The sequence below is a fragment of the Triturus cristatus genome, chromosome 1_2, assembly GCF_964204655.1.
Source record: "Triturus cristatus chromosome 1_2, aTriCri1.1, whole genome shotgun sequence".
Classification (NCBI taxonomy): Eukaryota; Metazoa; Chordata; class Amphibia; order Caudata; family Salamandridae; genus Triturus; species Triturus cristatus.
Genome location: NC_140580.1, coordinates 217,691,846 through 217,836,024, shown reverse-complemented (window position 1 = coordinate 217,836,024; position 144,179 = coordinate 217,691,846). Strand labels below are relative to the sequence as shown.

At 44.8% G+C, this 144,179-nt stretch overlaps 1 protein-coding gene across 2 annotated transcripts; it reads left to right on the top strand.

Moving 5' to 3' along the window:
• The first annotated feature begins 33,830 nt into the window (after nucleotides 1–33,830).
• Nucleotides 33,831–123,249, top strand: FAM241B (family with sequence similarity 241 member B). Of its 2 annotated transcripts, XM_085603488.1 has the most exons (4): nucleotides 33,862–33,982; nucleotides 40,301–40,420; nucleotides 90,637–90,758; nucleotides 121,125–123,249. In XM_085603488.1, exons 3-4 carry the CDS (start codon nucleotides 90,666–90,668, stop codon nucleotides 121,386–121,388), a joined length of 357 nt encoding a protein of 118 aa, XP_085459614.1. In that variant the 5' UTR covers nucleotides 33,862–33,982; nucleotides 40,301–40,420; nucleotides 90,637–90,665; the 3' UTR covers nucleotides 121,389–123,249. The 2 variants fall into 2 exon arrangements, with proteins under 2 accessions (XP_085459613.1, XP_085459614.1); XM_085603487.1 differs by lacking the exon at nucleotides 40,301–40,420 and having other exon boundaries at nucleotides 33,831–33,982.
• The last annotated feature ends 20,930 nt before the right edge of the window (nucleotides 123,250–144,179 follow it).

Genomic DNA, 144,179 nt, shown 5'->3' with positions numbered 1-144,179 from the left:
GCCCTTTTTCAATTCCATCAGGTGGGTGGTGAGGAAGGCCGCCTTTTCTGAGGCCTGGAACTACACCATGCAACTGAGAAGGTGAAGGAAGGGCCGCTGTTGGCCTTTGCCTGTAAACCAAATTCCACCTGTATACCAAAAGCTTTTAGAGGGTAGGTAACCAGTGAGTAGTCCTATACTTTTGCTGTTTGTTTTCCATGTTAACATTGCCTTGTTTAAAAAACCTGCTTTGTAACCTGTTGTACTGGATGTCAATTCCTTGAAAAGAGGAGCCGGTGTTCCAGATTGTTTTTTGTGTCCGAGATTACCATGTACTGTGTTTGATGGACTGTTATGGTTTAACAGTCCACCTAATTTAACTGTAATATGTTCCTGGAAAAAACATACAAGTTTATTAAACTATAGTGGTGAACATAAAAAATCTATTATTGGTTATTAAGGTGCCTAACGTGTTTACATGGTGAGCCTTATGACAAATGGAAGCAAGTTACGGACCGTGTATAACCACGTCAGGAACATTGGGCAGTTTTGACAGTTTGTATACCACAATATGGACTAATTTGTGCAATGTAGCTCACTTCACGGGCTTAACTGTTCTCTATTCAATTATCTGTTCTCTATTTACTATCACTGTAAGTGTCACACATATCAAATTCAAATGTCACACATAACCAAACACACTATGCATATGTCACACTTGAGTAGTCTCAAAACTTAGTAGCTATGCATCTCACTGGCTCCCACTGCCTCCTGAGCTTTGTGCTCTGCCCTTCGTAACAGATGGCTCAGCAAGGCGGGGCAAATCAATACCTTGCAAGGCCATCATCGGTAGTGCTTTAGCTCTAACAATGATTGATGGCTGTTACGCTGGTGTTAGAGGTGGGCAGTGTGTAGCCTGCATGCACTTAAATGAACGACCTGGGCGGCGCCAAATTTAAATATTTTGCGCACACCATGCACATCATAGCCCAAATTTAGCCCATCCGCCTGGAGAGGTTTTTCCCTCACAAGAGTGAAAAACATCGCTCATTTGTGTGGTGATAGTGCGCTTTCAGCACTCTATAGTGTATGGGTGCACTATACTCATGGTTAATATGTCTTAACATATATTCCTATTATTTGCAATGTTTTATGACCATTATTATGTATTCAGTAGAACCATTGAAACATTCATTATAGTGAAATGTTATAGTATGATTATGTATTTTAGTGGGTGACAAAGTGTCAACGCTTCTGTTCGCTGATGCCACCTTGTTGGTGTCAAAGACTCCAGTTGGGCTTCAAAAATTGTTGTATAGATACCAATCTTTCTCTGATGCACGGGACTTAGCTATTAATACCACGAAGACAAAGCTTATGGCTTTTAACCCCCCCCAAATCTTTTAGGAACAACTTTACACTAAATGGTACCCTTCTGGAGAGGGTCGGGAACTTTGAATAACTTGGCACATGACTCTCGTATAAAATGCTCTGGAGGCCCCATATATCTAAAATGCTTTTGAACCATAAACCCGTGACAGGGGCACTAAGCAAAGAACATCGCTCCTCGTATAGTAGGCCAGTTGCCCCTGCGCTCGTAGTTGATGAAGCAAAGGCATTTAGCTCGGCTCTGTACGGATCCGAGCTATGGGGGTTTGAAAACATGAATGAAATAAGCAAGTCTGAGCACAAATTTCTGAGGGATTTGGTGATGCTTCCCGCAACACCCCATTAACACCTTTAATGTATGACATGGGTAGGCAACCATTTAGAGCAATTGCTAGGCTACGCCCATTGCTTTTTTGGGCTCGCCTGCGGAGTACTGAAGAGCTTACCAACTACGCCTCAGCTCAAACGGAGGTAATGAATCTGGATGTGAACCATAAGGTCAAGTGGCTATCATATGTGAAGAAAACTATGATTCAACTTGGCCTTAAAGAATCATGGGATACCCAGACTCCTCCTAGTAAAGTGGAACTCAAGCGCAATTATTGGGATTGGATTGACAGGCAAGAACTCTGTAAGCCAATGTTGGGTAGATTGACAGAGGAGTTATTTTTGTTTAAGCAAACTAGAAGCTTGGAGCCCTATCTAGACGTGATCCAGGTCCCACGAGATAGGACTCTGTATATTCAGTTTAGGTTCGGCACGCTTCTTGTTAACAACCGAATGGCAAAGTGGCATACAGCCGAGAACATGACAGAGAGTTGCCCGTGCTGTGGAGCCTCGGTGGAGTGTGTTGCTCATGCCCTGCTTATAATAAAGCTAGGAGCAAATGGCTAAAACCAATATGCAGTGATATGGGCACCCGCGATTACCAGTTTGCTCTGTGCATTTTAAAATCCGATCCCAGCGTTCTGTTCTCATGTGGAGTTGCCAAGTTTTTAGGCCAAGCGTGGTTAATTAGAATCAGAGCCCTACAAGGTGTGACCCCAATGTAGATGTTTACGACTCAATATTTGTGATTAGACCATAGATTATATTGGCCTGCTCTATAACTTCTGAACACTGCTTATGATGGAGAGAGCACTAGCACTTTATATATTGTTTACCGTGATGGATTATGCCCTTTTACCCCTTTTTTTGAAAAAACAATTTTTTTAATTTTGTATTTTTTTTATTGTATGCATTACTATTAAAATTATTGTGTACCTGGGGTGGAAGTGACCTGTAGATAGTGACATGTACATAGTGTCCTAGACTTAAGTCTTTTATGAAATTTGTTTTATGTTTTTATTCAAATATGCTGCTACTAATGTTACGCTAAGATACTTTTAAACGACCTTCTGTTTTGTAAGACCTTTTTTATCACTGAACAGATGCTATTTTATTGTATAGATGTCAAATAATGCTTTTATGATACATGTTGTCGAATAAAGCTATTTGAACTGAACTGAACTGAACTGATTATGTATGTATCGTAATGCCTGCATATATAAAGCGCAGGACAGTCTTATAGCCACGTAATGTAACTGTGTTTGGTTTAAGTTGCCCGAGTTCTCAGGCCCAAGACTGTAGTTGGTTTTGCACCTCCTTAGCTTCTCTAGAAATAAAAATGATTAAATGCATGTTTTTTTCGAGAAATAGCAATGTTCTCATCCTACTGCAGGTGTCGGAATGCCAACTCGTTATTTTCAGATTGGAAAAGATACAAGGGACACTTTGAAGAGGGTTGGAAGCAAGAAGGGAGGACGCCTTTCGTGTCTGGTTGGCCTGGGAGCCAAGGTCGACTCAGTGAACAAAGAAAATTAATTAAGAGATCATGAAGTCGCCACATAGAAAAAGTTGCAATGGAAAGTTTTACCAGGATGACTAAGTAACAATCAAATTCCACATTGTATGATGTGCAGGGACAGAGACCCCAGACTTCTGCTAGCTTTCGGAGAGAAAGGAGCATCTTAGAACTAGCTCCTAGCCATAAGCACTTCAACCCATTTGACGTGAGTACTTCTTCGGAAGTCAACGCGTGCTGACACCTTTGGGAATTGATGGAGGGGCAATAGATAGCATCTCCTTTTAGTACAGCATAGAAACAGATTTGGTTTATATTCAATGAAAAGAGATTTAGACTCTGTATCCACTTTAAATTGTATCCTGATTTGAAATTTACTATTATCGTCCTTTTATGCCTAATCACATGCTAATTTTGAGATGTGTATACATCTTATTATTCTTGGCTTTATAATAAATTGACAACCTCAGAGTCGGAGTCAGTGGTCCTTTCAGGTATGATATATTGATGTATTGTTATGAAGTGTTTCTTCCCCTCCATCACTTTTAGTAGGTAAATACTAGTAGACCATCTGCGCTAAATTCTAGGAAGAAGATAAGGGTGCAATTTAGCGTAATCAAATGGTAGCAGAGGATGGTTTACCCCTAAAAAGTGAGGGGAAAAGAAAAATAAGGTGTAGAGTAGGAAGAATTGAGGTTCGGATGCAGAGAACGGAACATCGGCGAAGAGTGGCAGAAACTGGTGGATGCTGACGGTGCGGCGGAAATAAGGGCGGCGTGAGTATGAAAGATTCTGTGTGGTGTGTTAGATTGTGGTGGGTTTTATTTGTGTGATGTTTTGCGGAGTTGGGACGCATGTCGAGTGATTGTGGTTATTAGTACTGGTCCGAACACATGCGGATCAGGTAATTTGGTGAACGGGCTCAAGAGAAGTCCAAGATCCTGGGATAGTGGTGTTTTGCAATTGTCTGAGTAAACTGTGGGAGTCGTGAAGCGCTATCGATTATTCACTTGTATCAGGGAACTTTGTGCGAGTGCGGCAATATCACATGTGAGAAACCCCAGGTATCGGGGATAGATCGCAGTGATTAAAGTGACCAACGCAGGTCGTGGGTCACAGCGGATGCGTGTTCTTGTGTGAGAGTTCTATTGATCTTTTAGCGGACAGGCAATTATTTCTTTTTGTAACTGTAAGTTATTGTGACTGTGGTAGGACCAGTTACTTGGTTAATAACTTTGGGTTATACAGTTACTTGTAGTGTGAATGAGTGAGCGAGTGTACGAGGTGAAATTGTAAAGGTGGGTGAGCTGCTGCAAGGAGTGAGCAGTGACGTCTGTGTGCGCCGTGCTGGGATTGGTCGGTTGGTGTAATGCCACACTGGTATTGGTTGCTCTGCGTCCGTAGTCGAATATTGAATTGTGGGTTGGAAATCGATCGATTTTCATGATGCGTTGTTTTTGGGTGTTGAGAGATTTGTGCAGAGGCGATAGAGTGTGGTGACTCGGGCTGGAGAGGAAGCTTATACGGCAACGAATGTGGGCTTGCATACGATTGTCTGGCTTCAGAATTGGCATAAAATTACAGAGAATGAAGGGGAATTGGCTTTCACTCCTTATGGGTCATTTCGTATGGAGGTCCTGTATCAGCTGAGGAGGGTGATGGCTTCCCTTAAACCTCCACTTCGACCCACACAATTTGAGGCATTAAACGCTTGGATGAGAGCCGCATTAGCGAAGAGAAGAGAGGTATCACAGGGATGAATGAGGAAAGCGATGAAGGCATATCAAGATGCCAGATGGGATGCACAGCTGAAACGATGGAGAGTAGACACCATAGAAGGAGAGCGATTGTACCCCTTTCGATTGTTAGCAGGCGAGTCAGAGGGAAAGAGTAAGACAGAGGATGACAGCGATACAGATGATAGTTTTCTTGACAGGCTTTTAGCAGAATGTCCTCCCCCTTGTGACTCTAAGTCAGAGGCAGAGTATATGGCAATGAATGTGGGCTTGCATACGATTGTCTGGCTTCAGAATTGGCATAAAATTATAGAGAATGAAGGGGAATTGGCTTTCCCTCGTTATGGGACATTTCGTGTGGAGGTCCTGTATCAGCTGAGGGGGTTGGTGGCTTCCCTTAAACCTCCACCTCGACCCACACAATTTGAGGCATTAGACGCTTGGATGAGAGCTGCATTAGCGAAGAGAAGAGAGGCTTCACAGGGACGAATGAGGAAAGCGATGAAGGCATATCAAGATGCCAGATGGGATGCACAGCTGAAACGATGGAGAGTAGACATCATAGAAGGAGAGCGATTGTACCCCTTTCAATTGTTAGCAGGCGAGTCAGAGGGAAAGAGTAAGACAGAGGATGACAGCGATACAGATGATAGTTTTCTTGGCAGGCTTTTAGCAGAATGTCCTCCACCTTGTGACTCTAAGTCAGAGGCAGAGAGGTCACACCCACCAGAGGAGACTAGGAACAGGACAGTTGGGATCAGAGGAACAGTCAACAGGAGTTAGGAAAAGATTGCAATGGTATGGATTCCAGGAGGGTCAGGGGGAATGAGATACCCCAATTATGAGTCAGCACATCCTACAGGGAACATGCAGTTACCAGATGCTCTGTCAGTGCCAGTCACGATTGGACCAGTGGTCCCCATATATACTCCTAGAGAGAGACAGAATGACAGTCAACAGTATACAGGTGAAAGGGAAGAGACAATGTCTGGAGGGAGTCTTACAACTACGGGAACAGGTCTAGGCAGATACCCGTGGCTTATAGTACTCCACTGCCTTCTACTGCAGATCCGTCGAGAATGGACAGTGGGTCTGAAAGAAGACCGACAGGAATCTTAGCGAATTCTAGGTCAGACCTCTGAATGTGGGTTCAAACAGTGAGAGAGACAATGCTGCCAAGAGAAGAAATGACGAGGGCAGAACCACCTAGGGTACTGTTCGAGCCACAGGTTGTGTGTGCAGGTAATCACTGGAGGATTAGGAGCTGGGATAGAGAAGATCGTTCAGCCTTGAGACGGGAAGAAGGGGCAATACCAAGGAGGACACAAAGTTGTGACAGAGAGGACTTAGAATGGAAAAGAAATCAGAAAGTGTTACAGGGGGCAATAAAAGCACCAATGTTAGATGTGGTTCGATTGAAAGTGGAATTAGATGAAGTGGTTGAAGGGAATCTGCCTTTGGATAGAATTAATTGAAACATATGATCCAAATGAACTGCTATTTGTAGCCAAAGACATTGCAAGAAAGGCAAAACAGGCGTACGATGCATTATGGCAGTTAGAACAAATGTACGAGGTTGATTTGACAAAGACCAAGATGAGGCAGGGTTCTTGCAGACTAAATTATACAGACAAGGAGTTGGAGGAAAAGCGAACCGTTGGGTTGAAAGCCCAGATTAGAGAACTGGTAATAGGGATGCGAGCTTGGAAAGAACTAGACAGATGGGAATAGAGATGAGCCAAAAAGAAATGTGCAAAGACCGGGGTAGGTACCGCTCCACCTCAGGTGGGAGGAACGGGAGCCGCAGGTAATCTTCCCTTGAAAGAAGTGCAGAATGGAGGGTACGTACATGTGCCATGGAGCAGGGGTAATTTGGCTGCTTTTCCAAATGATTTTCCTTGGCTGAGGGAGAAACCTGCTGAGTGGTACAAGCAAATAGACCGGTTTGTTAAGATCTCGAAGGTGTTGTGGATTGATTTAAATACTTTGTTTGATATAGTGGTCCCGGCAGATCTGTGGGCTGCATGCAAAATTGCCATTGACTGGCCAACTGCAGAGCCACCTAGAGATTCAGTTACCCATGGTCCTTCACCTGACGTGATGAGGAAATATGAGCAAGTGATTACCTGGTTGCAGTCTAAGGTAGCTCCAAAGATTGTTGATTGGCTTAAAATCGATCGAACGACTCAAGGAATCAGTGCATGATTATTACGAACGATTGTTATTAGCTTTTAAACAGCATAGTGGGTTGGAAACTATTGATCAAAAGGATATGAGACAGCTTGTCTCAAATATTGTGTTAGGCTTGAAATCTGAGATTAGTTTGATGATACAACACCACCTGATATGTTGGCAGAATAAGTCAATGGATGAAATATTGCGGTATGCCAAATATTGTAGCGATCAAGTGGAATCAGCACAAAAGAATTTGCAAGACAAGTTGATGTTGGCTCAGTTGAGGAATGCAGACCATATGCAGGGAATTGGAGGAGGTATGGGTCGAGGCAGAGGAAGTGGCAGAGGTATGGGTCAACAGATGGTAGCCTAACCAGGTTAGGGAAGAGGCAGAGGTATGGAGATGAGCACTAGTGAGTGGGTGGCACAACTAAAGAAGGTTACTGCCTGCCATTATTGTCACAAGATGGGGCATTGGAAGTGCGAGTGTCGATTGAATCCTGCTAATCAATTCCAACATGAGGGAGAGGGACACATGTTCGAGAGTATACAGACCGTAACTAGACCTAGGTCAATGTATGGAGGTTGCGAGCCGCAAGTACAGGTGTCACAGCCTCCCAGAATACCCATGCATAATCAGACATACCATCAAATGCCGTATTTTAAAATACAAGACCGAATCTATCAATCTCAGGGTCCTCGTGGGTGTCAGAGGGGGTGCAGGAAGAATGCCCTCTAGATGCAGTACTGGAGGTAGATCAGAGTGGACCATTTGTGGATGCAGATGTGAATAGATATCCTGTCACCTTTTTATTAGACACAGTAAGAACAGACGTGGTCCCCAACTTATCTCTTTCTGGACAATCGATTCAAGTAGTGGGAGTCAACAATCAGAAAATGATCAATCCATTAACAAATGAATTACTGGTTAGAATAGGGCCGTTCCAAGATAAACATCAGTTTGTGGTTAGCAATACAAGACCAGTCTGTCTTTTGGGCCGTGATCTTTTGTGCAAATTAAATTGTACCTTATCATGTACTCCGAGAGGTGTGAAGCTGCAGACCTATGATGAGGATGCCGATTTCAAAATGGCCAATATGAGCATGTGTGCAGAAATGTTTGTGGTTCTGACAATAGCAGAATTGCCACATAATTTGACAGACTCAGTTGATCCGAAGGTGTGGGATTTTACAGGTGAGGAGATAGGGTTAATCCGAGGGGTGGAACCTGTTAAGAGACAGGTGAGACCAAATGCTGAGTTTCCACGAACCCCACAATATAAACTGTCTTCAGAGAGTCTATGATTACACAAGGCATTCTAAAGGAGATACGAGGAAGTCCCTGCAATTCACCAATCATGGGACTGCAGAAGCCTAGTGGCAAGTATAGAATAGTACAAGACCTGCGCAGGATTAATGAAATCGTGATCCCTTGTTGTCCTGTGGTACCTAATCCGTCTGTTATTCTATTCCAAATACCATGTGAAGCAGAATGGTTTACCATCATAGATTTGTGTCAAGCATTTTTTTCCATACCTTTGCATGAAGAGAGCCAATATTTGTTTGCATTTCGGATGGGCGACCGTGTCTTAACATGGTGTAGAATCCCTCAGGGGTATACAGAAAGCCCCTCCATCTTTAGCCAGTGTCTGAAGAAAAATCTTGAAGGGCTGGTGATGCCTCAGAAATCTGTCCTGGTTCAGTATATTGATTACCTCTTGGTCGCTTCAGAAACTGAGGACGTGTGCAGAATAGACACAGTGGCTTTGTTGAACCATTTGGCAGAGAATGGACACAAAGTGTCCCCAAATAAATTGCAGTACTGTTTACCTGAAGTTCAGTATCTGGGACATCGGATTGAGAAAGGAAAACGAAGGGTGTCACCACATCGCATAGAGGCGATCTTGCAAATGGGAACTCCGAAAACACAGAAAGAATTCCGCATGTTTTTGGGCATGGTCGGCTATTGTCGACAGTGGATCCCAAATCTTTCTTTGCAAGCAAAGCCCCTGTTGAGACTTGCACGGAAAGATATCAGCGATCCGGTACCATTGGATGAAGAATGCTTGAGAGCCTTCCATGAGCTGCAAGAAAGCAAATGTCATGCCCCAGCTCTTGGAATGCCAGAATATAGGAAAGCTTTTTCGCTCTTCTGCTGTGAGAAGGAAGGGTGTGCGTTAGCAATCCTTGTACAGACACATGGGGGTGCCCGTAGACCAGCGGCTTACTTTTCAGCCACATTAGATCCAGTAGCTTCTGCTTTGCCCGGATGTCTAAAATCCATTGCTGCAACAGGTGTCAGCATTGAAAGATGTGAAAGCATAGTGATGGGTCATCCATTAATCGTATACGTGCCACATTCAGTAGAATTGTTGATGACAAAAACTAAGAAACTCAGTATCTCATGAACACCAGGTTGACCAGGTATGAGCAAATTATTCTAGCATCTGAAAATGTCACGTTGAAATGTTGTACCACTCTGAACCTCGCTACATTGTTACCTCTTCCCCAAGAGGATGGAGACGAAAATTGTGAAGAACATGACTGTCTAGATGTCACTGAACTATCTACCAAACCTAGACCTGACATTGTCGATGAACCTTTACCTGAATCTGATTTGATCCTTTTTGTTGATGAGTCATGTCTGAGAGACAATGAAGGGTACCTAAGAGCAGCATTTGCTGTATGCACCATTAGCGGAGTAGTAGAAGCTGCCTGTTTAAATAGAGTATTCTCTGCTCAGGTAGCAGAAATCATTGCATTGATACATGCCTGTACTATTTCAGGTGGAATCTGAGTGACGATCTATACGGACAGTCAATATGGGGTTAGTGTAGTCCATGATTTTGGTCAGTTGTGGTCTCAAAGGGGACTTTTAACATCCTCGGGGTCCCCAATTCGAAATGGTGAATATGTGCGCCAATTATTGGACGCTCTGCAAAAGCCCAAAGCCATAGCAGTTGTGAAATGAGCGGCCCACGGAAGGGGAGAGGACTTTGTCATAAAGGGCAACAATTATGCTGATGAAGTAGCTCATTTTTGTGCCAAACATGCATGTGTTTTTAATGGACAATATACAGAAGAAAGCACAGAAGAGACCGAGGTCAGCATGATGTGAGCTGTAGTTGATACATGGAATGAGGTGAAGCGGTTACAGGATGAGGTCTCAGAGGAAGAAGCTGCTTCATGGGTTAGAGCAGGCTGTGAAAAGAGAGATGATGGCATTTGGGTGTCAACAGATAACAGAGCAATACTCCCTAACTATATATTGAGCCCAATGGCAAGGCAGATTCATGGAGCAGTTCATCTGGGACGGGATGCCATGGTGCGAGTGTTCAGGCAGACGTGGTTTAATCCACGTTTTCGTGTGAATGCTGAAGAAGTATGTCACAGGTGTGTTACGTGTCAGCACATGAATGCTGGAAAGAGAACTGTGGTTACAATGAGTCACATCGGAAGGTCAGGAGGTCCTTTCAACAGGATACAATTGGATTTCATTGAGATGCCAAGATGCAATAGGCTGAGATATGTTTTGGTGGTGGTGTGTATCTTTTCACGTTGAGTTGAGGCATATCCAACTCAGCGATGTGATAGTCTCACTGTGGCAAAGTTTCTGTTGCGAGAACTGATAACGAGATATGGATTTCCGACCTTAGTGGAGACAGATAGAGGAACTCACTTCCATAGTGAACTCATGAAACTGATGTGTGCGGCTTTAAACATAGACCAGAGATTGCAATGCAGTTACAGGCCCGAAGCGTCTGGTCTGGTGGAACAGGTGAATGGCACAATCAAAATGAGAGTGGCTAAGGTTTGTTCATCGACTGTATTGAAATGGCCAGATGTGTTGCCTCTCGTTCTTATGAGCTTGTGTAGCACTCCTGATAGGAGAACAGGGCTTCCCCCCCACGAAATACTAACTGGGAGAGCTATGAGATTGCTTATGGTACCAGCCACAGCATTGATCAATATCACTGATGATATGGTGTTGGATTATGGTAGGGGTCTGGCTGATGTGGTTAATTCTGTGTCCCACCAGGTCGAGGCTGCGACTGCATCCACCTCGAGAGTACTGCTGCATGACCTAAACCCTGGCGACTGGGTGCTTGTTCGAAAGCATGTGCGGAAGAGCTGTCTTGATGATCGTTGGAGAGGACCATACCAAGTAATATTGGTCACGAGTACAGCTGTGAAGTGTAAAGGACTGAAAAATACAACAATGGGGGAGGGTCCAAGGAAGAAAAGTTTATAGACCTGCAAGATAGTAATACCCCAATCAAGTTTACTACAAAACACAAAGAACTATCTTGGGTCTAAGAGTGAACAATGATCACAAGTGACAGAGGTTAGTTACGGTAAACTCCCACTAGGAAAAATCCCTTTATAGGACTGGAACCCTCACTCACCCTAGGTGACATGCTTCATCATTGAGTTCTTTCTCCCGATGGAAAAACCTAGTTCCACCTAGGGCTACAACCCCCTCACTGTGAGGGAGGAGTCCAGGGATGTTATATGTAAAGATGAGGCTGTATACAAAGGAGAAAAAGTTGCAATGGAAAGTTTTACTAGGATGACTCAGTAACAATCAAATTCCATATTGTATGATGCGCAGGGACAGAGACCCCAGACTTCTGCTAGCTTTCGGAGAGAAAGGAGCATCTTAGAACTAGCTCCTAGCCTTAAGAACTTCAACCCATTTGACGTGAGTACTTCTTCGGAAGTCAACACGTGCTGACACCTTTGGGAATTGATGGAAGGGTAATAGACATTGGTCGAAGTGGGGGGGATCGGCAGGGCACGGCGTGCCCCTACTTTTTCAATTCCAGGAATTCCGTTCCCCTACTTTTTTATTTTGAAAATGCATCCCAGGACGCAAGAAATCACCATCGCCTATAAATAAAGCTCGGCGTTCCTGGCGTTCGAGCGGCAGAGAAGTAACAGGACTCTGTCTTTTCCTTCTTACCCGGAGAAGAAAAATACAGTGTCCACTTCTGCTCTGTTGCTTCAGTTGCCCCCCCCCTCGCTTTCCTTCTTCCCTCTCTTTCTGTCTAGCAGTTCTTCTCTTACAGAAAACCAAGATTTCAAGATGGAGTTTTCACACTCTTTCCTCTCCTTTCTTTTATTTGCTCCCCTGTGAAATAGATTAAAAAAAGAAAATAATTTTTGCTGGAAATGTCGTATTTTAATTCCAAAGTGCAGCATCTGGAATAAAAGGTTAAAAATAGGAAAAATAACTAAATAAAGTAAGACAGAGTGGTAGCAAACTGACCAGATTGATTTTATTCACACCCAAACACATTAGCGCCACTTTTACAGAGTTTGCCAGTGAAGCGCTATTTTTGTTTTCTTGTCTTTGTTTTCCCTGGACTTGGAACTAGTGCACCAATCCTGAAGGTACTGCAATGTGTGGATTGGAAAACAAAATGTGTACTGCGGCTCTGCGTCCAAGGTTGTGGTCTTTTTACCATACTGCTTCCGTTTTGTAAGGATGTAAGCAATGGACATTGAAATGGGTCCATTCAGGGCCCTGTAGTCATGTCCTTAACTTTTCAGACAAAAGCACTCACTGATTTCTGAATAGTGAGTGTATATGCGTTAAGGTAACCATGTTGTTCCTGCTTACATTTCACATGGTTTGCTAAATTTTGCATTCCCTATGAGTGTTTGCTTTTTCCAGGATGTTGTTACTTTTGGTTGTAGGCCGCATATTGCTCTTGTCTAGTGCGTCATTTAAATTGAGCCGCATCCAGGTGTTTATAGCCGGCAACAATTGGGTTGTAGTTGAAGGCAGTCTGAGTTTTTCTCAGTGGGGCAGTATGGTGTTCAGGGCAGGAGAGAATGTGGCACTATGGCCAGAGCTGTTGAATTTGAAACTGGGAAACCAGGCTCAGGCTTAATAACCAGTCTATCAGACCACTCTCCTGAGGGAGCACATTCCTATGCTAGAGCTTAGTAGGCTGCACAAGACCTTAGAAGCCCTGGTGTCGTAGCACCGGCACGTGAACCCTAGCATGACAAGTGTAGGTTAACCTTCAAGGTTTGTCCACCACAATCCATACTGAAGTTCACCTCTAGCCTTGTGGGCAGGCCTATGAAGCAGCACACCCTAGAGCGACAGTGACTCTGTCACTGAAGTCACAGGACACTTGAGAAGGGCCAGCTCTAGGGCAGTGCAACCGATGGGACCGCACCGGGTGCTGACTTTGGGTGGAGGCATTATGTTTGCAAGTATATTAAGGTTTTAAAAACGCTTGGTCCCTCCTTCCTGGCCTCCAGCAATTTTCGGCAACAATAAAAATGTCACGATGACTCTGGTGTTTAATGTTCTTCCTAGAGAGAGATCATTTTGTCTAGTGGAAGTTTTGATTCATGAAAAGGTAGCTCAGAGGGTTAATGTGCCTGCTGCAAAGAACAAGTACCATACAGATTGTGAGAAGTTGGCCTGGTATATGCTGTCCACTAGTTATAGTGGGCACCTTGTACCAGTCCAAACAACCCCTATTGATGATAGGTTTAAAGACAACCTTTATTGAAAGCTATCCTAATGGTAGCTATGGAGAGCAGCCTTCAGGCTAAGTCTTGAAGGAGTGTAAAGCAGCTTGGTTTACCAGATTATAACCTCTTGAATTACTAAATGAAAGAAGATCCACACAAGGTATATATAAAATATATGTATTTATTTCTAAACACTCACTACTAATCTCTTTATGAGATTAGAGTCCAAGATACACAATAATACAGTTCTAAAACGACAGTAAATAGCACAATATACAATGGGCCCTAGGGGCGGACCAAACCATGTATTAAGAAAGTGGTATAAGAACCACAACTTGACTAGACACAGTGCCTAAAGCATGTAGAATCGCTGGGACCCCAAGGAACCACCCAAGGTAGTGACACAGGAGACCCATGGGGGACGCGTGCAGTGTGAGAACACAGGCGCGAGCCCCGTACTATTTTATGGGAAAGTCGCGGTTGGAATTTTAGAAGTTAAAGACACTTAGAAGAGGACGTTGAGCAAACCCCTTTAGACTTAGGGGGTTCTAGGGCCTCCACCCACGGGAGCACCGGAGTACTCGAGTTACCTCACCCAGGGAAGCCAGGTGCATAGGTGTCAAATGGTGTCGGGGATCGTCGTTGATTTCAATGGCGATCTGCTGCAAAGTGCTGCTGCCGGGAAGGAGAAAAGTGTCCGGTGTGATCCAAGCCTGGATCGAAGATCAGAAGAACCTGAAAGCAGAGGGGACAGAGTCTGGGTCACTTGCCAGTGACCAGGGGCACGGTAGACGAAAGCCCACCGATGTTGGGTGATTCAGGTGCGAAGAGGCGAAGCTTGACTCTGCAGCCATGAGGACCAGAAGCTGGATTTGAGCTGTCCCACAAAGGATGTCGAGTGCTGCGGTGTCGGTGCTCGTATTGAACACAACTAGCCTTGGCAACAGCAACCCACGCAGGAAGAGAAAAGATGCTTCGGTGCTGACCAGCAAGGTCCTGGGGACTTCCCAAGCAATGGAGAGACAGGGCACGTCTGGAGCAATCAGGTAAGCCTAATTAGAGGTAAAGTTGCCTTCACAGTGACCCACCAGTCGACGGACAAGGGATCGCAAAGGGACCTCGAGAGGAAACACAAAGGGCCAGCTCACGGAACACTCGTGGAGTGTAGGCAGGCAATCTTCAGTGCAAATGCTACTTGGGGTCAGGGCTATAAGTAATCCAAAGCTCAGCTGCAGGAGTTGTTGGAAAGCTGATGCTTCTGCAAAGTGACGTGGTGTCCAGGGGTTTGGTTTGCACGGTCGCCATGAGGGATACGGGCCTCAGACTTGCTGTGGGCACTGATCGACCTCTAAGACCACGGAAAACCACCTCCTTTGTTGCAAAATTCTTCGGAGTCTGGCGGGAGCTTCGGAGCTGCAAACGGGTCAGATGTGTCTTAGGTGCCTGCCTTGCAGGGGAGTAACTCCTTTACTCCAAGGGAGATTCTTAACTCATCTAGTTCAGTGTAGATCATCATAGTTCCAGGATTCAGTATCAGAGTGTAATCTAAAGTCCTGTAGCCAGGGGTTCCTTTCTTATACCCACGGAAGTGGTTTGAGACTTACTCTGGGTCCCAACCTATGGGAGGGTCAGGAAAGAGGGGTGGCTACACCCATCTCCTTTGTCCAGTTTCATGCCAGAGCAGGGGCTGGTAGCCCCTGCAACCGGTTTGAGCTGGACTATGCACAGGGACACCAAATGTGCCCCCAGTGCTGAACTTCAAAGCACTCTTCGAGTGCACCCACCCAGCCCCAATACACTAAAGCATTTCTGGGAGGTGGTGACACCTCCCTGTGACAGGAAACCTATTGTCCAGGCCTCCCCTGCCGGAGTTTCGTCCAGCAGCAGAAGGGCAGACTCGTGTCTGTGGCTGGCAGCATCCATTTTGTGATGCCAGGGCTCTGTTAGCTGTCATGTCTCTCCCTCTAGAAGGGTGGGATCATACTCCCACACCAGTTACTGGTGTGGGGGTATGATTCCAAAGTGTTTGACACCAAATACAACATGTTTCCGTGCAGCCATCCCAAAGTTAGCATTTACCGTTTGGTTACAATGCACTTAAGAGTCTATGGTTTGGCTGCATCACAAACAACCCCAGAATAAAGGTTCCGAAGGCTGCAGAGGGGCTCTGCTCATGCATGGGCACCCTTTCACATAAAACCCAGCACCCTGCCTTCAGGATTGGTAAGACCTGCTGTGGTACTGTAAAATTCGGAACCACATTGGAGGCATGGCCCCACCATGCCTATTTTGGTGTCAACGAACCGCAAATGACAAAAGCGGTATGTACAAGTGTTTTCGTCATGTTTCACTGATGAATTCACTGTGTATACGATACTACATATTGTATCCGTGGGTTCCATTTTACAATAGTAGCCATTTTGTGGTTGCCCTCACATAGGCTGCGCTCTAAGGCCATGCCTAGGCCTAAAGGACACGTACACCTTCTGTGACTTCTCTGTGACCTGTGCAAACTGACTCCGCTGCCCGAGGTCAATCCTGTCCGGCCAGTTCCTATTACCCGCGGCCTAATGTGATTAGCATCAGGGCTCACACATCATAAAGTCGTTGTTCCCACACGATCTCTGACTAAGCTATTTCACACCTGACTCTGTTTCCTACTTTATGGCTTGTTTTACGAGCAGGAGGTGCCCGTGTTATTGGGGTCTGCTGATATCTGATGAGGGTTCTGAGCCTTGCTGGGTTAAATGATAGTGGGCTGAACGAGCTGAAATGTGGGATTGTCATCATAACTCTGTTCCTTCTTTGAAGCGAAAATATGTGAATGACCACTTGTAAAACAGGGGCGGTGTTGCCCAAAGCGTAATATTCTGTATAAAAGAGAAGACTGGTTTTTGTTCTGGAGACTGCCTCGTTCAGTTGCTAAGGCTTCTGTGTGACGTAGTCTCACTCAATTGAGTTTAATAAAGATGTCTTTTTCATATTTCAGCTTCTTTTGCCAAGTTCTTTGTTATATTACCATGAGAATGAAAATCAGCAGTACCTCAAAGGGCGGCCAACGTCGGGCTCATCAGCTAAGTGACTTTCTGCGGTGTGGAAGTGATCTTGTCAGGAGACTGAAATCTACTGAGGAGGGCAGAACAGGATTCTAGCAAGAAGGTACTCTGTGCGCAGGGATTCTGGAGATTCTTTGATTCTGCAGCCCAGTATATTTCTGATCTTCCTGATTTTGATCCTCCATTTGCTGTCACTCCTGACTGAGAACCCTTTTTGGCATGCGTATTATAAAAGACCGTTAGGTCATGTAGAACTTGACAGTTAGAATTTGGATTAGTAAAAGTAGGAGTTAAGTATAAGTGGGTCGCTCCCAGTCCTTTGCTTCTTTGGGTCTTTTATTTGGTTATCACAATTACCAAAGCCGAGGGGTTGGTTTCTTGGTTTTTGATTTGGTCATTGCAATTACCATAGCCAAGGGTCTCGTATATTTGCGAGTGTATTGGTAGAGATACCCCTTGAAGTTTGAAGCTAGATTAGTGAGCTATAAAATGCCTGATCTTAGCAAATTTGGAAATGTAGCTTTGGAACTTTGAAATTTGTGTTGGCCAACTTTTGGTTTGTATAGGTTTGGATATGCGAATTGCAATTTGTGTAGGCAGGTAATGAGGAGATATTTCTCCATTTGGTTTAGTTGAACGGTGCACGTACGAAAAATACCTTAAGCACCATTTTGATTATAATACTTGCGTTTTCCGCAGTATTTTTGGCATGTCTGTTTGTAAGATCACATGGTAAAATGTGTTGCTTTTTTGGAAGGTACCATAGTGTGGGAAATATCTAAATAGGTTAGATTTAAAAACATATTTCTTCCTTGGTGATTTTGTATCCCCAGGGAATTAAAATATGACATAATACAAAACAAGGATACTTTGTTCTGCGCAGTTTTATGAATAAAGATATGCAGAACGATTTTGTTTGGTGTTCTGCTAGGCAAAGCTAGTGAATTGAGCACATTCACTACTTCTTGGAGATACATCAGTCTGTTGGGCTGTTTATGCAGTCTTTTGGAACACTATTGAGAAGCGTTTCTTGTAAATATGACTTACAACTATTATTTGCAAATGGTTTGGTTCAAGTGTAGTCTGTGAGCTGTTCTTTATTTCTGTCCTGAGTATTGATTTGTAAATCAACTGTGTGTTTAAATGTCTATGTGGTTTTCCCATTAGTGCAACTTCTGTAAGTAAATTGCGACGGCGCTAAAGCGCGCTGTATTGTGTGTTTGACCCCTTTCTGTTTATGTCTGAAATGAGCTCAATATGTGTTTGTGGGTCTTTTGATGTTTTCAGTCTGTTAAGTAAAATGTTGGTTAATTAATATCAAGTAGAACCTTAGAAAAAAACTCCAGAAATGAACCGTGTGATGTGCTAAAATAGCTATATGTTGCTCTTTAATTTATAGAATGAGCAATTGTGCACATATACCAAACTGCCGTTAAATGCTTAAAGGATAAAATTAGAAAACACATTCAATAAATATAAATAAGGCTCTAAAAACGAAATTATCTATTTTTGCAAAAATAAATAAATTTACAGCGTTTTTCTTAGATGCATTGTATTAGATGTTCACAGGCAAACTTTTCAGCTGCAGTATATTTGATAGGAATGTTCATTCAGCCAGCACTTTCCCAGTTAAACACGGGTGGAATTTTGCATATAACCGTCCTTTTAAATGAAAGTGGCGCAAAAATGTGACGCGTTTCAAGTTGGGCTTATGCGCTTAGGCTTGTGAGTTAATGTGTCCAAAATGATAGGCAAGGGATGCAGCTTGCTTTTTATATGTGGAATTATCACAAAAACGAATAAGTGGTTGTGTTTTTTTTAAAGAAACATTTAACATGGAAAAATTATTTTTTTTAAAAATAAGTGCTTTTCAAAATCGTTTTTTAATATTTATAAAGCTTAATACTCATACTATGACCTCCTAGCATTAAAATTTGATTTGAGTTGTGATGCATCACTAAAATGACAAGCACTCGTGTGTACAATTTTCCTTTAGCGCAGGCGCAAACAAGCTCATTTTTATAAAGTATAAGTTCTTATTTCCAATGCCTGACTCATGGGTTATGTAATAGACATTCTGGTAATGCATATTATGCAAGAAAATTGTAGGATATTCGTTTTTTAATGCCTAAAATATCAAAGTCGAATTTGGGTAAAAGCACTGTTTAAACTGCATTTTCTTTCATTCAGAGTACTTTTTAAAGTGTCTCAGGCTTCAGTAAATGCATACAATTAGGTTTGATATATATTTACAGGTTGTGCCTTCTTATGATTCAATGAGTCAATGTGCCAGTACAACGGCTTGTTTTAATATCAGCGTTGAAGGTTCTAACTTCAGCTGGGCCTACTGAAAAGTTCATTAATTTAAGGTTGATGAAATGTGTACCATTGCATAAGATTGCAACGAGCATTTATTCTAAAAACTGGTATGTGTGTTATTAAGTTTTGTGAATTATTCACAGTAAATGTAGTTTAATAATCTGGGAATAGAGATAATTTTTTTAGCGCCTACAAAGGAGAAATTATTTTTCAAAATAGAGTAAATTATTGCAAGTTAGGAGGAATTAGAAAGGCCTTCTGGCTTTGACAAATTCAGAGTGGCAGAAGCTGGGGGCTAGGAGAGCTGCAGAGGCTGGCTCAAGTCACGCAGCTGGGATGTATGACGTTACAACGCACACTTTTACAACGCATGCACTTACAACGCATTTTTTACAACGCATAATCCATTACAACGCATGACATTACAACGCATGACACTACAACGCATTTTTAAAAAATACCTTTACAACGCATTTCCATTACAACGCATACTACCTTTACAACACATACCATTACAACGCATAATATTAAATTACATTTAAGGTAAGTATTAGATAGTATAGGGGTAAAAGTTACTTTTCTAACTCCAGGGGGTGCAACAGTAGGGTAAGTGTTGGATAGTATAGGGGTAAAAATTACTATTCTAACTCCAGGGGGTGCAACAGTGGGGTAAGTGTTGGATAGTATAGGGGTAAAAATTACTATTCTAACTCCAGGGGGTGCAACAGTAGGGTAAGTGTTGGATAGTATAGGGGTAAAAATTACTATTCTAACTCCAGGGGGTGCAACAGTAGGGTAAGTGTTGGATAGTATAGGGGTAAAAATTACTATTCTAACTCCAGGGGGTGCAACAGTAGGGTAAGTGTTGGATAGTATAGGGGTAAAAATTACTATTCTAACTCCAGGGGGTGCAACAGTAGGGTAAGTGTTGGATAGTATAGGGGTAAAAATTACTATTCTAACTCCAGGGGGTGCAACAGTAGGGTAAGTGTTGGATAGTATAGGGGTAAAAATTACTATTCTAACTCCAGGGGGTGCAACAGTAGGGTAAGTGTTGGATAGTATAGGGGTAAAAATTACTATTCTAACTCCAGGGGGTGCAACAGTAGGGTAAGTGTTGGATAGTATAGGGGTAAAAATTACTATTCTAACTCCAGGGGGTGCAACAGTAGGGTAAGTGTTGGATAGTATAGGGGTAAAAATTACTATTCTAACTCCAGGGGGTGCAACAGTAGGGTAAGTGTTGGATAGTATAGGGGTAAAAATTACTATTCTAACTCCAGGGGGTGCATCAGTAGGGTAAGTGTTGGATAGTATAGGGGTAAAAATTACTATTCTAACTCCAGGGGGTGCAACAGTAGGGTAAGTGTTGGATAGTGTAGTGTAATATTATGCGTTGTAATGGTATGCGTTGTAATGGTAGTATGCGTTGTAATGGAATGCGTTGTAAAGGTAGTTTTTAAAAATGCGTTGTAGTGTCATGCGTTGTAATGTCATGCGTTGTAATGGATTATGCGTTGTAAAAAATGCGTTGTAAAGGTAGTGCGTTGTAAAAGTTGCGTTGTAAAGGTTGTTCCCCCGCTGCTGAGATGCTATCTTTAGTTTTCCCATAAACAATGGAGTAGGCTGCCAGTTGACATTTATGACCTTTTAAATTAGGGCCTTGTCTCTGTGGAATGCAGAATGACCTTGCTACACGGGCCTCTAAAGGTGGGGTTTCTGGTTTCTCCATAAGAACATCAATACAACTAAAGAACTTAATTCCAAAGGGAAAATATAGAAAAAGGGTTTCTTTGAAAGTCCAAACATTATGTTAAATGCTTTGCAGAACTGATACATTTGTGTCTCGCTCTAAAAAAAATAGAATGATGCCTGCTAGTTGCTTTTATTTGACAGGAAACGAAGTGTTGCATTAAGTCTTAGACAGAAAATAAGATGCAGCCCTTTTCTGAAATTTGAGGCTACATGCCTAAGTGAGAACGAATTGCCAATTAAGACTTCTTTTTCACAGTGGAAATTGTAGGTGCCAAATTAATATGGAGTGTCAGTGTAACGATTTTTACTTTTAGAAAGGTAAAACTACGGTGGCTTGATGTTGCAAGGACTGACAAGAGGGTAACAGTTAAGTAATGGAAATTTATTTTTGTGTATTTGGTCCTATCATGAATTGTTCTTGCTGGTCCTGTATGTTAGAAGAGAGACAGTAAAGTTATATTTGACAGCAGATTTCCATTGCCTGGTGATCTGCTGTCAAAAGGAGGGTAAGGATTTTAAACCTGACAAATTAAACAGGCCCAAATATTGGGTTTTGGGCTGCAGGTTTACAGTGCATAAAAGTACATGACATGGTGTTGTGTGTCACCGCTTATTCACATATGCTATTGTTTTGTCTATGCCTTTTGTGCTTGATATACAGCAAGTATATCTGATGGCTTGACGTTTTGTGCGTTTTTTTTTTTTTTTAATTATTATGCATGTTTTTGTTCTTTTTGTTGCTGCTTTTGATACTATTACAAGGTTACCTGTGTTGTGAGGGGATGGTCATGACGATGCCCATCGCTACGCAACAGTTGGTTGAACTTGTTCTGGTTACTAAATTCCACAGCTAATGATATTTCATGCTGTGAACATGAGACACAACACTTCACCAGTGCATGTCTATTTGGCTATAATGGTATTGAAGGAAAATAAAAGAGATATACAGGATCAAAGTGTGTCACCTGTAGTTAGTCACGTTACTGCCCCTTCCCTTAAAGGAACAGGCAGCCTTACATTTATGTATCCTTGATTGGACCTAAGGATGGAATTATAGATCTGTGACTCAAGGTGGCCTAATTTCTATATTACATTAGTTAATGATGTTCTGTTTTCTAAGTAGCATATGGCTTTTGTTCCTTAAAAGAAAAACCAGGTTTTCGTTTTTCCCTGAAGAAGGAACTGGAATATTGCCTAGGAGTATCGTATATGGTGTAGTCGCCAGCGGTAGAGTTAACATTTGTGTAACTTTGGCCTTTTGTGTATCACCCGCACTCTTGGTGTTGTGTCACATGCCTGACTATCACCCAAGTAAATTCTTGTTCTTCCTATAGATTTTTTTTTTCCCTTTTGTTGCTTCTCCCCTGACCGATGTCGCATCATGCTTAGTTATTGGGGATTTTAGTTGTGTCCTAGTTCCAATTCCCTTTTCCGTATTCCTTTCACCAGTCAGCCCATTTATTATTGAAGGTGTATTGTTCAGGTACACACTTCCAGACTGCAGTGATGTACCAGGGACCCCCATGTTATGTATAATTCCCTTTTGTATGGCCAGACTGGTTTTCAAGAATTTTCCTTAGGCCTGCTTCAATGTTTTCCAGCCTGACTGTCAGGGTAGCGATAGACTGGTTAACTGACTCAATATTATAGTAAGACAAGTTTTCCATAACAATAGGAGATATCTTACGTTTACCTTTTTTGAACATGACGAATTTTCAATGTCTATTTTTAATGTGGTTTTTACCCTTTTGTTCCTGCTGCTTTAATTTTTGGTGGGATCAGATGTGTTCTAATCATGCAAATATCAGGACCCTCTAGTTCTTGTCTTTTGTTTGCATATTTGACTATTAGCCTGTGTATTGCATATTGCACCTGATGTGAAAGTTTTCTACATGCCCATGATAATCTGTACCATGTGATTTCTCTATTGAGATGTTCTAGATAAGGAATTTAGGAACACCTAGATGTAATCATTGAGAAAAAAATGTGTTTGCCCCATTAGACAATGCCACCATATGTGAAGACATCCATTTAGATAGAATTCTCGTGTAGTTATCTACCCTTAGATGATGGAGGCTCTCACACGGAAACCCAATTGAAAAGATTAGAGACACTGTTTTGCCTACTGCCTTTATATTTGTATTGCTTTTTGAGAATGACAGTATATTCTAGACCAAAATTGTCCCATGGCGTGTGGCCACTCCTTTGAAGATCACAGGCCACATGTTTGCAGTCCCCTTGTTATACAATGAACTGTTTAAAGCATCACACTTGCTTCATCAGAAGGCGTTCAACATCAGAAAAGAAGGAGGAGCTGGTTTTGCCACAGAACCAGAATTTCAGTGCAAAAGGGCGCCTGTCATGTGCTGGTAACCTCTGACAGTGTGCAGTCCCTTGAGCCCCTTGGCCTGAGTTTTTGGCCACACACCCCCTTTTTTCCTTTGCTCCAATGGAAGTGCAGTGCACCGGCGGATCCAAGATTGACAAAAGGCACTACATTCTGGTGCCCATGAAAGAGCAGCCTGAGCGTCCTCTGACACTGAATGATGAGTGTTGGAGCCTGAGAATGGTCCCGAGTCTGCATGAGATGACCTGTGCCCTTGATCAATGGAGAGCACACTACCTGTAGTGCCTGCCGCAAAGGAGAGATACTGGTGCACTGCCTTGAGACATTGAGACTTTCGAGTGAGCTGTGGGTGTTTGCCAGGAGGGCACTCCAACTAAATAGTACTTCTCTCATGAAAGGCTTGAATGAAGAGGCCCATGCGAAAGAAAACAACAAAAGAAGATTTGATGGACAATAGAAGCCTGCCAGAGAGGCTTTTTGAACGGACTCTGGGCATAGTTGGTTTCACAAGAGGTTTCCGTGTGATTGTATAGACTAGGTGTTAGGAGAGTGATTGTTTTGCTGACATTGTTTTAAAGTACTATTCTGTTTAGTAAAAGCAGAATAAAGTCCATTTTCTGTGGAAAGAGTACCCCCTTTTCACCTTAGAGTATTGATGAGGGTCACCACTGTTTCACCTGAACATACAAGAATTACTGAAATGCATAGGAGCCCTAAAAATGTTACTAGATAATTTTGGGATTTGCTTTTTGCTCAGGGTTGTGAAAAATTAGTATTTCATTTGTAATAGTGGTCACTACTTTCTCCCTTCTTAATAACGTGTTTTCTAGTGTCTTTTTAAACATGACGTTGTCATTTATGGGTGGGATTGTTTTTCTCTACTCAATTGACTTCTGCACCCGCTTCCCAACCTATGTCTTTTCCTACTACTGTTTCTTTGCACTCTTTTCACCCTTTTCCTGAACATGAGCAGGTTGAAAGATCAGAATTCGTAAGCAATTCTTTTGTACAGCTTCTGCATCAACACCAGTTAGTAGTGAAGATCACTAATTGTTGGGTTTGAGATCTTATGCCACCTACTACAGATAGAGGTATTCCTTATTTTGTCCTGCCATATGTGGCCTTTGTGCTTCTTCATGTTCAAGGAGACCTGTCCAGAGAGAGTTACCAAGTACTAGGATTTTGCTCCATCAGCAACCTCTTGATGATTTGATGAATGTAAACCTGGAATCAGATTAGTATGAGTATAGTTATTGCCTATATAAGGGCAAAAGGAGGGTCTGTGGTACTGTAAAATTTGGAACCACATTGGAGGCATGGCCCCACCATGCCTATTTTGGTGTCAACGAACCGCAAATGACAAAAGCGGTATGTACAAGTGTTTTCGTCATGTTTCACTGATGAATTCACCGTGTATACGATACTACATATTGTATCCGTGGGTTCCATTTTACAATAGTAGCCATTTTGTGGTTGCCCTCACATAGGCTGCGCTCTATGGCCATGCCTAGGCCTAAAGGACACGTACACCTTCTGTGACTTCTCTGTGACCTGTGCAAACTGACTCCGCTGCCCGAGGTCAATCCTGTCCGGCCAGTTCCTATTACCCGCGGCCTAATGTGATTAGCATCAGGGCTCACACATCATAAAGTCCTTGTTCCCACACGATCTCTGACTAAGCTATTTCACACCTGACTCTGTTTCCTACTTTATGGCTTGTTTTACGAGCAGGAGGTGCCCGTGTTATTGGGGTCTGCTGATATCTGATGAGGGTTCTGAGCCTTGCTGGGTTAAATGATAGTGGGCGAACGAGCTGAAATGTGGGATTGTCATCATAACTCTGTTCCTTCTTTGAAGCGAAAATATGTGAATGACCACCTGTAAAACAGGGGCGGTGTTGCCCAAAGCGTAATATTCTGTATAAAAGAGAAGACTGGTTTTTGTTCTGGAGACTGCCTCGTTCAGTTGCTAAGGCTTCTGTGTGACGTAGTCTCACTCAATTGAGTTTAATAAAGATGTCTTTTTCATATTTCAGCTTATTTTGCCAAGTTCTTTGTTATATTACCATGAGAATGAAAATCAGCAGTACCTCACTGCCAAAGGGGTGACTGATAGGTTTATATGTGCAGTGATATGGAGAGATATAGTGAACCTATATCTCAGTATGGGATGCATGCACCACCTTACCCAGGCTGCAGTAGCAGATCTGTGGTGTCATTTTAGAAGGCTTCCCAGGGGTGGCACAATACATGCTGAAGCCCCTGGTAGGCCTCTGGGGTACCTATGCCCTTGGTACATAGTATACCATATACTAGGGACTTTAGAAGGGTACCCCAGAATCCAATCTGGAGTGTACCTATAGTACTTGTGATCAATTTAAGGGAGAAAACAGATAGGCTGGGGTCCTGAATAGCAGGATCCCAGCCAGACTAAGTCGAAAACCAGCCAAACACCAGGAAAAAAGTGGGGGCAACCATGCAGTCAGATTCCACCTTCCTACACAGATCACAAAGTGCACATAATGTAAATAGGTCAGTGGGCTACAGCTTTTGTCAGAGAGATACTTGTGTTACTTGCAGTTTATAAGTTAAAATCCTAACATACAACAGTGAGCTATTAACTTTCATCTAAGAGCTGCATACAAACTGCAATGTATAAATTAGAGCGTTATGTTTCTCCCCGTCTTTGATTATCCTAATGTTGCAAAAAGTGTTCTTTTGGACAGAAATCAATTCTGATTATTAAAGAGAACCCCCAACCATGGTATTACGTTTTAAAATTCTGAGTTTATGTTTCTCCAGACCAATCACTATTAAACTATACGGCCTAGTAGTATGGTTGTCATGTGACTCCTACACCATGCAGTCCTTAGTCTTGTGTAACATTTTCTATACAGTGATTTACACACATATTGATAGTCTCTGAGTAATGTGTGTGATGTAAAGTGCTCTGACACCCTACACTGGTATGAGTGGCGCTGTAAATCAAATTAAATGCATCTGAGAGAGAGTGTGGTTATGGAGACTTGAGGGGCACTGTTAAAGGGTGGTAGTGAGGGAATCAATGGCAGAGGTGGCCATTAGGGGGTAATAACAAACATTAATGCACAGGGCACCACCAGTGCTAAGACCAGCCCTGCCCTTGAGGCCAGTCTGCCTCACCCATAGTTAGCTCCATTGGCCTTGTTTCAGAATTAGTAGCTACAACTCACCAGGGATTGGCAATGCAGAGTTTACACGCTCACCAAACTAAGTTCACAAACTTCACAGTCTCTCTGCTTCATTCACATTCATTCACAAGCACTTTTAACATGTGCTGCTTGCTGTGGGGCCACTGGAATTAAATATGCAGCAAAGGAGGACACAATTATGCCACAGTGTTGACTAAATGATGCATTTAAAAAAAAGGCTGCAGCGTAATGCAGTATATTTTCTGATATTTTATTATTTTGACATGTGTACACATGCTAACAGTCTTTGGAAAGATTTTGCCTTATTAGTACCAGTGTAACATACAAATGCAACAGTGAGAAAGGTGATCAGTCAAGCTTTGCAATAAGCCATCTAACCGCATCTTGAGGCCCTTGGATTGCCGTCAGGTTGTCCTTTTGTTCTTCTTTGTCGTCTTCCAGCCAGCAACTCGCCGGACCCGCTGCGCGGGTCCCGCAGCGCGCCAGACTATCGCGGGAGTTGCCAGAAGGGGCTGCCTGATACCTGGGGCGAGTGTATCCTGACCAGGGCTGCGAGCAGCGGGGACTCCATTGCCTAGGAGTCCCTGCGAGCCCAACCAGTCACACCTGGGCTGCTCTCCCTGACCGCCATGCCCCCCTGCCCACGGGAGTAAAAGCGGATTGTCAACCCTCCACCAGCGGGACACTAACCGCATCTTGAGGCCCTTGGATTGCCGTCGGGTTGTCCTTTTGTTCTTCTTTGTCGTCTTCCAGCCAGCAACTCGCCGGACCCGCTGCGCGGGTCCCGCAGCGCGCCAGACTATCGCGGGAGTTGCCAGAAGGGGCTGCCTGATACCTGGGGCGAGTGTATCCTGACCAGGGCTGCGAGCAGCGGGGACTCCATTGCCTAGGAGTCCCTGCGAGCCCAACCAGTCACACCTGGGCTGCTCTCCCTGACCGCCACGCCCCCACCGCTCATTATTTTCTCTACCTCAGGAGCGTAGTTCCCCGCTGCGCGGGAGCGCGCGGGAGCGCCCGGGGCTAAGCCCGGGCAAAGGGCGGGCCGTTTGAGGCCGTTCGAGGACGGGAGAGACCGGACCGGGCCATCTCTCTAACTTACATTCATCCGGAACTTACACTAAAATCGTACGTACTGTTACCTGACATTGCACCTGTGAGTTCCCAAAGATTCAGCTTTACTGACTATCTGTTTATATAAGACGTTAACTCCTTGTATTGGTCTAACAGGAACAATGGTCTTAACCAGAGGAAATAAAACCAAAGTATCGGGGGTGGGGGCAAGCTTTTAGGTCCCATAGACGACTTCATCACCAAGGCAAACTCATTCATAGACCAAAGTATTAGTCTGATGGAAGGTTGGGTGTCTTTGGATTTAGCTCTCGCTAAGAGATCCTCCATGGGCAACTTAGCGGATGCAAGAACCCCCGTAATAGACAACAACTCTGGGCGAAGGACGCTTTGTGAGGGTAGGCGTAGCCTACCAAACAATGTGGACCTGTCGGCCTCCCAGCTTTCCGATCTCCAGATAAGCTCAGACTTAGAAAAGACATCAGAGCTGTTACCCCAAATCACACCGGATGAAACAAGGCGAGCAAGAGGGAGGAGGGAGGGCGCTATAAGGAAAAGAAAGAATGATCTGAAAAATTCCATCCCCAATGAGATCAGTGATACGCCTAGTGGGAAAGAGAACGCACCCCCTAGAGCTGAACAGGTAGTAGATTCTGTGATCATAAATCAGTCCGCACATGATACTCCAGACCCCTTTAGCCTGGAATTCTCCACTCATTCACCCGGTAGGAAGGAAATAAGCGATAGCAATAACTCACAACTGCTAAATAATATTGCAGATCTATTGAAATCTTTCCTTGCACCAGTAGAAGCAAGATTATTACAGATAGAGAACCAGCTATCTAATTTTATAAACCTCACAAAGTCCAAGCAAGTGCCGGGGGCCCAAAAAATGGGGGGAAACAAACAGACTCTTCTCAAGTCCGCAGCCATACAAAAGAATGTACCTATACCTTTAAATGTAACATCTAAACCAACACCCCCTGTAACATTAAATATTAACAGAGTAGCGAAACCTTCCACTAATGCTACCATAACCTTACCCCAGGGTAATGCTCTGTCAGCAACAACACCGGCGCCTAAAACATCAGCACCCAAAAAATCGGCGCCCAAATCTCCGGCTCTCAAAACACCTGCCCCAAAAACTTCGGCCCCAGTATCTAACAGAGGTGACCCTAGGGGACCTCCCGAAGCTAGATTCGCTGTTGATATGCCACCGGAAGCATGTACCTTTGTAGTTGTAATGACAGGTGTGCCCGAGTTAGTGGATTACAATGCAGAACTTACGTGGTCACTGAAAAACAAGGCCCAACATTGGCTAAATACCAATCGCCCTATCCCAGCAACTTGGCCATGTAGGATTCTGATGGTACGTAGGACTCCCTGGGTGGGAAATGGCAGAAAAACAATACCGGGAGATTGTATTGTGATTACATTCGAAGACCCCCGAGTGGTAGATTATATTTGCACTTGGGAGTACCCGAGTGTAAATGGAGGTATAGGCACCAAGCGACTTTCCTTTTTCTACCCTTCAAGACATCGCAATGGTCCTTTTAATGATCATGACAGCCCCTGGGAAGTAGCAGCTCCCCGTCACTGTGAATATGGCAACCCAAGGCAAATAGTGGGCCCTCGTCACCATGATTATGATAGTTCCTGGCACACAGTGGGGCCACGTCATCGGGGAGGAGGATGGGATGATTGGGGTCCGCACACACAGAGGACGGCCTATAGAGAGCTGCCTCGCTGGGATGCCTGGTCCAGCATCCCGACGATGAATAGGTTTAGTGGCCTTGAAACGGTCGATTGACCACTAACGGCGACCGAATCTACTAATCCTAAAACACCCCATTTAACGCCTAAAGTAAAAACAATTTGCCTAGCAAATGAAGCTGCGGCGATTAACACAGAACTGCAGCCCCTACCTATCCTCTTCTGGAATGTTGCGGGCCTTCGCCCCAAAATTGAGGATGGGACTGCCATGAACTTCTTGGAGCCGGGTAAAATCATCTGCCTCCAGGAGACATGGTCCATGACGGAGCTCCACCTCTTGGGTTATAAAACATACTTCACCCCAGCTCTGGGTAGTGGTGCAGGCCGACCTAAGGGAGGGCTGACCACGTATATTGCAAATACTGTGAACCACTTAAAAGTATCCATAGTCGATTCTGACCCAAATTTTCAATTACTTTCTCTTTCTTTTAAAAACAAAGAGTCTATCCTTTTGCTCAACCTCTACAATAATTTAGAGGAGGACCAATTCTTGACCTTTCTCTTTAACATCCAGGAGAAACTAACCCATTTTTATCAATTCAAGGCAGGAAAAGGGGTGGTTCATCTCCTATGGGGAGGAGATTTTAATCTGCATCCATGCCCACATGCTGGGAAAAATCGTTGTGGGATAGTGGATGAACATGATGCTCCCCACATGCACTTTGCCCACACCAAGGTGGGGATTGCTATGAACAACGTGTTATCTGACTTGGAACTCTCAATAGCTAACGAGCCAAGTTTAGGCTCAAACTTCCTGCAACCAACATATGTGGGAAGGGGATACAAAACGACAGTCAACTACATCCTCCTTTCGCCTGGATTGTTGCGCAGAGCTAGGTCCCTTGAGGTCCTGACTAACACACTAAGCGATCATTCTGCCCTAAGGATGGATCTTTATTTAATTAACTCTCAACCCCTAACTGCAGTCATAGCTAAAACTCTTGCCCAGAATAAATTGGAGTTAGGTAAACAAAATGGATATACATTAAAGTGGGGGAAGATAAACCCAGCCGAAATTACTGAAAAATTGGTAAAAGCGGCACACTCAAACATAATTAAATGCCTGGATCTACTAGAAACGGATGAAGAAGTCCTAAATAATTTTACCCAGATATTAGAGAAAATTAAAGGACTTCTCACAGTAAATCCAAAGAGCTCGAACCCAACTACTAAAGGGTGGTTTAACCATAGTTGTACCGTGGCCCTAACTAAGCTAAAGGTGGCCCTGAATAAAACAGTCATAGATTCGGAGCAGATCCAACTCCTTAGACAGCAATATGGAAGGGCACGTAAACAAAGAATACAAGAACTAAAACAGAAACTATGGGACGACCTGCACACTAGTGCTGTCTCTAAAAACAGTGAGGCTTTCTGGCGAACAGTCAAATCCCCCTACCTAACAGACGATAACAGTCCCAAGATAGAACTGGCCATAGAGGAAGATACATGGGTGTCCCACTTTTCTAAAATCTTTAAAAACACAGTAACATCAGTAGGGACAGAAATCACACATTCAACAGTTGAATACCCAATATCCTTGCATTTTGACATTTCCGAGGTATTAGTGGCACTGGAAACAAGTAAAAACGGGAAAGCCCCAGGCCCAGATGGGGTCCCAGTGGATCTTTTTAAATTCAATCTGGATCTTTGGTCCCCCATTCTCACTAGAGTGTGCACTGCAGCCGCAAAAGTGGGACTGATAAAATCTTGGACCAAATCTATCATGGTCCCAATTTTTAAAAAGGGGGATCGTCAGGACGCCAAATGCTACCGCCCCATCTCACTGCTGGATTCTCTGGGCAAGGTCGTTGGCAGGGTCGTGCTTGAGCGACTCCAGCGGTGGGCTGAGGAGGGAGGCATTATTTCCGATCTCCAATTTGGATTCCGGTAGGGGTTTGGAACGGTGGAGCAGGCCCTCAATCTTAGTCTGATAGTGGGTAAATATATCCAAGCAAAGAAGGACACGGTCTATATGGTGTATGTAGACCTGTCCGCTGCTTTTGATTGCGTTTCACACGCAAAACTCTGGATGGTTTTGAGACAAATGGGAGTGGATCCCCCTCTTTTAGATTTTTTGAGAGAGCTCTATTCTAAAGCCTCTGCGAGGGTGCGCTTTGGCGTGAAGGGGGAGCTGACAGCGTCTTTCGGAGTGGAGCGTGGAGTCCGGCAGGGGTGTGTCCTGGCCCCCTTTCTCTTCTCTTTGTATACGAATGGCTTGGAGGAAGAGATGTTGAGGGGGGGCCAGGATCTCCGGCGGGTAAAACAGAGCCTGATTCCCGCTCTGCTCTATGCAGATGATGCTGTCATTTTGGCGCGCACTCCGCGTGAATTACAGAAGTCCCTGAATAGGTACGCGGATTTTATGGGTGGGCTGGACCTACATGTGAATGTCAAAAAAACGTTTGTCATGGTAGCAGGCAGTGGGAAAAATCGAGCAAAGGATATCTATCTCAAAGACCAAAAATTCGAGGTAACTGCCCAGTATCCGTATTTGGGTATCATGATCGACGAAAGGCTGAACTGGAGGCCAGCAGTAGAGGCCAGGTGCCATCTTTTAAAAAGAGCCATAATGGCCCTGATGAGATTCTCACAGAGACTGGGGAGGAGGGCACCAGTGGAGCTACTAAAAAAAATCTATAGCGCCAAGTGTCAGACGATTGCGCTGTATGGGGCGGGAGTCTGGGGACACATAGATGTTAGCGCCCTTCAGGTGGCAGAAAACACCTTCCTCAGTTTCCTTTTAGCTACACCGAGACGTACATCAATCTACGCATCCCACTTGGAACTTGGAATCCCCTACTTAGAGGATTTGTTAAGGATACAACCATTATTGCTCTGGCGGTGCATTTGGACCTCGAAAAAAATGCGCTGACACAGGCAATCGTGGCGGACTCAATGGCTCTTGATCAATCCTTAAAAATAACATGGCTTCGGTATGTCAGAAACTTCCTCAAAGATCTTGGCATGGAGAAGTATTATCTTGAACCCGAAGATATTATTGATCTACCAAAGAGAGCGTTGAAACAACTGGCTCTGAGTCACCTAGAATCCCTGAGGTTGACCTCTGAGCCGACAAAACCCTCGGTCCTCCATGCCAAAATGATTCAGACCACTTACTTTATCCAGCCTTATTTAACATTACAGATTAGTACGTATGATAGAATGTTATTGACAAGATTCAGATTAGACTTTTTTCATAGATTAGTAGCTTTTCCCGAGAGAAACAGGTGGGACCCAATTCTCACTGCTTGTCCCTGTGATGAGGAATCAATACAGACCAACTTACATACAATATTGCTTTGTAAATTCCATCATCCACACCGGAAAATTTGGCTACTACCACTATTAAGGCGATGGGGACTTAGACATGTCGCCCAGCAATGCTACGTCTCTAACTGTTAGAATCTGAACCGGTTTGCTATCACGTCCTCAATTTTTTAAAATGCATTATGAAGCATAGGAAAAATCTGTAAAAATTATGCTGGATCTAGTCCCAGACGACGTAACGAAATAACTTGATTCCTTGTTTTTAACATATTAATCTGTGTCTGTCTGAATTCTATCTTGTAAGATGATGTCTCTTTTAATATGAAATTGTATTATCAAATGTTGCTTTTATGGTTTTCCAATGTGTAAAGCCGAATAAAGAAATTATATATATAATAAGCCATCTACTCTACAGCAAAACAAGTCACATCTTTTTATTAACCTTTGATACGTTTGAGCTATAAACAATTTATTAGTTTAAATGGTCAGATCATGCAGCAGATCTTGCATTCGGAGGCAAATATGGCAGAGCCATAATTATATTGAAAACATTTGCAAACTAGGATATTTTGCCATTCATGTTTGAACTGCTGTTGTGAAAAAAGGGAGAAGTGCTGATGACAGAAACTCCATGGCTCGGAGACAAATGGCTTGGGCTTCCACACTTTATCGTATTTGGGACATTCTGTGATTAGAAACATATCCCACTTTGTGAATGTGTTTTAATGTCAATAACTCATTATAACCTTATATAATCATGTGTATCCATCGGTTGATTAAACTGGGCAGTGAAATGCCAAACAAATACTAAAAATTGGGATATTTGCACATTCTGGCCACACCTCTGGCTCCGCCCACTGAGCCAATCCTTGGGTTATTCCCGCCCTCTGATTCTCCACCCACAGTTCCCCCCCTTTTTTTCCCCCACTTCGATCACTGGTAATAGATAGCATCTCCTTTTAGTACAGCGTAGGGACAGATTTGATTTATATTCAATGAAAAGAGATTTAGACTCTGTATCCATTTTGAGTTGTATCCTGATTTTGGAATTTACTATTATTTTCCTTTTATGCCTAATCACATGCTAATTTTGAGATGTGTATACATCTTGTTATTCTTGGCTTTTTAATGAATTGACAACCTCAAAGTCGGAGTCTGTGGTCCGTTCAGGTATGATATATTGATGTATTGTTATGAAGTGTTTCTTCCCCTCCATCACTTTTACTAGGTAAATAATAGACCATGGGCGCTAAATTCTAGGAAGACGATAAGGGTGCAATTTAGGGTAATAATCAGTGGAAAACAGTACAGTCTGGAAGCAAACATCACAATAATTTAACAACGCTGCTTGAGTTGATAGATGCATTTTTTTATCGTGCCTGCAGAGGGGGTCGTGAGCAAGAGAAGGCGCTCCTGTACTGGAAAGACGCTCTGGCTTGTAAGAGGCTAGGTTCATTTCCTCTTCCTGTACTGACGTGTTACAGAGTACTCAGCAAAAACAAACCAGTGAAAGGCGGAAGGGAAGGAAGACAGAGGATAAAAGAACGAAGTGACGCAACACAGTTTTGAATTCACCTAGAAAAGCTGAAGGTAATTTGTTTTGGAGCAGCGCACGTGGTTAATGTATTTTCTGCTTAAAGCAGCAGCAGTGAAAAGAGCTGCCTACTTTGGAAGTGGGGTGGCTAACAAAACATGACATTAAAAAGACGCACATGCATTTTATGTTCAGAAGAATAGATAAGGGAAAACAGCCCGATGAGAGGGATGAAAACAATGTTCTTTAATGCTGAGGAATCCAAAAAAATCCGGAAGGAGCCTTAAACCTCGGATTTTTGTGGGCATGGCTCGTGCACCACCTTTTCTATTAGTCTAGCAGGGGTTCCTGACTTGAGTACACAGTCATGCGAATTGATTCTCAATAATAAGGTTTGCCCATTGTCCTGATAAAACACTTTAAAAAACTTTTTACAGGTTTCTCCAAACATTTTTAAAATCTGATTTGAAGTAAATAGATCATACCAATGTGTTAATATGCAGCGAATGGCAGTTTGGATGGGGCTAAAAGGGGCATGCGGGTTTGATGTGTAGTGTTTTTACTGGGTTTCTTGTTGGCCATGGAGAGATAAGCGTTCCCCATGGCTTGGAAGGTACTGGATAGGACTTGGGGGTTGTGGGAGGTTGAGTGGAAATTTCACGAATAGCTTTTGAAAAACATCTGTCAACTTTTCAAGACTAAAATGAAGGTGATAACTACCCAGTGCCGTGAGCACAAATGTCGTGGGGGTTCGAGGAGCTGGGGCTGTGCATTGTAAAAAAAGAAAGCGGTTTGTTCTGAGGCTTATTAGGACCGTAACCCTGGTTAAATGTCTTATAGACCACTTTACATGGATTTTTTTTTTTTTTTTTTTAATGAAAATGCTTTCATAACCAAAAGGCTTAAAGGCTACCTTAGAGAGGTCAGAAACTGATGCATTGTAAAGACAATTTAACCTGCAATGCAAGGACACTTATCCCAAAAAAATGGTTTGATATTGTACATATATTTGGTCACAACAATGGGCTGGTACTGAGTATGATGTGAAGACACCTTTACAGGTGGTGTGTCAATTGAGGGTTTCTTACCTAAAGGCGTCTTTGGCTAATTACATGGCAAATGGTGTTTTTAAAGCACATTGAGCTAGTAGGCACAATTCCTATTTTATTTCTCCCCCTTGTATACCTCCACTGTTTAGTAACATGATAGTTTTTGCTAGCACACTTACTTTTTGTTTAGAACTGGGAGGACTCTCTTAGGCCGGGTAACTGTTGTCTTAATAGTAGTGACTGAGAGTTTGAATAGTTCTACATCTGCTCTTTAGAAGAAATTGAGACTGTGAAGATATGCTACAGAAACACAACAAACTGGAGGCCTTTAGGAATACCGAGTAGGGCTTTCTACTCTCTCAACCCCATTGTCCGTGTCTCAGATATGCCCAGTCCAAAGTAGTGCTGAGACAGGTCTAGTCAGAACCATTAAGAATCATAGCCTATTGGCTGTTATGAGCTACAGGATTAACAGTCCTGCTTAAATTTCGTATCACGCATAGTGGGGAGAGGGTATGAGGTTGAGTGTTGTGACTCAGCTCCGCTCTCTTCTGCATAGTCTTTTCCTCTACCAAATCTACACTCGCCTTTCTTTGCATTAGCTTCCCTCTCCCTCCCCACCCTTTTTTACTCCTCCTGACTGCTTCTAGGGCTATACCTATATTATTTCAGCAAGTCCAGTAGCACCAGCCAACAACACCCCGTTTATCCTCTCCCTCACCAACAAACCTACAGTCGCTAAGAACAATTTCCACAAAGGGATGAAAACCGTTGCAACCTGGATGAGAGACAGCTGCCTCTAGCTCAACTCATACAAGACAGAAGTCCTCATCCTGGGATCCACCCCTTCCGCTTTGAACGACTCCTGATGGCTTGCTGCAATGGGAACACCCACTACACCATACTGTACTCTGCGCTTACTGTAACCGCCAGATCAACGCTGTCTCCTCATCATGTTTCAGTGTGCTCCGAAAGACCTTCAGATGGATCCGCACCGAATCCAGGAAGACGGTCACCCGCGCCCTCATCATCAGCAGACTCGACTACGGCAATGCACTCTACGCCAGCGTCACCCAGAAACTCCTCCGGAAGCTCCTGAACGTTCAAAACGCAGCAGCCAGAGTAGTCCTAAACATCCCCACTGCAGCCACATCACACAACACTTGTGTGTACTCCACTGGCTCCGATTCGACAAAAGAATAACCTTCCAGCTCTTCACCCACGCGTACAAAGCCCTCCACCAGCATATCTAACCACTGCCTCTCATTCCACACATCCATCAGACTCCTGCCCTCCACACAATTTTCACTGACCACCATCCCACGGATCCACAGGGCCAGAACAGGAGGAAGATCCCTCTCCTACCTAGCCGCCAAGACCTGGAACACCACAGGCAATCCCCATCACTGTCCCAATTCAGGAAGGACCTCAAGACCTGGCTCTTCGAATGAAACCAGTGCCCAGAAGGATCTGCAGCCCCCCCTCCCCATGTCCCTTGAGACTCTCACGGGAAAGTAGCACTGCTTTACAAACTTCTGCTTGAGTGATAGCACCAGGGCCCAGGAAGAGAGGCTGGTGCTCATCCAATATGTCTGTCTTTTAAGTACCAATCCATGGATATTGGAATTAATTTTCCATGCTTTCATTAGGGCTAACTGCTACCTTTGTGTGTCCCTGTCCTCTTCTGTCTCCCAACTTCTTCCCAATTATGTGTCATGGCCTTTCTTCTCCTAAGCTCCCTATAAGTCTTCCCTCCACTCGAGCTCCCTTAATTCACCCCAACTGCTTTTACCATCCTTATGCGTTATCTCCCATTTTCATGGTGACACACCTCCCCCTCTTTCATATAATGTCCTGTTTCTTCACCCATTTATTATTTCATTCCTCTGAGTGCCCTACCCGCACCTCTCTTCCACGTTTTGCTATTTACTACATTTCTTCTTACATAACTTTTGCTTCTTATATCCCTTCACAGTCACCTCTCTCCCTCCTTTTAGGGTAGCTCTTCTTTCCATTTGCTAAAGCCCACTATCCACCACAGTTCTCAAGGTCTCCCCTCTTTCACTGTTCAGCGACTCTTTCCTCAGCAGTTCTGTGCCCTGTCTATCTCTCCTAAGCATTCCACACAGCTGGTAGTCTGCAGTCTCTCTGGGGCATATCAACAACAACCGGCGATAATTATCGCTCAGCGCTCTTAGCGTGAGGATAATTATCGCCGGCTAGCGTGAATTTTTATCGCTGAGATAGCGTGCTATTAGCAACGCTTATCTCAATAGCGATAAAAATTCTCACGCTAACAGGCTAACGTGAGATTATCGCTGGAAACCCAGCGATAATCACACGTTACCTTGTTGATAGGGAAAGGCAAACTTAGCCATGATATCCTCCTTCCATAGGATATCATGGCTAAGTCAGAAAAATACCAGACGTAAAAAAGCAGTGTTAACCGCGGTTAGCGCTGCTTTTTTTGTCTCTAACAGGGTTAGCGACATTCTTGATAATAGGAGAAATGTCGCTTAGCGACATTTCTCCTATTATTTAACTCTGGAACGCCCCCTTTGCATCTCATTAGAGATGCAAGGGGAAGCGTAGAGTAAAAGGGTGCTAACATGCAAATTTGCGTGTTAGCACCCTGTTGTTGATAGGGTGCTAGTTTTATCTCTGCTTTTTTGGCTTTTAAAGCCAAAAAAGCAGAGATGAAGCCCTTGTTGATATGCCCCCTAGTTAGATTATAGACCCCAAATATTTTGGTAATACAGGGCAGGATAGCCTATCTTTTTGCAAACATTTACGCTGTCAGCTAAACAGTTTAGTCTGGTCACAGCTGTAAGTCCACAAGCACCTGACCTCTCGCCTGTGCTCGTCCTGACGATGGCCGGTCTGCCTTTCCTGTCCTTTTACTGGTGATCTAGTGAAACAAAACCCTCCACTAAATCGGGACTATGCAGGCAAACTGTAAATCCTTGTCCTAGCCAGATCAGCCATGAGCAATCTATCGAGATTCTAGTGTACCTGCTAGTGAAAAGATTATTCTCCAGATGTGAGTGTTTGCTTTCAAGTGCAGGGGGCACCTGCAATTTGCAGGTAAATTGATATTTCTGTAAAAGCGCGCATATGCACAATCCCAGAGTAACTATTCACTACTCTGAATGCGTTTGTTAAAAGTATTGAACCTCTGATGGGAGTTGCTGGTACACTCCATTGCAATATAAATAAGTCCAATCATTACCTGATGGTCTGAAGATACAAGCTGGCTATGACTTTAAACGAGATACATCCATAGGAAATTTATAGTTGTAGCTTTTCATGGGAGTTCTGGATGTGGTTTTGAGGAGGGGGTCACAAATAGTATCTTGTACAGTGGTGTTTGAGCGAATTTGGCTTTGTGAAGCATGTCTGAATGGTGCTCTGTAGAAAGGGCCTGCATGGGCTTTGCAGCGGGTGTCTGAGTGATGCTTTGCAGATGAAGTCAGGGTAGGGCTTGGCCTAGGTGGAGTGCTTTGTAGATTGAGTTTGGGTGGGAATTTACAGTGTTCAGGGTAGGAAGTGAAGAGAATGGCCAAAATTGCACTTTTTAGAGGCGGTCTAAATTTTGTAAAGGTTGTGGCCTGTATCAGACCTCAGAGTTGGGGTCTGCAATTATGCTACTATACAACACTCCATTAGGTCATAAATGCATATTGGTTTGGAGAAAATAAGGGCACATACCTTTTTCTAATGCATTTGTAGTCATTATTTACTCATGGGTAACACCATTTTTGATTGCCTCACAATCTTTGTTGAGTGATTGATCACCTCCTTGTTCCGTGCCCCTCACCTGAAAAATTGTAGGGTGTGTGAGTTTTTTGAAAGACACAATTTCCAGTTACAGGGGATGATATTGCTTTTCAATACAGAGCCTTCTGATAGTGTGGGTTTGTCAACGAGGTCTTCTGTGAACGGTGCAGTGCCTTAGACAAGCCCTGGCCCAGTTGAGTTAATGTGATGTGGAGCTGGTGGTTTTGGTTTCCCTGTGGTTGAGTTCTGGGTGCGGTAAGGTCTTGGACCTGCAGTCCAAACCCACGTGGAGTTGGTGTATGTTTGAGCTGTCTCTGTAGGGTGCTTTACAATGGGAGAGCATGTATATTGACCTTTTCCCTAGCCCATTTACTCTGTTGGTTAGGATCTTATTGGGCCTGTGCGCCAAGACTCAGTGAAACTGTCCTTTTTTTTTTTGTATTACAAGAGTGATTGTACTGGTTAGTTAAGTTGCAGTGTAGGTTGATTGCCGCCCATGTGTAGGTATTCTTAGGCTGATGCTAAAGCTAAGATACTACTTGGTTCGCCTGTTGTATACCTTCAGTAAGGGGATTGGCTGTCTTTTTTTAGTAGCCCCATGTCATGTGGAACATCTCCTGCCACCTCATTCTGGGATCTGTAGTTTCACTTTTAACATTTTAAGTATGCCCTTATAAATCCCAGCATGCAAAGTGTGTCTTAATTCAGGGGTGGTAGTCCAAGAATAAGTTAGTACATCTCCACTTGCAAGTGAAACCTTGAAACATTAACTACTTGAAAAGCTTCAGTGATTTGCTTCAGAATACCTTGTGCAAAGGAAACCTTGCACGCCTTTTATTTTTGCCACATCTAACAGCCTATTTGATGCCGAAAAAGGGGGTAATAACAACAACGTATGCTGGCTCATAAGTAATAGGAGTAGTTCCCATGACTACCCCAGGCACTTCCGTATTTCTCGGGGAGAAGCTGAGCTAGAGAGGGAGGGAATTTGTGTGATGAGGGTGAGCTAGAGAGAAGGGTTAACGGGTAAAAGAAAAGCACAACTGACAAATATCAAAACAAGCATTTGCAATGCAATAGGTCTCGCATTTACGCGAGTTTGAGCTATTGACATTACAAATAATAATGCCTTTTTTTTTTTAAGCATAAATAAAAGGCATTGTTATTTACAATGCCAATAGCTGAAACTCTCGTAACTGCGAGACCTATTGCATTGCAAATGCTTTTTATTGAACTGCTTTGTATGCCAATGCATTCATATCTCTCTCTCGCGAACTGGGACTCTATGGGTTGTGACTGACACCATTCTCTCCCGATTTCTAGAATAGGGATTATTTTCCTTTCGGGAACGTGCTTAATGCTTTTCATTGAAATGTATTAATTGCTTATTAATAAGACTAATGACTAAAACTGATGGATGTACTTGTGACCTAAAAAAAAAAATCACATACTATAAGATTTATAACACTTTATCTCATTATTGTAGAACTTAGAATATAATTTGGGATTAAAATGCATGTAATATACTGCTTCTGATCTCTAAAACAGCATCAAAGATCCATTGCAACGATTTAAGAGCAAGAATAAGCCCGAGAGATGATAAACCCAGAAACGTAAAAAAAAATAGTGAGCCGATTCCTGGTCCAGCACACAGACACTTTGATTTGGGTAAGAGTTTAAAACAATTCATAGTCACAACGCTAACCTTATCCCATGTACCAAGAGAACTGACGGGTAGTCTTCTTCCAAGGGCGCAGCACAAATATCATATAGATTAAATAAATAAATAATTCTAGGACCGAAAGTACTTCCTCGAGACTGAGAAAATGAGAGTCCAAATCACCCAAAAAAACGCGATTCGAAAGCGAAAGCATACCTTTATCTTCAGGTCTAAAGGAGTACAATAGGCGATTCCAGAACGACGGCAGTTAATATCTACGCAAGCGCTTCTGCCTTGCACTTTGTACGGGTTACAATCACAAGCGTTCAAAGCCAGGGTCACTCACCGCTCCCTCGCTGCACCACGCAGACACACCAGCCAGAGGTGAGGTGTAGGAATGAGCGATAGGGCCAGCTGGACAAAAGCAGTCAAGATGTGCCGAACTCCTGCACAAACAAGTGAAGTGACACAGCGCTCACCAGCAGTAAAAGGAGGGACCGATAGCGCAGCACACCCCGGGAGGCCGGCCAATAGGCGAAGCCTCGTAAGTGACGCGAATACTGACTGGGTGGTTTAGCTGCTGATTTCACCTGAGGGGAAAAGTCTACTTATCAGCACCCATCTCACAAGAACCACCGGCGTGTTTTTAGGTGCCTCTGGTACGCGGCTACGTACGACTGACTGAACAGAATAGGCCAAATCACCCAGTAAAGAGACAAGGAACTGTCCCTGAATGAAGGCGGGGAATAATCACCATGCAATGGGATTTTTTTTTTTAGGTTGTAGCACGTGCAAAGTTTGAAACATCACCGAGACAATAAACGAATTCCCGACCAATTGGAAACCGCTGTGCTGTCTCCAAGTCCCTACAGCAAATTAATGGTTGACTGGAACTTCTCTAGCCAATCCACTGACTAGAAGTCCGCCAGCCAATCCAGGACAATCACTCTTTTCCATCACAAATAAAATATGGTTTAGCTTACTTGATTGGTTGTGGGCACCTTGAGACGCTAAGGCTCGTCTTTGTCACTATAACGTGGAAGAAATAATAGTAAGTTAAAGGCAGAACAGCAACGTTTTGTGATGTGTGTATTTATTTGTAATTGCTGTATTTTGATCTGGGCTCTTATATAAATAATGATTCAACGCGATATTGATACCGACATCAAATGATCCAAAGCTGTTCGTGTGGAAACATCACGAGTTTTTTCCATGTTGGGTATGAGAAGCCAAAACATTTCTAACTTCTACTTGCATCTCGTCTTGTTAGTACTGCCTGTAAAAGCCAAACAAGCGCGTCCGGTCTGTCTCTCTTGAGAGGCATCTCGGTGTTTGTGCGCGCGCGTTAACGCGGACGCGGTGAGGGGGGGGTCGGCAGCGGCGGGGGGTGTGTGCGCGCACCTGCGCATACGCGTCGCAGAAGCGCGTCCACAGACCCTGATCGCTGCGCGTGCCCCGGTCTGTCTCCCTTGAGAGGCATCACGGCAACAATAGTTCTCGTTGGCGGCAGCGCTTCGCGCTGCAACGCCAGCGAGACCTAACAAGAAGAGAACATAACATCAATTGGTATAGGTCAACCCAAAAAGCCCAGGTGGTACAAATCGCAATAAGGGAACTTCCAATCAACTATTGTTGATAGATAGCAAGTAAGGCCCAGGAGAGTGAACCAGAAAGAAGCATGATTTGAGGTAGGGGTGGGCGGAATTTGCGTAGTCGCGCTCTGCAAAGCTCCGCGAAACAGTAAAAAATCTCCACGAGCACGCAGAGTTCCACGAACACGCGGAATTGCTTGTTCCGCCCGTTCGCGATGCTTTTTTCCTGTTCGCGAACGCTGTTTGTATGCTCGAGGGGGAAATATCTTGAGAACATGCATTTTGATAGTGCGAACGTGCAAAAAATTCCGCGAAGCTGTGGATCGCAGAATTTTGGGCAATTCCGCGTTCTCTGTGGAAAGCGAAATTCCGCAAGCGGAACGGAATTTACCGCTCAGGCCTAATTTGAGGGAGGTTTTTTGCCACAGTCCTAGATGGCGGCTCTTTGAATTGCTCCAGCAGCTGGCCCATCCCTCGCCAACAAACCCAGCCAACGTAGGGACACATACACATTTTCCATAGGGGCATATCCACCAGCATGGTGCTCTCATAGTCATAAAAGACACCACAACACAGTTGAATGTTCATAATTGCAATGCAGAAATTGAATAATGTCCACCAGACGTTTGCACTATGAGTTGAAGATTTTTATCAGTGGCAAGTGGTCATCCATAATAGTAAAGCTCTCAGAATGTCGGCTCCAGGAACTTGCACGGTCTGATATTGGGGTAGTGTACCGGCATCTGTGAGAACAGACTTGTGGTGGAAGTCGAACACAAGACAAATAGGTTGACTTAAATTTTAGTGCCTGTAAATTGGAGATCCTGCTTGCAGGAGACTTGAATGCACAGACTGGTAGATCTATGGATTGTAAGCTTTGATTGCAGGGACAACAGTATACTTGCCGAGACTACTGTCCCTGATCTGGTAAGACTAGCGCCCCCCACAGTGTGGCAGGGACTCTGTCAACATCGTATAATCTCCTGCTTACTGCTATTGCAATTTGGCATACATGTCTGCCTTGAAAACATCTAGACAACTGTCCTTCTCTGCGGCACTGTCAAGTGGGAAGAAAACCAGTACAATGGCGGGAAATACATTGGCCATAATCCTAAAAAGTCACAACCATGAGCTCCAAAATCACTTCATTTTATACTCAATAATGGTGATAGATAACAAATCTTTAAGATCAGACATCATGCCTATATACTAATATATACTATACAGTCTCCATCTGGACTGTAGCGAGGAGATGGCCTGATTACGAAGGCTAAATAGATGTAGGGGAATTACATGATTGTGTTCCTGATGTCATTCCTACCTAAACTGCTGTATGTGACATTCCCAGAGTGACACTGGAATTCCAGATAGCACATAGACTTAAAATCACTCTTCCAGATCGGCGAACAACCCCAGAGCCATAGCATCGTCTTCTGAGGCACAAACACACCTTTATCATCCTACAGGCGATAAAACAGAAAGGTGGTCCATTCCACATTGAGGGCCTGGTTGCCCATGTTGCCGTGGACTCCTCTCATGGCGCGGCCATCAAAGGGAAGAAAGGTCTTACTCGACATCCTAGGATGTGGAAAGATTTGATCAAATTCGGCCTAGTAGACCAGGCAACAATAATTGTAACCATTCAGGGCCACACCTCGCAATTTGGTGATCCATCCCCCTAGCTACCATCCTAGACTCTAAGAAAGACTCAATGGAAATCGGAATCACACAGAACGCGGGAGGAACACTGAAAGATGACTCACGTGGAGTGCAGCCTCGTGTGTATAATCCCCAGAGACTTTGCATCCGGGCCAGAACCGCTCAACTCACCACAGGCTTTCCGACAGGGCTGGTATGGACAAAGTGTCGGATGTCGTGAATCGGGAACGTGACGGAGACAAATCAATAATCTGCTTTAAATGAGTGCACACGAGAAGCATTTGCTCATTAAACTAGTTACTGCTCCCTAATGATCCACTTTTGAGCCCCGCAGATGCGACATTAAGGGTCTGGTTGGGTGAACTGTATTACCCATGTACTTAATAATTAGGTAATTGTTTTATCGATACACTTTGAAAAGAGCATAGGGCCTCCCACCCACCATGTCTGCATTCCAAATGGGCTTGAACTGTTTGAACTGTTTAACTACATTCACAATGTTAATCTGTTCTAGTTAATTTATCTTGCTGTCGATCCTGTAGAGTACTGGCGAGGGGGCCTTTGGATTTCCCTCGAATCACCACCTGAAAAACACTTTTTATCTCAATAACTTCAGTCCCCAGAGCGCAATGGACACTGTTCGTTTATATTTGCCCTGCCTTAGTGGTACTCTCATAATACTGGGAGTGTTCAGCTCAATTCAATATATCTTTATTTGGCTATAGGACAGCTATAAAAGTAACATAAAACATTAAAACACATCACAGTAAAATATACAAAACGTTTAAAAAATACAGTATAAAAATGTTTAAAACTACACAGTAAAAACTCATGATATACATACGCCATATTTATACCTTTGTCTGATTGCAATTACTTTTTTTCATTAATTTTGTAACAACAAACAGATTGTTGGGGTATGTAGTTTCTGTAAACTTATCAGGTCTAGTTTATATTGTTTAACTTTACTCTGTCATTAAATAGGGACCAAAGATGAGCGACAGGGAACGGAGAATAAGGTGCCAAAAACCAAGTGTTTTACCTAGAAGCGCCCTCACAGGGGCAGGGTGGTAACGTTCTAACAAATGTTTACTGCTTAGGAAAAGTAATAATAAAGTGCACAGTGTTGAACTGAAAACGAGCTAAGTTGAAACGTTGTCTAAGATGCGTTATAAGTGATCGATAAGGTTCTAGTCCTACAGAAGTGCAAATAGCCAAATTATCAAGAACATTAGTTCAATATAACGCCCGTTCCCACCTATTTTCAGGCAGTAGTCTAAAAAATGCTGTTTAATATTGTCTTTACAGCTCATTGTGATCAATCGAGGTTTTCATACATCTCTGGGGCTCCCACAAGATAAAACATTCTTTTAACATATGCAGAACATGGGATATTATACACATTATCCAATAATAACAAGCATTGGCATAGCCAATAGGTCCCGCTTTTGGGACCTTAAAAGTGTTTAGCCATGCAACAGTTGTTGTTGCACCAAGAATATTGTGCTGCATAACTAATTACTTATAAGGTCCCAAAAGCGAGACATATTGGCTATGCCAATGCTTGTTTTTTGTTAGGCATGGATTTGGGCAGAATCACAGGATGTGAGCCGACGACGAGACTGGAATCTGGTTTTCCCATTTCCAAATTCTATCTGTTATGCTAACACAGCATGGGTGACTTTCTGCCCCACGATGTGCACCTTTTTCTGTAAATGTTCTAAAACTCGTTTGGGTGGAGTTCGCACTTTATACGGCAATTAATGGAAAAAGTGCAGTTGTAGCTAAACGTAAGTTTTTCGGCAGCTTTCTTTTCAACATCCCTAGCTTCTTGGTAGCTTTCCTTTCAACGTCCCTGTAACTTTTCTGCATAACTTTTTTAATGTAGGAGAATTGCTTTCCAGCATCCGTAGTCATTTGATGCTCTTAAATTAATTAAAAACAGGCAAAGAAACCCTGAGTAAAAATAACAAATTAAACCAAAAGAGGGAGCATCTTCTAATTTTCAAGCTTGTCAATGAGGACTTTATTTACGCAACACTCGTACAGATCACTGTTGTGCAACACTGCAATATAAACTCACACACGACCATCCACAGATTAGCATAAATCATAGCTCAGATCAGCATTGCTGCAGAGAAACTTTCTAGATATTAAATTGCTGCATTCATAATTTTTCCAATAGACAGTCCTTGAAACATCGATACGGTTTCTCGGGTGGATTTCTTTTACGTAAGATCTTACTGCCATCTAGTGGTCTTTATTAGTAACACGCCAACACTGAAAATGTGCTTTTCTAGAATTAAAGCGTAACCAGCACAAGCGCACGCCTCGCGCGGCAGCAGGGGGAGGGGGCCTACGCGATTCCCTTGGGGGAGCGAGCAGCAAGGCGCGATGATTGCGACCATATGGCGCCACCATATGGCGCCGCTTGCTCCCGCAAGGGAATCTCCAGACGTACACACGTTGCCATTGGAAGCAATGCAACTCGTGCACGTTTTTGCCCTCAAAGCTGTGCCGACGGCTAAAGGTCTTTCCTATGCAGCGCATGCGCGATGCGTAGGCGAGACCTAAAAAGTCCACTAAGAAAGCTCTGACGAGGCTCATTTCCTGCTTGTCCAAGCAATTAATCCATAAGATCTGTGTTGCAAGCACATTCGCTTCCTCCACATACGCCAGGCCTATTTCCTCATGCCCTATAATCGAGGATGTGCTTCTTGAGACTGACAGTAGTCTGCATAAAAAACTATTTTCTGTGCGTTGGAGAGTTTCTGATTTGGAGTAGCCCCAGATACTGGCCCCATATGAGCTCATTGGTAACACTTACTATCATAGTGATTAATTTATTAACTGGTTTCTGTCCCAGTTAAGGTGCAAATCTAAACTTGTTAGGCTAACATGTTGTTTTTCTAAGTTTATCATGGTAGACGAGGTCAAGGACGGATTGAATAAAATGCCCATATAGTTAAAAGTATTTGTTCACCCCAACCTTCGCCCCGCCATCCTATAATTCTTAATCGTTGTTTTGGCTCGGCCGCAAGTCATCACAAAAGATTTGGTATGATTGACTTTCAGATCTAAACTTTCCATGAAGGAGAAAATGGAGTTCAATAGGAGTTGAAGGCAATTTGCAGTTCTTGTGATGAGCACTTCATGATCTGCGTAGAACAAAATTGTGATATACGGGTTACCCATCTTTGCCGTATCAGAACCTGAATCCAGTAGGCGTTTGTTGACAAAATTGATATATAACAAAAAAAGAAAGGGTGCCAAAATGCATTCTTGACAGATACCCCTCTGAGTCCTAAAAGATGTTAAGTCTCCTGAAATCCCATAATGAATTGAAACCGAAGTTTCAGCATGGAGGCGCTTTATCAGCAATAACAAATCTTTGTCAACATCCAATTTATCCATTATATCCCAGAGCTTTGAATGGTTGACCTGGTTGAATACATTCAAGAGGTCCATAAATGCTAGGTGGAGTGCCCCCTTTTTTGCTAGCACACATTTTCCCACTACCAGATATAGACCTCCAATGGGAATTTAGGTTAAAGGCAGAGAGCAGCCTTTAGCTGCTTATGAGGAGCTGTACAAGCTGAGCCAAACCGCCTTATAGGTTTTAACAGTAAAGGCTGCCACTATAGTAAAGTGATTGGGCGGGCGGGGGGCTTGGGGTTGGGTTTTAAAAATAAATTAAAAATGCTTACCTGCCGCTCCGCTCCCTGCTGCCGGCTGCCTTATTGCTCCTCTCATCCTGAAAGTGGACAGGCTTCACTGCACAGGCTCCCCACACAATCCAGACGCCGCTCGCATACTATAACTAGCATGAGAGCATCGCCTGGATTGGCCTGAGCTGGATGGTTTAACACTCGGTAATGCATAGGGAGCCTGCAGCTTTTCTCCAATCCGGCTGTACAACACAGCTGGGTTGGAGCAATTTAAGTGCATCTTCCTTATTTTACCATAAGACCATAAAAATCTCGAGATCATGGCATCCATTATTTTAAACCAGGAGTTTTCAAACTTCAGCGGGATTGCATGAAAAATTTACAAAACCTTCGGCAAGAATAGCATTTTAATAATGTTACACTGACCCACAATCGACAGATGCAGATTGTCCCCTCTAGAAAATCCCTTTTAGCTTTCCCAATGATCGGGACAACAGTGGTCTTCACTATCTGATCCAGTTTTGCGCTGATGCTGACCCCCTAGGTACACCACCTGCTCAACCACACGCGGATCCTGGGTTACAATTTGGAGGTTCACAACCAGTTACGTTTTAATACTGTTCAGCGAGTAACTCGCCAGCTTGCCAAACCTAGCAGCCGCCTCCTGAATTACGTGCGGCGCTGCATCCGGAATGCAGTTACTACTGCTATATCGTCTGCATAGGCTAAAATTTTTGTCTCTCATCCCTGTCGCCTAACTGGCAGAATGGCTGGATTAGCTTAGAGCATGCGAACAAAAGGGTTGATATAGAGCGCAAAAAGAAGGGGGAACAAGGACATCCGTGCATGGTTCCCCTCTCAATATGGATTGACCCTGATTGGCTCCCCATCATTTGCAACCGGGCTGCAGTTCTGTGATATATTGCCTAGACTCCCTTGATATAACTCCCGCCTCGACTGAGGAGCCTATGACTTTCCATATATAGTCTTAGGCACCCATGTTGAATGCTTTTTCTGTGTCCCACAGGGCCACCGCCAGGGGTTAATTTGTTACATTTGTTACATCAAAGATCGTAATCACCCGATGAATATGGTTAGTGGTTCCCCTCCAAGGGATACAACCATGTAATTTTGTAGAGACAAGTTTAGAAATAATATGGTCCTAATGACTGGCCAGTATTTTCGAATATAGCTTTGCATTGCTATTTATAAGCATTGTTGGTCTATAAGAGCTCGAATCATACGGATCTTTCCCTATCTTTAAAAAGACAATATTCGCCATAGATCATGAGCCAGGGGGCTTTTGACCTTTCTTCACTTGGAGAAAGAGCTCATGCATGTCAGAGAATAGCACCATAAAAAATACCATATAAAATTGCATAGGAATTTGGTAGGACCCAACTGCGTTCCCAGAGGGCAATCCTTGGAGAGCTGCTTGCATTTAATCGGTCTGCTTGCGTAGCATTATCCGAAACCACCAGATTCAACAATTGCTCCAAGTTTTGTTCCCCTGCGAGGGACTGGGTGTGATACAACTTGCCATAATACAGCCAAAGGACTTCCCATATATCATCGGGATCCGAAACTGAGTCCCTCTGGTCATTTTTATATGTCACTAATATAGCCTGCTGACACTTTTTTGCCAAGTCCGAATTGCAAGGATGTGCCCCACACGTTCGTTATATTCATAACATTCCTGTCTTCTGGCAACAAATGTTTCTGCTGTCTTTTTGATTGATTTCATTGTCCCGCCTTAGATATAGTTATCTGAAGATGGGCAAACAAGGGGTCCATCCCAGAGGTTACTGCCACAACCAGCTGAGCTTCAACTTTACTAAGTTGTTTGTATAATTCTTTGATAAGTAATTGACTCTGCTTCTTGCAATTTAGGCTATACCTGAAATTTTCTCCCTTAACTACTGCTTTGAAGGCGTCCCGACAACCCCAACTGAGGTGCAACGTCATTTTATGTTAAGAAACTCTGGAATCCATTCATTCATATGTTCTATATATGCTGGGTCAGTTAGGAGACCTCTCTCAAAAGACCAACTCCGAGAGCTTCTTTTATACCCTTCCAGAGTGAATTCAATTACCAGAGGGTTATGATCAGACTTCAATCGAGGGACTAACTCTATTTGGCACCCCTTTATTAAGTCTGGTGTTACAAAACAGTAATAGAGCCGAGCTAGAGAGCCATGGGAGCTGAATAGTCAATATAGCTGGGATCTGAAGCTTTTAATTTGGTCCAGACATCAACCAGACGTACCTCTCTCTCATAGACTTTCGACTCCTCTAAATACCCATGGTTTGCGCCCGGCATTGATGCACGTTGTGCACCCAGAAGTGTTACCTGATCCGTTGACATTAAGAACACCGCAGAGCACAGAAGGTGCAGGCCAAAGCGCCAGCTCTACTGACATAAAATCAAAAATGTCTGTGTCATTCAAAATTGTGTCATACAATAAGCATAAGATGAAGGATCCTGTTTTATATCGACATTCTGTTATTGCTCACCTACCATGTTTATCAGCGGAACTATGGCTAAAAACACTTGTCTTGCTTCTAGCAAGAATAGCAACCCCCTTAGTCTTCATATCCTGAGTAGTACACTTTATTTAATTTTATTTTTTTAATTATTTCATTTATAAGGTTACATAACATACACAACCTCCTTGCAAAAGGAGCAGAAATGAAAATATTCCCAAAAATAAGAAGACATGGGCGAGAAACACATTACAATTCCAATACAGTACACATCTGAAGTCAATACATTAGTGTATGCACTATGACAAGACCCCACACATCGAGGTTTAGTACCGATGTCAGATATGTAGCTGTGGGGACCTTCTACCACAGAGAAGGGGAGTCAAACCAGGGATCTGCAGCGTATTACCTCCTCACAGAATGAGGCAGCCAGTGCACGTGACATAATCCTCTCATATACCCGCACTACTGTCTTGGCTGGCCAGCACTACTGCCTCCTTCTCTACTGTTGCTTGTACAGTCCGCAACAGCCATTGGGGCGATTCTGAGGGAACAGCAGCTCATTCTATGTGTCAGACAGCGTATTGCAATATAGCATATCCACTCGCCTATCATCAGCCCCTTAGCCCAGCGAATGGCGAACCTGCGCTTCGCGAGTTGTATACCCATCGCTACTAACATCCTGTAGCTACTGTCAATATCCCTATTGTACCCAAGCAGAGTCAGTAGCGGATTGGGTACTAAGACATGCCCCGTGACCTAACTCATAACATTGAAGACTTCACTCCAGGATTTGGAAATATCAGGTAACAACCAGGTGTTATGTAAAAACCCTGCTTCCTGTCTGGGCAGCGATCGCACTGGGAAGAGTCACGCAACCCATAGCAAAACATTCTAGCAGGAGTGTAATAGGTTCTATTTATGTATTTAAAATGTATTAAGCGATGTCTGCCATTTAAGGATATGTATTTTGTAACTTCGCAACAGTATCTCCAGCGCTTATCGAGTAACAAATCCAGTTCTCTCTGCCAGTCCTGACTGTCCTTATTTCAAAGTGTTGTTTTGAGTTCCAGTGTCTGCGAATAAAGGATTGAAATTAACTTTGCGGGGGAGTCTGCGTGGATAATATACGTGAGTGCGGACTTCGCAGGGGGTTCCTGCATATCATCCCCCAGAAAATCTCGCTATGCATGCTTAGCCTGGCGTAATGGAACTGGTCTAAAGGTGTGCATATAGGACCATCCTTGGGCAGGTTGTCCCAGCCGTGTACCATGCCATCATGAAAGAAGTGCCCTGTCTTAGATATGCCCAACGCTTTGAGCGAGCGATAAACTGCTTTTTATGTCCCCGTCTGGAACCAGGAGCACCACTCCAAGGCGATCAGCGGCGAGTATAAGAGAGCGCCTGCTTGGTATTTTAATAACCTATGGCAGGCATGTGTAGTGAAGTTTATAGAATATAAGACTCCATACAGTCCTAAGCGGAGGTCTAAAGAGGGTTTGTGCCAGAGTGTCCTGGGCAGTAGGATTCTATTCTAAATATAAATATGGAAGTTCCCGAGGGCCATGTATCCAACTATATGCGTGGGACGCTTGCGCCACTCTGTAGTATAGTTCTAAGTCTGAAGCTGCTACCGGCCCATGCTTCTTTTATCATAAGTGAGCGTAATGTAGCAAATATATGGCGAGGTAGCAGCATAGGGATATTTAGGTACAAAAATAAAAATCTAGGCAGGACCACCATTTTTATAATAAAGATGCGGCCCAACAAGGAGAGGGGTAATCTGAGCCATCTGGTGATATCGTCGTCCAGTTTGGAGATTGCCTTCCCATAATTTTCAAAGAGAACTACATCAGGGTCAGTATGGATTTGTATTCCTAAATATCGAGTTGGATCAGTGGACCACTGCAAGGAAAAATCAATACTCGTTGGCGTGGTGGCAGGAGCCAGAGGGAAAATACAGATTTTGACCGGTTAACTTTGAAGCTGGATAAGCGCCTAAACTGTACGACCTCCGATAGGATAGGATTGAGATTTTTCCCCGGCTTCCATACATATAGCAGTGTATCATCTGCATATGCTGACAGTACCAAACTGTTCTTCGGGAACCGCTGTCCTCTATGACTGTGGTAATCCCGAAGAGCGGACGCCAAGGTTATAGCTACATGGGTGTAGAGAAATGGGGACAATGGGCAAGCAACCCTGCCGGGTGCCCCTCGTGATAACAATTGGGGCCGTAACCATATTGCCCAGATGTATCCTAGCAGTAGGCAAAGTATACAACATGGTAACTAACTTTAAAAAGATCTCACCAACTCCCATTCGCCTTAAAACCCCCTTCATGAACGCCCACTCCACAGAGTCAAATGCCTTTTCGGTGTCCAAAAAGACAGCGGCAGCATCGAGATCCGAATTGAGTTGCTGTATGGCACCACAGATTGTCCTGAGGTTGAGGGGCAAGTTGTGACTAGGGCCAAACCCGTCCTACTCCGGGTGGACCACCAGCGGAATCAGAGGGGTTAGCAGATTTGTCAACATTTTGGTAAATATCTTGGTGTCATCGTTTAAAAGCGAAAGGGGTCTATAATGATGAACAGTCAGCTGAAGACTTCCCAGGTTTCAGCAGTATTATAATCAGGGCTTCAAGCATGTTGGGTGGCATAACCTCCGAATTGGCCATGTCTCCATACAGGGATATCAAATGGGAGCCAATTTGTCCTGGTGGGTCTTGTAAAAATTGACTGAGTCCATCTATGTCAGGAGTTCTATCCGCCTGCATAGTTTTTGGCGCAGACTTGACCTCACCAGGGGTAGGTGGGGCCATGAGGTGCTCTCTGTGTGCATTTGTGAGCCAAGTCATTTGTATGTGTTCAAGATAATCTTGTATGGCATTTTGATCAGGGGGCACCTGCGTTGTGTATAATGCAGCATAGTATCTACTGAACCTCTCTGCGATGTTTGCGCTCTCTTGTAATGGGAGTCCCTGTTCATCATGAATCTCTATTATCATGTCTGTATCTCTCTTGGGTTGTAGCAGCGATGCCAACGAGGCTCCGGGCCGCTCACCCTCCCCATTCACTCCGGCTGTGGCATATTTGCCGCTAGTACACATTATTAAATTTTGGCCTAAGGCTTCAAGCAGATTCATACCAGCCCTGTCAATATAAGTTTCCTGAAGGCAACAAATAGCCTTCAGGGCTTTCAGATCCTTGGCTACTCTCCTTCATTTAGCCGTTTCATTCAGGCCACAAATGTTAACGGTGACTATGCTTAGGTTAGACATGATGGCAATACCTCCAATAACACACTCTGCTGAGGACTGCCCCTGTCATATCTTTAGTCATAAAAAGTAAAAAATAACGCCCCCTTTGAGCAGAAACGTAATTCAACTCTCGCACATCCAAACCAAGGATTAACCAATATCACCAAAACAGAAAGTACCAATACAGTAAAATATGTATGCACAATACCAATCAATTTCCTCTATACAGAATTTAATAGTCATTAAAATCACACTATGTAAAAATTAATTATTTGTACAAACATTTTCAGTATTAAAAAAACATTAAAACCCATATAATACACCAATATATTCAAAATAAGACACAAGACATCAACACATAGACATAGTGGGAGAGTTCATTAGACAATTAATAATGTCATTAAAGGAACACCAATCTGCAATAAATTGTCTGCTCAACAGAAATACTTTTAAATTTAATTCTCAAGGTATAGCAGATGTTCCAAAGATCTTGTGTATTGGACTGTATAGCATCAACGCGTTTCGGTGGGTTCTTTGTTTTCACAACCACCTTCTTCAGGAAAAACGTAATCTCATCTTTATTCCATTCAAACAGAAACTCCTTTTTAGGCATCAAGGAGTCTGGGTTTAGAGGATGTAGGAAAATCTCTGTCTGAGGTATCCTTAGTGGGACTCACATAAAGTATAATATAAGAAGAATAAAACCTGTATTTTATTATGTAACGGGTTCTACAAATATGAAACTTGTAGAGGGCTGTTTATTTCCGTTTTCAGTTTATGGAAAAGCACCTCCTTACATTGAAATGGGCCATTGTTGCCTTAGTATTCAGCGTGGTGGCAGGCAACGATCCTCCGTGTGTATGGATTAAACCTTAGTCAATCCTGGTGGGTCTCCTCTAATTACACAAGTGTTCAGAACAGCTATCTCACAAACATTGCCTCTCCCTGAAAATTCCCTGCTAGTGCGCACTAATCTCCACCCTCCGTTCTTTGGATCCAAACCCTCAGCTCCTCCCCCATGTGCCTGGCCCTTCTCACCCCACCCATCCACTCCCCATGCAACCCCCCAAACTCCTTGCCCTCCACCCCCTCCCCTCACCAACCGTATGAAGAAGTCAGGCCACCCATGGCCTGAGTTGTGGCTCCGATGCCGTCAGTCCATCTCCTGGGCACTAACCCTCGTATATCTAGAAAGCTGTGAGTGTACAATGTAGAATGTAATGAGAGCAAGTGGCCCCGCTCCATAAAAGAAAATTAAATGGAGAAGAGAGAATAATAAACCGATGTGCAAGCATTTCAAAACCATCCACAACAAGCCCCCTTATTGCAATACATTTTAGCCGCACCTCCAGATTAGCGAACTCTAAAGCAAACACCATCTAAGTCATAACATCATGCATCATGCACCTAATCAATCAGAAGGTAAAAAATCCCCCTCCTCTATTCACTGTACCCTCACCCGACCACAATTTGGCCAAGGAGCACAGTCCACGCCCCTGTTGGGGCTTCTTCGACGCAGTGGGGCGAGCCCATACAGATACTCCTTAGCCTGTATCTCGGAGGTGAAGGTTCTAATCTTGCCCTTAACAATGGGGCTAATAAAAATGCTTCCGCTCCAAACTCTTGAAATGGCTTGATCAATTGTCTTAAACACCACCTCTGCTCCTGAGTGGAGTGGCAAAAATCGGGATCATATAAAATTATATGTCATTAGAACACCTCTGGGAATCTGGGCAGGTCTCTTCAGAAATAGCCTGACTGAGTAAATAATCCCCAGAATAAACCATGATTGCCCCGGTTGAATTTTCATTGCTTTATCTGAGTGCCTGTGTTTTCTGAGCATTAAAGGGTGTATAGACTCTCTGGACGCAAGTCTTCCAGTTCAGGACGAAAGCTCAGGGAAGGCCTTTTTGAGGAGATCCAACATTTATGCTCTAATGTCATTGCCTTCAGCCCCCTCTTTCATCCCTAGAAATCGTACATTATTCCGTCTTGGACAGTTTTCAAAGTCTACAATTTCCCACATGATGTCTGTTAACTGTGCGTCCTGGGATTCTGCCTGCCCCTTCAGGATCCCTACATCAGCTTTAACTGCTGTAGTACTTTCTTCAATGGCAATAAGCTTTTCCCTGATCTCAGTCTAAGATAGCTATATTCTTTTAGGCGCCTTGGTGTTTTGACGCCTGCCAGGCCTTTCTGCTTTCATCCTGAGTCTTCCCTTGATGTTTCTTTATCGAGCCATAGATACATTTCAAAGAGGGCTCCCCAGCTTCATCAGCAGTGTTTATATGGCCGGCATTTTTAAGTGGCGAAAGACTCTTTCCCCCCTTTTTGGTCCATGAGATGAGAATCTGAATAGCCCCATTTTAGTGCTGCTGTTAGTTGTGGTTATTTACCTCTCTCTTTGTTGCTGAGACAACAGTTCTTCCCTTTGATCTCCTCTGATGCTTCCGCCACTTAACCATAGTCCTTAATGCCATTGAACAACTGCTTACACTAGCCTCAGACATAGAGGAGCTGGTTTAAGCCTCACTGGGGCTGGGGCTTAAACAAGTGGATTCTGATCCCTCTGTAAGGGAGAGAGACATATCCACACCCTCACAAGAATTGTCCAAAGTTTTTAATGTGCTAAAGCTGTCAGCTCTAACATTGTAGTTTTCTAAGCCCTTTATCTCCTGGCAGCCCCTCAGCTGTGTCTCCCCCAGCCTGGATATCCTGACCAATGATGCTAGGCTGAATACCCTCTCTTCTGCCAGCTAGTTTTAGCAGTTTTTGTTTTTTTGGTTTGAAAAATCCAGGTTACTTGTGCCTTGCTGCCTATCAGTGCCTTTGGAGAAGTTGCTCCTGGACTGCCCCTTTGCACTCACATTGATCTTCTCATGGTCTGTTCGTGAGGGGCCCGTTCTCTCAGCATTCCAGAGGCAACAGAGCCTGTCTCAGGGGTTTAAGCCGTTAGGGCCGGAAGGTGAGCAAACGATTGTGCATTCATAGTTATTTCCTCCAATAGGGTTGTGACAGTATTATTGTTGTTTCTGCCAAAGGCCCCAGGGCCCTCCCTATTCTCTGGGGCCGCTATACCCATAAGCTCTGCTGTTATGAGGGGGCCAGGTTCACAGAGGCAGACAGCTGCTTGAAAAATCCTGTTATCACTGGCTGCGTGCCTCGCGCTGCAGAGTCAAAGTGGGACCAAGGGTAGGTAGCTTTCTCAAGACCCGCCACGAGTTCCATTACAGTCTTTCTTTCAAAACCCTGTGGCCCCACTGCTCACCTGATCCTGCTTTGGGTGCTTTCTGGCTGTGCGAGATCCTGAAGCCACAGCCTCTGCCCTGTTGAGCGCTGCTTTGTCGTTCTTCGCACCATGAGTGCAGAGAAGCCTCCAGGGGCAATCCGCACAACACCAAAGAGCAGTATTTTGTTTATGGGCCCACCGGCACAACAGCGAGAAACCTCCACAATTGAGCATCTTGTCCAAGGCTCCGCCATCAGCAGAACCACACAAGTGATTCTGGCAACAGTTCCAATGTTTGAAAACCACCCAGAGCTCACCTGCATGCTGCACTCTCACAGGGAGAAGGCCCCGCCTCTCCGCTCCTCCTACTGTAGCCTGAGCGGAGTGGGTAAGAGCCGGCTGTGCAACAAGCTCACACCTTTCTCCATCATGCCTCCCTAGAATGTCTTCTTTCTACCACTGTGAAGTGAGTGGTTGCCATCATACGCTCTGTAGTCTGACCGAGGGGAACGGTATCTTCAGTGCTCATTTTCTACCTACTGGTAGTTTGTAGTGGAAGCAGGAGCAGGTGTTAAATGCATAGGTGAACCCAGAAAGTTATACATTTCTGAGAAGTAGACAAAATTGTGAATTCACCAAGGGGTCATTGGTGCCGATTGCTGATGTTTTTCTCTAAGAAACAAATTGTTAAAATCAAAAACTGAAAGAAATAAGTAGTAATATTTTTAAAGAAATTACAATGTACTCACCTGTGATTGTTTGCCTTTATGGCTGATTTGCACAAGTAATATACTGTTTGTCTATCTGACTCTTCTGGTAACGGCTGTATAGTGTTTGCTGGTTGGACAAAAACACTCCATGTCGAGAGTCCTCAACTGAGCTACAGATTATAATGATTTTTTTTGGTGTACCGACCATACACCTATCGCATGGTAAAATCTAATGTGTGAAAAAATGGGTATGAAGGGATTGAAATGTGCCCTAGATAATTTTTTTCATGTGTGTTAGCTTACATTTGGAAGCCAAACGTTGAGAGAATTGCAATTCTTGATGATGTTCTACCTTTGTATGTTCCCATTCTTCTTCAGATAAAAATGGAACCCACTTGTGTGACTGTGAACAGCACTTGCAACAGGGAATGCTCAACAAAGCAACAAGAAATCAGCAAGATTTTTCTGTTTAAATGTACCCATTACCAAAATACACAAAGTACAGAGAGGATAAACCCTCTTCGACCTCCCGCTAAATAGTTAAATATCACAAAAAGAAGAGGGATTAAAAAACTACGTGGAGATGGATAAGTGTGTGAAAATACACCAATTTTGTAAAACTGCCCTCACACACAGCAAGCTGTGTCATACTTCATCATAGGGCTGCTAACACACCTCCGCGCCAGCCTAACGCTGGAGGTGGAGCAATAGGGAGGGGAAGACAAAACAACACAAAATGTGAAAGTGGAATCACAGGTGAGATAACAGTGCAAAACAAGTGATGACAAGTGGTATAAAACTGGTACCAGGGAATCCTTATTACAATTTTAATGTTAGGTACCCCTTCCAGAATTTAAAACAAGAAACGTGGGAGGAAAGCCGGGGTTTTATTTTGTGCTGGCTGAAACATATTGACATTTATGCAGAGTGGGGTGGTTGGAATCTCATTATAAGCTCTCCAATCAACCACCCACGTTTGGCAGTGCTTAGAAGGTTGAGGCCTGCTCCACTTTTAGGACTGTGGTGGATGTCTTACCAGGGTAATTGAGATCACTGAGGAATATGTTGTTGAAGTAGTTAACTGAGGCTGTGGTAATTCATAGCTGCCACGTTTTCAGATTGCTTATGTGTGAGATATCCGTGGTTTCAGTGCACTTATGGGGGACACTCGGCTACCAAATGTGTGATAGTGTGACATTTTCTCACGAGTAAATACAAGGAAAGAAGTGCTTGAAAGAGATAAATATCAGAAATGACACCCTTATGCTCGATAAGAAGCCCTAAACTGTCTTGAAACTGCTTCAAAACCCCTGAAATGGAAGATTAAGATACTGATATGAAACTTTTGTGCCCAGAAGATATAAAAGTGAAGAAATCATCATAAAACGTCTCACACCCCATTGCCATTGCACTTTATTGCACCCCAAAACAGGTAAGCACAGGCTGCAGAGATCAAATAAATACAAGGCAGAAATTTTGTTGTTCCGGCCGGTTCAAAAATAAGTAAAATCACTAAAGCTGGTAAATATTTTTACCATTTATCTGTGCATACTTCAAAGAGCAAATATAATTAGAAAGCACTTTTAAATGTGTTCAATGGCTGATCCATGACTAATGCTTACAGTAAACATATACAGAAATTGCACGTTACAAATAAATACGATTTTGTTTCCAGTTCTATCAGTATCCTATCCAGGCATTTGCAGACTCTTGAAACAAGAACTTGGAAAGGTGTCAACACTAGGCAGAGTGCATGATTCACCTGACTGCTGCCAGTCCACCAGTGCCTGGGATTGAGTCTCCAAGCTGAGCGCTTTGCTAGCTTGCTTTATTTGCACAGTCTAGAGCTGTGACGTGTCATGGGGCTTCAACCGGAGAAGAGGGCGGTGCACTACATGTGCAGTTTAAAGGTCTGCCAAGAGTTGATGGAGTCACAGGCTGCTCTCCTCCAGAGTGTCTTGCTCTGGCTGGCGGTAGTTTTTGATGATTACAGCACACACTGTATGTTGTTTTCCGGCAGCCCTCCTGAGCAGCAGCGATGCTTTCCTGGGGGCGGCAAAATCGGCAGGATAGGAAAATGCTTGGCGCCAGACACACACGTAGACTACCCTGTCAAGGCATGCCAGCCTTATACTCGCGATCTGCCTGTGGCGGGTGATAAGAAAAAGAAAGTTTAATTTGCCCGCCACTCATTGATTGACCATAATCCCAGCATAAATTTACTGCAGTGCAGGGAGTGGCGCCAGTTGCTGGAAAACCAACAAAGACAAGGCGCCGCCCCCGAATCATTCAGTGCAGGCGACTCCTGGGTGATTCGATCATTCGACTATAGGAACTCTTGTTGTAGTCCTCAGTAAACAGCCACGCCGCGTGAGGCTGTGCTGCGACATGGGCTTAGTGAGTTTTGTCTGATTGAGTGCAGCCAGCCCCCAGGCCACGGCTAAGTGCCGACTTTAATTGGTGATAGTTCGTTGCAATGCTTGCCAGTCTGTACGCAGCAGGCTGTGGTTAGGCAGCACACCGTGTGTGCACTGCACTCATCAGGCTCACGCTGCCTTATCTAATGGTGCGCTGCTCCAACATCTGTCTCTGCTTGTGCCGCGCAGTGTTAATGGTGTCAGGAGGCGCTATAAATGCATTACTTATGCATTTTAGGGCAGTGATGCAAACCACCACACTAAAATGTGCTAGTCTAACCCCTGATGCGTGGTACTTACCGGGCTGTAAAGCCGTCAGTAAACTCAGGTGGTAGGTGATAATTTGGGCTTCTGAGAGTTGAAAGATTCATCTGAAGACTTCACATGAGTTGAATTAATACTTTCACTGGGTAGTGCATGGATATGACAATTTATGGATGACTGCAATACCACCTTCTGTCTTGTGTGTGTGAGAACAAAATACTCAATGTTCTATACAAATGGAATAAGAATATTGTAGATCATTTTAAAGGTTGTGGAGATGCATTTTTGGGGAGATCGTTAAAAAAAAAAAAGTTATTCATTTTAATGTTTTTTGCAGTAAATGTCCTGAGTAATTTTTCTATCACAGGAGAAGGAAGGGGCATCAATCGCTTTCTGCACATTCAGCCTCTTCTCTATTAAGACATTGTTCACACATACTAACCTTGGATGGCCGCAACTTTTTTCCTGCTACATCACCTCTTGTGTCTTTGTAACAACACCCAAGTGACCCTCTAAAACAGCTGATTTTCAGTCTGCAACTTACGGTTCTGTGGATAGCCAGTTAGGGTGTGCCCACTTTCTCAATAGTGGAGCACATTTTTCAGATTTTCACTTTTGTCCGCATTTTGTGAATTCATTGAACCTTTCTCTTGATGTTTCTTCACGTCATCCATTGTAACATGTAGAGTTAGTGTGCATGAAAGTTAGCAAGTCGTTTGTATGATGTACAGGGTTGGAACAAACCATTACATTTTGCAATTCAGAATGGCTAGAAACCTATTTGTTGTTCGGTAAATGCATTGATTGAAGCATCCACTGTTGGAAATTGTGTTTGACCCTTTAGTCGTGGGCTACTCAATAATCACTGTCTTTGGGGAAAAAAATGAAACTTTTGATTTTATTAGCAGCCATAGTTTTGACATTCTATTTTTAACAAAGACTGGTAAAAAGCATGAGAATCCGATTTAGCTATATCTCTCTGCTCGGATAACAGTAATAAGGGCAGATTGCGACAAAAAGAGAGAGGACTAGCATTTGTTTTTAAATATCCTTAGTAGGTTGAACAGTTACTAGCTAGCTTCCCGTAGGATGAACATTTAGGTCTCTGTCAGAAATTGGGTTTCAGGTTGAGGTGGTGAAACTCTACTCAAGCACAAACCGCAGTCCTTCTCAAGGTGTATTCACAAGCAACCTTAAATTAACCTGTGCTCAACTCTCTGGTTGGTTGGCTCAGATCAGTCCGGCTTTAGTCAGAGGCTATGTGTAAAGTATTTGTGCGACACTTCAAACAGTAACCCGGTGGAAACACACCACAAGAAGATCCCAAACCAGATTAGAAATAGAGTAATATTGTATTAATAAAACAAGACAAACAACAAAAATCCATTCAGTAGAGCTGGAGATATACAGGTTTATACATTTCAGTGTAAATAGTGCCAAAGAACACAAAGCGCCAACTGTGGATATCTGGTCATGCCAGATCAGGATTAAGTCACAAGTTCAGGCCGACTGCGATGGAGTGCGGCCTGGCTACAGGAACCCAGTTAGGCCTGCTGAACAGAATTGCTCAGATCCTGGTAGCAGGGCGTTGAGGTCTCGCACTAAAGATGCGTCATGCAGCTGAGGAGATGCGTCAGTTCCGAGGAGCTGCAATGCGACGTTCTGCGTCATTGTCGAGGATCCGGTAGACGACTGCTTGTGATGCGACGGCTGGTGTCAGGGATGCGTCTCACAGTTGAGGCAATATGTCGGTTCTGAGAGCTGTGAGGCTGCGATTGGAAATTCTGCCTTCCCGGAAAGCCAGCCGGATCATGCTATACCCAGGAAAGATAAAAAACGTCACATATGGGCACAACTTAAAGACGTATGTAGCATGATCAGAAAGGATGCTGCTGTAATTAATGTGATGCTAAGACAAAAATGTCAATTTCAGAATCCCTCGCTTTGCACAACTTTATTGTGCAAATCTTAAAGCAGATCAGTTAGCATCAACGATTCACTTCCTTGGACACATCATCCTGAGAGAGAGGATTTTCTATTTCTAGTAAGATGTTTAGTGAAACTCATACACATTTTGGCAGTGATATCGAGCAATGCGAGGATGACATAGATTACCAAAACAACCTCTAATATCTTCATTCCTGACCCTTCAACCGAGATCATTCATAAAGTCTAAAGCAGTTATTAATTTTTTGCAGTTCCTTAATAGTGTCACAGATGGGGTCAATTTGTGTATGCTTAAGGAAGCGTTTGGTATAAATGAGCGATGTTCTGATGCTGTAATTGCACGGACTTCACCCTTGGCAGCCGTGACAAAATTAAGAGCCATTTCGTTCTTTGGACCTCAAGTTGGTCATTTATAATCCTAAGACTAACTAGCGTTTGCGACGTCTTCTAGAACCTTAGCTACAATTTGGAGTTCCTCTTTCTGCAGTCCTATTTCATACTTGAGAAACATAATAGTAAGGAAGTAGACAGATTCAGATATTTTTCTAGACAATCTCTTCTGGTGAGGAGATTTAGCAGGGCTGTATAAGCAGGATAACTGGATCTAGGCCAGTGCTTGGGTAACCAGGTATATGCTCAGTTGTTATAAATACGTTATTTGCCAGGTTGTTCATGAGAACGGCTGCAAGAATAGTTGAGTCCCTATGGTAGCTCAGAAAAGTAGGGACTGAGTTCAGAAACAGGCGAGACCGTATGGGAGAAATCACATTTGCTGTTTCCCACAAAGATGTTGCAGTTTTGGGTTTTACAGGGCATTCCATGGGCAGTGTCAGCAATGGCAACAACCAGGAGCATGAAATGCTGGGGAGGGAAACTGAAACTTTCAACTGACAGTAGTACAAGGAGGGAGACTTTGTCACATTCATCGGTTTAGTGCCTATGTATGTACAAGTCGAGACACAGTTCTTCAGGGTACGGGGACCATACATAATGCCCTCTTGGGCACGACTGGGCAAGTGGCTCAGAGCAAGCAAGAACAAAGGTTAAGGTGTTGTCCATACTCTTCCAGAATATGCAAAAAGGTGTTTCAGTGTATAGAGATTCTTGATCTCAGAAGTGGGTGGCAGGCAGGGTAGTGTTGATTTCTGGATGCCTTCCACCCAGCTCTTTCTAAGCAGATGCACACAGTGAGCCTCACAAAAAGCCTTGAGACAGAGAAACTGGCCAGACCTGTTGGGGAATCAAGTAGGTTGGAGACTTCTACTACTTAGGCTTTTATGTTTTACTTGTGGCCAGGAGGATGGGGTGTATCCTGATAGGGATAAGTCTGATGGGTGCATACAGCAGAAGCCCCTCATTGAGTCGAAAGAAGCAAGGTTGCTTACAGAAGCGGGAGCAGGGGGTGTTGAATGCAGCTTGGGTAATGGGCATGGAGGCAGAAGCCATGTTGGAGTTTGTTAACTTATTGGTTTACTTGCACTGAGAGAAATGCACCCAGGCTGGCACCATGTCGCACTCATGGCAGTGTTCGTGGTGAGTAGGACTTTAAAGGGGCACCATCAGTGGGGAAGGAGAACTAACTTTTGTTGGTGAATCCGCTGTCCTACAGTGCTAGTCTTTTGTGGGGCAACGAGTGAAGCTGATCAGACCTGAGAACGCTAGCTGTAGAGATAGCAAATACGTTGTTTGTGGTATTGAAGCAACCCATCAAATTTAGGTGCAAGTGGAGAAAAGATGGAGACAATGAGGGATTAGAAGCAAGCAGCAGGGACCATCCAGCCTATGTTTCATAAGCGATTAGCATTTTCTTGTTACTAGGAAGACCTCTGAATGACCAGATTGCATCGGGCCATTGAGTATGGTTTCTGCATAAATCTTAGCTATCTTGTTTCAATATGGAGTTAAAATGCTCTGCTTTCCCGAATGACTTAGTGTGATACGCCCAGTGAAAGTGTTGTTAAATCCCTAAAGCTTTGGATAGTTCCTGAACCTCAAAGGACACAAAGTGGGTACCCTTGTCATGCCATATCTGAGGGGTAACCCCAGATCTTGGTTGGAAATCTTTTTAATTGGCTTTTTGTAACTGTAATCACATCAGCATGCACACATGAATACGCTTTGATCCAACTAGAAAACTTGCAGACCAAACCTAGAACATATTTGATGGGCGTGACTAACCATCATGGCTGACCGGACGTGAATCCAATCACCTTCTCGCTAGGCCCGTACAAATCTGCGGTATTGAGCGATCTAAATGCCCCAATTTCGCCACGGGAGCTCTCTCGCAGCTCCGTTGACTTGAAGGACGGCGAGCGACCGGCGGTTAAAACCCCTGGGACAACCCACGGCGTCGGAGAGAGCTCACCCCGCGGGCTCGGGGTAAACATCATGGCGGCTGCCGCTCCGGTGCTCGAGAGGAATCTGCGACGCTTCGCACCATCAAGTTAGCTACCGGTGCTAGGAAACGTGGGGCTGTGGTCGGAGGCCGTTGCAGATCTGGGGGACTGGGGGCTGCCCCCGAATATTGAATAAATTGCTGACTAGCGGTTACGCACCTGCAAGGACATCCGCGGACTGCGATCGCGCCCACCTGCTCACGCACCTGCACAGCTGAGCCGGACTCTGAGGGCTTGAGAAGTAGGGGAGATTCCCCCTGGATGGGGAGCACAGATGTCGAGGAGCGGCGGCGGCCCCCCCCCCCCCCCCCCCCCCCCCGTTGTCTTCAGTCCCGGTGCGCGCCTTCCCTGCCTGACCTCAACATGGCGGCAGCCGGGTGCTGACTGGAAACGCGCGAATGCAGCGCCAGCGAGACGCGTCGAGCCCCTGCAGCTAATGTGGAGCCCGATGTGGTGAAAGGAGAGGAGCAAGCTACAAAGACCAAAGGGACCGCCGGTAAGGAGCGGTGTGTCTCCCCTATCGGGTTTACGCCAACGTTGCCTGACCCTAAGATGGCGGCACTCCACCTCCAGGCTCCTGCTCCGTAGAGATCCACGGGGCTGGCCTCGAATACCCTTGCAGAAACGTGAGAGCCTAGAGGGGGGCCCTGACATCAGTCCCATGTACCAACCACTGTGAGACCTGAGCAACATGGTGATGCCCGGTGGAGCTGCCAGACAGCTATTGAGGAGATTGGCCCTGGTTTCCCCCTCGACCGTCACCTACCCAGCCGGACATTGGGCACAGTTCTTTGATTTTTGTTTACTGTCCCTTACTACGCTATTGTAACTGATGTAACTTGTAATGCAATGTTACTCTGGTAAAGCTCTCTGATACCTCCGGGTCTAGCCAGCGATATATAAAACTTTTTAGATGTTCCTTGTAATGCAACGATCCTCTGGTAAAGCGCTCTGATACCTCCGGGTCTAGCCAGCGCTATAAAAACGTCTCAAATCAACTCAAAAGTGGTTTTCCTGAACGCTGAGACCTGAGCAACATGGCTGATGCCCGGTGGAGCTGCTAGACAGCTATTGAGGAGATTGGCCCTGGTTTCCCCCTCGACCGTCACCTACCCAGCTGGACATTGGGCACAGTTTCTCCTCATCTCTCCGCTATGACTCCTTCCTCCCCTCCCTCCTACGAATTCTCTCAACATTGTTTTTGTGTACTGTACCTTACTATACTTTTGTAACTGATGTAACTTTTAAATCAACGATCCTAAATGTAAAGCGCTATGATACCCTCTTGGGTCAAGTTCGTGCTATATAAAACTTTATAAATAAATATGTAAGTACTGTATTTAGATATTTGAAATAGTTAATTTCAATGAAGACAAATGGGCTTCATAGAGACAGGTGGTTAGCGGGGTTGGTTTGTGCCCCCTTCCCAAAGTTGTGAGCTTGACAAGTGGCAACGCTGTTCTTCAACAGAAAGGAGCATTCTTTGGCAAAGCTAATAGTTCTCACCTATGCAAGATCTGTTGACTTTATCAGTGCTTTTTTGCCCATGTTATAAAAAAGTGTGGCTGATGTGCATTGTATGGTATGGTATGGTATGGCCTGTCATTGTATGGTGTGCTATAGCTTGTTATTGTATGGTATGGCCTATCATTGCATAGTATAGTATGGTATGGTATGGCTTGCCAATGTATGATATGGTATCATATGGCATGTCATTGTATGGCCTCTTATTGTATAACATGGCATGGTATCACATGGTATGGTGTATGATATGGTATGGCCTGCCGTTGCATAATATGGTATTGCCAGCCTCTCGTTGTGTTGTATGGTATGACCTGGCATGGTGTGTTGTTGTATGGTATGGACTGTGATTGTGTAGTATGGTATGAACTGTCGTGGTTTGGTACGGTATAGTATGTAATTGTATAGTATGGTATGGTACATCCTGTCGTATAGTATTGGATTACACCTTTTATATAGCGCTTACTATTCCTATGTGGGGCGCTACAGTGCTTGTTTACATGGGTAGCTCGCTACCTATATAGGGCTGGGATCTCCAACCTTTTCTATAACAAGAGCTGTTAATGTTAAAGAATTCCAAGTTACTAACAAATTATCAATGTTACAAGGTGACCACTTCAGATAATATTCCATTAGTGACCATTTCATGCAAGTTTTCTAGCAGTGACCACCACCTCAGTCCATCAGCCAAGGTCATCAACAATATTGTAAAAAAGAATAAAAAAGCTTGATCAAGCTAATTTTTGAATGCCTCTACGTTTCATCACACTACGCCCTGGAACCTTAGAAAAACATCAATAAGAGGATTCCCCAACACAGTATGAAATACTATTTAAAAATCAGCCTTAAATGTATTTATTTATGTAAACATCAGCGTATCAGTTCTTAATCTTTTTGCTGCTAGGCCTTTTCCCCCCTTGTGCTAAGCCTTTTTATTGGCTATTTGGAGTAGTTTGCGCTTAGTCCCCTGTAACGTTTTGTCCACATATGGTATCCACGTCAAATTTGCAGCCTTTCTTTTCTCAACACACTGAGGTGTGGTAAAGGGGTAAAGGTACCCAGGATTTGTGGATTAATCTGGAGGGGACCCAGAAAATAACCAAAATACAGCTATTTTTTTATTTTTTGTTGTTGGAAAAAATGGGAAATAAGTGCTGCAGAAGAAAGTGTCTGTTTTTTTATTCCCTGCAAATGGCATCAACAAAGGGTTTTTGGTGCTGAAATCACCATCTTAACAGCTTTCAGGGACACGCAGACTTTTGTCAGAAAACCAAACATTTTTACACAGTTATAGAATTTACCGGGACATAGCCTATTTTCACTATATGTTTGTGCTTTCAACCTCTTAGTTAGTGGTTGAAATAGGTGTGAAACCAATAATGGATCCCCGAAAGCTATACATTTCTGAAAAGTAGACAAAATTCAGATTCTAGCAAGGGGTCATTTGTGTAGATCCGTCAAGGTTTTTTTTAATAGAAACAGTTGAAAATTGAAAATATTGAAATCGAGTTGAACGAAACAGCCATTTATGCCAACTTTTTCACCTGTAGCTTCTAAGTATAACAGAGTTTTTAAAGCAATATACTGTCACATCCGCTGGACCCTTCTGGTTGTGGGGACACATAGGACTTGTAGGTTCACTCAGAACTCAAGTAACCCGGAGCCAATAACTGAGCTGCGTGTTGCAATGGTTTTTCATTGTTTACCAGGTATATAGCAATTCATTTGGTAAAATATAAAGAGTGAAAAATATGTACCAAGGAAACCTATATATTTCCGAAATGGGAACAAAATATAGAGTTTAAAAGCAGTGGTTATTTGCACATCTCCAAAATTGTGGGTACCCATACAAGCATGTGAATTACAGGGCTCGAAAAATTCACTTGACCGCTCACATTTGCGAGTCAGATTAATTTTGGACGAGTCATTTTTAGGTCCTACTCACCCTTTCTGGCGAGTAGGAAGACAAACTGATACTTGACCTCTACCTCTGAAAGCAGAGGAAATGTGACAAGATAGCAAGATTTAAAGGCATCTTTATTGCTCACAAAGGAAATGAGAAATAAAAATGCTTTTAAATCTTGTTAACTTGTCACATTTTCTCAGCTTTCAGAGTCAGAGGTCAAGTGCATTTCAGTTCGGTCGAGGAGATTTTGTAGGTTACTAGACCTGCAGGTCTAGTGCATTTTGTATGATTTTTCGAGCCCTGAATTAGAGGTCATTTTTCAAAATGACATTTGTTTTGAAAAATTCTTACATTTGGAAGGCAGAAATGCAAAGAAAGTCAATTGGTAATAACACTTGTTCTACTATTCTGTGTTCCCCGAAGTCTCCCGACAAAAATGTTACCTCACTTGTGTGGGTAAGTCTAGTGCCCGCAACAAGAATTAGCCCAAAACACTTTGTGGACACATCACATTTTTCCAGTGAAAACTGACCCTTTTTGCAAAGTACCTAGCTGTGGATTCTAAGCCCTAGCTCAGCTGGCACCTAGGGAATCCTAGCAAACCTGTACATTTTTTTAAACTAGACACTCAGGGGAATCTAGGATGGGGTGACATGTGTGCCTCTCACCAGGTTCTGTTACCCAGAATCCCTTGCAAACCTCAAACTTTGATCCCCAGACCTCCACTCACCCAGCGTTGCCCCAGGTCCCCTGACAAAAACAATACCTCACTTGTGTGGGTGAGTCAAGTGCCCGCAACAGGCAGGGCCCCAAAACCTATTGTGGCGACATGAAAATGACCTATCACAAAATAACTTGGTTTGCAAGTGGGGTCACCTGGGTTTCTGGCCCCGGGCTCGGCAGTCATCTAGGGAAACCTACCAAACCCAGACATTTTTTAAAACTAGACACCTGGTGAGTCCAGGGAGGTATGGCTTGCGTGGACTCCCCTCTCAACGTTTTTCTACCCAGAATCCCCTGCAAACTCAAATTTAGCTGAAAATCAAATTTTCCACACATTTCTGTGTGGGATAACCGTGATGGCACAAATGTCTTACCACACAGCATTCCCCTCAGTCTCCCGAGTAAAATGATACCTCAGTCAAACACCAGTCCACGCATACCGCCAGCCAAGCGCCAGTCCATGCACACTGCCATGCTAAACGCCAGTCCACGCACACCGTCATCAAATTTTGTAACAAGAAAGAAAGCACAAACCAGTTGAACAACATACAAAACTATAACTACAAACACAACAGCGGTAATTAAAAACATCATTCTAATGCCAACCGTGAAACAGAACTACAAATATAAAACAATACAGACCAGGCAGTTCACTATTAGACTCACAGTTGCCAGGTTGAGGGTAGTGCTAAGCATTTGTTGTACTCACAGAGGCAATAAATGAGACGCACACTCGAGAATAAATACAAGACCGCAAAAATAACATACATTTTCATATAGTTTTCAGACCAAGAACTTCGTTCTAAGATAAGTACTTTTTATGAAATTAATGTTCAAAGTTCTCAAAACAATACACTCTTGTGCATAATTACGCACTGTGTAAGTTTATGGGAGAAAATAGGAAAATGCATATAAAATTGTACAGTTGGATCTCGAGATTCACCTTCTGGATTTAGGTAAGAAGCACGGCCAGATTCACTTTTCTGCCAGTGGTTTTTATCAGGAGTGTCCCGGCTTTGGTCGGGAGCAGGGTGCGGAAGTCGTTGGTAGCAGGCACTACGGAGAAGGGGGCTACCAGAAAACACAATGCGCTATGGGACTTAAAGGTATGTCCAGGGGTCCCCCTCAAGGGAGCAGATTGCAAGGGCCTCAGGACCACGAGAGCAGAGCTGGGTCTTGCTACACAGGCTGGGTGCAGAGCAGAGAGGTCAACTAGGTGGTGTGCGTCAAGATGTCTTTGCGATCAGGGGCAGGCAGGGTGCAGGCACAATTCTGTGACAGCTGGGCCACTCATGAAGTGGGTATCTAGGGTCTCGGCAGGTGCTCGCTTCCTGGGCAGTTGGAGTCTGGATTGGACTCTTCGTCTCGGTGTAGGTTGCATGGGTTTTGGTACCCCAGATATTGGTACAGCACAGCTCTCGTAGGTCCTGGTGTCTCCTAACTCGGTAGGGAGAGAGATCTGACCCTCCGGAGCTGAGGATGCTGGGTCTAGTGGCTTAGTGGACTAATGCATCCTTGGGCCTGTGTTTGACCTCATGGTCACAGATTCAAATCCCGGCACATCCACTCAGCCTCTCATTCTTTCTGAGGTCGATAAAATGAATGCCATTGAGTTGAGTAAAAATAAAGATCTGTTATTCAGTGCAAAGATGCTCCTTTGCGGTGAACGTGTGCTTTACAAATACACGTTATGTTATGTACCTCTTTAAGTTTGGATGTTGTATCTGAGTCTCCACGGAGCAGCAAGTCTGTAAACCGGACTCTGCAAGTTCGATGCCTGCGGACTGCAGGTGAATAGTTCCCCCTACCCCAAAGGAGTTCTCTGGCGATTGGGGAAGGGCTGGAGGTGCTCCGGGGTTCTTGGAGGCCTCACAGTTGCAGAACAAGACAGCACACCACATTGGTTGAGTCCTAGCATCTGCAGGAAGGGTTTTGCGCCAAGATTCTGCAGCAGGCCTTCGGTTTTCAGGTCATCAGCTTTTCTTTGTCACAGTCTTCTTTGTATCCGTCAAATCTAAGTTCAGGGTCCAGTTCTGCAACTTAAATAGTAAATATGGGGCTGTTAAAGGGAGAGACAGGAAATACCCAATGGGCTACTTAACTTTAGGGTGTCTACTCCCTCTATGGGACCACTTCCTGTGAGAAGAGGCGCTACCATAGCCCTGATAGATTCATTGCTGCCATCTCAAGATGGAGCAACTGTAATAGAAGTGTCCCCATCACCTGAGCCACCTTAGGGGTGGTGCTGGCTGAATGTGGGAACACCTCCTAATCAAATTTGCCCACCTGTCCTCCTGCCAAATGTGGAGTATGATAGGGGGGGTTGGCACCCTGCACTTTCTGGAGATGCCTTGGTTGCATCTCAAAGGCGGCATCACCTTTGAAGCTTCCCGCCCTGGAATGCCATTCCGACGGGGGGAAAGTGTGTGAAGGGCCCCCACCCAGAGCTGGCTTTGTTACGTACCTCTGAGAGCCCTGGCTCTCACCCCATGAGGTCAGAAACTGGTCTGGTGGTGGGCGGCTGGCTAGGACTAATCAGAGACTACACCAGTGTTTGGTAGGTTTTCAGGGGACCCTCTAAGGCAAGCATGTCAAACTCAAAGGCTAACACTAGCCAATAAACAAGGTTTAAGTTTTTGTGGGTAGCAAAAAAACAAATTCAATTTTCATAGAAACGTAGGTTTTATTTAAAAAAGTACAGTGTAAAAAAAGAACAAGAACAACTATAAATGTTCTTCCTGACACTTCTTATCTCTTCTCTGCTACTATCTTTCCTACTTTAGGGGAAATCTTGTTCGCAGTAATTACTTTCAAAACTGACCCTAGGTGAATGTCAGTAATTCTGGATCTGACAGGAGACTTCTTTCCTTTCATAAGTGTAAATAACTGCTCGCACCGATAAGTACTTCTAAACTTGGAAATGTTTGAGTATTTTCAAACCTGGCTGGCAAATATTTGTCAAATTCAGGCACGCCAACTTCACTAAATTTTGCTTCACATCTGAATCGCACTGGATCTCAATCACCTCCATTTGCAAATGATTAAGTACTGATTCTATATTGAGAAAATCAAAGAATGCTTGTCTTCTAACGATTTAAAATTTGCAAACCTTGTTTCAAATTTGGTTCTAAGGCTTAAAATGTTTTCTGCGTAATTTTGATACAATGCCGTTTCACCTAAACTTGATTTGTTCATGTTGCATGTCGGAAAGTGCGTTAAATCTTCATTTTTCAACTGCTTTTCCCAAAGAACTAGCTTACATTTGAATGCCTTAACTAGGTTAGACCTGTTCGTGATAAGCTGATCTTATCCTTGCAGTTTTAAATCGTATGTGTTTTGTTATATCAACCATGAAGGATAAATCTGGTAACCATACTGGATCAGAAAACTAGCTTGTGTCTTGATTTTTAGTTATTAAAAACGGACATAGTTATTCTTTCAAGTCCCACAATTGTTTAAGAACCTTGGGGCAGGATAGCCAAAGTACCTTAGTATAGTAGGGCAAAACGGAATATTTGCTTTCTACTTCACTCAAGAAAGCAGAAAACTGTCACTGATTTGAGCCTCGAGATCTTATGAAATTGATAATTTTTTTATAGATGTCAACACATTTTCCATGTTTATTACCTTCGTGCATAATACTTCTTGACACTTTGCTCTTTTCACAGTAATGCCACGAAACCGTTGGTTTTTCCGGTCATTGAAGAAGCTCCATCTGTAGCTACAGATGTTAATTTGGATAGAGGTAGATTGTGTTCAGGAAAATATATCTTGTCCTGTAGTAGTGCCACGCATCAGTACAAGTTCTAATAATTCCTCAAAAATGTTGAAATCCATGTCGCAAGCACAAAAACGCAGCTGATTCAGCTACGCCCCCAGTGTCCGTACTCCCATCACAGGAAATGGAAAAAGCTTCAAAACTAGATAATTTTGCTTTGATCTGATCACTTAAATTGCCGGCCAAATTAGTAACTCTTTCCACAACTGTATTTCAAGACAAAGAGATTACTTGAAAAGCCTTCACACTTCCAGGAATAGTCACTTTTGCAGCTTTTATTAGACATTCCTTGATCAAATCAACTCCAAAAAGACGTAGCTTGCATGCACTGCCGCTTTACTTTCTTGTGATTCTTTAGTAAACATGTTTTTTTTCCAGTTCCAACTTGAGCTCTTTCGACTTCTCTTGTTTCCTTAATCCTTCGTAATTATCATATTTTGATTTATGTTGTTCATGATGACGTTTGTTACATAACTTTAGTACACTAATAGCATTATTACATTTCAAGCAGATTATTTTATCTTTTCCTTCACAGCAAAAATAATCCAATTCCCACTTTTCTTAGAAATTTCAATGTTCAACAGCAATTTTTCGTTTAGTGTTACCTACCACTTGGTTTCGATAAAGACATACTGAATACAAAGGGCTGAAGTAAAGAAGCGATCATTAACACAAAATAATAAAACTTTTTAATAAAAATCAATATTTTTTCTTGAACATTAACTTACCAGACACAGAATAACTGCACAAGTTAATTAACATAAATAAACCTATTTTTCTTGTTCTCTGAAAGCGAAATATTTCCTGTTAGGCTCACCAAGCAAGTAAGTACTAGACTTGTGCTGTGGTATGTATTATTATCGTCTGCTAAATATTCACTGCTAGTATTAGTGGGTGGAAATGGTTCGCCTGTGCGTAAAGTCACTACATAGATGCAACACGACTATAGTAATCGGTCATTGGTGAACATTGTGGTTCGTTATTAATAATTATGTACAATGTATTCATCGCTCCCACTCTTTCTTCTCTCCTTCCCCACTTACTTTCTTGAATTTGTTTTACCTGGTAGGTCGCACGTAGGAGGCTCCTATTGTGCGGCTTCTCTTACCTGCTGTCCATTGACAGGCTAGCTTCCGCTCTCCCGCCTCTTCTGCTATTCAAGTTCAGGCTCCCATTGGCAGGCAAGCTTCCGCTCTCACACCTCCTCTAATATTCAAGTTCAGGGTCCCGCTCACCCTCCTCCCTCAGGCAGCCAGGCAAGCTCCTACTCCCACCCCTCTGAGCTCCTTCCTCCCGCTCCCCTCAGTGACAACACTGGCAATCTCCCGCTCCTCCTCGCATCAGCTCTCTCCTCCTCCTATCACCCGCTCCTCCTCTGGCACAAAATACAATTGTTTTTAGCTCGAATATAATGTGCACCCCCTATTTTAGCAGGGTGAAAAAAGAATAGAAAAGTGTGCATTATACTCGATTTTACGGTAATTGGAAATTGTCAAAATTAAGCTACGAAATGTTTATTAAAATGATTGTTACATACAATTATTTTGGTTGGGCAGCAAAGATATTCTTTGTGGGCGCACATGCGGCCCGCGAGTTTGACGTGTTGTAATCTTCTTGTATATATTATTTTTTAAATTATTCATTGTTCTACATCTTGGCCATCCCCTTATTATGGTCCCCCCCCCCTCCTGTTGCTCACAGTAGAATGTTGAATCAACTGTCATTCTAGGAGAGTGAATGACTGGAATAAAGTACCTTTCTCTCACCTCATGTGGATTCTCTTCATTTCTTCTAACTTCAACAACATGTTTACTCTAAGGTGTCCCCTGTGTGCATTTGTTAATAAATCCAAGACCTGCATCAGTGAGGATTTATTAAGACAAGATGTTTGGTACCAAACATCTTAAGAGAAAGGGGAACCTTCATTGAGCTAGGAAACTTGTATTGACAAGTATCCAAACCATGTACTCTCTATGGCTTCCTTGGGCGCTTACAATATCCAAGAATGGACTTAGATATTGCAGGGTCATATCTGCTCATGCATATATGTCCACACATGGAATATAGTGCACTATGGCTTAGGGCAGTAAAGCCTGCAGTAGGGGTGGCTTACCTGTACCTCATGCAGTATCTGTGGCATGGCACACAGGGCTGTGTGCCATGTTGACTCTTCAGCTTTCTCTGCAACAAGACCAACAGTTTGCATGGTCTTGGTGAGGGGTCACTAGGCTGGCACAATTTGTGCTTTAGCCCTAGTTGACCCTCTTCAGTACCAATGCCTTAGGTACAAGGTGTACCATTTGGGACTTATAGGGGTTGCTGAAGTGGTGCAAATCGTGGTACAGTTTTGGTAAAGAGACCTGTCAGTATGAACATGGTTAGCAGGGTCCAGTGCACTTTCATTCCAAATCACATCATACACCAGGCAGAAAGTGGGGGCTAACTATGTTAAAAGAGGCACTTTTCCTACATGACCACACCCCCCCCCCCCAACAAAAGAGGATGAGGCTAACCTTTCCCTAGAGAGTCTTCATCTTCTAAGTGGAAGAACCTGGAAAGGCCATCTGCATTGGCATGGTCAGTCCCAGGTCTGTATTCCACTGTAAAGGCCTTTCTCTATAGAGATATAGACCACCTTAACAGTTTGGGGTTTTCACCTTTCATTTACATGGGTCATTTGAGAGGCCTATGGTCAGTTTGAACTAGGAAGTGAGAACCAAGCAAGTATGATCTCAGCTTGTTCATGGACCAAACCAGAGCAAAGGCTTCCCTCTCAATGGCACTCCAACACAGCTTTTTGGGGAGAAGCCTTCTGCTAATGAAAGCAACAGGTTGGTCATGGCCATCATCATTGGTCTGGGATAGGACCGCTCCTATCCCATGTTCAGAGGCATCTTTCTGCACTATGAACGGCTTGGTATAATCTGGAGCTTTCAGAATGGGTGCTGAGCACATTGCTTCTTTCAGGGTATCAAAATCCTTTTGAAAGCTCCCTTTCCAGTTAACCTTTTTAGGCATCTCCTTGGAGGTCAGTTCTGTGAGGGGGGCCACAATGGACCCATATCCCATCACAAACCTCCTGTAGTACCCAGTCAGGCCTACGAATGCCCTTACTTGAGTCTGGGTGGTTGGAGCTACCCAGTCCAGAATGGTCTGGATCTTGGGTTGTAGGGGTTGAACTTGGCCTCCACCTACGAGGTGGCCTGAGTATACAACTGTGCCTTGCCCTATCGGGCACTTGCTTGCCTTCATAGTGAGGCCTGCACTCTGCAGAGTCCTCAGGGACTCTCCAAAGCGGATCAAGTGATCCTGCCAGATGGAGCAAAAGACAGCAATGTAACCATGTTATGCTGCATCAGCCTTTGGTAGGTGGTAGGGGCATTCTTTAGTCCAAATGGCATCAGAATAAACTGATGGTGCCCATCTGGGTTTGAGAATGCTGATATTTCTGTGGCTCCAGGGGTCAGACCTGTCAGTAACCTGATTTGAGATCAAAAGTACTGAGATATTTGGGTGCCCCTAACCTATTAGTTCTTCAACCTTAGGAATTGAATGTGCATCAGTTTCTATCACAACATTGAGGCCCCTGTTGTCCACCCAAAGCCTAATTTCTTTCTTTCCACCATGGGAGTGAAGTTTGGGTACTACAACAACTAGGCTGAGTCTGGGACTCTCAGAGGGTTCAATGACACCCAATTCCAGCCTCTTGCTTACTTCAGCCTTGATGCTATCCTTGACATGATCAGACTGCCTGTAGATTTTGTATTTTGACAGATAGGCTGTCACCAGTGTCCACATCATGTGTACACCAGTTTGTCTGACCAGGGGTGAAGGAGAAGAGCTCAGCAAAGTGGTTTAGGAATTGCTTGCAATCAGTCTGCTGTTGGGCTGTGAGGGTGTCTGACAAGACCACTCCTTCAACCGACCCATCTTTAGGGTTGTCTGAAAGGAGGTCAGGAAGAAGTTCACTATCTGCTTTGTGATTCTTCTCTGTGACCACCAGCATGGTTACTTCAGCCCTGTCATGATGGGGATTAAAGCAGTTTACATATATGACCCTTTTTGGGGTTCCTGCACGTGCCAAGGTCCACAAAGAAGGTGAGCTCCCTTTTTCTCTCAAGGGTAGGGTAGGACCCAGTTCGTTTGTCCTGGAGGGCCCTAGGAGCCACAGGCTCCAAAACCCATAACTTCTGCCTTGTTTGGATCTCCACCATAGTAGCATTTTGGTCATGCCAGAACGTCTCGAGCTCTTGCCTGGCCTCAAGGTTTTTGCTTTGTTTCATATACTCAGCCATCCTTGAACTAAGTCAAAGCACATAATCCACAATATCCTGCTTAGGTTCTTTGAGCGGTCTCTCTCATCCTTCCTTCGCAAGACACAATGGCTCAATTATCGGGTGACTAAAGTTCAACGGGGGAAAACCCTACTCCCTTCTGTAGTAGCCCTCTGTTGGAAAAAAGCAGGCATGGTAGCAAGACATATCATCTCCTTCTGAGATTTTCAGGGAGTCCACCAATCGTACCTTTTTAAGGGTCTTGTTAGACCTTTCAACAAGCCCATTTGTCTGCAGATGGTATGGGGTTGTGACCTTCTAAGTCACTCCACATTCAGTCCACATGTGTTTTAAGTATGCAGACATGGCGTTTGTACCTCCATCTGATACTACCTCCTTTGAAAAACCGACCCTGGTAAAAATACCAAGGAGGGCCCTAGTCACTGCAGGGGCAATGGTAGTCCTCAGGATTGGCCTGAGCTTTTGACTTTGTCCCGGTCCGACACGACCCGATCCGATATCCCAAATAAGCGCTTATTGCTCCTAACCGCTATTTTACAGTTTATTTTCTTTAAATTCATATCTCAAGTTCTACTTATTGGATTTTTGTCATTTTGGTTTTGTTTTATTTATTAAATTTAATTATTGTGGTCTCTTAATGTGTGGTGTTTTCACTGTTTACTGTTAAGCAAATTTTTTACACACTGCCTTTAATTTAAGCATGACTGCTCCGTGCCAAGCTACTAGAGGCTGAGCAAAGATTAATTTAGGGTTGCCTGAAACTCACCCTAACTAGGACTGTGGCTGCTGTTTGACTTAGGGTTACACCCACAGTCAACCAACATCCTAATTTCTAACAGCTGGCCTGTCATCAAAATAAATATATTTGATTTGACATAGCAAATCATAAAAGTAGCAGATCACAAAAGTACAATCAAACCGAAAAGAAACATGTTTAAAAACATTTAATAAAAAATGAAAACAATCACATTCAAGAATGAGCATGAAATAGCCCTGATTAAAACTACGACAAATAGCAGCATACATTAGGATTTTCTGAAAATTGCAAATGCAATAAAGCTGGCCTTGCTTGTTTAAAAGTGAGAGGCAAAAGAAGAGGACGTATATACTTGTCTTGTAATCTCGCCCACTTAAGCCAGAAAAATTAATATTAATTAATATGTAAAGTGTCTAGTGCAGTAGTCCTATCACATGAACAAATCGGAGGATCAGAAGGCTTGTGCCATCCTGCTGATAATTGTGGAAACAATTTAAAATGGAAATGGGATATAGGTCTTCGATTCTGAATCTGCATTTCCAGTATATTTAACACTGGATGTGCTGGTTCAGAATCGTAGACTTTTATCCCATTTACAATTTAATTTGTTTCCACAATTAGCAGCAGGATGGCTCAATCCTCCTGATCCTCTGATACTTCCATATTACTCGAGAGTTTCACCAATGCATAATGGGTTCATATTTATTTAGAGACTGAGACTCTAGCCCTTTCCCCACGTGATATCTGCTTTAGAGATCAACTCGGAATCACAAAACTTTTGTTTAAGCAGTTCTCACAAAGTGTTTTTTATATACTGCAGCCAAGTCGCTCCCTTAAAGAAGTGTTTCCACCCTACCAGGCGCCTTCAAACTGCCTGGTACTCCCCTAGCCTTCGGATGGAAAAAAGCCACTGCAGAAGACTTGAAAGACAATGGCGCATTTCACATGACCCTCAGGATAAGGAAAGTTATAAAATAGCCTTGGCTCAATACCACAAGAATTTAAAAAATGCTCGTAAACTCCACATTGTACAACAACTTGAACAAGCAGAGAACTCGTCCAGAACCTTGTACCAGATTCTAAGATCCTTTACAGACCCCAAGGCATGTAATAATGAAGAGGCCCCATCCCACACCTTATGTGACAATATAGCGAACCATCTTACCCTGAAAATTGACACGATTTATAATAAAATCATGGAGGCCAGTGGCTCACAGAAAGGCGCTAAGAAAGATTCCCTAGCACCTACTTTGAACCAAATGACCCTGAAGAACTTTCCACTACTTACGCCTGAAGAAGTAGAATTACTTCTAAAGAAACTTAAATCTGGGTCCCCTTTAAATGCTATTCCTGCGAAAACCTCCTCCCTGCTTTCCAAGCAGCTCACTGCCCCTATCTGTACTATTCTTAATAGTTCCATCAAAGATGGCAGGCTGCCTCTTGAATGGAAAGCAGTACAGGTCATCCCCATTCGGAAAAGTAAGTACGTTCCCATGGACGATGTTTCTAACTATCGCCCCATCTCTCTGCTCCCTCTTCAGAGCAAGATTTCGGAAAAGCACATTAACAAACATCTCTCCGATTTCGGGGAAGCCTCAAACTGTCTTGATACCTCTCAATCGGGCTTCCGGGCTAGATTCAGTACGTAATCTGCCTTGGTAGCAGTAACAGACAACATCAGAATGTCTCTGGATAATGGTTAGGCGGTACTCTTGATGCTGCTTGACCTATCCGCGGCATTCAAGACCATCTCTTACCATAGCCTTATCAACAGACTTCGTGACATTGGGCTCTGAGGGGATGCATAAAAATGGTTGTCAAACTTTCTAGCAGATAGAACTCAGACGATTTATCTGGGACCTTTCCGTTCTAAGACCACTAGCGTGACCAAGGGAGTTCCTTGGGGCTCATGTCTAAGCCCAACATTATTTAACATCTACTTCGCCCCATGGCGGGATTACTGAGGAATCTAGGATTTACTTCATTTTCCTACGCTGATGACACTCCGCTCCTTCTCGCCTTTGATAAAAAAAAACCCGAACACTCACCATCTTTTCGAAGGGAATGAAAGCAGTTGTAAAATGGATGGGTGTCCGTATAGACCAGAAACCAACATTGGGAGAACATGTCTCCTCCACTGTAGGGTCATGCTTTCACACCCTTAGTTTATTACGAAGAGTTTTTCCATTTCTACCCTCGTAAACTTGGAAAGCTCTGATCCAGGCATTAGTGCTAAGCCGCCTGGACTACTGCAACGCCTTGCTGATTTCAGCCAATGAAGATTCCATAAATAAATTGCAGGTAGTCCAGAACACAGCGGCCCGGCTAGTTGCTAACACCCCTCCTAGAATGGCCTCCATACCCCTGTTAGAACAGCTGCACTGGCTTCCGGTGCGTAAACGGATTAAATTCAAGATCTGCAGTATGGTTCACAAATCTATACACGACATGGGCCCAACCTACCTCTCAGATAAACTCGCTAGGTACTTACCCTCCAGGTCTCTTCGCTCAGGGTCTAAATCACTTCTTTGCACTTTGAGATTTAACAGAGCTCGTTTGGGCGGAAAATCCTTTTCCCACCTCGCCCCCTATATTGGAATCAACTCCCTACTCACATACATATCAAATATCAAGTACACAATAATCTAAGCTCAAGCACTCAATTAAGATCTTTCTGTTCAGCTCGAAATCTCCTTTTATCCAGACTAAAAACCACTAAAGTACAGGGCGGGTTCGATTAAAATCTGCCATAAAACCCACGCCCAATTCATCATGTGCAATCTCTGAGGGGACACTGTGGGGTAACAGTAATATTGCCCTAAAAAAATATATTTTCAGCAATTTGGATCTGGGACCAATCCCCCAGATCGCTGCCCCGTATGTCACTGTTGGAACACATTTCGCTTTATAAAATTGTAACATGGACTTCAAATGACTATGACCTAAACGTCTAGCAAGAGCATCAATGCTGTGGGCTACTCGGTTATAAGATTGGCCATGTGTCCTTATCAGTGGTTCCCAAAGCAGTCCATGGTCTATCAGAATGCCAAGGTAACAAAATGCATCAGTTTAGTGATGAGATGGTCCTTGATACGATGTGCCTTAGATTTTGCGTTTTTAGTGCCAATAATCATTGGTTAAGATTTGCTGTAGTTGATTTTTAAATCCAGAGAGTTCATAAAATCATAACAAATCTCAAATAAAAACTGTAAACTGTTAGGTGTATGTGCAATTAGGATAGAATTGTCTGCGTACAGCAAATTTGAACCCGTGTGTAACCTACCTATGGCAAATTTAAGCAGGATCCTTTTAATAAAAACTGTTCTAAACTATTAATTTAAAGAATAAAAAGCATCTGGCCCGTATACAGCCCTGCCGGACCCTTTTCCCTAATTGAAAGAGCATGGTACATTTACCCGAAGGACCGTATCTACCAGAGGCATCTATGAAAGACTCATCCATCCCCATGTCCAGCAGCACAGCCCACAGTGTTGATCTAACCACGGTGTCAGAAGCTGTGATGAGGTACATAAAGGCCAGCTGTATGCTCTCTTCTTTAACAGCTGTGTATTTAGTAATTAAAAGGTACAGATTCAAGTTTTGTTCCACTGTTCCTTAGCCCTCTCTAAAACAGTATTGACTTTCATACAGTATTTCATTACTATCAGCCCAGTCCACTAGCCGAGTGAGCAAAGCCTGGCCCAATACTTTCACTTCTGCCTCTATAAACGAAAATTTGTCAGTAGTACTTTGTGTCCGCTTGATTCCCTTTTTTGAAAACCGGAATAATTACTGATTGCTTCCACAAGTTTGAAATAAAGCCTTGTGCCACAGTATTAAGGTGCAAAGCAATTATTGGGGTCCACATGTCAATGCATGATTTCAAGAGATCCTCGGGCACCCATTCCGGGCTGGGCGCTTTACCGGCTGAAAAGCCCATTATTCCTGCCCTCATCTCAGCCAAATTAAAATATCATTTAGGATCAGATTCCCAAAATTCTATATGAGGTAGATCACCTGGACTTACAGAAATGAATGTGATATGATGTATCTATTTCTGAACTGGGAATGTCTGGCCCAAATCCGGGGCCTCCAACTCATTAAAAAGAAGCAGGTTGCCAACTTGCCAAAAAGCTGAGCCATCTGTGGCGTTGCAGGCCTCCTTAAGCTCTTCCCATGCTTCTCTTTTTAAGTGCACTTGTTTTGTTCCTACATGCCGGCCTATAGAGCCTTTTAGCCTCCTTAACAGCTTCTTCTGACCTTGGTTTCTGTTGAAGGGACAACTTTAGAGCTTTGTGTGTCTTGGGGCAGTTCTTGTCGAACCGTTTAGGGCCACAGCTGACTTATTTCTTTACTGTTCCTATTAAGGCCAATCTTCACCTCTTTACATATATTTGAAAAAGAGTCCACTATAACTTGTTATGGGGAATCAACTTGTAGGCACACTTCAAAATCTGAACTACACTTCCTTACTAAATGCTTCAAAAAGTCACCGGGAAGGATCTTACCCTATCCTATTCATCTACCATAATTCTTAGTTAAGAGTTTCATTATATAAATTAGGGTTCATCTTTTCCTTAAAATCATTCCATCCGAAATCGGCTAGAAGAGGATTATGATCACTAATAACGTTCCATACGGCTGGGAACTTAATGAGGGAGAGGCCAAGACAAGCAGACACAAAGATAAAATCATTATTCGAGTTACTACCTCTACCCATAAATGTGGGGACTGAGTCAGAGGAGCCAGTCACCTTTAGTTAAGAGATTAATAAGATCGAATTCAGTTAACATATCATTTAAAATATCTCCCTGATGAGTATGGGAAAAGTGAACCTGTTCAGACACCATTAATTGAGTATCTGCTCTCTGCTTAGAACCACATTTGAGAAAGGATGTATATTAAAGTCACCTGCTCCTATAATAAAAGGGGAAATGTCCATTTTTAAAGTGTCACATCCCCAAAATGTCTTAACTCTTCTTCCAACTTAACTTCGGACGAGGGAGAATTATAAATATTAATTACCATAACTCTAACCCTATGTGGGAAGTATAAAGGATCTCCCAGTACAGTCCATGAATCAAAAGCTACTAACTCCATTTCACAACCCAGCCATAAGCTCACAAATTTTGCAAGGCCCCTCTTTGATCTACTATGGTGCGAAGCTACTGCATTGACCCGGAATACTCTATAGCCATCCATAAAAGAGATCCTCTCAGTATACCAGTGCTCCTGGAGACACCCTACCCCACATGACTTGCATAGATCAACACCCTGATCATTATCCAGCAGAAATCTAAACCCTGCTGCATTCCAACTAAGTAACCCCAAAATGCTCCTGAGTGTAATTGGAGCCCCTCTAGGAAGCTGACGCCCCTTCCCCAGTTCCTTCTATAGCTGTCTCCTACAATCCTCTGAAAGGAACCCACCCTTCCCCTGTTATGCCAATCTATATCTGCTAGATCCTTGAACTGGTTGTAAGTGGAGATTCCATTATGCGTAAATCTGTCACAATTCATGTTAACAGGCGCCAGAACCAAGCCTCCATTGAACTGGGTGTGTACCTGTGTGGGAGACCTGGTAACTCTGAGTACCAGCTTATAAACGTATCCCAAAGGCAGTAATGCAATATTACTAAATTCCAGCCACATGCTCAAATGCCCAAAAAAGTTAACTTTTTGCCAAATATGAAGTGCTAAGATTGGCAATGACGCAATCGCCAGACCTGTCCACAGACCCGGTCCCTATCCATCTCACCCTCCTTGTCAATAAAGATCTTAGTAGCCAATGAAGGTGGAAAATATCTGTACAGACCCAACCAGTTAAGTCTTTTTAAGTAACCCCACGTGGGTCTCCTTTTGTCCTTTCTTCAAAATAATTTGCCAAAATAATTACATAAGGGCAAGAGGCGAGTGGTCGTCCTATTGGCTGCTTTTCTACTTCAGATCCCTCTTCTTTATTGATTACTCCAGGGCCTCTCCCTTGGTTGACATTGGAAATGGCCCATTATTTTGGGCATTGGACATACCAGCAGCAGTACCCTCGCAAGGCATAAGATTGACAATGGTTGACCCGGGACTCATATCTTTGTTGGGGAAAACCCGACAATGGCTCAGAAGGTAGTATAGGCATTGGGTTAGGCAATGGGCCCAGTATAATCGGGGGCAACGTGCCTTGATTTCCAGTAGCAACTGTGTCTACCATAGCTGGGCAGTGACTGACCTATTCTTATTGATGGAGGGAAATACTGGCACCCTCCCAAGAGCAAATGAATGAAACTCACCAGACATAGCAGGTTTGCTCAGAAACAGAGTGAAATTTATTTATTGGTACCAAAAGCATGCATCATTGCTAATCAGCAAGGAAGAAGTCAGATCTGCCACCTTAGGGGCTCTCAGACTGCTTCTTCCCAGAGTGGCTGGTTTCTAGGTGCTATATAGTTTAGTAATGCCATGTCAGCGGAACTAGAAAAGGCATCAAGCCAAATATGGCTAACATGAATGTGCAATGTCTGCACCATGCAAATTATAAACAGCCAGATATGGGCAGACCAGAAATGCTGGCTCGGCACTGTGTAAGCAACTTACACAGCCAGATTAAGAAATATCATGTAGTCAGGACAGGCAAAGTGACCTCTAAGGGGGTACAGAATAGCTTGTTGAAGCTTGTCCAGTCAAGGTCAGATAGGAAGCCTTTTGGCGCTCTAGGCCTCATGTTAATGTGATATATCTAAGCATGATATCTTTTGAAGTGCATAAACATGAATTTATATGGATATACATATATATTTTGCAACACTTATGCATTCAACCGCTCTTTAAACTCCAGTATTGCTTGGTCTATTGCGACCAAGCACTTCCACCCTTAAGCGATCCATCATCTTGGCCGAAGCCGCTTCAGCATCATTGCATGGACCCCCAGATACCCCTTATCCACTTGGTACTCCACTGATACTCTAGTAGGAGACACCTTTGTAATAGTTGTAGACACCTTTGGACACAGAGTTGACTAGACCCGCCGCCTAGTCCTGTTGTTCCCATTTGACCTAGAAGAACGCTTGAGATGTTTGGCCTCCTTCCGGATGTGTGGGCTCTCAAACGTTCCCGACACGCGTCAAAAGAGGGAGCCTCTTTAATAGGGGAGAAAGAGGCCGGAAGAATATGTTCTTTGGAGGCAAACAAAAGACCAGTGGGGTATTTGGAGGATAAGGAGATGTTAATACCACCCGCCCCTCCCGCTGCAGTAAAAGACAACCTCCTTTCTGTGTGATCAATTTCATTACTAATAGCAGTCAGGGCCCGCTGTATCATTTTGTCACGTGCAGTGGGTGCGGGAGATGTGAGAGCCACACTTACCCCTTCTCCTAGTTTTCTCTAGCCCATGGGGGTGCATTACTTCAGCACTTTCCCTTCTCAGACTGAAGCGGATCAAAATGCGCTCTACTGGCGTGGAAAATCAAGGAACCAAGGGGGAGGGCCTGGCCTCCTCTGGTCTCGAACGGGCGCAGACCGGCCCGGCCCGGGCTTCGCCCGCACACTGCCCGTGCGCGTCCCTGTCATAACATGGTATGACATGGTATGGAATGGTTTGGTATGGAATATTATTGTATGGTATGGTATCTTATTGTATGGTATAGTATGGTATGGCATGGTATAGTAACCGACAGAGGGGTCAAACGTCACAGGGACTGAGGGTGAGAGAGCGAGGGGTGCAAAGGCACATGGACAGAGGATGGGAGGGAGAAAGCGGATAAAGCCAACGTGAATGGACGGAGAGAGAGTTAACACAAAATAATTTTGTGTCTGAAATACATGGATGGACGGAGGAAAAGAGTGCAACACAAAACAATATTATGCCTGAAAAGGAATGGAGGGGTTCAGAAGCCATCGGGATAAACGGTGGGAGCAGGCCAAAGGCAACGCGGACGGACAGAAGGAAGAAGGGTGGGAAGGTGGGGGTGGCAAAGGAACAGGGGATAGGAGGCAGGGAGTGGATAAACATAGCACAAATACAGAGAGGTCCGAAGGAAGGAGGGTGGGTGAGAGGATGCAATGGCAATCCATTAGGACATGTCTGCCTTGCAAGAACATTTTTTTAAAAACTTAGCGTACATGCACAGGTTGACAATAAACTGTGAAGTCTGTTTTGAGCAGGAGATGAAGTGTGATGGAAATAGACGACCTACAAACAGATACAATATAATGGAGTGCTTCCTCCAAAAGAAAATAATAGGCCAGCCTAGCCCTAGAGCATGTAACTAAAGGACTCTGAGTGGGACCGAAAGTAGTACTTTGGCCATGTGCCACGTGAGGGACAAACACACAAGGAGGAAATAAAACCAGCATTAGCTAAGCAAACAAAATCACGGAAATAAGAATGATGTTGAAGTCAAACAATGTTAAGCAATGAGCCTCCATTAAGCTAACAAAATGTTTACAAGCAGCAGCACGCGCTCTCTCGGGCGAGACCTAAAAAAGGGGCAAACCTCAAGGTTCTTGCCCCACAAAATATGCCGTCTCTGCTGTTTTGGGCAACATGGTGATACATTCAACAGATAATACACGTTGGTTCACCCGCTCTCCTGGAGCTGTTCTTCCACACTCAATTGGGGTCTCTTTTACAATTGTTTCATTCAAGCCTGCTTCTCTGAGGCACACTCCTACGACAGCTTTTTTAGAATAGAACTCTGAGCAAAATGTACTAAGGTGATAAGAGCGCCTCAAGTAAACCTATATCCCTATTTCATATATACCATTATTAATTGGATTTACACATAAATGAACCACCATTGCATCGAGAGGAGCCCAAAATCGTGGGCCACTTTCAAAGCATCCTTTGAGTATGTGAGTGTGATATCATTTTTCTGAGCCGTAAGAATAAAAGAGCCTGTGAGAGCAATTAAGTCAGCAACCTGAACAGAGTGTACTCGAGGTATACGTTACTTTCTGCTACTTCATACTGAGAGAAGATTGTGTATCTGGCCATTAGAGAGTTGCTGTCATTTTTAAGGGAAAAAACATGAACATAAATATACAAGATCACAATTTGGGATTGATGCATCAGCAAGATCAGTATAGGGCTTGTTCAAGTGGAAGATCACAGTGAGGCAGTCGTGGTTCTTAATTCTGTTAAATATGAGCCAGAGATGCAGTGTTCAGAATGGATCATTGGACCAGGGTGATAGAGAAGCAGACAGCAAAACAATTTCATACCATGACCGTCTTCCCATGGTAATGCTGTCTATAACACTTTTCATGAGTTTTTTGTCTGTGCAAAAATTAAATATCGAGTAAGACATATCAGACCAAACTTTATTAGGGACACGTGTGCCTGGATAGGGGGGCCTATCTTCACTGTTCAAAAAGATTAAAGATATGCCTCAGTGACGAGACCTAATTAGATTGAAACCGATCTGGGGTTGCTTATGTTCTCATATGGAGAGACGTGACTTGCCAGTTCGGACTGGACTGTTTGTGTTAGAGCTGGACCAGAACTGATGTGCATATGGGAGGTCGCGTCAAATCTATTTGTTACCATTTTTAAACAAGCATTTGCAAAGCAATAGGTCGCGCATTGCTGAAAGTTCGAGCTATTGGCGTTGCTAATAATAATGCAACACCAATAGCTCAAACTTTCAGCGATGCCCAAGCAATTGCATTGCAAATCGTTTATTTTATTGTATTCTTTTTATTCTAAATGCGCAAGCTATTGCCGAACCACAAGGCCAAACGCAAGTAAGAAAAACAAGATGCACGAAGCAAGGAAAGGATGCAGAAGCACAGGTTGTTACTAGGTGTCCCTGTGGGTGCAGTGCTTTGTTGTTAACAGAGGTCTGTTTATAATTCCACAGGGACACCTAATAACAGCCTGTGGTACTGCACCCTAACCTTGCTTTGTGGATGGGGGAGATGAAGCGCCAAAGGTGCAAGCAAAAGAAAGTGTGGCACTCGTTAAACGGGAGCCATGCTAAAAGTATGCATGACAATGTAAGGCAAACATGAGGAATGCTAAAGCAGGGAGGATGGGAGGTGGTGGTGTGGGTACGGCACTGGGGAGATTAGGTGCAGCATTGGCGGTAGGGAGGAAGAGAGTGGGAGAGAGTGTGAGCGAGAGGCAACAGATTGCCAAAGCTTGCCAACCGCCCCGAAAAATAGTGTTCACCGACTTATAAAACAGACTGTAACAACACAAGTAAAAAGTCCAGTCATTATGGGAGGTTACAAATGCAGACAAGGCGGTACCAAGTAGCAACTACTGAGCCTATTCACAATTTAAAAGCAATAATTTTGCAAGGACAGTAACAGGAGCCAATGGAAAAGATGGGCGGAGCTTCTATGCCGTATCTCAATACAGCATGCCTCACAGAGCAGCCCATGCGCTGCCCAGACTCCACCTAAAAATGCTTATAGATGTGTAATATTATGTGTCAGAGACCTACTTCAATGCTCTATTTTCAAGCATGCTTTGGTCCCATTGGCAGGCCCTTTCACAGCTAACTGGCCTCTATAATCCCTCAGCCAAAAATGTGAACCACATAGAGGAATTTTGGCGAAGAAACATTTGTTATAAATGTGTAATACACAATGGGATAGGTGTTTATAATATTAATGACACACATCTGTGCTTTGTAGGACCCAGCAACATTTAATTCAAGAAAGTACCTATTGATAGGGCCATAATCTGTACCAGAAATCATTACTGCAACAACGTACACCTTGGATCACTGAACATGTTATTCAATAGCCAAGAAAACCTTGAAAATGTACATGCTAAGACCGTAGCTATGATCCCAAGATGATGATGATATATTGCCTACAGTTTGGGAGGCTTTGTTGGCTCCCAATATCTAATCTGGTTCGGTGTAAGACATCTATAGTTATTCACAGATGTATATTGAGAAGGATTTTATCTTATTTAAATAAGCTCTTTTCGTTTATGTAAAATTTTGACAATATCACGAAGGCTAGATTTGGTGTTGGGAAAGTGCTTGGATTCCACTCATTGGATTTAGCATTTTATAAGTATTCTTATAATATTTAACATTATTGGATTTTTTTATTTATTCATTCATTGCAGCTGCACTGTCTCGTGTTGCATAAACATAGTGGAACCACATCCAGCAAGCTCATCATAGATTCACAGACAGATGTCTTTCTTATTTGTGAAATTCTCCAAATCTTTCTTCATGTGTTTTATTTTTGTTATGCACCCTACTTTATGGTGTTCCACAAAAATATGGAGATCACAAGCCTTGTTCTCTAGCTTTTTTCTGTTTCAACACTGAATTCGAACCTTACTATTGTGTTAGTTAAATGATTTTATTACTACTACTACCATTGTGATGCTTACCCCCTTAATTAAACTCTGATATTGCTAATTCCTCCAACATACCTTCTCACCGCCTATCATTTTATTATACCTGGTTAGTTTAAACAAGAAAAAACATCTGTAAATTTAGTTTTCTCCTTTTTTGCAGAGCAAATTATGTTTCAGTTGGTTTAAATGGATTTATAATGGCATTGTCTAGTCTCAATCCATAAAGGCCAGTACGTCCTACAGAGAAGACAGTTCTGTCTCACTCAGTCAACCACTTGATATCAGAATGTGTGCTTATCTGATGGAAGAGAATAAAATAAATATCTGACGCATCGTTTATAGTGAAAATTGTATTTTATGAATAATCTGTCACATTATAAAGCACATTTAACTGATGAATTTGTACAAAATTACACTAGACCATGAACCAAATTCCATGTATGTTACCACAAATTAATAAGTTATGATTAAATAAGTAAAAAGAGCCTGTGCTAATCTGTCTTCATTGTCTACTACAACTTGAAGGAGGGAAAATATTTAGACCATGGGCAGGAATTCAACGCAGAAGACCAGATAAGCAGAAAAGGGTCAAAAACATTAATTAAGTGAGCTAATGGGTTGAAAGGGAAAAGTAACGGTGAAGATGTGTGTTCCCCATGAAAGTCAATTGTTGATAGGTGCAAAGGATTAGTGGTAGGAGGGAGTATGGGGGACCCCAGAAAAACATGCACTGTATTTTCTTACCAGAAGGTGTATTCATTCTGTGGAATCTGAACGGATAGTATTGAATGTGATTTTTGTTAGGTCGGAGCCCTCGAAGATCTCACCCTCAAAATCATATTATTGTGAATACAATCCCTACAAATATGTGGACTGAATTTAAGACCTAGATTTTTAGGTACGTTTGAATTTTGAAGAACATTAGGAAGATCCTACTGAAAAGTTCAAGATGTTAAGAAAATGAAACCTAGATAATAAACTCCATAGGGCAAATGGGCAAACTGAATTTGCCAATCCGTATTCTTCAGAAAAAAGGCAAAATCTTTGCACAGCAGCACACTTTAAAAAAAAAAAAAAAAAAGTCCTCTTCCTATAGTCCCAATATGTTTGTCTAGATATATTCAAAATAACCATTCATGTTGTTCTTTTAGAAAATCTTTGGTTGGCTATAGATTAAATATCAGTTAGTTTATTGATCGTTGAAGTTTAAAAAAAAAATAAAGATCCTCGTGTTCTGGAACTAGCCATCCCTATTTTCTTTATGTCCATTTTCATTAAAATATATTGCCAAGCATGCTTTATTTGTGTTTTTTGTAATATAAGAGAAATGTACACTACTCAGTTTATTTACCTTTTGCGCTTAAGAGCCATAGATAAAAAAAAAAATAAGAAATCAAGTATGTACCTTTTTTAAAATTTGTTTGGCATTGTTAATGCACCATTCTCCTGTTGTATTAATTGTATATATTTGTTATAAATAGTTGACTTGTAATGAAAGTACTGCAACTGAAAGGTCCAGCCTGCTACTATGATAGAGGCTGGATTTGGGTCTTAAAGATTTTAACTAAAATGTGATATTTCAATATTCAATTGGAGTTTCAAGGATGCTACTTTTCTTTCATTCAGTTTGTGACTTTTGGCCAAGGCTCTCATTTATTTGAAAGATCATGAAATAGAACGGGTGAAGAGATGTTTAACATAGATTTAAAAAAAAAAAATTAGAGTTTCATAAGCAAGAAAGATATTTTTCTGAGTTAGTGAAAATCATTGGTAGCCTTGTTGTGGTTTTATCTATAGTTATACAAACTCATACATTGAAAGTGAAAAGTAAAAAGGATAATTAAACATCCAACTAAATTAATTATTGAAAGAAGATCCTACTTCTCCAAAGATGTCTATTGTCAAATGATATACTTTATAGGCATTCCATTCCCATGCTATGTATGTGATTAGGTGAATTTGGCAGTATGCATGTAAGATACAAGTGCAGACACTGAGTATCATGCTTATGGATTAAAATACTCAAGTGACTCAGTTTACCTCAAGAGAAGCAACTGTATCGAATTATGATTAGGTTACCAATAGATAACAAATAAGAATGAATTATTTTAATTTCTACTACTTATTGCCTAAGGCGAAAACCATGGAAAAGGATATCAGACAAATTACATAATAGGGACTGAATAATTATCCTCCTTCATGGTCCCAGTGTTTGTTGGGTAATGAAAAAGAAAGCACAAATGTTTCAATTAAAATTCTGAGCCTCTATCACATTTATTGATGTTTGGGTTTTACTGCAGCTTTAAAGCAAAGTATTGCACCTCGGACGATGGTCCGGATTTTAGCCAATGGAGAAATTGTACAAGACGATGACCCCCGTGTCAGGGCCAACCCTCAGCACAGGAACAACACTCCTTCTCAGGTAAATATTCTGTAAATGCTGTGTGAGAGAAAAGGCTCTAAAAGTCGGAAATTTAAATTATGGTTGTAATTCATAGACCATTCACAGCCTGAGGTTGTAGACTAGCGATATGGAATAAACCAGGAATATTTCTTTTGCCGGTTTTCATATTCTTTTCACATTTGAACGAGACTTAAATGTATACAAGTGGAAGAAACTATTGAATTAGAACCCGCCCTAAATATTTTTATACTCAGATATTTCCTGTATTGTTCCTGTGGACTTGAATCTTAAATAAATATGCACTTCTTAATTAAGGTCACAAGTGTATTAGCATTCATTTGATTTCATGCTGTAAGTGTCACTACTTTGATACACACACAAAGGTTTTTTTTGTATTGCAAATGTAAAATAGGCAGTATGAATGGGTGCTAATACCACATATGCAGAACGTATGGTCAACAACTATTTGTCATTTTGAGATATGTCACTGTCTGCTATCCTGTTAAAAAAATAAAAGAATAATTAAACTACAAACCAAAATTGAGGTGGTATAGGGAGGCTCCTTAGATATAACTACTCAATAACGATCTAAGAAAGCTTAATGAACCAGCTATATGTCTACTACTATGGTTCGCACCAGGGATCTTTTGACCATTATATTAACTTTGCTAAGTACCCTTCAACTACTAGGACACATCCTTTGTCTGGAAAACGCACATTGCACTGGGTTTACCATGCAAAGGTATTTTTTGGTTTTGCCTGCACAGCGCTTGTACTTGTACTTAATATATCTTAAAAGGGACTGATGGCACTCCTTCACTTCTTATTTTTCTGTGTGCTCGCCACTTTGCTTTTCCTTTGTTTCTATTGGTTGTAGCGTTCTATTTTCTGTTGTTCCATTTGTGTTCCTCTTATCAGTGTCCCATGGCCAAGTGTTGTTTTCATCGGCAGTATCCTGTGGCTGCTTGCATTTCGAGTGTGCTTGTTTTCATTTCATGCCCACACTCCATATTCATTTCTTCTGTCTTTCCACTACCAGCACCGCTGGACAGCTCGGCGGACTTCTGTGCTACATGAACTCTGCACCACTTTGATATTTGAACACTCCTGGAATTCTTACTTGAACATGATTTCTGCTGCATTCTGGTCCCCTCCTTTCCCAAAAGCGGATGGGACGGGAATTACTGTAACTCCCCTAAATGGAGCACCTGCATCAATGGAGCCTTCCATCTGTCCAAGCCTGTACTAGAACTGATTAATTACTGTATATGCTCTGAAAGGAGCTCTAGTTTACGCATTGCTGTTTCTTGTTGCTATTCCTGCTTCATGTTTATTCAGTGCGAGCCGCTGATGTGGCATTACCTTCTTTGAAGATTACGGACTTTAAAGCGCGCTTTTCCTGTTCTCTTTATTAGCCTTCATTGTAAAACTCTTTTTGGCAGACCTGAGGACAGCAGTTTGACGTTGGTTTGCTCCAGCACGCAGGGCCTGCCGTTCCACAGCTTGTCAGCACGTGCCATCTCCACTCTGCTGATCACACAGATGATATTGGACTAACAGATTTGTTCATTAAGTCAGATAGGTTTGCTCCAGTTTGGTAGATTTTTTGTTTTGTTTTTAATTTTAGGCCTGCACTTGTAAAGAGTGCATTTATCGCAATTGTATTTATTTACATGTTGCATGGGTGCAGCTGCTAGGTTCCTGTACTCTCAGCACTGCAGGATGTTTTTAACCCACCTGCAGCCAGATGGTGTTCTTAATCCCCACACTCGTTTTTAATTTACCCCGCCCCCTCTTCATTAATCTAGATTGAAATGCTGGATACGTAATCTGCAGAGCCATGAGAATGCTCCGCTGACTTTGTGCACATACTGGACTCTTGAATGGTTGTTACACGTTGACTTTTTTCCCAGGTGCTCATGGGAGAGGTAGTCTTTTTAGGTCGAGCCGAAACAGCACTTGCGCTGTAGGCGATCTGTTGTATCTACTTTGTGGAGTCTATCTGTGTGTCATTTAAAAATGTGAATGTGGTAATGGTTGATGGGTGTTGCATGTCCCAACTTTCTATACATGTTAACTCCCATGGACTATTGCCACTGTATCAAGCAGGGGCGCGCACAATGCTTGCATGCCTTTCTCTTGTTGTTTTAGTTTGTTTCTGTCTAAAAGCACTTTCGGTACAAGACACATTCAGCCGATGTGTTCCTGTGTGTGAACGTCCTGTCGGGACCGGTTGGCTCCTCTGTGAGGTGAAGTGCGACCTGGCATGGAGGGCTAGAAGGACTTCACGGAAAGGCATCTGTGAGGCATAGTGAGACTTGGCTTGGAGTAGGTTTCCATTCTCAGGAAGAGAAAGCCCTCCATGTGAAGAAGTGTAGGTCTGCACGGAGAGCAGGCCGGGTTTCGATTTAGGGAAGTTCTTCCTTCAGGTACATTGGAGGCTAGGCACAAAAGATTTGAAAGGCTTTTATTTCCCGTGATGTAATGTACCTCTCCGCACCAAGGGTTAGAGGAGTTTCGAGCCACTGAAGGCCTCCTCCAAGAGGTATGAGGCGGCAAGGCTTGGAAGGGTTTCGATTTATAGAAAAGCCTCAATGTGTTAAAGGCGCGGCTTGGCGAAGGGGTAGCAGGATTGTCATATTGACCTCGGCAGCACCGCCAACCTTTCGGACTGCCCCCATATTGTCACGTAGTAAATGCATTTCTTGCCCAGGCGTCCTGTCGTTTCATGTGTGGAAAACCTAAAGTGGATAAAAGATAGATGCTGGTGGCAACTGTACATTTTTCAGAGGTCGAGCTGAACAAATCACCAACAAGGAATTTTCAGTGAATTCACACGGAAACAAAACTTGAAATGTTCTAAAAGATCCCGAACCCATCGACACACTGAAAGCTCATAGGAATTGCAACTACTACGGAAAACCTTGTTTAACATGTAGACTGGTGTTTACAGCCCTCTCTCTTACTGCAAAATGGGTGAGAGTTGTAGCCAAGTGATACATCCTCCCGGGGTGCAGAGTGTGAAAGGAGAAGGCTGCAGTAAGTCACATGCTTTCGCCTACCCAACAAAACTGAAGTTCATTCAAATTACATGTATGAATACTTCAAAACATATCAGCAGCAAGTAATGAGCAAATAGTAGTGAGGCTTGTTGGGTATTTCTAATAATTCTCTTACTGCAGGAGGGTCTCTAATGCACAGTTGTGACCACTGGCTTGTTTAACTCGTAGGTAACAGGAAGCTCTTGAGGGGACATGGGAGACAGAAGGGGGCAACTCAGCGATGCCTTTTGGGAGGTCAAAGGTGCGTGATGTAAATTCCGCTAGATCTGGCGTGTTTATTTTCTGAACGAGCATCTATGTTAAACATTAATATGCTTTAAGTTTGCTCTGCTGCTCACTTGCTAAAAACCATGGCTTTCACAAAGGGCTCTTACCCTCTTTTCTCAATGTGTTCCTCTGTGAAATGTATCCAAAAAAGAAAGAAAGTCTTTGGATGCAAATGTCTGTTTGGACACACACTCCCGCAACCCCGACCGGAAGGTATTGGAGCACTTTACTGAGCAATTCTTCAGTTCCAAAGTGGCAGCTTGCTGCACTTTGCTCCTTCGCTCAGATTAACCGTAAAGGGTGTGCTTTCACCTCCAGTTGCCCTTGCTCATTTGCTTTTCTCCCCCTTCCCGCCACATTGCACTATCGTTTGCTTCCCTATGCCCTCCGTGCCACTTCCCCTTCCGTGCCATAATTTTTTCTTTCTCACACGCGCACCTTCAGTTTTGCTTCCCCGCACCCTCCCCGTCTGTTTTCCCTACTGCTACCTTCTGTTTGCAACCCCCACACACACACTTTTAAATAAGCATCTGCAATGCAATAGGTCTCGCTTTTGCGAGAGTTTAAGCTAGAGGCATTGCCATTTACAGTGCCAGTAGCTCAAACTCGCGTAAATGCGAAACTTATTGCATTGCAGATGCTTGTTTTGTTATAGTAGTTGAAATTGTTCTGGAAAAGGAAATAAAGAAAGGAGAGTATAATCCTAGCCTCTGTGTCCTTAATAGAATTGAAACTTCCCTTCATGCCTACTAGGACATTTTTCATTATTAAACACATTGTTTGAAACCTATTGCATTTACCAATGCTTGTTTAGCTTAGTAAAGGTTGATTGCCCGAGCTTGGCTTTGTATGGAATTTCCTGTATTTGTAGAACACTTCTGGGGAAGCACTCGCTGATCTGTCACAGAGATATGGCTGAACCAGGCGCACACTGTGTTTTTGAGGAACCCATTAATGAACTTCTAAAGGCTCCATCCTTACTGGCCACTGGACTACTAGTGACCATAGTATGCAGACAAACTGAAGTAGAACGTTCAAATGATTGCCAGACGTGCTATGTGCAGGATGGCCGAAGTACTGTAGTTTAAACCTATAAAAGGTAATTACCTTCCTCGCCCATCTTCTTGCCACAATCCTGACTAATATGGCCCCACGGAAAGTGGATGCTTCCATGTCCTGATAGGCTGGCTTGACTAAGTACTTTAGATTTTTGTATTCTGCCAGTTTGACCATTAAGAGAAGTGTTCTTTTCTTTCTTTCTTTATTTTATGTTCTGTTTAAAGTTATGTTATGAAACATTTCATTGTAAAATTATTACAGGCTGCAGCCTGTTCTAGTGGCTGTTCTTGATATGTGTCCAAGGTCCTTGATCGCAGTTAAGGGATTAGGAGGCAGCTGCTGGAGGTCACTGCTCTTATTACAGGGAAAGAAAATTGATTGAATTAGTCTAGAACTGTTGCTGGGCACACTCGGTATGGGAATTTCTTGAACGCAAGACCTCTTCGCCTGACTAACATGTTGGCTGTCCCACCGGCTTCTTTCTACGTGTCATAATTGCAAAGTATCGATGCAACACAACCTAGTTTGTTTGGTGTATTTTAGAGTGCATCTCCTGCATCGTGGCTTGTGGCAAGATGGAGGGGATGCGCACAGTCAAAAAAAGCATGTGGAGGAGACCAGTTCTGGGGAGGAGAGTCCTGGACAGCGCCTTCTGGAAAGATTGAATCGTGTGAACTGAACCTTTGCCAGTCTATGATTAAAATGTCAGTTGAGGCAGCCTTTGCGGCTCCTGAGGGTCAGCCTGCTCCATGCACTGCCTGAACCTCGACTCCCGGTGACCTCAATTCTGATCACTCCGAGGAAGATGATCATCAAGGTATATATTTTCGGGGCTCAAGAGCTGAAGTAGATGCTCGCCCATGTCAGAAAACCTGTCCTTCCTACAGGAGCCCAATTTTAGGAAAAGGCTGACATTTTCAGTGCTCCGTCCATCATCTTTTTGTTTGCTGGCAGGGTATGCCTAGACGTCGGTCCCTTGCTCACTTTGCCACTGGATTCAAGCTAGCCTGGCTTATAAGGGGTGTTAACCTGAAACCTGTCCCAGGATGCTTGTTTCCGGTCCAGGGAGGACCTGGTTTGGCAGTTCGGCTGGACTGTTCCCATGAGGCAGGGTCAAGACTGATTTGCATATGGCTGGGTCTAAACTGGGGTGGCGAAGTGAGCAAAAGAATGCTGATGGATTCAGGACTAATTTGCATAGGTTTAGGTCTGAACTGGGGTGGCCAAGTGAGCAAAAGAACGATAAGGGATTCAACCCAGACCTAATAATGACTGGGGGTGAGTAACAAATTTCAGTGCTCCTTCCATCTTATTGTGTTTGTTTTGTTCCTTATTGAAACACCGACCCTGGTTTCTGTGGGTAGAACCCTCCTGTATTTTTCCCATCTCCTCAGCTGGTCCTACCGGCGGACTCAGTTGGTCCTCTATCTCTGGGGATTGAGAGGTGGGGATTGGAGGCTCTAGGATATTCTTCTGAAATCGCTGTGCAATTCATAGCTGTAGGATAAATGCACTTACAAACTCTGACAGACATTGGAAACCCTACAGTGGACGTGTTAGTCCACTAAACCACCAGACCCAGCTAAGATTCTTGATCTGTGGGTCTGTTTGGGCAGTATCAAGGAGTCTGCATTTCTGTGTTTGAAGAAAAGTTGATGATCATTGGAACTAAAGCGAGTAGGTTCTGTCGAGATGCATGTTAATATATCAAATATCTGATAGAGACTTCCCGCGCAGATTCCGTACCTTACATTCTGTAGTAGGGGATCTCTGGGTATAGTCATAATCTAGTGAATAGTCCCGCCCATGTGCGTGGACCCCGGAGCAATAACAAATAATCTCTTAAGGTGTCAAATCATGCAGACCTGCATCCACCTTTAAGAGAGAATTTAATTTAAAGACAGATAATGCAGCCTATACCCACAGGCTACACTGTCCAGTACTTCAACTAGAATTCCACCAACATCCACAAACAGCACTGCCTGTCCAGCTTTTCTCCCCACAGGAAAAAACCCTGCCTCTACCAGCAGAAGCCTCTAGAATGATAGAGAGGAAGGAATGGACAGACAAGCCCCATAGGCTGCCATTATGTGGCTGAGAACAGGATACTGTGCCTTTAAGAAAACTTTCCAGATTTCCAGAACTTTCCCAGTATCCCAGAATGCACAGCAGGTCCCTTCTTCTTTCAGTTCTTTTTTCCGGCTCCTGCTAGCAGGACCCTGGAGCATTGAGCTCTCCCTTTTCAAGGGTTATTTGTTACTTTTCAAGTGTTAGAAAGTCCTTTTTCCTTCTGGTGTTATCAGAATGACTGGCTTGTTCGACAAGTGTCCTGATTGTGGAAGAAAAAAGGCTAAGTCAGACACACACAGGGTGTGCATCGTCTGCCTTCCCCAGTCCCACGTGCCTGAGGAGTGTGAGATCTGCCGCTCTTTTTCAGCCAGGACCCTGAGAGAGAGGAAGAAGATCAGGCTCCAGGTCCTGGAGGACAGAAGGCTGAAGGCACGAGGTGGGTCTGGAGGGGCTGATTCTGCCCATGCTGAGGCCTCTGGGGGGCTCCCCAGGGGCAGGAAGACCAGCAAGCGTCCCCACTCCCCATCGACGTCGGCGTAGAGGGGGATGACTACGGTCTGTTCGCCATCTCCCCAGGGCTCTGGGGAGAAGCGGCGTCGACGTTCGACGTAGAAGGAGCTGATCAGGCTGCCGTCGACGACATCGGCATCTTCTGCGACGACGCCGTCGAGCCATCGACGGCGAGATCAGGCCCGGCGTCGACGCTCGCCGTCGAAGGGGGAGCGCCGCTCGCCGTCGGCGAAGAGGCGAAGGTCACCGTCGAAGCGATCGACGTCATGGAGATCGACGTCGAGATGATCGCCGTCGAGAAGACGCTCGCCGTCGAGAGGACGATCGATGTCGAGAAGACGCTCGCCGTCGAGAAGACGCTCGCCGTCGAGAAGACGCTCGCCGTCGAGAAGTCGCTCGCCATCGAAGACGCTCGCCGTCGAGAAGACGCTCGCCGTCGAGAAGACGATCGACGTCACGGAGGTCGACGTCGAGGCGGCGGTCACCGTCGAGGAGGCGGCCGACGTCGAGAAGACGCTCAACGTCGAGGCGGTCGACGTCGAGACGACGCAGGGGGAGCCCTGATGCCAGGAGTAAGAGGGGAACGGAGTCGCCGGGATCAGGGTACTCCGTGGTGTATACACCCCCTCGGAACCCTACGCCATCACCACCTCCGCCTCCGCGGCCACCGACTCCTCCACCATCACCGCCACCGCCACTGCCACCGCGGCAGGTGTCACCACCTCCACCTCCCCCTCCGCGTTCTATACCACCTCGCACTCCGTTGGGGCCTCCTGCAGTTCCACCGAGGTCGGTCTTCCTGCCCAGGTATCCGACTCCGCCGCAGGGGACGCCGAGGCCGCGTCACCCACGGTCGCCGGGCCCGGCTAGACCGTCGGACAGGCCGAAGCCGAGGAGGTCGCGCTCCCGCTCCGGCAGGAGGAGAAGGTCGCGGAGCCATAGGAGGTCGTCGTCGTCGACATCGGGACGGCGCCATAGGAGGCACAGGTCCAGGTCACGCACACGGTCATCGGCCAGGGACTTCTCGCCGACTCTGTCGGACTCCCCGGGGACTAGGGTGTCTCCGGTGGATGATCTGGTCTCCTTCCAGGAGGTGCTGCTGCGGGGGGCAGCCAAGTTGGGCATCTCGGTGACGGTACCGACGCCCACGACGTCCGTGATATTCGAGACTCTACACAAAAAACACCTGTCTCGCCCTCTGCTGCCTCTAGTGCCGGGACTGGTGGAACCCGCGTTGGAGTTGTTCCTCACCCCCGCGGTGACGAAATCTGCTCCCTCACGGCTCATGAAAAAGTATCGGGCCCCGGACTCGGACCCTGCTTTTTTACGGATGGACCCGAAGCCGGACTCTGTCATCGTGACGGCGGCGAGGAAGCAGCATGCGACTGCACCTTCATCAACGGTCCCGCCCGACAAGGAAAGCCGCTGGCTGGACTCGGCGGGCAGGAAGGTGTGTGGGACCGCGTCTACCACCATGAAGGCGGCAAGTGCGGGTGCACTGTTGGGGCGTTACGACCGGGCCCTGTGGGAGTCCCTCCAACAGTATGCGGACCTGCTGCCCCGGGACCGGAAGGAGGACTTCCTGGAAACGGTGCGAGAGGGCATGCTGGTTTCGAACCAGGTCATCAGTGCGGCAGCGGATGTCTCCTTGTTGGCGGCACACTCCTACTGTCATGGTGTCCATCAGAGGCGTCATTCTTGGCTGCGCCTGACGTCGCTCAAGCCAGAGGCTCAGCACAGAGTGGCCAACCTGCCCTTCTCGGGGGAAACCCTGTTTGGGAAACATGCGGATGATGAGATGGCCCGCATGAAGGCGGAGACCCTGACGGCTGTCGGGTTGGAGAAGGCCGAAAAGAAGAAGCGCCCGTTCCAGAGGCGGTTCGGGTCTACGGGCAGAGGGCGCGGGCAGGGTTCGGGACAGCAGCAGCACCAACAGCAGCAGTTCCGGAAGCCCTTCCAGAAACGCCAGAGGGGTAGAGGAGGCCAGCAGGCGGCTACCACTACCAAGGGCCCGGCCGGGTCTCGGCCCTGAGCGACTACTTCCCCCTCAACCGTTACCCACTCCAGTGGGGGGAAGCATTCAACTTTTTCCGGCAGAGTGGAGAAAAATTACTCGGGACAAGTGGGTGCTGAATATTGTTTGCAATGGATACAGTCTTCGGTTTATCAGCCCGCCTCCAGCGATTCCGCCGGTAAGCTCTCAGTTTCAGCTGCGAGAGCTCCAGGCGGAGGCAGACATCTTGTTGAGAAAAAAGGCGGTAGAAGAGGTACCTCTGTCTCAAAGGGGAAGAGGTCTGTACTCTCGGTTCTTCCTCGTTCGCAAGAAGGACAAGAACGAGTTCAGGCCCATTCTGGATTTGCGACAGGCAGACAAATGGATTCGCAGAGAAGTTTCGCATGCTATCGTTGCATCAGATTTACCCTCAGCTGCAACGGAGAGACTGGCTCTGTGCCATAGATCTACAGGATGCGTACTTCCATGTGCCCATCGCACGGAAGCACAGGAAGTTCCTGTGATTCCAAGTCGGCGCCAATCACTATCAATACACAGTACTGCCATTCGGGCTAAAGTCTGCGCCCAGGACCTTCTCGAAGTGCATGGCGGTGGTGGCGGCACACCTGCGGAGGAACAAGGTGTTTGTCTACCCGTATCTGGACGATTGGCTGATCAAGGCATCATCCTTCTCGGAAGCGCAAGAACACTTCCGGTGGACGTGCGCTCTCTTGCACAAGCTGGGGTTGCACGTCAACATGTCCAAATCGGTCCCGACTCCGGTCCAGTGCATACAGTACCTGGGAGCCTCCATCGATACGCGGTCAGCAAGCGTGTCTCCTTCGGAGGAGAGACGGTTATCACTCCTTCGGAAGGCTCAGGACCTCAGGACTGCTCCATCGACGACAGTGAGGAACGTGTCTTCGCTGCTGGGATCGACGTACCACATCAATTTCCTGGAACTCAGAGCTGTCTTCCTGGCACTGAAAGCCTTCCTGCCGTCCTTCCAGACCAACTCGCTGCTGATACAGACGGACAATACAACCACTATGTATTACCTCAACAAGCAGGGGGGGTCGAGATCGCGCACTCTGTCGCAGGAGGCGCAGGCGATCTGGCACTGGCTTCTGGCCCGAGGACTGACTACTACGGCCACGCATCTGCCAGGGGTGCAGAATGCTCAGGCGGACGCACTGAGCAGGCTGCTTCAGGAAAACCACGAATGGGTCATAAACGACAAAGTACTAGGAGAAGTCTTCGCAAGGTGGGGGACTCCAGACGTAGATCTGTTCGCCACCGCCGAAAACAGCAAATGCCGAGACTTCGCATCCAGGTACTACCAGCGGGGGACGCTGGGGAATGCGTTATGGATCGATTGGTCGAACAGCTTTCTGTACGCTTTTCCACCCATTCCCCTGATTCCGGCAGTGCTCATCAAGCTGTCCCAGTCCAGGGCGCGGATGATCCTGATCGCCCCGGAATGGCCCAGACAGTGGTGGTTCACGGACCTACTTCACCGGTCTCTCCTTCCTCACATGCGGTTGCCGTGCAGGCCGGACCTTCTCACGAAGTTCGGGGGGCGGATGGTGCACCCCAACCTCTCGTCTTTGAGTTTGGCGGCATGGCTCCTGAAATAGTGCAATATGGCCATCTGAATCTGCCAGAAGATTGTATGGACATACTGAAGGAGTCTAAACGGCCTTCCACTAGGACGTCTTATGCCTACAAGTGGAAGAGGTTCTGTATCTGGTGTAAGTCCAAGAACTTTGATCCTACGACATGTAAGGAAGATGTCATCCTTCCATATCTTTTACATTTGGCGCAGTCTAGCCTTAATTTCCATACCATTAAGGTTCATCTGGCTGCTTTGACTGCTTACAGGAAATGCCCTTCACAGACTTCCTTCTTCCAGATCCCTGTGGTCAAGGATTTTTTGGAAGGCTTGAAGAAAGTGTTTCCTCCTGTCAGACTTCCCTCGCCTTCCTGGGACTTGAATGTGGTGCTGTCCAGACTGATGAAGGAGCCTTTCGAACCCATTCACAAGGCTTCATTGCAGCACCTATCCTGGAAGGCGGCGTTCCTAGTGGCCATTACATCGGCCCGAAGGGTGAGTGAACTTCAGGCGTTATGTTGTCAAGAACCTTATACTGTATTTAATGCCGCTAAGGTTGTGATGCGTACTCACCCTAAACTTCTTCCTAAGGTTATCTCTGATTTTCATGTCAACCAGACCATAACTTCGCCTACGTTCTTTCAGAATCCCTCTTCACCAGCGGAAAGGGCTCTCCATTCCCTGGATGTTCGGAGGGTGTTGAAATTTTATCTGGATAAGACCAAGGATATTCGTAGGTCAGACCAATTGTTTGTTAATTATGGATCAGTCAGGACCGGTCTTGCGACCTCTAAGCAGTCCATTTCTCGGTGGATTGTGTCCTGCATACAATTGTGTTATCAAAAGGCTAATAAGACCTTAGGGGGTAAACCTAAGGCTCATTCCACCAGGGGCAAAGCTGCCACGACGGCTTTGCTGAGTAATGTTCCGATTGCGGAAATCTGCAAGGCGGCCACTTGGAAGTCGGTCCATACCTTTGCTGCGCATTACTGTCTGGACACGGATGCCAGAGCAGATGCTCAGGTTGGGCAGGCTTCGCTGCAAAATTTGTTCGCACAGTAGTGGTATTGTTTTGTGTGCTCTCCACCGCCGTTGTTGTGTGGGGATGGGCTTGCCATTCTATTCACTAGATTATGACTATACACAGAGATCCCCTACTACAGAAGGAGTAGTTTCTTTTCTGTAACTCCAGTTCTGTAGTAGGGGTATCTCTGTGATAGTCATAAGCGCCCGCCCGCCTCCCCGGTGGAAAGATAATTCTTCATGTGAGGAATGCTACAGGTCTGGCGTGCTAAGCCTTCAAAAAGAACTGAAAGTAGAAGGGACCTGCTGTTCATTCTGGGATACTGGGAAAGTTCTGGAAATCTGGAAAGTTTTCTTAAAGGCACAGTATCCTGTTCTCAGCCACATAATGGCAGCCTATGGGGCTTGTCTGTCCATTCCTTCCTCTCTATCATTCTAGAGGCTTCTGCTGGTAGAGGCAGGGTTTTTTCCTGTTGGGAGAAAAGCTGGACAGGCAGTGCTGTTTGTGGATGTTGGTGGAATTCTAGTTGAAGTACTGGACAGTGTAGCCTGTGGGTATAGGCTGCATTATCTGTCTTTAAATTAAATTCTCTCTTAAAGGTGGATGCAGGTCTGCATGATTTGACACCTTAAGAGATTATTTTTTATTGCTCCGGGGTCCACGCACATGGGCGGGACTATTCACTAGATTATGACTATCACAGAGATACCCCTACTACAGAACTGGAGTTACAGAAAAGAAACTACTCCATATTCCCCAGGTATCAAACTGGATCTGGACATTTTTTAGCTGTACCCTTGTGTGCCAGTATTGAGTTAATGTATTGTTTGATTAATTAAAATCATTGTAATATTTTGGAACATAATAAATAGACCATATCATAAAAAAGACCATAAGTTAGCGTACAGTACAGTGTTAATATGAACATAGCTTCAGCATATGAAAAAAAAGAATTAAAAGACGAAACAGTAATTTTTCTCCAGTCACTCACCCCAGACAAAAGGATATGGTAAAAGGGAATCTCTTGAAAGTGCTGTTTGGTTATTGTTGAGCAGGTAGATGAACAATACCTTATAAATAGGATTAATGCTTATTCCAATCTGAGACCAGTAGCTTGCCCCCATTCCTTTCTTGCACAACATAACATGTGCAAATCATTTGGTAAGAGATTACATGTGAGCTATGGTACATGTTATTGGGGAGCTTATAGCCATTACTTAGGTGGCGGAAAGATTTTACTGCCATAGCCTAGTTTTAAGTGTAATGCATTATGTGCAAAGAATTGCAGTGGGCAGTGGATGTCCTGGATGAGTTGTGCGCTAGTATGTGTTATTGTTTGGCTCCGCGTGGCGTCATTGGCGCCGTCCATGATGAAAGTGACTAGACCGGTGCTTGTATAGGCCCCACTCCAGTGCACTGACCTCCGTTCCTTCTTTACCGTGCCATCTGCATGGATCCAGACTAGCTCCCGTCAGTCACTATTTGATTGGATTTCTTAACCATATGTTTTGATGACTAGTGGGCCGTTTTCTAATTTTTTCGAAATGTTTCTGAAGAAATTCACCTGGTTCAAACTTTGTTGAGCCTGTCATCGACAGATGTCAGTGACGGGCCCCCACTTGATGCAGCCTCATGACCTTCTCCGGGGACCATTACAGTGGTGCCATTCTACGGCACTGCTGATACGCATCGGCAGCTTCAAACCCATTGTGATTCCTGTCTTTGATATGATATGGAGCCAGACCGGCATCGCACAACATCGCTTCTACCGCTGGTCAGGCCCACACAGCCTGAATTAGAGATGGAGCCCTATTTTCCTAAAGGGCCCGCTGGGGAACATATTTGGAGGGGATCTGAGGATCCCCATACGTACACTGACCCGCTCCCTCCCCCACAGAGACCATGGCCGTTGACAGCTGTCACAAGGACTGGCTGATGCTGGTGGTCTGGACACCTCACCAGACACTGAACCTCTTTCTCCTTCCACGGTGGCTACACATGAAGGGATTACTTTCGCAATTGTGGTGTTAAAGCCCTTCTAAGGTCTTTGACCTTACGGTGCCCACGGTTCTGGCCAAGACAAATGTCTTAATAGATTTGCTTCAGCCCAGCGTATCTTCTTCAGAGCTCTTATTCCCTTTTTATGAAACCAGCACTGATGTGCTCCTCAGGGCCTCAGTCAAGCCCATTACAGGCATTCCTGTACACAAGACCATTGCTCACTGCCATCGCCCCACTCCTGAGGAACCAGTCTTCCTCTCCCTAAACCCGCCCCTGGGAGCTTGGTGATCCAGACCTTAACTTCCTGGATCAAACCTGGCGCGTTCCCTACCACACCACTGGATAGGGAATCCAAGAGCCTTGATTCCTTCAAAGAAGAATTTCTCTTCCGCCTGCCTTGCATTGCAGTCTGTAAACACTGCATGCTTATTGGCCTATTATTCCCATGCTGTGTTGGATACGGTTGCGCAAGAGACCATAATCTCCCAAGCTATTGCTGATGGGCGATATGCAGCGAAGATCACTATAAGCTGCGAGTTGGACACACAGCCTAACTGGGTAGAGACATTGCTCTCTTAGTAGCTCTCCAACGTCACACCTGGTTGAGGAATAGCACCTGTTCGGGTTTGTTCTGTCATTCTTTATGGGCATGCCCTTCAGTGGGACTCACCTCTTTGGTGACAAGGCGGATTCGGTCTTGGAGAGATTTAAGGGCAATAGGGCAGCTGCTAGGTCGTTGGGGCTCTCTGGCCCAGCAGCAGCTGCATTCCGCTATTATGGTAGGGGCTGTTAGCCCCATCCATTTCCCCCTAGCCTCCACAGGCACAGTCCTTTTGTGGCCACAGATGCAGCTCCCACAAGTCTTGTGGGACCCAAAGCCAGAAGTCTTCCCAATGGCAGCTGCACAGTCAAAGGCTTTCAAATGACCTTGATTCAGCATGGGCATCTGGTTGGCATAAACGACTTCATGTGCCCCAATGTCAGGAGACCACTACAGACAAGTGGGTACTCCAGAATGTCCAACGTGGTTATGCCCTCACCTTCCAACAGACTCCGATGATACTTCCTCCGTCCCCAATTGGCTGGTAGAGGACCATCTTGTCCTCTTGCTGCAGGAAGTACTGGCCTTTCTAGCCAAAGGAGCCATCGAGTGGGTGCCAGCATCAGAAGTAAGTTTTAGTTGCTATTCCTGCTACTTTCTTGTGCTAAAGAAGGATAGAGTCCTCTGTCCTGTCTTGGATCAGCACCCTTTGAATTACATCTTGAAAAGGGAAAAATTCAAGATTCTCACCCTGGCTCGTCCCTGGAGACTGGATCGCAGCGTTTGACTTGCAGGACGACTATTTCCACATTCCCATCCTGTTTGCCCACAGGTGTTTGTGGTTCACAATGGGTCACGGGCATCATCAGTTCCCTTTTGGCCTTACCAGTGCCCCTTGGGTGTTCATGGAGATGGTGGTGGTCGCAGCAGACGTTAAGGGTACAAATCTTCCCCTACCTCAACGATTGACTGTTGAAGGCCGGCTCACCCCAGGCAGTCGTCTCCCATCTCCAGACTACGGCCAACCTCTTGCACTTGCTGGGGTTCACAATCAACGTGCTGAAGTCACACCTGACTCCTCAGACATTCCCTTTCAGTATACAGTGCAGTTTTCAGCTTATCCGCCTGAACAGCGAGTCCGGGATATTTGGGCTATGATACTGATGTTTAGGCCTCTAGCCTGGATTTCGGTGAGACTGATTCTGAGGCTGCTGGGTCTCATTGCCTCCTGTATCCTGTTGGTGAAACATGCTCATTGGCATATGCGGATTCTGCAGTGTGACTTGAAGCTCCAGTGGGCCCGGCATCAGGGAAATATCTCTGACCTGGGCCAGATATTGGAAGGAACTTCAAAAGACCTACAGTGGTGGCTCACGGACCACAATTAGTTGAAGACAGATCTCTCACTCTCTCCTCCCCACCCAGAGCTCACAGTAGTGACAGATGCATCACGTCTGTGTTTGGCCGGCAACCTGGGAGAGATGGATATCAGGGGCCTATGGTCTCCAGCTGTGTCTCTGCTCTACATCAAGATGTTGGAACTCGTAGGTATCCGACTAGCGTTAAAAAGCCTTTCTTCCTTCCAGCAAGGGAAGGCTTGTTCAGGTAGTCGAGGACAAAATACCATTGCCTTGTGGTATTGCAACAAACAGGGCCGGGTGGGGTCAAGGACCCTGTGTCAGTTGGCTCTGCGCAGCTGGGCATGGCTGGAACGCCAGGGCATATTCCTGGTGGTTCAACATCTGACGGGCTCTCTGAACCACAGAGCTGACAAACTCAGCCATTGATGCCTAGCGGATCACGAATGGCGTCTCCATCCGGAGATCGTGTAAAGTCTCTTCCGAGATTGGGGAGAGCCTTGGTTAAATCTCTTTGCCACCGCCGAAAAGTACAATGACGTTTCCAAGGCAGCTCTTGTTCAGAAACACATTTCGCCTCGAGTGGAACTCAGGCCTCCTATACACCTTCCTGCCAATACCACTCCTGTTCAGAGTTCTCAAGAAGATCCAGAACTACCGGGTCCAAGTAATGCTTGTGACTCCAGATTGGGCACAAAGAGTATGGTAGCCCAAACTCCTGATTCGGGAGGATCTTCCGTCGCAGCAATAGGAAAAGGTACTGCACTCAAACCTAGCCACTTTGCACCCATGCGGTGAGATTGAACGGCGACAGTTGTGGGTGTTTTATCTCCCTCCTGAAGTGTGTAATATCATTCTAGTAGCCAGGTGTTCCTCCACTAAAACGATTTACGCCTGCTGATGGGACAGTTTGTGGCTTGGTGTACATCTAAATTGATTGATCCTCTATCTGCACCCTTGTCTGGAATTCTCTTGTTTGTTCTATCCCTGGCTCGGCAAGGCTTTGGCCACAGTTAAAGGACTTCTGTCCTCCATTTCTGCCTGTCAGTGGTTTCTGGGCCAGCCTTCCCTGTTTAGGCTACCTGTTGTGAGTAGAGTCCTGAAAGGTTTGCAGCATATGTTTCTTCCCATGCCCTTCATTATACTACAATGTGACATGAATTTAGTTCTCACCTTCCTCATGTGTTTCCCTTTTGAGCCGATGCACCGCTCCTCTCAAAACTTTCTTCCTTGTGGCTATAACATCTACCAGGAGTGTTAGTGAATTGCAGACTTTTTGTTAAACCTCCCTACACTTTTAAAAAATATATATATCTTTTTATTTTGCAATTATCACACAAGCAATCAACACACAGAAATAACCTAGATCAACCAAATCCCGGGTTGCTGTGACGTAGAAAAATGTAGGAAGCTTAGAGTGACCGTTTGTAACAGTGATTGTATGGAATTCAGTTCCGTAGATGCTATTGTTCTGCCTTCGGGTCTATGTATGACCAGGTCTCTCAGGAATGCCTGCCCCCTAAGAGACTCCCTTCAGCTTCCGAGTCTCCTCCCCGCCAAGAACTACTCTAGGGGTGCCACCTCCATCACTCTCCCTCTATCTCTGACCAACGGTTCCTTATCTTCGTGAATTTCCTGGGGCAGCCTCTTGCTCAGTAAATCTGTTACTCTGCCTGTCTGCACCATTCCATATTGGATACCCAGTCTATCAGTGTTGGAATCTGTGTGCATCGCGCCTTGTGACTATCGGTGCCGTGTTGCAGAGCAGGAGTATGTATTTGTCCAGGATTACCTCTCCGCAGATCCTTGGAAAGAGCAACCAAGAGGTGAGCTCCAGCGCCTCTCCTACCACTTCAGAAAGTCTAAGCTATATGCTGGACCAACAGGCTGTCACTCCTAGATAGTGTGTATCAGAGTTCCTCGCTGACCACAACCCCTCAGGGATCGGAACAAGTCTCTCACCTCCTTAATGTGAAATCTTGTGAGTGTGAAATATGCCAGTAGCAGCAGTTTCAGCTGTGTTGGCTGAAACCCCACCCAGATGGCAACCTCCCTAGACAGGCCACCCCCACTCATCACCCTTCATACTACCCAGGTCACCTTCCCATTTCTCCTGTAGCTTTTGCAGCGAGGCCTGACTGTGGGCAAGGATTGTAGAGTATGGCTGGGATATAACGTGTCTATGAAGTGAGGCACTCAGCACCCGATATTCCTGTAGGTTATCGTTCTCTAAATCCTGAGGGTGGATTATCCATCGGAGCAGGATAGACCTAATCTGCAAACACAGCAGGAATCGTCCCCTTGGCATTTCAGTTGACTCTAAGTCTGCAAATGTCAACCACCCTATGTCTCCTTACAGATCCCCCACCTTGGAAATAGCAATCATGTCCCATTGCTGGTAACCTGACACCCTGCGTAACTCCACCAATGCCTTTGATTCCCACAGCAGTGTCTAGTGTTAGTCGGCCTGCCCATTCCCGCTTTCTTGTTGCAAGTCCCCAAGTTAGAACCACCAAAGGTGTAGTCTCCGGGAAGGTGGTGGTTTTGCCCGCCCTGTAGAGCCACCATGTAAAGCTGTGGGGTCCAGCACCTGCCTGTCTGCCATCTGAGCTGGGTCACTCTGGTCCGCGAAGGATCAGTCATTGATGATCAGCAGTAGAGCTGCCCAGTCATAAACCTCGTCTATAAAGTCTCCTGAGCACCAAGAAGTAAAATTATTCAATGTTCAAAAAGTCGCGCATAACCAGTAGTTCTTTATTTCATGTCTACACATGCTTCCAGCAGTTGTTGACAACTCTTGTAGTCAACGTGTCTTTCACTGATACAGTAATATCACCACCAACTTTGTCAGGGCTACAAACAAATAAAAACTACTCATGAACACCTAATCACACTATTCTGTGAAAATCTGTCACCAAACCTTTAGTGCTAGATTTCTTGGCGTAATCCCATATAGCGAATGATCGAAATAGATGAAAAACCATGCAACCTCAGGCAAGAGAACATAATCAAAAGAAAAAGAGAGTTAAAAATTACGTTATACATAACCAAATGGGTGGAAGAATCTTTATAATCCAACCGTATGACCCTTTATTTAGTTACTGCAACCCCATGGCTGCAAACAAAACACCAGTGTGAATTGAAGAGATCTCACGAAACCAAAGTCCAAAGATTAAAGTGCGTGTGTAGACGAGCAGAGAGAAAAGCTAAAACCATTAGGTAGAGTACAATCCTATCTATATCACTTACCCAAAATGATAACCTTGTTTCTACATTGACAGCTAGTATCTGTGATACCGCATGTGTTACAATTTAATCTGAAACAAAAGAACAGCTTGTTTTCTAACTCACAAATTGTCTTTCATACTTACACAGTTCTTATATCTCCGAGGATCACAAATCTTACCAAATCAAAGTTCTGTAGCAGAATGTGTATATGTAGATACGGTGCACAAAGGACTAAATATCTATAAAAATTAGGCAAAGGCACCATAAATTCAATATTTATCCAAGAAATGTTCCGCTTGAAATAGATTAAAACAAATGCTGATGATGTCAGGTAAAGGCATTTCCAACTAAATTAAAAGTAACACAAACCTATAGCGTTATACCGTTATAAGTATAGTATACTCCATCATATCATACGCACAGATCTCCGATGCGCAGTTAAATAAACATGTTCCACTTTAACAATGTGCTAAACAAATGTCCTGTAACATGACCAATTATTTTGTATCGCTGTCTCTGTTACCCCTAATGCAAGTAAACAACACAATCACTCATTACTAACAAATCGTAAAGTGTTTTACCCCTCGGTAATAGTTAAAAACTCCACATGCCCAAAATACAAAACACATATCTATATATCTGCAGCTAGAATTCTCTATCAGACAAACAAGTTACTTAACTTCATGTAATCCAGCATCCTGCCGGAGCGGGATTTTTAAGATGGCTGCCATGAGGTTACCTGGAAGATGGCGAGGGTGTCGGTCCAGCAGTGTGGAAGGACGTGACCGCCTCATCTATAGAAACACTCTGAGAGTGAGGAAGATGGGAACACGGAGGAGGAGAGACGAACGGAGTGGAGGACACATCAGAGAACAACGCATATAAGGATCCAGCGAAGGAATCGCCCGGCAGGAGCAGCGTTGGAAAGGAACGACATGAGCTAGAAGCCACGCTCAACATCAAGGAGATCGGGGAGAGACTGCCCATAGACACTGCCATCCAGTCCAGCCGTCCTGAGGGGATAGAGGATGCTGTGACCCCCTCTGCCACGTCCCCGGAGGGCCGTGGCCTCAGGCAAGTGTCTTTTCTGCATTACGTCTCTATAGGGAGGTGGTGGGGAGAGTAAGAGACACACCCACTCACCTTTTGGTCAGAGCACGTGGGCACAATCACTGGGCTGCCTAGGTGAAGGTAAACCAGTAAGCCTTATCTCATCATCCTTACAGCGTTACATTTTTTTTCTTGTTTTGAGGGAAAACTCTGGCTGACCATTGGGACCTGGACAAGGGAGCAAGCCTTGTGCAGTACCCTGGGAAATAGAAGACCAGACATAGGACAACCCATAGAGACTGTGGATATTAGTTACCTGCCCTTGCCCCTTTCCTTTTTTCTGACTGATTTGAGTTGCCAGTTTTGTGTACAAAACCCTGTAAGGACAGCGAAGGCGGTGGCTCTTCCTACTAATAAAAAGAGACGCCTGTCAGATCCCTCAGCCTCTGTCTCTATTTTGTCCTGATTGTCCAAACTTCAGTAACGCATTTTCTGGCTGGGACTCTATCTAGCTGCAGATTGCTTACTGAACCTCTGATCCTCCCACTCTGCGAACTGTGTTATCACATAGAGATAATTCAGGACCTCACTTTAGGCTCCCTAGTCATTCCTCCTCAGCTTGGCTCTGCGCTTCTAGTAAGAAAAACAGTCCAGAACTGAGGTAAGTGTGCTATGTAGGCACAGGGCACGTCACTTCGGGCACGGATGATACTAATCATGCTATGCAGAGCCAAACGACGCCACCTTCCAGCACACAAGGGAATGGCTAAAAAATTCTGGTAACCCGTCTGGTAATATTATACGGTAAGGAATCTGCGGCTAGATAGACCCACTACCAGATAAGGCATTACCGAAGGTAAGGAAGTTGATCATTAGGGCCTATTTCTTAAACAATGATTGGCTCTCGGACTTCAGACTTCTATGTGATTGTGAATTTCCTGACAGATGGCTACAAATTGGGTTTCAGTTCTGTGGACTGAATATGAATGTGGGAGGAGCAGAAGTCGAGATTTTGGCTCACATATTCAATCAATCACAAGTCTTTTTTCGGCTTGAAGAAAAAGAGCCATAAAAGCACAATTTATGTATATGCAATAAAATTGGCATCAAAACAACCTTTTGACTACAATTCAAACTCCTAAGAACAGTGTCACTTTAGTTACACGTAAGTGCGCAAGCAGAATAAAACATAATAGCGGTGTTACAAGTGTCCTGAGAGTAATTTCAAACATACAGTTCATTATTAATAAAAGACTATATAACTCCAGCATCTAGAGCATGTTAGTTTTGTTGCTGGAGGTTCTTAGGCTTGGATTTAACTTGTGGATTTTATTCTGGTGTATACCTGAGAATTCTGCCGGGAATGCCCTAGAGGTGCAGATTGACTCCTTAGTTGACATAAGACCACCGTATTGTTAGCGCGTACTGTTCCTGCAGTCCTTACATGCTGCTAATAGGGAAGAGCTTGCTAACCGGAGTTAACAATGTTTTCCTAACTAGGGGTTCGTTTATATCTCTGTCAAATCGATGATGGACTGTGTGCATGACTTCAAGATGATTTTTGTCGGAAAGCTTAGTACTTGCTTTCAAAATGTATAGTGGACAGCATTAGTGCAGTCCCATTCTATGCCATTCTTTTCCATTTTTCCCTGTTACATCGTCTAATATCTCAATCCAATACCTGATGTATAAGTTTGTTTAAACAAAAGTAGACCATGTCAGGCGTGTTTTCACAAGCTACTGTTTTGGGCACCTTTTTGAGTATCCTCTTGAGTACTGTTGAATGTGCACTAATTTATGTGGTGCACAGATCTGGACTTTGGCTGACCATACACTCCCCATTCCTACCAGTGGGTTCTTCATGTGATTTAATCATATTGTTCTTCTGTGCCAGCCACGCACTTATAGATCTAAGAGTATTACAGTCCAGTATATTCAGATCCACTTCGTTAGTTGCTGTCCTTATAATTCCAACTTTGTAGCCAGTAGTTGTAACATTGGCCATTGCATCCAGTGATCAAGGCCATATTGTGCACCTGGTTGGCTTTGCAGTGTTTAAATCAAGGGTGAGCATTCTCTGTTAGACTGAGGTCCATTGACGGTCTCCATTCTGCCCACCTAGTCATGGTTTTAATTTGATCCGTAGTCTGATGTCCAGTGGTTAAGCCTATACTGTACACCGCACTTGTGTCCAGTGGTTTAACTGATAGTGTACACCCCACTGGTATTCAGTGATTCACTTTGTAATGTGCACCTGACCAGATGTTCACCATTGTATTCAGTGGTTCAGACCAGTCGGCATCTCACTGATGTTGCAGTGGGGATGGGATTTGCACTGAGCATATCATTTGTGTAAACTCCAGTACAAGCTGCACTTGATCGTATGGACTGTTGCGGGGATTCTGCACCTACACAGAACTATGCCCAGGAAAACACAACCTTAGTGTACAGGGGTGTACCAACCTACCACCTTAGTACCTAAAATCCCAAAACCTACTATCTATAGTGTCTCATTCGTTCTCCTCCAAAATCACAAAGCTACAAATGATTAGACAACCCAGAACACAACACTCCCAACTCTCTCAGGAATCGCGGTAGCAAGACATACCCTTTCGCACGCACTTGTCCCCAATAAGAATTGGCAGAGTCACTGTAATAGTTCAAAAGTTTTATTTTATCTATTGTGCTCTATAACGCAGTATACGGCCCACTACTAGGAGCAAAATGCATAAACTCAGAACAATTAGCATTGTTACAATTCCATAGAGTACGAAGGGGGATGTCATTATATAAAGACAGTGGAAAAAGGACTATAAGGCCTAACCACCCTCCCCTTGACTGGAAGAAGATTATTATATAAAAGATCACTGGGCTTTGTCAGCAGACCCCATACCTTAAAGCCTAGATGTAAGGTTTACACCATAGCAACAGCATAGCTCTTCTCCATGGAAAGGGCTCTCTCCAAGTGTGTGTTAAAACAACATGCATCCCTATAATATCAAAGTACAGGTCTCCAGCAGCGCAGCTGTGTTTAGCATGATTTGTCTATGTGCCAAGGACTGACCAGAATAGAATAACAAGGGGTATTGTTTATTGACCTTGCACATCGTGTTCAGACTAAACTCCAGGAACTTAGCAGAGAACGTGAAAAGCTGACAGTTCTCATGTGAAAGGCATAAACAGAGTCCTGTCAAAACAGTCATGTAGTAACGTTTGCAAAAGCAGCATAATGGCAGCAAACCTCATGCTAACTTAGCATTGTTAACACTGACCTTAATGGACATATAACAGGACCTTTTAGTCCCAGGCTGAGGTTTAACATCAACAGTTCAACAATACATTCTTTGCAGAGATGCACATTAGGCCCCATAAGGGTGATCAAGCGTACTAGATTTGCACACCATGAAGGTTTATTAGGAGATTGGCAAATATACAAGCTCAAATCATTCTAATTAATCATAAAATAATTATCTTGAAAAATACATGGGTCCGTATAATTCAAAGCAATTCAAAACAGCAAATACATAGGCAAACTATTTAAAGTTGTCATATGCAAATCAAGCAAATTTCAGTTTCCACTGAAGGTAAGTTCCCTAACATGCTAGGCTGAAAGTAAATCAGGAAATTAATGAGAGAAGTCGAGCAGAAGGGGTCAGCATATAAATCCTCTAAAAGGCCGAATCGATAAAGATTCTGACAGATAAACGAGAAACCAAAACGTTGTGTTCTAATGAGCGGAAGCGGAAACAACGCATCTTGCGCGCCCGGAGGCGCTACTTAACTGATCACGACCCCGGCAGAGCGGGGGCTGTGTACCGAGTTTCTGACCACACTAGGGTGATCCCTGCAACGTACCTGTGAGGCTTCTTGCTGGCTATCGCGTCTCCCTCCCGCCATCGCCTGCAGTCTCGATCGTTGTGTGGAGGGAGCGCACGAAGGGACTACAATACCCAGGTTCCCCTGGGGCACAAAAGCGGAAGCGGAAACAACGCATCTTGCGCGCCCGGAGGCGCTACTTAACTGATCACGACCCCGGCAGAGCGGGGGCTGTGTACCGAGTTTCTGACCACGCTAGGGTGATCCCTGCAACGTACCTGTGAGGCTTCTTGCTGGCTATCGCGTCTCCCTCCCGCCATCGCCTGCAGTCTCGATCGCTGTGTGGAGGGAGCGCACGAAGGGACTACAATACCCAGGTTCCCCTGGGGCACAAAAGCGGAAGCGGAAACAACGCATCTTGCGCGCCCGGAGGCGCTACTTAACTGATCACGACCCCCGCGACGCGGGACGCGCGCGGGCGACGCCGGGAGAAGCCCGGGACAAGGGCGGGACCGTCTGTGGCCGTCCGAGGCAGACAGAGGCAGGGCTGGGCCCCCCCCCTTAACTTAGTTGATTTGGGGGTATTTGGCTGAGAAACTACTTCTGGTCACCTGCATCGACATCTGCAATGGGGAAAAAGACGACAGCTGCATCTAGAAGAACGGGTAAGGCTAAACAACATGCAGCACCTACTACCCCACTGCCAAGCCTAACGGCCATAGACAAAATGCTGCAAAAAACAATAGGGGTCGTTGCTACGGCTATTCAGAATACCGAAAGACGCCTTTCGCTACCACCAAGCCTGCCCTTGTTTATGCATCATGATAATTCCTCTGATAAATCCCTTGATTCCCTACTCGCGACATCTTACGCAGGGCTTCCGGGTACAGCTACAAAAGAGAATCACCCTAACGGAAATACAGCACCTCATGACCACCTGTCCACGGATACCAGGTTATCGTCAACTCCGACCATGTTAGAGTCAAGGCAAAATGGGGATTTGGATCTCCTGCCATCTCTAGTTGACAACTCGATTCATATCGAAGGGATTGACTTATGCCATGATTTTGAAGCCCTGGACTCAGGTGGGGATAAAAGCACTAGTGGACCTATGCAAACAAGGGGCCAGAAAGCAAAGAGACAAAAAGCTAAGAACAAACGGAAAAACATTGAGCCTGCACAAAACAAACAGAAGGGTGGGAACAGTCAATCACGGAGATCTGTTGCCCCTGCAGTATCAGATAAGTCTAAAGAGGCTGGCCTATCCAACAGGATGGATTCGTCCATTATAGAAATCAACACAGTGTCAGGGACTCAGGGATTCTGGGGGAGAATGGAGACATTGATATCTACTCTCTTGGGTCCTCTGAATCTACACGTTTCTAATATAGAAAAAAGGATGAGAGTCTTGACTGATCATGTTGCTCAACTAAGTTCTGGGCGCCATCAAGAAATCTTTCCGTCTCTAGGGGCAACTACCACCATTGATGATGTCCAAACAAATCAGCCCAAAATGTCTAACAAAACTAATAACAGGGCTCCCTTGCTGCTCCCAATATCAGGCACAAGTAAAAACCTACCATCTGTGGAGCACCGTGCTAAACGGGTACCTAAACCAACATTACCCAAGGCTGCCACCCCTATAGTCACGGCTCAAACTGGCCCCAAAAGTAATTTGGCATATTTGGGTCAAATTAACACTGACGTGTTACCTGATCCATCCCCCCCCTCACCTAAACCGGATCAAACTATCTTAACAATAGCCAAGCAAATTCCGGCTCGTATTAGTCTACCCCCAGAGTGTGGACCTTATGTCCTGGTTTTAGCCAATGTCCCTAAGTTAAGGAAAGACCAAGAGGAAAACTTTGTTAGCCTAAAAAACAGAACCCTCCACTGGCTATCTAGATATTGTCAATTTCCGATGGATGGCGCTGGAGAAATTATTCACACCCAAAGAGTGGGGTGGGTGAGCCCCCTAAGGAAAAGGTTTGAAGGGGACTGTATAATTATAAACTTTAAGTCCCCTCTATGGGCCCAATGTACGCTAGCAAAAGCCCCACAGCCCTCCCATTGGGAATATAACACCACACTTCTCCCTCTGGGGTATTTCTATAGGCACCTAATAGATCCTAATCCTAGTTTTGGGACTCATTTCTTGGGACATCGCCAGGACATTAATACTGATTATAGAATTAATAACCGCCGTTTCCACCAGGGCCAACATCCTGATATTAGTAATGGCCTTCCATTGGACAATGTGACTGCACCACCTGCACACCAAATGTCATATCCCCCTTTCTTAGTCGCTCCTCAGCACATTCCCAGGGTGAGGCCGTATGCAGTGACCAATCAAAATATCCACCCGGATGAGCATGAGAGGAGACACTTGTATAATGTCCCAACATATAATCGATTTGAACACGCTTTCTCAAATCTAGAGGAATTGGACTGACTGGGGGACAGTGACAGGGACAGTGAATGTGCAGAGGCAACTAATGCAACCGAGAGCCCTTTAGATCAGGTAAAAACTGTCATACATCAAATCACGGCCGTACAGCCTGCCTTGGTTGAATTTTCAGTTGTATGTGAGGATATCATAACAACCCCCCAAATTAACCCCAGGCAGATAACCAGGGAAAAGCATTTAAGCACCCCTAGCGGCTGTGATCTGTCAATCCTTAGCTGGAACGTTGCAGGCATAGAATCTAGACTGTCCGATCCTCAATGGGTCCAGCTATTGGATGGCAAAGATATCATCATGTTCCAAGAGACCTGGGCCGTAGGGAACGTGCACATAGAGGGTTATCATTGTTTTAGTGTGTTTGCCTCTAAGTCTGTCTCTGGCCGTGCAATGGGAGGACTTTTCATTGGGATTAGAATATTGGCAGGTGGCATTTTTAAGGACTTATCATTCGGGAACCCAAATATTCAGGTCCTCGAATACAAGCGAAAGACCAAGATTTATTTAATTAATTTTTACAATAACTATTTTAACTCAAGACCAAACAGGAACTATATAGCACTTTCTAATTTATTGGTACATCTTGAAACTAACATGAATATAGGCACAGACGAGAAGTCAGGGATCCTTATCGGGGGTGATTTCAATGCGAAGATTCCTGAAAAGCACCGATTAGAGGATAAAAGCTGCCCAGATTTGGTAGATCGCAGAGGCATTGAGCTTGCTAAGATATTAAATGAACATATTCTTAGCAATGTAATGGAAGCAAGCCTATCACCAAGGATGATTTGTGCCCCAACGCATAGAGGGAGAGATTCTCATTCAACGATTGATTTTATTTTCACATCCCCCTGCCTAATAGACCGTGTTATTGACTCAAACGTGGTTGAGACAACATATGGAGACCACAACCCCCTTATAGTCACCTTATACTTGGGACCTAGCCCAGCATATGCAAAATTTAATGGCGCGAGAGATATTACGCCATCAGGTGATGGTCTACGTCTAAAATGGAGGGGAATTGATTGTGAAGCCTTAATGGATCGTGTAAAAAATGATCACCTTGCACTAATAAATTCTTGCTTACTGCCCGATGGGGACTGCCACAGAATAGTTGCCGATTTTGGCAAACTATCTGTGGCAATTAAAAACTATTTGCTAGTCCCACTACCTACCAAGGCAAAAGACCCAAGATGGTTCGACTCTGCCTGTTCCATGGCAAACAGGGAACTGCGCAGGGTATTAACCACTAAGCCAAGGAATATAGTGGAGGTACAATCAGCTAGGAAACTTTATAAACAAAAAATAGCTGAAAGAAAAGCGGCACTCTTGATGGAACAATGGGAGTCCCTGGTTGTTAGCGCTAACATGAAGAGCAGCGGACCATTTTGGACCGCAGTTAGGAAAATGCGCGACACGGGTAAACACCTATCCCAAATTGGCTGCAATATAACCAGCAACACTTGGGAAGCTCACTTTTCCAATATATATGCTGCCCCTTTTGAAGAAACAAATACCCCAGATTTGGGTCAGTTGCGAGACTTGCGGATCGATCATTCCGAGGTGATGACAGCCGTCAGAGAGAGCCTTGGCAACAAGGCTCCTGGACCAGACGGTCTTCCCATAGATATTATAAAGCACAGTCCAGATCTATGGGTACCAATTTTACATAATGTTTTCAACAGCCTGACAAGAGCGCCTATCCCTATGACGTGGTCCTCTAGTATTATTGTCCCAATTTATAAAAAGGGCGATAGGTCAGACCCAGCTAACTATCGCCCAATCTCGCTCTTGGACAATACTCTAAAAATACTTGGGCGAGTCATTTATAATAGGGTGGTAGAGTGGGCGGAAGATTCTGACCTACTGGATCCATGTCAGATGGGATTTAGGAGCGGGGTGGGCACGGTCGAGCAATGTTTGAATTTAAAACTAATAATTGATAAGTATACCGTTGCTCGATCGTCCCCTATATACCTCGCCTTTATGGATCTTTCATCTGCGTTTGATCTGGTAAACAGATCAAAACTGTGGCCCATGCTTCTCAATTATGGACTGGATGAGCCCTTAGTGCATTTTTTGGCGCATCTCCATACTGACCTTAGGGCTCAAGTCAGAATTGGGTCGGGGGGCGAAGTTTCCGGAGCCATAAAAATTGGTAGGGGGGTTAGACAGGGGTGCGTTTTAGCACCCCTGCTGTTTATTATTTACATCAATGACATAGCAAAGGTTTTAAAACAAGTAACCAGAGATGTCCCAACTGTTCAGGGGCTTCCCTTGCCAGTTCTGCTTTACGCAGACGATGCGGTCCTTATGGCCCGCACCCCTAATGCCCTCCGTTTGCTTGTGGAAAACTTTGTCCATCATATGGAGGGATTAGACCTGCGTGTGAACTTTAAAAAATCTTTTGTCATGTCATGCGGACCTGGAAAACGGAAACTTAATGCCATCCATATCGGGTCCGACAAACTTGACTATGTAAATTCTTTTATATATCTTGGGGTGGCCTTCGCTGCGAACAACTCATGGAGTGGGCATTTTGCCCACGCCACGAGCAAGTTCTCGAAGGCCATCAACTCAATATTGAGTCTCCCACGCCCTAAAAAATTAGGGGCAACCAGTGCTATTTTAAAATTTTTTAGATTGCAGTGTATCCCTGTTGCCACTTATGGGGCGGAAGTTTGGGGCCCTGCTAAAAATCCCGGTATCCAACGAGAAGAGACACGTTTTTGCAGGAAAATATTGGGTGCCCCAATTTCGTCCTCTGAATTCATTTGTCACAAAGAGTTGAACCTCCCTTATATTAGTGACTTTATCAGATGTAGACCAGCCCTATTTTGGCTGAGAATCTGGAGGAATAATGCTGCCTCCTTAACAAAAGACATAATTAAAGATTGTCTTAAATGTGACCACGGCCTCTTAATTCCATGGCTTGCTGGGGTCCAAAAATTATTAAGCGCCGTGAACAAAGGAGATCTCTTTTTAGATCCCTCCAGAACCGGATGTCAAGATAAGGCTGAGGTTAAACAAGCATTATACGCACTTTTTGAAACTGAAAGGATGGAAAGGGAAATATCCAAATCAACTGTTGTCAGATACATGGAGGATGACCTGTCCAGGCAACCTCTCCCACTCTATCTTACTTTGCCAATGTCTAGTTGGGAGAGGTCTCTGTTATTTCGATTAAGGGCAGGTTCTATAAAATTTTCGCTGGGCTTTCCTTTGGGGTATAATCACACTACAGAATATAACCCCTGCCCCTGTGATGGTACCAGCAAACAGAATGATCTGCACTTTTTATTCTTTTGTAAATTTTATTTAAAATATATTAATTGGTTCTTAACACCCTATTTTAGAAAACAAAGACCCCTCTCTTTGGAGGAGTCCTGCTTGAAGTTACTCTCCCTGGACACAGAGGAACTGACCTTTCGTACCAGTACCTTTTTAAGATTAATAATTCGTGTACGCAATATGATGGAAAACCCTTGAAAGATTGCTGTCTTAGTTCCTTTTTAAATTTTTAAAAAATATTGTATCTTGTATATTGTATTAATGAATTGTTTTTATGTCTGTACTTTTATGAATTCAAGTAATTCGAATAAAGGTCTTTTGATTGATTGATTGATGTAATTAACTCAAACTACTGCAGGTTAGCTCTTGAAACGGGAGCGAGATAGAAAACACAGTAACCAATGGTACATTTTCATGTTAGCATGAGTCGTTTAAAATTAGGCCTACAGTGACTATGGGTGACTTTATGTGAAAATCACTCTTTACATATATGTGTATAATGTGCAGATTAGTATATATGTTATGCAAAACGGAAAATCGTAACAATGCTTCACCAATATCCAGAGGTTTAGTCCAGAATGCGGACCTAACATGGCATTTTCATTAGAAACCTTAGAGAAGGGAATATACCCACTTTGCACTCAATAACCAACCTTCTTGCATCAGTTGCTTGCTATTTGGGTGACTTCTGTTGCTTGCCTGCTCTGGCCCTGTGGTTTGAAGAACTTTTATTCTACTAATGTAATTTAGCTGTATTTAAAACCTGTTTCAATCATGACCTTCTTGTTGTTATTTGTTTTGCTCTTTAATGACCTTTGCATTTTTGGTGACATCTGTGTTGCTTTACCATAATACAGCTGCACTTTTTTGTGCACCAGCGCATGTTCTTGTATCTTCTAAGAACATTCAACCACTATTTTTATTTTTGTATTTGACTGAGTCTCAAATGACTACTAAATATTACTGTTTACTTTTGATTTGCATGGGTATGTACGCAGATTGTATTCATATTGGTGACTGTGCTTATTTTTAAACTCCTAGGGCTTTTTCAATGCTGCCCAGAACCCCGGCCCTCCTCCCCCACAGCAGCAGCATGCAGGTGGCGCGAGGCCTGAGGGGCGCTCCCCTTTCTCGGATATCAACCAGCAGCTGGTCACCATGGGATTTCCCCGCTGGAACCTCGGCAACCAGGTGGTAGAGCCAGTGATGTCCATCGTCCTCCTCTTCCTCATCATGATGTTGGGTGTGCGGGGCCTATTACTAGTCGGCTTCATCTATGTAGTCTCGCACCTCAGTCAGCGGTAACAGGCCTCTTCCTGTGGGGATACTGGTTGGTCTGATATCTCTGTAGGCATGACTGTGCTACAATGTATGTGTGCACCTGCTGAAACCACACACTGTTTTTTGTGTGTGTGTGTGCCCGTGTGTGTGTGTGTGTGTGTTGGGGGGAGGATTTACAGGATGATTGTGTATTCTTTTTGCATGACTGTAAATGCAAAAACCTGATTGGTTATATTTAGGACTTAATGACAGGTGGATTAGCCCTAATTTTAAAACCATGGTGGCTAGACTCATGGGACCAGACTTGGATAGCATGTACACAACAGTAAATAGGTCATACATATCCCACCTTGTTAGATGTCTATCAAATTATCTGATTCCCACAGCACGTACCATTTTGAACACCAATTCCAAGTGCCTTTGTGGATGCAGGATTTTTGTACTATACAATTTTGACTCTGTTTCATTTCCAGTTACACCTTTTGAACAATTCACTCCTAGCCTTGTCCTTAGTGAAAAACACTGTCTGCACGTGTTTGATGACCAGCGTGAAATCCCTCACTATGCATGTTGTGTTCCCTGGGGCTGTTACACAATAAGATTTGGGACCTGTCATGGCAATGCTGTAAGTGAGGTCTAGATTTCTGCCCAACCGCGTCGTGCTGGGTCTAATTACACGGACAATGTTATTTCCCCAGAGCTCTCATGTAAGTAATACATTCACACCCACAACAAACTGAAAAAAAAGGACCAGTGTCGTCTCTTTGTTTTTGGCTCTGCTGCTGTTTAGAGCTTCTTTTTGTAACTTTGAGGCATTTTACAGACGATATTAAAGAAGGCAAAGGTTGAGATCCTTCAGTTTAAATCATTATATTTATCAATTCATATTCGTGATTTGTATTTAAATTGAGTTTTGGCATAACAGAAGGAATCCACCATAAAAATCCCGATCTTGGAAGTGCAAGCCCCTAGTGTAAGCTTTGGAGTACCTGGGAATTGGTGAATGCTGCATATTGTTGCTTTGCCTTGAAGCTGCTGTAGTTTCTGTACGCTTTGAAATAGAATTCCGTAACAGAGGAGTGATGTGTTTATGCTTAGCTGTATGCAAAGAAGGTGTTTAAACCTGAATAATTCAGGTCAATGACAAGCTGGTCTTGCTTTAAAGATGTACGAGCTAATGGACCTAATTGATGAAGTCTAGCAGTGGCATCCGCTGAAAAGCGAGAACAGCCATATCCGTGCTCAAACCTTTGATATTTTAAGAAGTGATGGAAATCCTTGAATGCATCCCGAGCTTCACTCGTTAGGCGTTTAAAGGAAGTGGGATGATCAACACAAAGATCATTTTCCAAAAACCCGGCGCACAGCAACTCTTCTGAAAGATGCAGAACGTCAACAGGGAGCAAGTTGGTCTTTGCCTTATACCTCAGAGCTTCAAGTGGATGAAAGTATGGTGGAGTGTCAGCTTCCGGCTCTGCCAAAGTAATCCTGACGAACAGAGAGATTAGCATATGCTGGGGAGCCTGCTTTCCCCACAAATGAATCTCTTTCCTAATTCATGTGGTTGCTTTCCACAAAAAATTGTCCTCTGTATGCCTTCAGTGCCAAATACCTTATTTAGGGGGATTCTGTTTGCTATTTTTGTTCGTTTTAGTATTGCCTTCTTATTCTCTGAACAGTTATTGTGAAATGAACTCTTAGAATCTTTTTTTGTCAAAGTTGTTATCGGACAATCATGAAAGATTTTGACGCCAGCCTTGCAGTGACCTGAAGTGCACCTGTTGCCAGTCTGTCAGTGGCAATTAGTCCAGACTTGAAAAAACACAATGTTTTTGTGGCTCTAATTCTGGAAATAAGGAACAATAAAGAATCACGTTATTTGATAGCCACAATTGTCCATGGTTCAGTGTTTTACCCACCCTTTTAATGAAATCATGCCACATTCTTCTAGTGTAAAGAAAGTTGTGAACGTTTGCTCTTTGTTTTTCATCAGTAATGGCTGCTACTCAGACAACACACATTTTGGGAACTGTTGTTATTTTCTTCAGTACACTTTTTAGAATGCAGTGCCCATGGCCATGGGATCAGGTACTTGCCCTAGATAGCTTACGCTAGCTAAAGTCTGATGCCAATGCCGAAGATCATCAAGGGTAAGTGTTTCAGTCAAACGTCTACAGCAGCTCTCATTACTAACCATAAAATATGCATTTTGTCTATGTAAGTTGTGATGAACTAATTTTGTACCATTTGGTAGAGATTTAGGACTGTTAAAAAAACACTTTAATGCAGAGAAATTGATACGGCGGTCATACATTTGAAATATTTTGCCATCATCACAATCATTTTTACATTGTAGCTAAGTAAGACAATATTACAAGAATGTGTTTCCAAATTTCAGTTAACGTAACGAACAGAAGGAAAGTGGGTTATGTTTACCGTCATTTTCAATTAATCATTACAAACCACTGTAGAGGAAGGCATCTTCTGAATCACTCTTAATCCACTGCTAATTCTCACCAAATGCATATTTGATTCTGTATTTCTGTTGATCTACAGACCACTCCTTAACAAGGGCGCTTTTAGAGATCCCTCACCGGATCACCGCCCTAGTCATTGACCAATTAATGCTAAGAAATCTCCTTAAATGTCACTCTATCAAACCAGGAGAGATTTCAATATGGCATGAAAGACATGACAGCCTATGATCCTGTGCCCCTATGAACGCAGTATACACCCCTTGATCTAAACCGAAGTGAGAAACTTGGATGTGTTAATGGACTTCGTCTTATCCTGGTCCCCCGAGTGAACCAGGGTGCAAGAAATGCCTTCTACAGCATGCAGAATGTATGGTGCAACTACCTGCATTTCTTTCGCGTAGAAACATCAGGCCGCCATCTCCTTTGTCCTATCCTGTCTTGGCCACCTTGACTATGAAAAAAGTCTACGCCAAGTTGCCCTTTCTTTCTACTCTGAAGACAGCGAAGAGCCCAGGACTAGGCAGTGACAAAATGAGTAGAGGTTAATCTATGAGATCCTATGTCAATTGCTCTACAAGGACTGCTGTGGCTTCCATTAGTAGACACTCGTCCGTCAGGACTCTCTACATCACCGACAGGACAGTCTGTGGCAAGGCGCCAGACCTTCATCCATGTAAAGCTGCAAAGATATTTATAGCATATTAGGCACTCTCATGGGGGAGATTGGCATTATTTTTAAACAATATGTGCAATGCTCCTTTGCGAAGTGTTCTATTGAGGGGTGTGAAGTGGCCCTGTTTTCTCATGCTCTTACAAAGAACTTTGTAGTTTCAGGTATTCTGCTCCACCGCCTGCCTGGACTGGTAGCTAACCTTTGTACTTCTCTTGCAGATGTATTGCCCCCCTTGGTTCATCGCTACACTAACTTTTTGGTCGTAGGGGACTTAGACATACATTTTGATGATTTAGCATGAACGGAAGCCTCCGTATTGCTTGCAGATCTGGAGGGCTTACAGCTCATTCAGTCTGCCTCTGCCCCTAATCATAGACTGGGGCATATTCTAGATCCCATCATTTCCAATCTGGCTCAGTTAGTGCCTGATCCACATATTCCAATTGTCTGATCAGATCAGTTGGCTATCCCCTTCTCGATTCCTCTTCCGAAACCGGCTGACAATCACTGTATGCCCAGACAGCACGAGTGAACCAGTAGGGTAAAGTGACCACTTCCAGTTTTACCAAATCTTTGAATAATAGTCATCCTAGCCTGGTTGGTTGTATTGAAGGAGACCACCTTCTACCGGAAAATTGGATTTCTGGTGCCCTTGTATCTCTAACCAATCAGTCCTTTCAAAGACCAAAACCGTCTGCTGAATGTTTCAATGACAAACTTATAGGTGCAAGCGCTTTGAACCCCTTTGGCGCATGGGCATATTAAGCTGAGAGTAAAGCCAACTATTTGGCTGCGCTTAAACAGTATCACAGGATCAATGAGTATTCTCGCTGGGAATACTACTCAAATAAAAGAAATTTGGCACAGAGTTCCTCACTAGAAGTGTGTGCTTTTGTGAAGTCTCTCTCTGTCTAGAGTCTCAGCATCTACTGTACCTTCAGAGGAGGGTTGCAATACCCTTGCTCAGTTATTTTCAGACAATGTGGCAAAGATCCACAACTCTTATCCAGTGGAGTCTAGAGAATTCAAACCTACTGATGATAGCTCAGCGCTGAAGCATTTTAAACCTACTGGGGACTCCATCTGACTAGGCGCTTTCCCACCAGATTTCGACATAATAGCTTTGTGGACCTGTGCTAAAATGAAGTGAAACACTAGCTAGCCTGAGTTCCAATGTGCCTCAGGCTCTTTTAGATTGTCACCACTATACATGCCTTCAAAATGCTGAAACCAGAGCTCCGCAGACATGGTACAGTTAGTACTAGAGTTGGCTGTATCAGAGAAGAAGGGACTATTAAGGGACTATTAACTACGACCCAAAACTTTGAGCCATCAGACAGACACTTGCTTGTCCAAGAGCCAAAGTCATTGAGAAGCATGTCCACAGACAGATCAGTGTTCATCAAGGCTAACTTTCTTCTTCATAGGACGCCGTCACTTTTCCCCCCCTTCTATAGTACAGAGTCGGCCTTGCTTTTAGCCTTGGAATCCATTCGCCAAATCTTGGACACCGAAGACACAGCTGCTCTTCTAATGCTGAATCTCAGTGCAACATTTGACACCGTGTCACAGAACCTGCTCATTGAGCGTTTGTGGAGATGCGGTGTCGGCTACATGGTTTTACAGTGGGTTGCCTTTTTTCACAGGGATGCACCTTCCAGGTGCGTCAAAAACCACATCTTTCCAAAGTGTTTACTTTGCAACAGGGAGTACCTCAGGGCTACTCCTTGAGTCTAACCTTATTTATTATATACTTGCTCCCCTTGGCCATAATCATCAAACATCATGGGTTCACAGTGACCACGTAAGCTGATGATACTGCAAACCCAGCTACTTTGTTAAGGTCATGTCTGGAGGAGAATGCCGGGTGGATGGAGCAAAGCTTTTTAATATGAAATGCAGAAAAACAGATCTTGGTCCTGGGAAAACAACCTAACATCTGGTCGACCTCCTGGTAGCCTGAAACTCTTTGCTTTCTACCCAGCCCCAAGTGCAACGTTAAAAACCTGGGTATTTGGTTTGACCAGAAGCTGTCTTTAGACAGCAAAATCACAACTTTAACTGGGAAATGCTTTGTAATCCTCAAGAACCTGAAAAAGATCATTGGCCTGGTCCCAGAAACCGCAAAGAAAACTGTGGTCCTGGCCTTAATCATCTTTAGGCTGCACTACTGTAATGTACTGTACCTGGGGGGTGCCACAGTCTCACATCAGACAATTTCAATGAGAGCAGAGTGTAGCTTCTTGTCTGCTACTCAATCGTCAGAAAGCACCTCCATGGGGTCTTCACTTGGTAAGCTACTTTGGCTTCCTGTGATGCAGAGGCTCTCGTTCAAGGCCTTGTTCTACTGCTATAATGCTTTGACAAGTAGTGGCCCTGATACTTTCAGCCTTTCATTCAACCCTATGCCCTGCTGAGGAACCTCAAATCTTTGGGGGCTTGGAGGGCCTGCATTACGAAAGTTAGTAGAGTGTTTTGGGGGATGCTGCTTTAGCTTTCTAGCTTCCAAACGTTGCAATTTGCTGCCCCTTTCTGTCCTACAGGCCCCTTCATAACTCGCCTTGAGTCCAACCGGGTCTGGGGCTTCGTTAGGACTGTCTCGTCAATGGGCCTGCCTGTCTTGGTGCACCTGTCTCCATGCAAAAGCGTGAGGCCTAATGCACTCACCATTCTTTTATCTTGATTTCTTTTTCCAGAGGATTTTCCTCTAGGGTGTCTCTTCAAGGGTCATGCGGTACATGCAGGATGGTGCCGTCTTGTAATCACATATTCATCAAAGAGCAGGCACCTCGGGAATAACTCAGTCCTGCCGCTACGACCGAGAGCATTAGGCCTCATGCGTTTGTATGAAGTGTGTGCACCAAGACGGGCAGGGACATTGACGAGACAGCCCTGACAAAGGCCCCAGACACGGTTGGGCTCATGGCAAGGGCCGAAACATGTTGGCAGTAAGACGAGGGTACAATTGATCAGTTGCCTTTCAATAGAACCCTCAATGTTCAAATTTTTATTCATACCCCTGGTACCCTTTCAATAAAATAAAACGTATCGGTATACCTTGAGGTATTTTTAATATATTACTTTTCGGGGTCCCTGTATATCCAGTTTTGCTTTAGCTAAGAACTCCCATTTCCATCTATTGTTGAGTCCGCCCTGGTAGTGTCATCTTACCAGGGTGTGGATAGGCGCCAATGATGAAGCATGTCACGATAAGTGAGTGAGGCGTCTACTCCAAAATGTTTGGATACCCCCTCAGAAGTAAGACAGCAATCAGAGAGAACACCTGACATCCTGTTATGAAGAGGGATATATTTCCAGGAAACCCTTGTTGAATCAGTTGCTTGTGTGACTGTCCATTTCATCGGTTAACATTCCACATTTTTGCTCTTCTATGTACATTGTCAATCTTTTATTTGTAATTAAATGTACAAGAAAACATTAATTGCTTGTCCATCTACCTTCAAATACGTTCAGATATACACAGCTGCACTGAAAGTCCTGATCAAGACCAAACAATGACAGCCAAAAAACCAACATACTTACATCTTCTAGTTAGATATCAAAGGATTAACATTCCACATTTTGTTGTATTGTACTGATAAACATAAAAGCATTCATTGTCATTCTGTCTACTATCTAGTAAACTCAGATACACACAGACTTGCCAAGACTAATGATCAGTTCAAAGCAATTACAACTCATACGTAGTTCACAGATAAAACAATTGTTTCAGAGCTTAAGAACCAGGTTAAGTGGAAATCTTTTCAACATGCCATTAAAGTGTCACCTTCTGCATGCCCATAGATCATGTGTCTTCAGATTTGTATTCTTTATCTTATCTTGCCACTATATGACTAACATTTTCATGTATCTAAAGTTTATCAGTAATCCATGTCAACATGTTACTATTACCCAGTGTAATGATACTCATTTTATGAATCTCATTTTATTGAGCCCAGAAGGATAAACGACCGAGTCTGCCTTTCCAAGATTCCGACTCCTTAATCTCACATCATTGGAGATGTGACAGATGTCAGTAATGGCATTAATTGACTCAGTCATTATACCAGCTTATCATGGCTCTTACAGGGACCAGGGCCTCTTCTTCCTCGGGTACAGATGGACACTAATGGGTCGCTGTATCTGGTTACATACATCCATTATTTGGCTGTAGGAATATGTTACAGGAAGACCAGTGCATGAAAAATGACTTGTTGAATGTGAAGTTGATGTCTTCTTGGAAGTGTTCCTCGCTGTTAAGCATGTATAGTGTGTTTCTGTTTTGCAGCGTGAATCTTTCTGGATTCACTATGCTGTGCATTATTCCGCGGTCTGGTGGTTGGGTCCCGAATCGTAGTCTTTCTTCCTTTTTTTTTTTGTAGCCCAGGTGGGTGTCGACGTCCCACCATTTTGTGTAACTCTCGTGAAGTCGGCACGCTTCCTGCGGAAGCTCCCACCTTGGGGCGCCATCTTCAGATTCTTTTTTCCGCCGTTGGGTCTGGATCGTTTCCGTGAAGCTCCAGAGTTTTTTGGGAAGAAAAGAAGAAAAAGCATGAGTTTCATCGAGAAAAAGTTGAGGAAGACTACAGAGAACAAAATCGACAAGCCGGGATGACGAAGAAGGAGGAGAACCTCGAGATCTTCGACGTCCAACGGAGAATGCGCACTCAGGGACCCTGAGCGCAGGAATGGACAAGACACCCTTTAAATTCTGCCGTAACTGCCACCATAAATACGCGCAGAAGGACCAACACCCGGTCTGCAATCTTTGCCTGCCAGTCGACCACGAGACCAAAGACTGTAAAGCCTGTTCCGTCTTCACACCGAAGATACTCCGGGTTAGAGAGAGACAGAGGAGAGCCAATTACAACATGCAGGGCAAGGGACAGACCCCGTCGTTAACAAACTGGGCCTCTCCACCGACGAGGAAGACAACGTCACCGAGGGACCAGATGACTTCACGGTCGCAGAGACCGATAAGAAAACGTCTGATAAGGTAGGAGAGACGTCGAACACTAAACCCTCGACAGGGCCCCGAAAGCCTGAGTCAGACTCTCGAAAATGAGTCGAAGTCCTCGAAAGGAGCACCGGCGCCGAAAATTTCGATGACCGCAGCTGCACCCAAGGACGAACGGCCCGGCGGATCCTTCGAAAAGGACTTCCAGGTGGCGAAGACCGGCGAAAAGCCAAGGTTGTCGAAGCAAGGCCAAGAACTGGGGCGCTCGGCTAAGAAAGAGAAAGTCGCGTCGACGCCGGCTCTGGCGAAAAGACCCGCGCTCGACGCCGAACAGGCCACAGAGTTGGAAAGAAAGAAGAGGAGGCTCGAGGCAGAAATGGAGAGCATCCTACAAAGAAAGAAGGAGTTCGACGATAAAATGAAACGAGGAGCCAGTTCCTCCCCATGCTCCAAAGTGTCATGGACCAGGGGAAGGAGGCGTTCAGGGACCCAGCAGCATGCAGGTCCATCACACCTAGGACGGAGCAGAAGTATAAACACTCCTCCCAGGACCCTTCCTACATCAAGGGATCCGTCACAGCGGACTCCATCATTGCGTCAACTGCCAGGAAAAGGGCTAATGTCCCGGCAACCTCTGGCCCACCACCAGACAAGGAAAGCAGGAGGATGGACCTGACTGGGAGGAAGATTGAAAGAAACGCGGCAATGCACTGGCACATGGCGAACTCCAATGCTCTACTAAACAGACACCAATACCAACATTAGGACGAAATGGGGCAGCTAATCAAGCACCTCCCCGAACAATACCAGCAAAGAGCCTCGTACCTGGTGGAGGAAGGGAAGAATATCGCGAATTCTTGCCTTAAAACGGCCTTAGATGGAACCGAAACATCAAGCAGGTTGATGGCGATAGGGATAACGGAAAGAAGGCAGGCCTGGCTCAGGATCTCAGGCTTCAAGCCAGAAGTCCAGAACAACATCCTGAACACCCCTTTCAACGGGGATACGCAGTTCGGAGCCCCGGTGGATGAAAAACTCACCCAACTCCAAGAAAGATAACAAAACAGCAAGGTCCATGGGGGCCCTGCAATTCAGAGGGATGAGAAGAGCTACTCTGACACGGAGACCATATGGAAGGGGCGGAAACCAGCCGGGAACGTCACACCAGACATTCCAGCAGGACCACCAGGGCGACAATCACGGCCAGCAGGGGCAGCAGAAACAAACTTGGCAGTACCAGCCTCGGGCCAGTCCTTTCGCAGTAGGGGGATTGGACGAGGGCAAAGACGAAGAGGGGGAGAACAACCCGCCTCAAAGTGACTCCGCCTGGCGAAGCGTGCTCACCCACAAGATCCCTCCGAGGGTAGAGCGCAAAAAATTCAACAAGAGCGGGTTACACAGACCAAACGCCAACGAACATGCAACACCAGTAGCCGGCAGGCTGAGACGTTTCTTCCAGGAGTGGAAAAAGATAACAGACAAATGAATACTCAACATCATACAGTTTGGATACTGCATAGAGTTGGAAAGAAAACCACCAAACAGAAAACCAAAGAGAAGGGAAGACTCAGAACAGGAGCTAGTGCAACTCCGAGAGGAAGCACAAGAACCACTCCAAAAGGAGGCCATAGAACCAGTACCATTCAAAGAAAGGAACAAGGGAGTGTATTCAAACTACTTCCTGGTACCAAAGGTGGACGAAACACTAAGACCCATCCTGGATCTACGGTTCTTAAACAAGTACATAAGGACACAAAAATTCAAAATGACGGCCCTACAAGAGGTACTCCCTCAGATGAGAGACGGAGACTTCATGTCCACCGTGGACCTCAAAGATGCCTACCTGCACATCCCAATGAACAGGCAGCACAAACATCTGTTAAGATTTTCCATCAACAAAGAACACTACCAGTTCACAACCATGGCATTCGGACTAAAGTCCGCACCAAGGGTTTTCACAAAATGCCTTGCGGCAGTGGCGGCGTACCTGCGGAGGGAAGGGATTCATGTATACCCTTATCTCGACGACTGTCTTATAAAAGCAAATTCACACAAAACATGCGAGGAACATGCACAGTGGGTCACAAGGATGCTAACGAAGCTGGGATTCTCCATACACTGAGGGAAATCCTCAATGGAACCGGAACAGGTGAAGATCTTCCTGGGGGCACAGATCAACACCATACAGAGAACGGTGATCCCCAGCGACAAGAGAACACTGGCCCTGCTGAGGGAGATGCGCCTCTACCAGAAGGGGCGAGCTCTGACAGTGAGGACAGCAAGGAAGATCATGGGGATGATGGCATCATGCATTCACCTAGTCCCCAATGTACGCCTACACATGAAACCATTCCAGGGATGGCTGCAACAGCAATGGTCACAAGCAACCGGAAGTTGGGAGGATCTAGTGGTTGTAACACATGCAGTGCAAGAAGAGATAGCGTGGTGGAACAAGGAGAACATAACAATAGGGAAGTCCTTGACACCACCAAGCCCAATGGTGACCATCACCACAGACGCATCCCAGATAGGATGGGGAGCACATATGAACAAGCTCAGAGTGAGGGATCTGTGGACTGCAGCAGATGCGGTCAGACACATCAACTACCTGGAATTGAAGGCCGTATTCCTAGCCCTTAAGGCCTTCCAGAAAAAACTGTACAACCAGAAGGTGTTGATACAGACAACACGACAACGATGTTCTACATCAACAAGCAGGGAGGAACCCAATCATTCCCTCTATCCAACCTGGCACGGGAGATTTGGAGATGGGCCATCCCACTCAAAATAGACCTGCTGGCCATACACCTACTAGGGAAGGACAATGTGGAAGCAGACTGGCTCAGCAGGCAGACTTCAGCATCCCACGAGTGGGAGCTCAATGGACAGGAAACGCAAAGGCTATTCAGAAGGTGGGGTACACCGACGATAGACCGGTTTGCAACACACCTGAATGCAAAATGCCAAAACTTTGCATCCAGGCAACCAGAGAAACAATCCCAGGGGAATGCCCTATGGATAAGCTGGTCAAAAACATTTGCCTACGCTTTTCCCCCAATACCACTGATACCCAGGGTACTCAACAAGTGCAGGACCAGCAACATGACACTGATCCTAGTAGCACCACAGTGGGCAAGACAGACCTGGTACTCACAAATAATGGAAATGGCACAGGGGCCACCCCACAAGTTCACCAAAAGGAAAGAATTACTCTCCATGCAAAATGGAGTTCTACATCCAGAGCCAGAGAGCCTCAGCCTAGCGGCATGACGCCTGAAGACATAGAGTTCGCACACCTTAAGCTACCACAAAGCACCATGTGAGTGCTCCGGGAGGCAAGGAGACCAACGACGCGAAAATGCTATGGGGAAAAATGGAAGAGGTTCACAAAATGGTGCAGCAAAAAGAAACTGCAGAACAAGTTGACAAAGGAATCAACGGTGCTGAGATACCTCACACACCTACTAAAGGCTAAACTATGTTCATCCTCGCTAAGGGTACACCTAGCAGCGATTGTAGCTTACACACGAGGTGAGACAGGGAAAAGTTTCTTTACATCACGAGTAGTAAAGAGATTCCTGGAAGGGGCGAAAAGGATTGCGCCACCAAAGAGGATGCCGCCGCCGGCATGGAACCTCAACATAGTCCTGACGGAACTTATGAAGGCACCTTTTGAGCCCATCCACAAGGCCTCACTACAAATGCTGACAATGAAGACAGCCTTTCTGGTGGCAATAACCTCGCTGCGCAGAGTAAGCGAGCTGCAAGCACTAACACTGCAAGAACCTTACATCCAAATACACAAGGGCAGGGTCGTAATGAGAACGGACCCACACTTCATGCCGAAGGTGGTATCGGCATTCCATATGAACCAGACAATACAAATACCAAGCTTCTTTCAGAACCCAGCCACAAGCGCAGAAAGGGCACTGCACACTCTAGACGCAAGAAGGGCGGTGATGCACTACATCGAGAGAACCAAGGAGCACAGAAAAACGTAGCAGTTTTTGTGTGTCCTTCGCAACCAGCTTCCTGGGTAGACCAGTAACAAAAAGCACCATCGCTTATGGATCGCACTGACGATACAATTCTGCCACAAACAGGCAGGGCAAGAACTATCGGAAGGGGCACGGGCCCACTCCACAAGGAAGAAAGGAGCAACAATTGCTTTTCGGACTAACACACCCATTCAAGACATATGCCTGGCGGCAACATGGGCTTCAGTGCACACGTTCACTAAGCACTACTGCGTGGATATACAAATGAACAAGGAAGCACAAGTAGGAAGAAGGTGCTTCAACATATATTCAACGACCAACGCTCATCTTCCACCCAGCCGCCACAAAGATGACAAAACGCTACAAAGCCTATGCACAGCATAGTGAATCCAGAAAGATTCACGCTGCAAAACGAATAGTTTCTTACCTGTCGGTGTAGTTTTGCAGCTTGAAGATCTTTCTGGATTCACTAGCGAACCCACCCACCTCTGCCAGAAAGATGAGGCTGGAGAAGAATGTGGAAAGACAGAGAATAGAGAACAAGCAGAGACTTAAGAGAAGTGTTTAAAAGGATATAATTAAGGAGAAAATAATAAAATTGCCTAGGAGTCACAAACAGTACACACAAAAAAAAGAATCGGAAGATGGCGCCCCAAGGTGGGAGCTTCCGCAGGAAGCGTGCAAACGTCACGAGAGGTACACCAAATGGTGGTACGTCGACGCCCACCTGGGCTACAAAAAAAAAAAGGAAGTAAGACTACGATTCCGGACCCAACCACCAGACCGCGGAATAATGCACAGCATAGTGAATCCAGAAAGATCTTCAAGCTGCAAAACTACACCGACAGGTAAGAAACTATTCGTTTTTACTAACTATGGGTGAACAAAGTTGTGATTTTTTTGGGGGGGGGTGAACTTTGGTTGTTTTTACCCAAAAATGCACAGAGGTTTCAAAGTTCCTCGTAGTTAGGGCATTTAGGTGAAAATCATTATTTGCACAAATATTTTTCATATGTGTGCGGAGTCACTTGGGAGAAATAGCTAAACAAGTTATACATGAGCACACAAAATACCCGCAAGTTACTGGCTTAAACTTGAGAGACAAAACTAAGTGTGTGCTTAGGCGTTGCAAAATAGGTATACTCCACGAAGTACTAATAGACCAATAATGGGGAACTCCTCAAGACTTACACCTTTGTAATAAGAATTTCACACACTCCTGTATGAAAAAGACAGCAGTCCATATTAAACTTTTTTTTCTAACTCCTTCGTGACTAGGCACACCATTTTAGGTTGGGAAATAGATTAGTTTCTATGGATATGACTTTCTTCATTCAGTTGAATTCATGTTTGCAAAATTAAAAACTATGGCATAAACAACAACATTTGACTGAGTGGGCAAACTGATAAGTAAAATGTATCAAATGATTTCAAACTCCCTTGCCTAATTTCCCTCATTTTATTATAGATTGTCACTTCTAAAACTCCGAAGTAACCGAGAGGACACACAAAGTGCTTTATAAATCTCAAGTTAGATAATGTAAAATAATTCCAGTTCCATTCAAGTTGCTGTTTAACCCCTTCGATGCTCATGACGGAACGGTTCCGTCATGAGCATCGGTTGGGCTGTGCTCATGACGGAACCGTTCCGTCATGAGGACAGCCCCCGGGGGAAGCGCTGGCGCTCCCCCCCTTGTCCCTCGATCTTGGCCCCCTTTACGGGGGTGGCAGCGGAAGAGCTTCCGCTGCCACCCCCGACCCCCCCCCGAGCCCCCCCACGCTTTCTGATGACGTCAGCGCGCACAGCGCGCGCCGGCGTCATCAGGAAGCGTTGGACGCGCTGGAATCCATTTCTTCCAGCGCGTCCGAGGGGAGCAGAGGTAGGTGTTTGGCGTCTGGTGGGGGGCGCGGCGGTGAAATCTCTAGTATTGAGGCATCGGGGGAGAGGAAAGAGTATTTCCTCTCCCCCGATCTCTCAATACAGGGCATTCCTGCTCCACGATCGCGCACAGCGTCGCGATCGTGGAGTAGGGATGCCCCACTAGACACCAGGGGTTTTTGTATTTGGAGTTTGGGAAGCGACCCCTTAGGCAAGGGTCGCTTCCTTGGGGACGAAAATTTTGCAAAGTCTTTTCTGCCCCCCCTGGGGGCAGATCGGCCCGCTTTCTGCGCGTTTCTGCCCCCGGGGGGGGCAGAAAAGCCCACTAGTCACCAGGGATGCTGTTCCTACTATGTAGGAAGCGACCCCTTGGGCAAGGGTCGCTTCCTTGGGGGCAAATTTTGTTGAAGTCTTTTCTGCCCCCCCTGGGGGCAGATCGGTCCGCTTTCTGCGCGTTTCTGCCCCCGGGGGGGGCAGAAAAGCCCACTAGACACCAGGGATATTGGTTATGCTATGTAGGAAGCGACCCCTTAGGCAAGGGTCGCTTCCTTTGGGGGCCAAATAATTTGAAGACTTTTCTGCCCCCCCTGGGGGCAGATCGGTCTTCTTTCTGCCCGTTTCTCCCCCTAGGGGGGGCAGAAAAGCCCACTAGACACCAGGGATGTCTATTTCGTTATGTAGGAAGCGACCCCTTGGGCAAGGGTCGCTTCCTAGGGTGGTAAAGTGATTAGGAGACTTTTCTGCCCCCCCTGGGGGCAGATCGGTCGTCTTTCTGCCCGTTTCTGCCCCCAGGGGGGGCAGAAAAGCCCACTAGACACCAGGGATGTCTTTTTCTTTATGTAGGAAGCGACCCCTTGGGCAAGGGTCGCTTCCTTTGCGGCCTAATTTTTTAGAATACTTTTCTGCCCCCCCCTGGGGGCAGATTGGTCGTCTTTCTGTCCGTTTCTGCTCTTTGGGGGGGGGGCAGAAAAGCCCACTAGACACCAGGGATATAAATATTATTGTAGGAAGCGACCCCTTGGGCAAGGGTCGCTTCCTTGGGCCCCTAAATGTTTTGAAGACTTTTCTGCCCCCTCTGTGGGCAGATCGGTTTTATTTTTTTGCCGTTTCTGCTCCCATTGGAGGCAGAAAAGCCCACTAGACACCAGGGAATTAGTTCAATTAGAAATAGAAGTGACCCCTCGCTTCCAGGGTGCAATTTGTTATATGTATTTGGGTCACCTGCCCCGGGACTGAATAGCCTTTTTTTTCCTGCTGTTTTCTGCCTGACCTGGCACACAAACCGATTGACCATTTGGGTAGTGACATGGCATGTTATAATGTTTATTGTTATATGTTTTGTGATTTCCAATTGTAATGTTTTTTTTGTTTACTTTTTTGTTCTAGGTGAAGGCTTTTCTTCTGTTCACGGTGACATTTTGGTTCTGGTGGTTTTGCTGTTTGTGTAGTTTGGTAAGAGACTGTTTTTTTGTACAATGCAAATGTGTTTGATTTCTCTGCCTGTTTTTTTTTGCAAATGGTGTAATAATAGCAGTATGTTTGGTTTTTGAGTTTCAAAAACTTTTTGCATTGGTGCATGATGTGTATTTTGTTGTCTTGTGAGTAATTTGTTTTTTTTTCTTCTTTCTAGTTTGATATCGTTGGTCTTTGCTGTGTCACTGCAGAGTTTGTTTCTGGTGAGTGTAGCTGTCTCTTTTGATTTTGGATTGTATAGTTTTTGAGTACATTGATCTTATTGATATAAGGTACACATTTCTTTACTTACTTGGTTTGCACATTGTTGGTTGTTGTTGACTTGTTTGTGCAGTCTTCCATCTTAGTAGGTATAATGGCTAGCCGCAGGATGACTGCTCAGCAGGTTGTTGGTTTGCTGTTTGAGTCTTCCTCTGATATTGGGTCAGAGACTGACTCTGCTTCTGAGGGAGAGGGGGCAGGGGACGATTCTGGCAGTGAGTTTTCTCTCCGTATGGGGTCATCGGATGATGAAGATACTCTTAGCGCGGATGAAGTGCCTGTGTTAGAGGAGGAGACTGATGTGCCGATAGTGCGGCAAGAGGCATCTGGGCTGCAGCCTGCGCCTGCAAGGCTTCCCGTTGGTGTAGTGCGGCAAGAGACATCTGGGCTGCAGGCTGGGACTGCAAGGCTTCCCGTTGGTGTAGTGCGGCAAGAGGCATCTGGGCTGCAGGCTGGGGCTGCAAGCCTTTCCGTTGGTGTAGTGCGGCAAGAGACATCTGGGCTGCAGGCTGGGGCTGCAAGTCTTCCCGTTGAAAGTGATGACCTCTGGGTTGCCCCTGGCATGGTGCAGCCGGAATTTCCTGAGTTTACTGGTGTTCCAGGGTCTAGAGTGAATACCGAGAACTTTTTGCCTGTAAATTTTTTTCAGTTGTTTATGGACGATGTGTTTTTGGCAGAGATTGTTGAGCAGACTAATTTGTATGCCGAACAGTTTTTGAGGGACAACAGTGCCAGTCTTAAGCCACACTCTAGAGCTACCCGGTGGACTCCCACAAATGTTGAAGAGATGAAGAAGTTCTTGGGTTTAACTTTTTTGATGGGCTTGCTAAGGAAGCCATCATTGGCTTCATATTGGTCTAGCAGTCCCTTGATGGCAACGTCTATTTTTCCGGCAGTCATGAGTCGTGACAGGTATTTGCTTCTGCTTCGGATGATGCACTTTGTAGATAATGGTTTAGCGTTGCCACGAGATCACCCTGATTGTGACCGTCTTTTTAAGATTAGGCCTGTCCTTGATCACTTTGTTGATCGATTTTCTGAGATTTATGCCCCTGGTAGAGAAATTGCAGTGGATGAGTCTTTGGTGTTGTTCAAGGGCCGCTTGGTTTTTAGGCAATACATTCCTAGTAAGAGGGCACGCTATGGAATAAAGCTGTATATGCTGTGTGACAGTAGGACTGGATATGTCTCTAATTTCAGGGTGTACACCGGTAAGGAATCTAGGTTTAACCTCCCTGGTTGTCCGTCCACTTTTGGAGTGACTGAGAAAATTGTTTGGGAACTTGGAAGAGGATTTTTTAACAAAGGCCACCATTTATATGTAGATAACTTCTACACTGGTGTACGGTTGTTCAGGGAATTGGCCAAAGTGGACACTTTTGCTTGTGGCACAGTCCGCTGTAACCGTAAAGGTTTTCCGAAAGAACTTGTTTGTCAAAAGCTTGTGCGGGGACAGTGCAGTGCGTTGCGTTGCCAGGAGCTTCTTGCTGTGAAGTTTACAGACAGGAGAGATGTCTACATGCTGACTTCCATCCATGATGAAAGCACTGCACCTGTGACTGTTTGGGGTCAGGTCGCTGAAGCGCGCAAACCTGTATGTGTTTTAGACTATAATAGGTACATGGGTGGTGTTGACAGAGTAGATCAGAGGTTGGAACCTTACACTGCTCTTCGTAAGGCTTACATTTGGTACAAGAAGTTGGCTATCCATCTTTTCCACTTGGCAATGTTTAATGCTTTTGTTGTGTTCCAGGATTCTTGCCCTGAGTCAACGATGACTTTTGTTAAGTTTCAGGAGTCTGTAATAGGCAGCCTTGTTGTAGTGGAACAGGCAAGTGTTCCTAGAGTTGGACTGGTGGAGGATGTTGCTAGATTGAAAGAACGCCACTTTCCAGATCACATTCCTCCCACACCCGCAAAAGATTTTCCCAGTAGGAGATGTAGAGTCTGTTGGCGAAGAGGTACGCGGAAGGAGTGTCGTATGTACTGCCCCGATTGTCCCTCTCATCCTGCACTGTGTCTCTCTGCTTGTTTTAGAGCGTACCACACGCGAAAAAATTTTTGGGAGGATTCTTGAGTGGTAAAGTGAACTGGCTGGTCTGTATTCTTTGGATAATTTGATTCTGTTTCAATGTTGGTGTTAGTGCAATGTATTTAGTTGCTGATTTTCTGTTAGAAGATTTTTATCTATTTGCAATTTGTTTGTGTTTTTATTTTTTTCTAAAAAAATCCAAAATGTGATGGCGGTGTGTGTAGGCTTGCGCTTGGCTGTTGGTGTGTGTGGACTGGCACTTGGTTGGTGGTGTGCGTGGAATGGTGCTTGGCTGACGGTGTGCGTGGACTGGCGGTGTGCATGGACTGGCGGTGTGCGTGGACTGGTGCGTGGCTGGTGGTGTGCGTGGCTGGTGGTGTGCGTGGAATGGTGCTTGGCTGGCGGTGTGCGTGGAATGGTGCTTGGCTGGTGGTGTGCGTGGAATGGTGCTTGGCTGGCGCTGTGCGTGGACTGGTTCTTGGCTGGCAGTGTGTGTGGACTGGTGGTGTGTGCGGACTGGTGTTTGGCTGGTGGTGTCCGTGGACTGGAGCTTGGCTGGTGGTGTCCGTGGACTGGAGCTTGTCTGGTGGTGTGTGTGGACTGGAGCTTGGCTGGCGGTGTGTGTGGAATGGTGCTTGTCTGGTGGTGTCCGTGGACTGGAGCTTGGCTGGCGGTGTAGGTGGATTGGCGATTGGCTGCCGGTGTGCCTGGACTGGCGATTGGATGGTGGTGTGCCTGGACTGGCGCTTGGCTAGCGGTGTGCGTGGACTGGCGTTTGGCTAGCGGTGTGTGTCGACCGGTGCTTGGCTGGCTGTGTGTGAGTAGTGACTTTCTGCTGGTCACTACACACACTGCTAGCTGAGTGCCACTCCACGCAATCCTTCTGCCTGTGTAGTTGCTGTGTCTGGATTGTGGGCGTGTGAAAGTGATGGGCCCTTGAATGGCGCTGTGTGCCGGTGTGAGTTTTGTTATGTGATGGGCCCGCGGCTGGCGGTGTGAATGGTTTTGTATGTCTCACACGTATGAAAGGTGTATGAATGGCCTGTAAAGAGGTTGGTGCCTTGTCGTGGCTTTACAGCTCACGAGCTGTGAGTCAATGGTTCAGTTTCTTGCCCATTCAATTATTACCAGTGCATTTCATTTTTTGTGAAATCACTTGGTAATACAATTTTATCTACTGAACCATCACTCACCCTCGTGCCAAATCCAACCAGTATGTGCGTGTGCTTGCGGGTTAGATGACTGTGCAGTAATATTTGTTTTTTTGAAGCAGGGTGTACCTTGTCCCTTTTTGGTGATTTTTGTACTGTGTTGCTTTTGTACCTGGTGGTGCGAATGGTCTTGTTTGTATCACGTATGAAAGGTGTGTGAATGGCCTGTAAAGCGGTTGGTGCCTTGACGTGGCTTTACAGCTCACGAGCTGCAAGTCATTGGTTTGGTTTTTTGTGAATTTAATTATTGACAGTGCATTTCATATTTGTGAAATCTCTTGTTAATAAAATTTAATACACTGAACCATGACTTGCCCTCGTGCCAAATCCAACCAGTATGTGTGTGTGTTTGAGGAATAGATGGTTGTGCAGGAATCTTTTTTTTTTGTTTCTCTGCCAAGGTACACTTTCCATGTAAGAATAACCCACCAACTGTAGATATTGTCGAAAACCTTTGGGAGTTCATGGTGATGTCTCTCTAGTGATTTGAAAAATATTTTTTATCCCCATTGTCCTGTAAACCTCAAATTGTCTGCCACATTTTCTTTGCAGTATTATTCCTAAATTCTCACGCTGTAGTAACAATAGGTAATCTGGTTATGCAAGGGGGGTTACTTTTGTTTTTTGCCCAGGGCTCGGCGGCCATCTAGGGAAACCTACCAAACCCAGGCATTTTTGAAAACTAGACACCCGGCGGCTTCCAGGGAGGTATGGCTTGCGTGGATCCCCCAACGTTTCCTTACCCAGAATCCCCTGCAAACCTCAATTTTTGCCCAAAAAATCACTTTTTTCACACATTTTGGGGTGGGAAAGTAGTGGCATCACCGGGCTCACACAAATTTACCACCACCCAGCGTTCCCCCAGGTCTCCCGGTAAAAATGGTGCCTCACTTGTGTGGGAGGCCCAAGTACCCGCGGCAGGCAAGGGCCCCAAAGGTAGTGAGGCCACCTCAAGATGGCCTATCGCCAAACCACCTGGTTTTGCAAGGGGGGTCACTTTGGTTTTTGGCCCGGTGCGCGGCGGCCATCTAGGGAAACCTACCAAACCCAGGCATTTTTGAAAACTAGACACCCGGCGGCTTCCAGGGAGGTATGGCTTGCGTGGATCCCCCAACGTTTCCTTACCCAGAATCCCCTGCAAACCTCAATTTTTGCTCAAAAAATCACTTTTTTCACACATTTTGGGGTGGGAAAGTAGTGGCATCACCGGGCTCACACAAATTTACCACCACCCAGCGTTCCCCCAGGTCTCCCGGTAAAAATGGTGCCTCACTTGTGTGGGAGGCCCAAGTACCCGCGGCAGGCAAGGGCCCCAAACGTAGTGAGGCCACCTCAAGATGGCCTATCGCCAAACCACCTGGTTTTGCAAGGGGGGTCACTTTGGTTTTTGGCCCGGTGCGCGGCGGCCATCTAGGGAAACCTACCAAACCCAGGCATTTTTGAAAACTAGACACCCGGCGGCTTCCAGGGAGGTATGGCTTGCGTGGATCCCCCAACGTTTCCTTACCCAGAATCCCCTGCAAACCTCAATTTTTGCTCAAAAAATCACTTTTTTCACACATTTTGGGGTGGGAAAGTAGTGGCATCACCGGGCTCACACAAATTTACCACCACCCAGCGTTCCCCCAGGTCTCCCGGTAAAAATGGTGCCTCACTTGTGTGGGAGGCCCAAGTACCCGCGGCAGGCAAGGGCCCCAAACGTAGTGAGGCCACCTCAAGATGGCCTATCGCCAAACCACCTGGTTTTGCAAGGGGGGTCACTTTGGTTTTTGGCCCGGTGCGCGGCGGCCATCTAGGGAAACCTACCAAACCCAGGCATTTTTGAAAACTAGACACCCGGCGGCTTCCAGGGAGGTATGGCTTGCGTGGATCCCCCAACGTTTCCTTACCCAGAATCCCCTGCAAACCTCAATTTTTGCTCAAAAAATCACTTTTTTCACACATTTTGGGGTGGGAAAGTAGTGGCATCACCGGGCTCACACAAATTTACCACCACCCAGCGTTCCCCCAGGTCTCCCGGTAAAAATGGTGCCTCACTTGTGTGGGAGGCCCAAGTACCCGCGGCAGGCAAGGGCCCCAAACGTAGTGAGGCGACCTCAAGATGGCCTATCGCCAAACCACCTGGTTTTGCAAGGGGGGTCACTGTGGTTTTTGGCCCGGTGCGCGGCGGCCATCTAGGGAAACCTACCAAACCCAGGCATTTTTGAAAACTAGACACCCGGCGGCTTCCAGGGAGGTATGGCTTGCGTGGATCCCCCAACGTTTCCTTACCCAGAATCCCCTGCAAACCTCAATTTTTGCTCAAAAAATCACTTTTTTCACACATTTTGGGGTGGGAAAGTAGTGGCATCACCGGGCTCACACAAATTTACCACCACCCAGCGTTCCCCCAGGTCTCCCAGTAAAAATGGTGCCTCACTTGTGTGGGAGGCCCAAGTACCCGCGGCAGGCAAGGGCCCCAAAGGTAGTGAGGCCACCTCAAGATGGCCTATCGCCAAACCACTTGGTTTTGCAAGGGGGGTCACTTTGGTTTTTGGCCCGGTGCGCGGCGGCCATCTAGGGAAACCTACCAAACCCAGGCATTTTTGAAAACTAGACACCCGGCGGCTTCCAGGGAGGTATGGCTTGCGTGGATCCCCCAACGTTTCCTTACCCAGAATCCCCTGCAAACCTCAATTTTTGCTCAAAAAATCACTTTTTTCACACATTTTGGGGTGGGAAAGTAGTGGCATCACCGGGCTCACACAAATTTACCACCACCCAGCGTTCCCCCAGGTCTCCCGGTAAAAATGGTGCCTCACTTGTGTGGGAGGCCCAAGTACCCGCGGCAGGCAAGGGCCCCAAAGGTAGTGAGGCCACCTCAAGATGGCCTATCGCCAAACCACCTGGTTTTGCAAGGGGGGTCACTTTGGTTTTTGGCCCGGAGCGCGGCGGCCATCTAGGGAAACCTACCAAACCCAGGCATTTTTGAAAACTAGACACCCGGCGGCTTCCAGGGAGGTATGGCTTGCGTGGATCCCCCAACGTTTCCTTACCCAGAATCCCCTGCAAACCTCAATTTTTGCTCAAAAAATCACTTTTTTCACACATTTTGGGGTGGGAAAGTAGTGGCATCACCGGGCTCACACAAACTTACCACCACCCAGCGTTCCCCCAGGTCTCCCAGTAAAAATGGTGCCTCACTTGTGTGGGAGGCCCAAGTACCCGCGGCAGGCAAGGGCCCCAAAGGTAGTGAGGCCACCTCAAGATGGCCTATCGCCAAACCACCTGGTTTTGCAAGGGGGGTCACTTTGGTTTTTGGCCCGGTGCGCGGCGGCCATCTAGGGAAACCTACCAAACCCAGGCATTTTTGAAAACTAGACACCCGGCGGCTTCCAGGGAGGTATGGCTTGCGTGGATCCCCCAACGTTTCCTTACCCAGAATCCCCTGCAAACCTCAATTTTTGCTCAAAAAATCACTTTTTTCACACATTTTGGGATGGGAAAGTAGTGGCATCACCGGGCTCACACAAATTTACCACCACCCAGCGTTCCCCCAGGTCTCCCGGTAAAAATGGTGCCTCACTTGTGTGGGAGGCCCAAGTACCCGCGGCAGGCAAGGGCCCCAAACGTAGTGAGGCAACATCAACATTGCCTATCCCAAAGGTCGCCTCACTACGTTTGTTGTCCTGGCCTGCCGCGGGTACTTGGGCCTCCCACACAAGTGAGGCACCATTTTTACCGGGAGACCTGGGGGAACGCTGGGTGGTGGTAAATTTGTGTGAGCCCGGTGATGCCACTACTTTCCCACCCCAAAATGTGTGAAAAAAGTGATTTTTTGAGCAAAAATTGAGGTTTGCAGGGGATTCTGGGTA

Bases quoted from the DNA above. Each gene is read 5' to 3' on its own strand.
- FAM241B (XM_085603487.1), top strand. From the start codon at position 90,666: ATGGTCCGGATTTTAGCCAATGGAGAAATTGTACAAGACGATGACCCC. The intron at 90,759-121,124 runs GTAAATATTCTG...TTAAACTCCTAG, and splicing joins GGAACAACACTCCTTCTCAG to GGCTTTTTCAATGCTGCCCA.